Source organism: Camellia sinensis, chromosome 10 (assembly GCF_055761805.1).
Source record: "Camellia sinensis isolate YWXY chromosome 10, ASM5576180v1, whole genome shotgun sequence".
NCBI lineage: Eukaryota > Viridiplantae > Streptophyta > Magnoliopsida > Ericales > Theaceae > Camellia > Camellia sinensis.
Window position 1 is genome coordinate 87,290,589 of NC_138970.1, and position 144,179 is coordinate 87,434,767.

At 36.4% G+C, this 144,179-nt stretch overlaps 2 protein-coding genes and 1 long non-coding RNA gene across 5 annotated transcripts; 1 reads left to right on the forward strand and 2 right to left on the reverse strand.

Moving 5' to 3' along the window:
- Positions 1–13,159: 13,159 nt before the first annotated feature.
- LOC114323258 (growth-regulating factor 3) lies at positions 13,160–19,174 on the forward strand. Its single transcript, XM_028270808.2, has 4 exons — positions 13,160–13,553; positions 13,696–13,917; positions 14,408–14,798; positions 18,362–19,174. The coding sequence occupies exons 1-4, from the start codon at positions 13,286–13,288 to the stop codon at positions 18,795–18,797; spliced, it is 1,317 nt and encodes a 438-aa protein (XP_028126609.2). The 5' UTR covers positions 13,160–13,285; the 3' UTR covers positions 18,798–19,174.
- A 1,058-nt stretch (positions 19,175–20,232) lies between these two features.
- Positions 20,233–86,462, reverse strand: LOC114323257 (1,4-alpha-glucan-branching enzyme 2-2, chloroplastic/amyloplastic). Of its 3 annotated transcripts, none has more exons than XM_028270805.2 (22): positions 86,021–86,462; positions 84,895–85,052; positions 81,444–81,742; positions 76,521–76,619; positions 71,843–71,885; positions 68,610–68,669; positions 61,601–61,681; positions 60,183–60,299; positions 57,671–57,754; positions 50,758–50,879; positions 50,462–50,581; positions 49,621–49,750; positions 49,408–49,518; positions 47,136–47,264; positions 39,892–39,995; positions 38,185–38,329; positions 37,421–37,568; positions 37,193–37,293; positions 32,257–32,334; positions 21,946–22,101; positions 20,841–20,915; positions 20,233–20,736 (listed from the first exon to the last, which is right to left on the reverse strand). In XM_028270805.2, exons 1-22 carry the CDS (start codon positions 86,148–86,150, stop codon positions 20,623–20,625), a joined length of 2,604 nt encoding a protein of 867 aa, XP_028126606.2. In that variant the 5' UTR covers positions 86,151–86,462; the 3' UTR covers positions 20,233–20,622. The 3 variants fall into 3 exon arrangements, 2 of the variants coding, with proteins under 2 accessions (XP_028126606.2, XP_028126607.2); XM_028270806.2 differs by having other exon boundaries at positions 84,895–85,047; positions 86,021–86,411; XR_003651063.2 differs by lacking the exons at positions 20,233–20,736; positions 20,841–20,915 and adding an exon at positions 32,016–32,160 and having other exon boundaries at positions 21,984–22,101; positions 86,021–86,439.
- Positions 51,998–56,100, reverse strand: LOC145801197 (uncharacterized). The gene is made up of 2 exons (XR_014342286.1): positions 56,035–56,100; positions 51,998–52,164 (listed from the first exon to the last, which is right to left on the reverse strand). It is a non-coding gene; the product is annotated as an uncharacterized LOC145801197 (long non-coding RNA).
- Positions 86,463–144,179: the final 57,717 nt, after the last annotated feature.

The window sequence follows — 144,179 nt, forward strand, 5'->3', positions numbered from 1 at the left end:
TCCTAAAGAGTCTCATCTACTTGCAGTCAAATGCATCATTAAATATGTTAATGGGACATTGGGGTATGTGGTTTGGTTTTTTACTGATACTACAGCTGAAATTACTGATTTTTCTGATGCCGACTGGGCAGGGTGTGCTGATAATAGGAAAAGTACATCTGGGGGGTGTTTTTTTCTTGGGAATAATCTGGTTTCCTGGCATAGTAAAAAGCAAAATGCCATCTCCCTTTTGACTGTTGAAGCTGAGTACATTGCTGCAGGGAGTTGTTGTGCACAAATGCTGTGGATGAAGCAAATGCTTCATGATTATGGGATCGAACAGAACACTCTCACTCTTTTCTATGATAACACAAGTGCCATAAACATTTCAAAAAATCCTGTCCAACACTTTCGCACCAAACACATTGGCATTCGTCATCATTTTATTCGAGAGTTAGTGGAAGAAGGCCGTGTTGTTTTGGAACATGTACCCACTGAGCATCAAAAAGCTGATATTTTTACAAAATCCCTTGATCTTCTTCGATTTGAGTTTCTTAGAAAGACCTTGGGTGTAGTGCTCAGTAACTAGGCTGTTTCCTGTTTTTTATAGTGAGTGTAAGTGATTGGCTTATTGTATACTTGGATGTGATAATCTCATTGTCATTGAGTCCTGATATCTTTGCATCTAAAATTTAATATGAACACTGCTCATGTTGCTTACAAGATCTCATTCGTCCTTGTTCGTAGCTCATTCTGAATGCCCATACTCGTTTACTTCATGATCTCATTCTGTACACATTCTTGAGATAAACTGTTGCAGGGGTTTCCGCATAAGTGATCAAAGTTCTCTATGGACCACTAACAGTGTTTCTGGTACTTTTTCAGAGGAATTGACCTGTACTAGTATATCATGGGTGATGTTGAGACTCTTAACCATCTACCATTTTTTTTTACTTCCATGGTTTCTCCCTCAGTTCATTGAAATCCAGGCATTAGGAAAAGGCTACCTCAGAGGCACCAACCAGGCCATCTTTTTTTTATTCCATTCTTCTCTGGTTTGGTCTCCATACTCTTGAGCGTGCATGCCACCAGTGAGTGCCCACAAGAAAGAAAAGTTCAAAAACATAAAAAAAAAAAAAGGGAATCATTGATTGAGGGGGAGCCTCCGCGTTTACTCAACAAATACCCTGTGATTCCTAGTGGTTTGATTTTTCTCTGTGATGGTCCGTTACTCTTGTCGGAGGTCCAGCCATCCGATCACTACGAGGATTAACTCTAGCTATGTGGCTCTCAAGGATTGCACACACACACATTCTATTTGTGAGCTCTCATGCATGTTTTTGAGTTATGCATTCGTATGTTGCTTATGACATTGATTAAAGTCTATCTGTTCTATTCATGATCTGGTGTAACAAATTTTTTTCTACAAGTTTTCAGGACTCATGATTGATGGATTCTTGTATCCTAGCGATATAGTAGTCCACTTGGACTCTCTGCTAATTACAGGTCATCTTAGTTGTTTTTTGTTTAAAAAAATAAAAATAAAAATTTGTCCCCGCTCAAGCGGACATTCCCACGCTCGAGTATGGTTTTGAGCCTTGCAGCATTTTTCACTTCACTTTATAGTTCTGAGAGGGGTGCATTGGCGCTCGATCGGCCGTTTTCTCGCTCGAGCGAGTCTCCGCGTGTTTTGGCTCATGCTCGAGCGTTAAAACCCACGCTCAAGCAGACTGGTTTTGTATAAATCTCCCTCCTTCGACTCTTCAGTCCATTTTTTGCACTTTGGTCTCTCTCTCCTAGGGCATCCTTTGCAATTCCAGTCCATTGTGCCTCCTTGGTGACTTCTTGGTGCTCTCAGTGTGTGTGCTCACCTCAGGTATGTCTCTCATCTCTTTTCTCCTCTGTTCTTAAGTCGTATTTCGGTCCCTTTGATTTCTTCGTATTTGTTTTGCTTGGGTTGATTTTACATCGTGGAGATGGGTCTATTTTTGTTTTTGTTCTTCATGTTTAGGTTTATTCGTTGTTGATTTTAGTTTCTCTCTCTTCCATCTAGGGTTAGTGATTTGGGCATTTTGGCTCTATGGATTTTTCTTATGATATTTTCATGTTGGCTGCCTTGTACCATGCTTCATATTTGCAATATCTGGTTCTCTTGAGCCTACATTTTTGCATCATAGCTTTATTTCCTTGCCTCATGTTCTTATATCAACCTGTGATACTAATGTTTTGTGTTGTCTCTATTTTTTGGTCTTGGGTTGGAGGTTGTTTGGTTTGTTTTCTGTTTTGTCTCTGTGTCTTGGTTTAAGTCATGTCCACCTTCAAAAGATGAAAGTCTACTGTCTCTCGCCCTCCATATAACGCTGAGCGCTTTTCCTCGGCTGAGAAAGTCAAGTTGTACCGCGAGTCTTACCCAGCCCGCTCTATTCATCTTGAACGCAATGTTCAACCCTCCACATTTGAGTCCATCCCTATCCGTTCACTGTTTGATCCCTTGGGTAGAGATAATGTTATTTTATTTTCTGGTTTTAAAACCTATCTTGGATGCGAGAATTCTATTGTAATATGGATAGTCTTGACAATATTGGGCCCTCCTTCAAGACTTGGGTCTGGTCTAAACCCATTACTGTTACCACCGACCTTATTTGAGAGGTGTTAGGGATTACTGAAAGATTTCCCATCTTCTATCCTTTTCCAGTACGCCCTACTTGTGATTTTGATGAGGTTGCCCACACCCTTTGTGGTTTCCCCCGTTCTTGGCCCTCTGGTTCATTGATTAAACAAAATGAGCTTCTCCCACAATTTAGATTGCTCAATCTTATTGTGTGTGCCAATATCATTGTTACCAGCCATAGCTCCGAACTTAACCAGGATCAAGGTTTTGTCCTTCAGTGCATTTCTCAACATCGTTCTATAGATCTTGCCACACTGATCATTCAAAAGATGGTTGCTGTTTTTGAGCACAACAATCTTGGTTTACCCTATGGCTGCCTCATAAACCGGCTTCTCACCAAGCTTGAGGTCCCTGCTTTCGATGAGGATGAGTTTGCTGTCCCTTCCCGACCGTTTACCAAAAAGACTGTCTCCTAGAGTCAGTCTCACATTAGAGAGGTTTCTTCTGGTTCAGGTAGATCTGGTGCAGGTACTAATGGTGCTGCAGCCATGGCCGAAGAGGCCGAGTATGATGCTGCTGCTGCTGGCGGAGATATTGGTGAGGGGGAGCAGCTTCCTCCAGTTCGTACAGTTCGTGGTCAGCTTCAGTCCTTTGAGAGATTTGTTGCTTCCCGATTTGACCACCTCGAGGGGAGAATGGATATCTTTAAGGCCAGGCTCACGGATCTTGAGACCACAGCTGATACCCGGTTCAGTGCCTTGGAGGCTTCTTCCCAGCGCATCGAGGCGTCTGTGGCTCAGTCTTCTGCTCAGCTAGCTCAGATTTTGTCTTTACTTCAGATGCAATCCCAGCCCCTTGCTCCATGATCTTTGTTGTTCTGGTCTGTTTCTCTTGTTTTTTGATCCCTCCCGGACAAAAAGGGGGAGTGGTATTGATTTTCAGTTCAGATGTTACAGTTGTTTCAGTTGGTACAGTTGATTTTCAAATGGTACAGTTGATTTTCAGATGGTACAGTTGTTCTTGGTTTACATTGATGGTACAGTAGTTTTACTTTGGTTTATATCCTTCCTTGGTACAGTTGGATAGCTGTTTTGTATAGTTGGATATGTTGGATATATTTTTTGGAAAGCTGTTTTTCTTCTTAATAGATGGATTTATATTTTGTTCTTTAATACAGTTCCACAGATTTTGGTTGGTATTGTGTGGTTGTTTCTCTTTCAGGGTGATTGTTCAAAAGCTTGGATTTCAGATTTTCATGGATGTTAATGTTGGCTCATAGTTGTTGGTGTTGTTAGTCTTGTTTTTGTGTTTTTGATAGGAAAATTGGTTTAACGATTTTGTTAGGAAATTTGTTTTAGAATGGTTTTGTCCGGGATTTGACAAAGGGGGAGATTGTTAGGACGCTTTGTTGTCAAATTCCATGGATCAAAACCAAGGTTGCAACATGTTTTAATTTTCCATTTTTTTCCAGTTTTGGTCTTCCCGCTCGAGCGGGGAAAGTGACGCTCGAGCGGGGTTTGTTCACTCACAGCATCTCTGTCAAGCCTGCAAATATACTGGATGGTGTGATTTGACGCTCAAGCGTGGACCTTATATGAATCACGGAATATGCAGTCTCCGCTCGAGCGGGAAATCCCACGCTCGAGCGGACCATGCGATCTCAGATTCTATATATTCGCATGTTGGGACAACTTTAGGATTACTTCTCCTAGATCTTGTTTAAGGTTTTTTAGGGTTTTGTTTGAAGTTTTCTTCTGGAGATTGTGGTGAGTTTTTCCTTGATTTTTTGAGAAGGTTTGTAACCTATGATCTAAGATACAAATATCAAGGTGTTTGGTTCTTCATAATCAAGAGAGTTATTCTTCGGTGGATTCCGAAGATTCAAACATAGAGTTTCAAAAGGCGTTTGATTCTGTACGTAGTCGTTAATTCGACAAGTGAAGTTGTGGATTCAACTTCAGGTTGATCAGTTCTGAGACGAAGGCTTGGTGAAAAAGTTACAGAAGGTGTGAATACAAATTGACTGAGTTGGGTAATTTGTGTATTATCTTTGTAATCTTTCTTTCTTCAGTAGTGGATTGGTTAGTGGCGTTTCACCCGTGGTTTTTTATTACAATTGAAGGTTCTTCAATTGTGGTTTTTCCACGTAAAAATCATTTGTGTCGATTTATTGTTTATTCCGAAAAATAACAATCTAAATCATTTTCATAAGTGCTTGATGATTTAGATTGCGTGTTTTGAATAATTGGGATTTGGAATATTTTAATCTTGATCTAATCACGAATCACTTAGGATTTTCACTTCCCATTCTCTCTACATTTCTCTACACAAACTAGATCAAAAATCTTGATTTCTCAAGATCCATTTGAGTTTTGCCATTGCTTCTTCATCAAAATGGGTTATCATCTCGAGGGCTTCGTTGTGTGCAGTAAAGATCGAGTTTCGACACCGTTGATTTTGGGGGTTTTATCTCATTTCTTCTTTGAAACTTGAGGTAGGGATTTTTTTAGAGTTATATATATATATATATATATATTTGCAAGATCTATATGATTTTCGAAATCATCTTTTGATAGCTTTGAAAATTGATTATTGATTCAAGAAGTTGAGTGATTTTGAAAGTGGCTTTGTCTCTTGTTCTTTTAAAATGATTTTATGGGTTTTGATCTTCGTTGATTGAAGAAAAGATGATTTTGGAAAGTTTTCTTTCAAAAGATTTGAGTTGTATAGTTTTGGTGAGAAAACCTAGAATTTGGAGATTTTTTTTAAAAGAGACTGAAAATCCATGAATGATATTGTTATATTTATTTTGTATGTCAAAATAAATGGATGTTTGGAAAATTTCTTATTTATATTTATATAAATGATAAATTTCAAGGAATATGAGAATTGTTGTTCATTTTGGAAATTATTGTTCAAAATGTTGAAATAGTCTTGAAATGACTAATTGTTGAAGATACCTAAGAAGAAGGAATTGTGTTATTCCTTGGATAATGAATTGGAATAAAAGTATTTATATTCATCTTGTGTTATTGGCATATCAATTCATTTGATCACATTAAACTTTGAAAGTTGATTTGAAAACTTGCATTGAGAAAAGAATGTTGAGAAACAAGTTTTCATGCAATGGTTTTGGGGTAAATACGTTGGTAAGTCTTGATAGGTGGTGTAGATGATATTGAATAAGTTGGCCTGAGAGTCCGGGGTGAAAGACCGAAAACTCGCGCGGATAGGTGTCGAGTCTTCCGGTTAATATCGATAAAAATGACAAGTTGGTAGTACTTATATAGTCTACTTGCAGACACCGACCTAGGGATTACCAAAGTCGTATTTATCGCTCTTGAAATGAATTGTTAAGTTTTGAAAAATTGAAATTGCATGACATCATTAAGCATGGTGGTTTTCAAAGATGAAGATGTGATTTTCTTTCAAAAGGGCATAGCATGGCTTGTGCATTTCATCTCTTGAGACTTGTATAAAATGTATATACTTTGTTAAGAATTTCCTACTGGGCTTTATGCTCACCCTACAGGATTTTTGTACAAGAAAAGATGTGGTGATCCCACCCAACTAAGGGCGTAGAAGTATGTGTATTGGGAGTACAATGCTTTCATTTTGTTGTGACTCTGTGTGTAAGCCAAGGGCTGTGTTTGTGTGGGTTTGAATAACCGTTTTGTGCAATTAGGCTCAACCCTTGGAAACTTGTAAACCCTTGGGGGTATTTATTTGTTTATTTACTTGTTGTTGGATTAATGTATTGTTGCATGAAGAACTATTGTATCATATAATGTAAGTTTGGAGATTTATATTTAGTTTTCCTTGAAAGAGCCATGATTGTTGTCTTATCATTTGGACTAGAAATTTGGGGCATTATAGTTAGCTTGGTAGACCCAACTAGAATCAGCTCAACTAAGCAGAACTGGAAGACAGCTCGAAGAACGAAGCTACATCATGGGTACAGAGCTAAGTTCCAACATCTCTGTACTGCCAGACTAGATCAACGCTTGGTCTAAACTATATGGACCAACCACTCGTAGAAATTTGCAAATAACTATCCCACAGCAAATGGAATAAACGTGACAAGTGGTAGGGGAAGTGTAATCACCTCCAACAATCACATAGGAAGCTATATAAAGTCATTCCAATGGAACGAAAAGATACTCAATGACCTAACATCAACTTTAACTTAAGCATCGAAGAGTTTCCTGGATGCCCATGTAACAATCCCGACCCATGATTAATGTTAATTCATGCTTAAGTGTACCTAACAAGTAATTGGGAAGAAATCCTGAGTTAATTACATGTGCATTGCATTATTTTGTGTTTATATCTATTTAGTGTAGAAAGATCTGTTCTTGTTTTCGTTTCGGTTTGCAAATTGAAGGCTTTATCGATATCCGATTCAGAAATTAACTTGATTTATGTGTTAATTAGAATTTTTAGAATTTTATGGTAAGTTTAATTGAAATTCGATTCAGAACGATTAAATTAGAATAATTAATGTCAATTAATTAACCAACTCTTGATTAAGCCTATATAAGGCTAATTTGACCCCACTAGTCATGTTTTTGCATCCTCATTTCCTCATCTTCAAGCTCCAACGTGTGTGTGTGTGTGTGTGAGAGAGAGAGAGAGAGAGAGAGAGAGAGAGGAGAAGAGAAATTGAGATCAAAGTTGAGTTAGGGGAGAATTGCTTGAAATTGTTGGCATTTGAAGAAGATTTGAGGTCTTCAACTTCAACTCTTGTGAATTCAAGTCTCTAGGTAAAGAATTAAACTCTTAATTGTGTAATTGAGTTAGACTCTCTAAGACTTCAAGTGAATTAGGTGAATTCATGAGGGAATTGCACAAGAATTGAAGAGAATTGGGGCATACCATGTTCTTTTCTTCACAAATTGGGCATGATTTCAAAGAATTCTCTCATGCATGTCTTGACTTCACCTTAATTTTGAGAAATCATCAAGTTTTATGCTGTTTTGTAGCTTTTGATTGTGTTTTGAGAAGTTAGAGTTTAAGGAAATTCATGCATGTTATATTCTTGAAATATTCATAAAGTTTAATTTGAGTTTTTGAACAATTGGCATGGTTTTGGGCCTTGATTTCATGAAATGATCTACAAAGCATGATGTTTTGTGAGTTTCTAAGTGTTTTCCAGAATTTTGGCCCAAGAGGATGAGTTTTGAAGTGTTTGGTTTGAGTTTGAAGCTTGGAGATCAAATCTAGAAACTCCAGAATTTGAATCCATGCTCGAGCGTAGGAGTTCACGCTAGAGCGAGCACTCTGAGTGTGTGCACTTCCGCTCGAGCGACTTGAAGCACGCTCAAGCGTGAAATGCAAGCCCTCAGAACTTCATACGTTTTGCAGTCCGCTCAAGCGATGAAAGTCATGCTCGAGCGAGGGTCTGAGTCTCACGCTTGAGTAAGGATTAAGCGTCCGTCGAGCGTGAAAAATAAGCAACCAATACTTTCTCCAAAGTTTACAATCCGCTCGAGTGAGGGAAGTCACGCTCGAACGAACCTTCACTTCTTGCATGTCCGTTCGAGCGAGGAAAGTCACGCTCGAGCGTGGACCCTGTTTTCAACAAGTTTTGAAAAATGTTTTCAAGTGCATTTTTGCATCCTCATCTTATCCTAGGCATTCCAAGGCCATGATTAAGACACCACAATAAGAATAAGAGTAGAAATACACTAAGAACAAGTGAAATAAGTTATGTACGATTCAAACGAGTGTTTCAGGTGTGTATTTATTGTGTGTTATTGTAGGTCACGTGTCGTAAACCGTTTGATTAGTCTGCTCCGTCTGTCTACACCGAAGGCAACAGTGAGTAATAACTTAGTAAAGCTATGTTCAATTTTATTTATTTTCTGTATGATGAATTAAGATCTATTTTTCTAAAATGATATGTTTTGTATAATGAATGATTGTCCAATTTATGATAATGTATTCATGGTATCCTTAGCATCATGTAATATCTGTTAGTTGTTACCCGGTATCAGAGGTTCCGTTATGGAGCTTAATATGTCTGTACTCTATTACCCGTACCGGAGGCTCCATCATGGGGCTCAGCATGTTTATTCTCTACTACCCGGATCCGGAGGTTCCTTAATGGAACTGGTTATTCATAACCACTACATGATTTGCATCTGTTCTGTATCTGCTTTGTTAGCGCTAATGGATGTACTACGTATGATTAAACATGAATTATGACTTCTGTATATGATCTGAACAAGAATACGAATATGAATCTGAATTATAATTTCTGAATCTGTATAGACTTCATTCATTAAAACCCATTTACTCCGTTATTATTCACTGGGCTTCCGCTCACTATTTTATATTATGTATGTAGGTGAGTAGGCACATGACCAGGCCCACAGTTGATGGCCTACGTTTCAGTTTTTGTCAGCCAACCTTTGTGTCTCCCGAGAAGGTTCCAGATAAAGTCAAGTTTTATGGTTGTTTTTGTAATCATAATAGACTTGGTATATTTTGTTAAGTCTTGGGCATGGTGACTAACATTATACTCCTAGGAGTGATATGTAAATATTGTATCTTTTGACATCACTCGTAAGTCTATAAAAGTTTTAAATTATACGTATCATGTATGTCCCCACAGCTCAATAGACCACTTATATTTTGTATATTAGCTTCCGCAGCCCCTACATATATATTAATCTGTCAAGAGGCCTCTGGTAATCCAAGAATTACTGACCGGTTACGATGCTAAACCCATAGGGACAGGTTTGGGTCGTGACAGCCCACCAATTAGGTTCCTTTGCTTTCTTGAGTGTTTCAGGTGAAGTTCAACCAAGTTCATGCCGAAGCGTAGCCACAGTCAAGGTGATTCAATTTTTTCCCACTACATTTGGTTATCCAAAAAATAAGTGTACATTTTTGTTTAGAATTGTAATATTTAATAGAAATTGAGGCCCTATTTCACATATTAGTTTTTGTAAAAAAAAGAAAAAGAAAAAATTTAAAAGTCAAAATATATTTGATATGTACAATAAATAAATAAATCTAAATCTTTGTACTAGTTTAAAAAGATCAAACTACTCTCATGAGTGTTTACATCTTTGGAAAAATAAAATAAAAATTTAAACAAAAAATAAAAATATGACATTAGCCATTCATATTTTTTCATACATGTGAAAAAAAAGAAGAAAATAGTAAATACATTGATAGTCCCTGCATTTTATAGAGTAATACTAGAGACTCACTCATTTTATTCATAAATTCACTCACAATAATGTGATATGAGAGTTGGATCCACCATCATTAAGTATATAACAAATTAAAAATTAACACATATACTGTCACATCATTGTAGGGAGAATTGTGAATACTTTTTGAGGATTTCAAACATTTTCTTTTTTGATATTGTGTTAATTTGATCTAATTATAATGATATTAGGATTTTTGACGAAAAATGATTATTGAGTTAGTTGAAGTTAACTCACTGAATTGATAAAGTTTATAATTTTGCCTATAAAAACATTACGAGTAATTCTATACAAATATAAAATTTATACATAATTTTCATACATGATGTGGCTCATTGTAGACCTTTCATTTTAAAACAAAATATTATTAAATATAAGTTTTTTTATAATAATGGTATTGCCACATCATTCTTATTAAACTTTTTAGATAAATTTTATCTATGTTTAGAATTTTTCAAGTATTACATGTCATGTGAACATTTTTCACAAAAAAAAAAAAAAAATATTCAGTGTGTTTGGTTTGAGTTTTCTGGATTAAGTTTTTTGAAAATTGAGTTTTTTGGTTTTCGTATTCTTTTGTTTTTAGTGAATATTTTTTAAATTTTAAATATTTTTTTTTACTTAGATGCACCTTAGTTAGATGTATCTAAAAAGTAAAAATTTTGTGAAAAAATATTTTAAAAAATTAATAAATACATAAAAATATAAAAAATGTACTGAATTCTTGTATTTTCTTTTATATTTTTGGTATTTAGTGAATTTTTAAAAGATTTTTTTTATAATTTTTTTACTTTTTAGGTGTATTTATGTTAGGTGTGTCTAAAAAGTAAAAAAAAAAAAATTGTTTAAAATATTAAAAAAAATCAGTAGAAACAAAAAAATACGAAAAATAAGAAAGTAGAATTTTCTAAAAAATGAAAACAAGCAAGCTGTTTAACAGTTGTAATCAATTAAGCCTCCGTTTGGGAAGTGGGTTGGCTTTTTGGCTTTTTGACTTTTTTAGCTATTTTAGCCTGGGCTAAAAAGTTTGGTTTGGGAAGGGCTTTTTGGCTTTTTGATTTTTTTGACTTTTTTTTTAGAGAAGAATGTAATGATTATGGGTTGGATGTGATATTTTGTTCTTTGTGACTAAAATAGATTATTTTGTCTTTTGTGGCTAAAATAGCCAAAAAAGCTCCGTTTAGCTCTTGCCAAACGGAGATAAAGTAAATATTAAAATTAAAAGTTGAAACTAATTAAAATTATAAGGTCCAAAATGATAAAAAGATCCAAAATATAATAATTAGTGGTGTAATTTGTCTTGAAAAAAATTTATTCCTAAACCATTTTTTTTTAATTTCACAAAAAAAAAAAAATTTGAAAACGCACTAGACAAATTTCAAAAAGCTGTTAAGAGCCAAGTAAGTTAAAAATTGATTTTTTAAATTTTTTTTAAGTTTTTTAAAATAATATACAAAATAATAAAAAATAATATGATTTAAGAAAACTAAAACACGAAAAAATTGACATTTAACTAATACCTAATTATAAGGTCATTTGTATGTAAAAGAATGAAGACAATGTTTTAATATTTCTGAATAAAATTCTCCTTTTTTTTTTTTAATTATCAAAGTTGAGTAAAAAATTGAATAAAAATTTCATTTGATATCAAGTTCTTGAACAGAGGATTTTGAGCTTTCAGCAAGACACCGATCGACTGAGCAAATGACCAGGCGAATGTTCAGCCGGTCGACGGGTCAGTATATTTTTTTTACAAATTTTTACCTAGAGATGGTTATTCGGGGACATCTAGGGGACATCGGAGGTGAAAATCAAATGCTTATGAAAAATGATTTGATGAAAGCTTCCTGGCATTCTCAATTTGGTGAAAGATTTTTGATATTCTCGATTTAATATTCATTTGATAAGACTAAGAAAGAAGTTATTTTTTCATCAAATTTAAATTTGATGACAGAATTGATGAACTATTAGAAATAGTTTAATATGACTTGCTTTGAAAAGTAGGTTAAAAATTAATTTTTTATTTTTTTTAAAAAAACATGTTAAAAAATAAAAATTAACCAGCTTTTTTGGTTTTGGTTTTTAAAAAATAATTTTTAGAAAATTCTAATTTTTTATTTTTCATATTTTCATATTTTTAATGAATTTTTTTAATATTTTAAGTAATTTTTTTAATTTTTAGACATAGCTAACATAAATACAGTTAAAAAGTATAATATTTATGAAAAAAACTTTTAAAAATTCACTAAATACCAAAAAAAAAAATTCGTATTTTTATGTATTTATTAATTTTTTAAAATATTTTTTCATAAATATTTTTTTATTTAGATATATCTAAATAAAATACATTTAAAAAAAATATTATTAAAAATTTTAAAAATATTCACTAAAAATATAAAAAATAAAAAATTTAATTCAAAAAATAAAAACTAAACGTAATCTAAAAAAAAATTAAAAATTAATTTTTAATCAGATTCCCAAAACAGGCCTATGTATCCCTACTTATGCAAGTCATATGCTTTCTCTGTCTTGTTATCTTTTCGAAGCAATAAGACAGACAGTCTGCAGGTTGCTTCTCTCTTCCTCTTTCTTCAATTTTCTTTTTTAATAATTTCCGTTCCAACTTTTTAACACTCAACTGTCTTGTCTCAATGACTTTGTTTTCTCAAGTGTGCCCCCCTTCTACCCTAGCCTGTGTTTAAGGCTAGTTAGCCCTCTCTCTCTCTCTCTCTCTCTCTCTCTCTCTCTCTCTCTCTCCACTGGCCACAAAACAAACTTTGCAGGCTTTTTTTTTCCTTTGTCAGAGCTCATCACAGAGAAGCTTTTGGAAACTTTTTCTAAAAAATAAGAAATTATTGAATATTACTTCACATAATTTATATTTTAAAAAATGTTCAGTTATCTTTTTAAAAAAGACAAATAAATAATTATTGTGTTTGATTTTAATTTTTTAAATAAATTTTTTAGAAATTAAATTTTTTATTTTTTATATTTTTATTGAATGTTTTTTAAATTTTAAATAATTTTTTATTTTTTTAAATATATCTTATTTAGATGTATATAAAAAGTAAAATATTTATAAAAAATCAATAAATATACAAGAATAAGAAAAATGTATCGAATTTTTTTTTTTTCATATTTTTGATATTTTGTGAATTTTTAAAATTCACAGATATTATATTTTTAAAATATATTTATATTAATTGTATTTAAAAATTTTAAAAATTATTTGTAATATAAAAAAATAAAAAAATAAATTTTAAAAAACTCAAACTAAACAAATTAAATAGAAGTCATAATTTCAAGCGATATACTTAGGTCAGGACATTACTTAAATCTGTGCCTGGGATAATGAGTAATTTCTCCTAAGAAAACATACCCAACACACCAAACGAAGAATTAAAATCCAAAGACAGAGAGACACTCACAAAACCACGCCCTTCTCTCTCTCTCTCTCTCTCTCTCTCTCTACATGGAATTCAATCTGAAGCAATGGAGATACCAACATGAGTCAGAAGAACAACAACCACCTTCTGCAAAGTTACCAAGACTTCTCCAACAACAACAGCAAGAGCAAGAACAAGACCACCACCCATCTGGGTCTGGGTCTGGGTCTGGGTCTGCTGCACTTCCATTGTTTGTAGTAGCTGCTGAACACACCCCCAAACTCACCGACCTGTCAGCAGCACTCCCATCTGCACCAGCTGATTCAACAACAATCACTTCTACCAGATTTCCCAGTTAGGCCTCTCTCTCTCTCACTCTCTCTCTCTCTCTCTCATATGCTTTGTTTTGTTTGTGATACTTTCTCCTCAGTGAGACGAGACTCATTGAATGATGTTGTATGTCTTTGTTTGTTTGGTTTGTCTCTTGGGTAAGAAGAGATGGGAAGTTGTTACTTCAGCATGGGGCAGTGGCAGGAGCTTGAGCTGCAGGCATTGATATTCAGGCATATGTTGGCTGGTGCAACTGTTCCTCCTCAACTTCTTCACCATCTTCTACTCAAGAAAACTACAACCCCCCTTCTCAACACCATCATCTCATCCCTTCCTCCTCCTGCTTCATACTTCCTACATCACCCTCTTCAACACTACCATCCTGCTTGTAAGTTCTTCTCTCTTTTTTTTTTCCTTTTTAAATATTGTCACAATCAAGACAGAATCGCCTAATAAGGTGGGTTTTTGACCTACTAAATTTTGTCCCAAGTTAATTTTTTAAGTTCTTTGTTCAACATGTACTTTATGCTCTGAGGATTACCATTGTTATTATAGTTTGCTAGTGAAGTTTGTTTGTTTTGAACCCCATATATCTCCCACTTCCCATATTTGCATGCTTGATAGATAGATATGGTCACGAGCTTTACATGTTGAACTGAACAGTTCAGATTATAGATATGGTCACGAGCTTTACTGATATAAATTTAACGAAATTTACCTGAATCATGGGTACTTTTATCAATGTTCATTTGCATGCATTCTTAAATTGACTCTGCAATTGGGTCTCCATATATACTTGAGATTTTTCAGATTATGTTGTTAATATATATCTCTAGAGTCCATTTTTCACATGTTGGTTTGATTTGAATGTCACTCAGTATTGCAAACTGGAGGAGGAGGGTACTGGGGAAGAGGTTCGATGGATCCGGAGCCAGGTCGGTGCAGGAGGACAGATGGGAAGAAATGGAGGTGCTCAAGGGATGTGGTTGCTGGACACAAGTATTGCGACCGCCACGTCCACCGTGGCCGCAACCGTTCAAGAAAGCCTGTGGAAATCTCCACAACCTCACCCTCCTCCTCCTCCACTCCTTCTGCTAGTGGTTCTAATGGTGTTTCTCATGGCGGCGGCAGTGGCGGCAGTGGTGGTGGAAGAGGAGGAGTTCCCCAAATGAACACTGCCCTTGCTACCCACCACACCCTCTCTGGTGGAACCCATTTTGATCTTTCAAGGCCTTCCCCTCTCATTGATCCCTTCCACCTCAATCAAAGGTTATAATATTCTCTCTCTCTTATGAATTTGAGACATTAAGGTTTGTTAGAGCATTTTAATGCTTCTGCCATTGGTTGTGAAAAAAAAAACTTGGTTTCATAAAAGAAAAAAAAGATTGTGAGCTCTAAATTAAAAGCTCTAATAGTTCTAATTGATGTGTAGGTTTCATGTGATGTGATGTTTTGATTTTAATTTTTTTTTTTTTTCATTTTTTATACCATTAGTGCTGTTTTAGAACTCCAAATTAAAAGAATATATCATTTTTGTTCATAAAATTAGTGCTTTAATATGTATCATTGCTCTAACCTAAAAAATGGCCAAGTCAAATCTTAATTCAAATTTGACTCCAGCTTTGTTCGCTGTGTGTTAAAATAGCACATTATGTTATTTGAATTATAATTATTTTATTTGAGTCATATCATTTTTTTACTACGTCACTTTAAATTTATATTTTACAGTTTTTCGTAAAAAGTATACTATTATACTACTTTCTAATCAATCCCCCAAAGTTGTTTGGAATGTGTTATATAAATATATATATATATATATATTTTTGGTCACATCATATTTTTATGTTTATGCATATTTGTTTTTTTTGTAAAAAATTAAAAAATACACTTATTTAGATCATTTCAAACAATCCAAAAACATCTTACAAAAATATTTAAGAACTCTAAATTAGAAGTTTTAGAGGAGCTCTAATTTATCTTTTTTCTCATAATAATTTATCTTTTTTCTCATAATAATTTATCATTTTTCCTTTTTTTTTATTTTTACCCTATAGAACTCAATTTAGAGCTCTACAGCTAGTGCTGTCTATCACTGCAGTCATCTTATTATCAAAGGTTAGATTTGATTGGGTTGGGTTAAAATCATCCCAATTTTCATGACTTTAACATAGAATAGTTTAATTTGATAAATCATTGTATCAAAAAGATAAGTTTCCATTAAGGTAGTATAACGAAAAATTAGCCTTTGTGCAAAAACTATTTTAGCTTTGACCATATTGGAAATACTCTTAGGTTGAATTTTCAATAATATTTTTTTTTTTCAAAAATAAAATTAAAAGTTGGGACAATTGCGAAAAATTGGTGTAAATCTAAAATAATTACAAAATAATGGAAGTATTTAGTTACACAATTTAATACATGAATTACTTGTACTTTATGACATTATTATTTAAAAAAAGAAAAGAAAAATGAACGATGAATGAACTAAGAATAGCTAACAAACCAAAGTTGTTAAAAGCGGGATCCTACATTTGATTGTTAGAGGTGTTTATAGGATCGGATCGTAAGATCCTACTGAAAAAGGTAAATTACATAATAATTTAATTTAAACAAACATTTCTTAAAAAGTATATACAAAATTAGCCTATATTCTACTAAAAAAAGTGAAGATACTGTGAAACATATAATACTCCATGTAAATGTAAATATAATATTACATAATAGAAAATTCGATTGTAAAAGTTTTGCATTTCATTAAAAAAGAAGGCGAAGAAGAAAAAATTTATAATATAATATTTACAATATGTATAAAAAGTAAAGAAACAATATTTAACAGAGTCGGATATGAAAATAAATTGAGAAGTTAAAAAAGCGGCTTAATTGAATGATAATGTTGTCATTAGCATTCCTTGTGAAGCGGGTTCAAGTCACGAAAATTGTCTCTCCAAAAATTAGGGTAAAATTGCAATCATTTTACCCTCCTTAGACCCCACTAAAGTTAAGTTTGTTTTCTCGATTACTTAGTTTTCTTAAATTGGTATTATATTTTTTTGGGTGAATAAAATTGGTATTATATTAAATGTTTGTTTCCTAATTTGTTTATTAGATTCAAACTATTTTTTTTTTAATATTAATTTGGAGTACGTAAATTGATATTTAGATAACAAACATAAAATTTACAATAAAATAGATTATACAATATAAAACAAGGCTTACAAATTGGATCAGATTCGGATCAGGATTCCACGATCCTATAAGATCCCATTATCAGGATCGAAAGTTCCTACCTATAAGGGATTTTTTGCACGATCCGGATCCATTGTGCCCAAATGGATTGTAAGATCGTAAGATTCGGATCAGGATTCTGATAATCATGACATCCAAACATACCCTAATTTTGTAATATATATATATATATAGATATTGGGTTTTCTGTCCATTTAAATGCTTGCCCTGAAGGGCAAAAGTAAATAAATAAAAATGTTATAGGTAAATTACACTCACCTCCTTTTAGATTTGAAGAAAAATAAATAATCCCACATTATTGACGTAATTATACTTTCCTTTTGGTAATAGTAAAGTGATGGAAAACAATGCAAATGGTGAGTAGATATTGAAATAAATAAAGATAAATATATATTTTAGTATAAAAGAAATGACAATATCATTTTTTTCATTTATACAACTAATAAATTATAAATGAAAATTGACCTACTTGTTACATGAATTAAAATTTCAATGGAGTTCAAAAGTATTGGGTTAATTGTATCTTTAAAACTCAAGTAAGGTTAGTGTAATTTATCCAAACGTTCATGAACTATGGAAATTCACTCCAAATTTCATCTCCAAAGTAAGCGTGTGGTATAAATTTAAAGTTAATAAGATGTGGGGTACACGTACAACTAAATGTAGGCCATTGAATTTTCTTTTTATGAGTATTTTTTCTAATAAAACCTTAATTGCCAATGAGGGAAAAAAGAAAGAAAAAAGAAAGAGACAAAAGAAAGAAAATTAAAAAAAAAAAAACAAGATTGAATGATTCAAGCCATGAGATAGCATATTTTGTTTGTTTTTGGTATTGGAGTGTAGTGGATGGGGGTGGGTCTTCTAACAAAGCAAAAGATTGTACTTTAGATTGTTATAATCTCATTGGGGGTCGTTTCGGCTACGACAAGGTCCTTGCTAGGTCCCCCCCACCCCCCATTTTGGAGCAGTTGTTCTGTGGTTTTGGATCACCAAGTCAACTTTGTTTCCAAATCACTCATGGTTAATTTCCAAGTCACATAGGAAATTGTTTTATAATCCACCTTGTGAGGATTTCCAAATCACTCATGTGGGATTTGAGTTGACGTAGATTCCCTCCGGTCTATAATTTGGACGGGAGGGTGTTGTGTGGACCTATTGGATCTAACACATGTTTTGTTTCAATGATCTAAAATATTTATTTTGTCGGACACTTAATGTGACAAATAAATTAGATTGATTGGATAAGCGTCCTCAAGTCACGGGAGGGAATTCACCTCCCACTTTTTTCTAATGTTCAATAATTATAAGTGATCAAGATCAAAGTTGAATGATAGGTGATTCTCTATTCTTAATTTCTTTCTTTTTTTCTTTTTTCTTCTTCAAAATACTCATAATTGTTAAATTATATCTCAAGATTGTCATATTATCCAAAATCCCAGTGTTTTGGGGCCTGGAACAACAATTTAAAGAGAGAATTCTGAGCCTTCTTTTGAGTCCAAACAACAATAGTGGCTTTACTTATGTCCTGCTTTATGTTTCCCAGTTTCTTTGCTCAATTTTTGGTACCATGATGATGTTCTTTGTAGATCCTCAGAATCAAGAACTGAAAACAAAGGTCTATTCAAAGCCCAAAATGAGGATGGCAAAACCGGTGCACAGGTTCTTCGCCATTTCTTCGATGATTGGCCAAGATCACTTCAAGAATCCAACAATGACACAACGAATGCCAGCTCATCCACCTGCCTTTCCATTTGGACTCCTGGCAATCCATCCTCAGACTTCTCATTGAAACTGGCAACCGGGAATGGAGATGAGCCTGGAGGACATCATCAACAAGGGAATGCTGAAAGAGAGCGGCCTCAATTGAATTGGACCGGAGGTTGGGGATCACACCAGGTGGCTCCGATCGGCGGTCCACTTGCCGAGGCATTGAGATCATCCATCTCCAATTCATCCCCGACAAGCGTATTACATCAGTTGCAGCCAAGTTCAACATCCGTGACCAGTTATGTCACCACCTGAATTTACTTACTATCTCAAAAAGAGAAAAAAAAAGAATGTTTTAATAAATTTTTGCTTATTTTCATACCTGTGTCGTAGGGTGAGGACTCTTTTCCTCTTCACTTGTTCTATATATTGTACGATGTGTTGTGTCGGATTTGTGTGACTTGACTAGACCAGACCAGACCAAACCAGACCAATGTGTTTTGATCCAGAGGCTAGTAAGTAAAGACCCCTCTTCAATCTTCAATTGCCACCTCTCTGTTTGTGCACATTTCACTTTTGGTTGCTCATCTGGTTAATGCCTCTTTATAGTTTAAGGAAAGGAAAATACATTAAATCTCATAAATTTGACATACTTATATTATTTTATTTATTTTCTTTTTTACATTGATATATATATATTTTGCACGCTTGATTTCATGTTAGAGCATTTCTAAAGATTGTATCATTGGTCATGCCAAAGTCAAAAAATAGCTTGGCTTCACAAAATTGGTGTTGTAATGGTGTGCCACTGCTTTAGTTAAAAAATGGTAAAACCAAACTTGGAGCTGAATTTAGTTCAAGGTTTGGCAAAGTCCTCATGCTGCCAAATGAAGCCAAATGAAGGAAAGAGAGAGATATAAGGGCAAAGTGCATCAAACGGCTAAAACCAAAAAAAAAAAAAAAAAAAAAAGAAAAAAGAAAAGTTAGCTGAATTTGACAAATGATTGTATCAAATGACAAGTGTCCATTGTAATGATATCGCTAAAAATTGACTTTTGTACATTGTAACAAGCCAAAAAAATAGCTTTGTTGGATCATTGGAGATGCTTTATCATCAAAATTATAAAAAAAAATTGTGTTTTCTTCAAACCTCGTGAGTAGTTAGTGTGATTTAACCCTCTTTTTTAAATTATTTTAAGCATGTGTCAAAATATTTGTTGCAATTTATGTTTATAATTTATGAAACAAAAAAAACTTAAATAATTTTTTTTTCTTCTTAAAAAAAAAAACTAATCATTTACAAATTGAGAGATAGGTAATTTAACTTCTTGATGATTGACTTCCAACATGAGAAAAATAAGACCATATGGACCCTAGTTCCAAATCAGCCATGGTTTTTTGGAAGCATGGTGATGAAGAGAACAATGGCAACGCAATGATGGCTTTGGTGCAGTGATTGTGCTGTCGTTGTGTACGAGTTAGAAGCAGCGAGTGGGCGGGCAGTGACGAGCCCAAGCCAGTGGTAGTGGCCTGTGGCGAAGGTTGTACTGATGGACTCTGGTGAACGAAACGTAGAGATTAAAGAGAGGATTATGTTTTTCACCAGTGCACTAGTAAGCATGGTTGCCAAATCAAGAATCCAAACCGTATATCATTTTTCTATTTTTTCCCCAAATACTAATTCCACTAGAAAACACCATCATTTGCAAGGATTCACGCACAAGTACTAATTCCACTAGAAACACCATCATTTGCAAGGATTCACGCACAAGTACTAATTCCACTAGAAACACCATCATTTACAAGGATTCAAATGTAACATTTCGTGTGTGTGGCACATTGTCTCCCCAAAAACCATAGCGGCTGGAGATTATTTTCGGAAATGATGAAAGGAATATTTACAAGATGCTATATCATAATAATTTGCTACATGCCTACAAAAGACTGCTCCACCCATCTATCTCCTGCTGCATGTAGGTAGGTAGTTCCCATCTGCGTTATGCTGCAACTGTTGCTCATGGTAATATAACTCTGATGATCGTTTACTAGATCAAAACACCCCCATCATTTCATTGGAATCCGGAATTGCAACAACGAGACTGAAGGTGGTCTTGCACCAAAAGCAGCAGTGAATTTGAGTTCAGCCCTTGACAGGTTCTGGTTTTGGTTCATCCTCTGCCAGAGCATAGACCACTGCTGTTCTAGAAGGTGCATATACTAGGAAAGAACGAGGCCGGTCATCATACCACCCTTCCTGCACATGCAAAAGGTTTTTAAGTTTAGAAATTTTTGTTTCGATCTTTTACACTGTTACATGTATTATCAGGTATTAATTTCATCCTGAATGAAAATTCTTACGAAGGTGAAGTACTCCGCATTGTGATCGAGTCTATTGAAGCCTCCAAACAACTTATCATCTGAATCCAAGACTATCTGAAAGAGGCAACACAGCTTTGTTTTTAATAGAGAAGTATTGCACAGAATATAAAAGAGAACAATACTAAATAAGAGGAAGAATATTGAGGATTAAAACATTTTAAACACAAACAACTAGCACAAGACCGATCAAACAGACAAGGGATTTGGTTCAATCTTAAAATTGTCCCTTTTCTTTTTCTTCCTTCAGTTTCAAACTACTTGTAATATTTACCAAAAGATACAGTCCATATCTTCATAATTATATCAAAGCTGAGTCCAAATTTGCCCATTTTGTTAATGAGTCAAATATTGGTATTTTTTCCTCCTATCTTCTACAAATAACAAAAGATTCTAATACAGCCTCCCATAATTGAATGCTAAGTTGGTAGTCGTAATTTGTGATGGTACCATAATTTGCTTACAAAGAATTTTTCTTACAAGCTCTAAGATGTAGGTCTTCTAACTTTTAAAAGACCAGGAGAACCAGTCTCTCTCTCTCTCTCTCTCTCTCTCTCTCTCTCTCTCTCTCTCTCTCTGATCAGCAACAAAAGAGAGATTCTTTTAAAGAAAGAAGAAAAGGTTCAAAAGGATACAACCAAGATTAAATATCATACATGATCTCCAAGCTCTACAAATCAAAACAAAGGGATTCCCATGAAATGAGATGACACCAAAGGCCAAAAGAAAAGATAATTAACAATTTCTATCCCATAATGACAATGCTTGAGATTTCGAATCAAACAGATTATTGACCAAGCAGATCTTCTAATTAGCTCACTCAATTAGACACCCTCATTATGTCGCATGATACATCTTTTCTTAAGTTTAACCATGTAAGTCCTCAAATCAATAAGCTACATAGTTGGATTCAGGAAAGAATAAAGCATGTAGTTAAGGATGATAGTTACTATGCCACTGATTCGATAAACAAATAAATGTAAATATGTAAATACAAAAATGTAAAAATGTAAAAAGAAAATTAAATTCAAAGAAGGCATTTTAGTGAACTGTGTACACCTGAGAGTAAACATTAGGATAAACTTACCTTATATTTTCCTGGCTTTAAGCAGCCTACTCGATAGTCTGAATAGCTGTTACTCCAATGAAAATTGAAGACAAAAACCAAGTTCCCTCTTTCAAAGACAATCATTCTATCTCCTTCATCCTTCCGCGAAATATATTGGTGCTCTGAAGTCATGAACTGCACCAACAGTTCATTTCATACATTTGTAAGATTTAAAATTTAAAAAAAAAAAGAAAAAAGAAAAAAAGACCTGTACCTAGTAGAATACACCAGCAGGTACAGCATCCTTCCAACAAAAAAATAAAATAATTGAAATTTTATGCCCAGCATCCACAATAAACAATGTCATACAACAAACTACTATTTGCTTAGTTCTTTTGTCAAAAGCACACATCCAACATTTTTTAAAAATAACATATGGAATACAGTTGAAATGTTTTTGAAGCAAATACTAGTTGTCTGCATTGTCCGTCAGCTTAATAAGCACAGATACGGACATGAGTGTACAAGCATGGACACGACGATATGAAACAAGACACCACAAAATAGGAAAAAAAACAAAAAAACAAAAATATTTAATATATATATCTATGACCAAATTGATAAATTAAGTAATTAAATAAAAAAGGATAAATTACAAATATACCTCTTGAGGTTTGCTTAAAATATGAATTGTCCCCTGTGGTTTGGAAAATTACAAATACCTCGCTATCAGAATTTTTTATTTAGCAGAATTAATTGAAAAAATGAAATTTATAACTGTTCACCTATACAATAATAAAATTATTTGAATTATTAATTGAAATTAAATTTTAACATTATCAAAAACTGTTAATTTATTTCATGATTTATTAATAAAAGGACTTATTTGTTATGAAATTAGAAACTTTAGGGGGCATAATGTAATTTTTAAAACCACAGCGAGTAATTTGTAATTTAAGGAAACCTCAAAGGGTGTGTTTGTAAAGGCCGCAGTGGGAGGTTCCACATCAGCCCAGAAACCAAATGTACAACGGAGGCCATTGTAAAATAAATTGTAATCAATTATTTTATTATATAAATTTTTCAATTTGTAATTATTTTACTAGTAACAATATTTCAATCTGCAATTTATATGCGCCCTTACAAACGATTTTGTGCGACATTCCCACACAAAATAACAAATAATGGCGTTTTTTACAATATTATTATATTCGCCGGTCAGTATACCACCACTATCTCGGAATTTGGATACAATATTGTTTCCGATGTTGATAAATGTTTTAACGCCTTGACGGCTAATGGCATTGGCTGCATATTCATTAGATTACGGCGGCATTGAAACCGGGACACGCCGCAATACAACAAATCGATCTATTTCCGTGCCCCTGACCATACATCCAGTTCATGGGTCACCATTGGACCACTGGAAAACATCTTCAAACTTAGGCGTATAAGCAGGATTAGGAAAGCGATCTAACATGACGACAAATTCACATTGTCCGTTGTCAAATATCCCAAATGCATCGAAATCCACCGTTTGAGTAGGAGCATCACGCATGTCGCTTTCCTACCCAGGCGTATCGGCGGCAACGTCAAAGAGACCACCAATTTGGCGTAAAACTACACCCTGTATGTACAGTCCTAAAAGCTTCAATTTTCGCCCAAGTCGTTCATCTTTTTCAGTACCAACATCGGGCAAGTCAAAATGGAAAAAATGAGGCTCATCAAATGGGCGAAAATCGTCAATCCTCCAGATGGAATCACAAAACGATTTAGACATGAATCGTTTATTTTTTAAAATAACTCCATTTTCGCTTAAAATAACATCGTCCGGAAACACCGGATCCACTAGATGTTGTCCAACGGCGACTAAAATTTAATTTTGTTCTGGGAGTATATGGACGCCGTTGCGAAAATCGGAACGTAGTAGCCATAATCAATGGTGAAACTCCAGCAATTAAATGGATCACGTCGATTTTATTTTATAAGCGTAAAATGTTGACCGTGACATGGGTCAACATTAACAGTGTATAATTTGGAATAACAATTAAAATACACGTCTACAACCAATTATATACACTAAGTATGGCAGACAAAATATTTCCAACACATACTAATAGATGGCACAGGTTACATCAAGGAAACAAAGACATGGGCTATACATATGGGCCCACCGTTTAAATTCAAATTCCCGACTGCGCTTGCCATTATTCAATCTTTTAATCCTGGCCGTAGATCTGGGAGCGGAGCGGAGCAGAGACCTTGTAGCCGACAACACGGCAAGGGACGACACGTGGCGCGAGGGGAGCGTCCCAGTAATATTATAGGGACGCTCTTGGGAGCATATATAAGTCACTCACTAACTCTCAACCACCAGGATAGTTTTTGAGAGAGTGACTTACGTCATCCGAGAGAGTAGGCCGAATTGTCAAACACACAATTCGTTTATGAATTTCCGAATCGAAATACATATCGTTATATAAAGGTTAAATCCATAGAGTTGGGAGAATAATTATATGTAAAACGACGTCGCATTGAGGCCATAGCTCACTCGCAATGACGTCACTAACTCTCTCGGATGACGTAAGTCTCTTTCAAAAACTGTCTTGGTGGTATAGAGTTAGTGAGTGACTTATATATGCTCCCAGGAGCGTCCCTATAATATTACTGGGGCGCTCCCCCCCCGCGCCATGTGTCGTCCCCTGATTGGTGCTCTCTTCTGCATTTGGTGCCATGTTGTCGGCTACAGGGTCTCCGCTCCGCTCCCAGATCTGTGGCCAGGATTAAAGGATTAAATAATGACAAGAGCAGGCGGGAATTTGAATTTAAACGGTGGGCCCATATGTATGGCCCACGTCTTTGTTTCCTTGATGTAACCTGTGCCATCTATTAGTATGTGTTGAAAATATTTTGTCTGCCATACTTAGTGTATATAATTGGTTATAGACGTAGAACGTCTAGCTTACTTTTAACTGCCGCCTCTCACTGCTCTAGTTTCTAAAAAAGATTTGGTTCACATTGATCCATTTCCTTTTGAGGTCCCTCTTGAATATATCTCTATTGTTTCCCATGAGCTTGTTCTCTCTTCTCCTGCTGAGTCCCTCTCCCCTGTACCCCCTGAGTCTATTCCCTCTTCTCCCGCCAGCTCCTTCTCCTCCTCCGTTGTTACTCTATTATCCTTGCAAGGCTCTCCCTTCACCAGTTGTCTCTATCCCTGCTATTGATCCTCCTATTTCTTACAACTTTGATCTTGCTCTTCATAAGTATTCCCTTTGCATCTGTAAATAGGCAGTCAAACTTGATTTTTCTAACACGTTTTTTTTCTTCATACTATACGTTATTGTTTGCTATTCACTCTTTTTCAGAATCTCAGTCTTACAAAGAGGCCTGTCAAGCTCCTAATTGGATTCAAGTTATGGAGGATGAGTTGTCTGCCTTGCAGAAGACTAGCACTTGGGAACTGGTTCCTTTGCTTGCTAGCAAGAATCTGATTGATTGCAAATGAGTATAAAGTCAAGACTCATTCTGGTAGTTCTCTTGAGCACTACAAAGCTCACTTAGTTTCCAAAGATGTCTCCCAAGAATATGGTATTGATTATGAGGAGACCTTTGCCCTGTTGCCAAGATGACTACTGTCCACACCTTGATTTATGTTGTTGTTGTTCGTCATTGGCCTCTTTATTAGATGGATATTAAGAATGCTTTTCTTAATGGCCCTCTCACTGAGAAGGTTTACATACATCCTCCCCCTAGCCTTTATCATTTCTCTAGACAGGTTTGTCGTCTTCGGCGTGCTCTATATGGTTTAAAGCAATTTTCTCGTGCTTGGTATGATTGCTTTCAAACATCTGTTACTGCACTTAGGTTCCATCCTTGTGCCTACGACTTCGCCTTGTTTCTCCTCCACAACTTTGCTAGTCTTGTTGTTTTATTATTATAGGTGGATGATATGATCATCACTGTATTTGACTCTTCTACTATCTTTGAGGTCAATCAGCACCATTCCCGCACTTTCAAAATGAAGGATCTGGGGCCCTTGCGGTATTTTCTTGGTATTGAGGTGGCTTCTTCTGCCAAGGGTTACTTTCTGTCTTAGGCCAAGTATGCCAATGAGGTTATTCACTGTGTTGCTCTTACTGACACAGAGACTTCTGATACTCCCATTGAGCTTAATGTGAAGCTCAACACTGTTGATAGTGTCCCTCTGGATGATCCCATGCTTAGTCTATCTGACAGTTACTCACCCTAATCTAATCTATGTTGTTCATACGGTTATCCAGTTCATTTCTGCTCCTCGCTCTACCTAGTGGGCTGCTTTGGTTCGGATTCTTCACTATCTTCGTAGTACTATCTTCCAAGGCTGCTTGTTGTCTTCTACTTCTCCTTTGGATTTAGTGGCCTATGCTTATGCTGATGCTAATTGAGCTGGTAATGTTACCAATCATAAGTCCATTTCTGGTTTCTATATGTTTCTTGGTAATTCCTTGATTTCTTAAAAAAGCAAGAAACAAATTGTTGTTGCCTGTTCTACTGCCAAAACTAAGTACCGTGCTATGGCTCATGCTACTGCTGAAATTATCTGGCTTCGTTGTCTCCTCTCTGACTTGGGCGTCCCTTAGTCTTCTTCGACCTATCTCTACTGTAACAACTACAATGCTATTCAAATTGCCTATAACACTGTCTTCCATGAGCGGACCAAGCACATTGAGACTGATTGTCACTTTGTCCGCCAACATCTGCAATCTGGCTCTATCTCGCTTCATTTCGTCTCTTTCGTTTTGCAACTTGCTAATCTCTCTACCAAGACTCACACTACTACTCTGTTTCAGTTTCTTCTTGGCAAACTCTCAAGATTTTCTGCTAAAACACCACGAGTTTGAGCGGGGAGTGTAAGAATATTAAATTTTTATATATATGGTAGTGTATATTGTGTATATATTTTGAGAGATTGTGTGAATATGTGTGAATATTCTTTCCTTTTTTGTCTTAGGGTTAAGAGTACTATATAATCAGATGTATTCTTTGTATTATGAATCAATCGAATATACAAAAAACTTACAACCTATATATGAAGGCCTGAGGGGCTTCTCAAGGATGCAAGAGAGAGTTCTAGAAGAAAGAATATAAAGGTGATGGAGAGATCAAAGACTCATTATTGAAGACCTTCATGGTTGAAGAACACGTATGGGTTGGTTTCTTCTTTTTCTTGTTCAACTGTATGGTAGAAAAACATGGCAACCCGCTCAGAATTCAACCTTCTCTAGTCCTGGAAGGAAACCCTGCTTTCCTTCTAACCCATGGCACTGCAAGAAGACAGTCAGGATCTCACATATGGCAACTGTTGCAACAAACTCTTAATCTAAGAGTTACCTGCCTAGAAAAAAGGAAACTCATGACTCACAAGTGAAAGAGAGTGTAATAATTTATGTATTATTGATTGATATATTGTTGATTCATATATTACAAATGGTGAGTGGCTCATTATATAAGAGAGGGTGAGTGTAGTAGGTGAGGAGTAGGTGAGGAGTAGGTGGTGGTAGGTGATGGTAAATTGGTGATAGGTGATGGTAAATTCTAACAGTGAGTTTGAAGAGAGGAACAAAACAAGAAAATACATAAAAATAAAAAAGGATAGGAGACACTGTATGGTCGTGTCAGACCATTGGTGAAGACACGGAATGGTGGTGTCATAACGTTGTAGAGGACACTGTATGGGGGTGTCATAACGTTGTAGAGGACACTGTATGGGGGTGTCATAACGTTGTAGAGGACACTGGATGGCGGTGTCAGACCGATGTAGAAGACAGTTTATGGGGTCATGTCGGACCGTTGTAGCAGACAATGGGGTCAATGTCGGGACAGTTTACAGAGTCTTGTCGGACCCTTGAAGGAGCTAACCGGAATCAATGTCGGGACAGTTTACAGAGTCTTGTCGGACCCATAAAGGAGCTAACCGGAATCAATGTCGGGACAGTTTACAGAGTCTTGTCGGACCCTTAAAAAGTCGCACCCTCAAAAGGTGTGCCCAATCTTTCAAAAGGCGTGCCCAATCCATAAAAAGGCGTGCCATCAAAAGGCGTGCCCAATCCATAAAAAGACGTGCCATCAAAAGGCGCGCCAGACACGCGGCGATGCACGTGATCGACAGTGCGCGTGTCGGCCTCTTCGTCATGTGCTATATAAATGAAGGCGGAGGCTGAGAGAACATGTGGAAATCAAACCAGTCTGAAACCTCTGAAAAACTCTTCGTGGGCTGAGAGAGATACACTGGTAACACTCTGTAAACACTCTGTAACCAACCCATCTCTGAAACACTCAGCAACCATAACATGGCCTCTTCTTCCCGTCTAGCTACCCAGAACATGGCCTCCTCTTCCCGTGGTCTGCTTACGCTCTTTCCAGAACTGAACGAGTCCACAAGAGAAATAACTGGTGCGGTGGCCAGTGAACCCCAACCAAACACTTCTGGGTTTGCTCCTTTGAACTTTCCGATGCGGTCGGTGGAGCAAAAAATGGCGGTGCAAACTGATATTGAGGCCAATCAGTATACTCTGAAGTCGTGTGGAAACCATGACTGCGGTCACAAACTTGTCGCACCGGCTGCAGAGCAGGACAAATGAGGTGCAACAGTTAAACTCCCAGCTGGCTCTGCTCCAACGCATGTATAAGGATGCGCGAGCAGAGATAAGTGTGCTAAAGGCAGAAAACAAGGAGTTGAAGCGGAAGGCCACCGTGATGTTCCGTTTTGGAGGTCCACCATATGCTGTAGTGGAGGAGCAGGGTGGAGTGAACGTGCTCGGTGGAGTGGGAAACACGGAGGCAACACCGTCAAGGGCCGCCTAGGACGGAGGCAAGAAGAAGAGACCGGCAGCAGAGTAGAGAAGAAAAAATCCCGCCTATTGATGTGGTTGTTGTGGGTTGTTTGGTTGTTTGTTGGTTTGGTTTTTTTTTTTTTTTTTTTTTTTAGGTGTAAAATTGTGATCGGGGTTGATCCCTGAAATGAATAAAGCAAGTGTGTTTGGAAAACTCGAATGGTAGGTGTGGAAATGCAGAAAAAATCAACTGGAATGAATTTTTTTTTTTTTTTTTTGTGAAAAATAATAATAATAAGAATAATAATAATAATAATAATATTGGTATCATGGAGTGGGCGGTGGTACAAAAATATTGTGTAGAAAAAGAGGGAGATGGTGAAAAAAAAAAAGGAGGGACATGCCCATGTGTTTTCAAACTGCTAAAAGAAAAAAGAGAGAGAGAGAGAGAGAGTGGGGAACATGATGATGATGAGAATGGTACGCAACGTCATATGTCCCCACTTTTTCAAATTAGGAGCCTTAGGATATCCAGGGACAGACCCAATTAACCTAACCCACTGCACTGCTGTAGTCAAACTTCTTGAAAAAGGTGGAATTGATATTGAAGTTGCCAAGAGCTGGTATATTAACAGTAAATTCAGGCCACTTGATAAAGAGTGGAAAAAACAGAGGTGGGTGAATAATATAAAAATAAAAAGAAATGAAAAGAGGGGGACAAAAGTTGGTGTCTGGGTTGAAGCAAAACAATAAATAAATAAATAAAAAGAAAAAGTTGGGTGTGATGGAAAGATGAGAGAGAGACGCAGGGGTTGGTGTAATGTGTAATAGTTTATTAGACTATTATAGTAGAATAAAAAAGGGATATAGGAGAATAAAAAAAAATATATATAGAGATATATATATAAAACAAAAAAACAAAAACAAAGAAAAGCTGGGTGTGTTGTGTTGTGTTGTTCTGTGTGCGTGTGTGCAGGGCGGAGCATGTGCTTGGTAGCCAATGTGTCTGTTGTGTTGTGTATGGGAATGTGTGTGTGTGGTGGGTATATCAGGCAACAACATGATCAACACCCATTATGCACTATCCCTCAGCAGCTCAAAACCTGAGAGAGAGAGGGAGATCAGTGCGGAGGAAAGTATATCAGTCAACAACATGAAGTTGAATTCCCAGATGTAGCAATTGTTGGTGCCGAGATCGGGGAGATTATCGTCTGAATCGGAGAGAGTGAGGCCAATCTGAATGAGATTCAAGAGATCAACGTTGGCTTTCAGGGTCGCGTAATGCGCGGTGGGATTGCGATTGCGGAAGAAATTCATTCCGCTCTTGGGACGAACCACCACACCTGGGAATTCTGTGTCCATGGAGACGAAAGGGTAGAGATCGATGATGAGTCGGATTAGTTCGAACTCTGACTCGAAATTGACAGACCACACTGACCGAACTACGATGGGCTTATCGGTGGCGTGAACATGGCATCTGGTGATTGTGAGATCCAGATTTTAGAGAAAGAGGTTTTAGGCAGGGATGGAAAGGTATGGGTAGAAAATAAGCGGAATAGATTGAGGTCCGACGGGCGGCCAAGGCGAGGTTGCCGCCCGCCGGTGAAGCAAAATTACTAGAGTCTTAACCTTGCTCTGATACCATGTAACAATTTATGTATTATTGATTGATATATTGTTGATTCATATATTACAAATGGTGAGTGGCTCATTATATAAGAGAGGGTGAGTGTAGTAGGTGAGGAGTAGGTGAGGAGTAGGTGGTGGTAGGTGATGGTAAATTGGTGGTAGGTGATGGTAAATTCTAACAGAGAGACAAAACTAATTTAAGTCCGCGGTAACCGATATGGTCCATGGATGCATTTAGACAGTACCTTTTGTTGCTCCAAATAATATTTCCTCCTACATCTCAAGATGAAAGGCCAACAGTGGCTGCTGCGCATGATGGTTCAACTGGGCTTTCTATCCTTTCTCTAAATCAGATGACTTTGGGCTTTAAACGATCAAGATGAAGTGTGCACATTCTTTTTGTAAGCAAGGAGAGAGAGAGAGAGAGAGAGAGAACCAATTAAAGTCCACGGTGACCAACCATGCTCCTTGGATGCATTTAGACAGTTCCTTTTGTTGCTCCCATCCCAATGATATTTCTGTTACATGATACTGGGTAGAACTCAACCCCATGGATGCATTTAGACAGTTCCTTTTGTTGCTCCCATCCCAATGATATTTCTGTTACATGATATTGGGTAGAACTCAACCCCAAAAGCTAGCTATTGAGCTGATGATCCCTCACGCTTATATGCTTTAACATTACTTTAGTAGTCAGGCGATGTGGGTCTTCACTTCACACCCTCCCTCATGCCCAGTGTGCTCACGCAGCAGCACCTATGACGTGCAAGCCAAGGACATGCACCCTACCTATCCCTGAGTATGTTACACGGTTTTGGATAGAACTCAACACCCAAAGCTAGCTGTTGAGGTGATGGTGCCCTCACGCTTATATGCTCAGACATTACTTTAGTACTTAGGCGATGTGGGGTTTCACTTCACAATTTCCTCTTACATATCAAGATGAAAAACCAATGGTGGGCGCTGTGCATGATGGTTTGGATGGCCCCTCTATCCTTTATGTGAACCTTGCCTTGGGGCCTTGATCAATCATGATGAAGTGTGAACATTCCTTTGAAAGACAAATATATTATCTTTTTGCATTTTGACCCCTCAAGAAAAAATTTCAAAATCAAAGCATGGCTCCACTGTCTATGAAGTGTCCCAAAAAGGGACACCCGTGTCACCAGCATGTCTGGTAGGAAAACAAACTAAAAAAAGTGAAGACACATATAGATGACTGTCCAATACGTATCAGCACATCTGCCATGTCAAAAACGCATATATCCCCCTGGGGATGTATCGATGCTTCTTTGCTGCCATCCAAAGGGAAAGGTTCAAGTCCTAGTTGGAGCAGGTGTGTCTTGTAAAATTAAAATAGAACGGGAAAATATATCTGTTTGGAATGTCAGACATGTCTCCTGTGATATTAATTTCCCAGATAGAAGCCAAAATTATCAAAATACCAAGGGCCTCGAGCTTTGCTGGCTACCTAAAGTGTACAAGACATAGGAGCTATCTGAAGCACTAGATTTAGACATTACTTCACCCTGATAACAGCAGCATGGTAATGAGATACACAAAGACAGGAACAAGATGAACCTGAACAATCTTTCTCTTGACATGTTAACAGATTCCAAGAATTAAAAAGAGGCTATCCATGTGGGGGAAGAGAAAAGGTCAACTTACAAAGATCAATGGTAATTTTCCTTCATATGTAGGGGATAATGTGTTGGATTCAAGGACTTCTTTCCAATATGAACAACACAGTGGAAAATTTCATAACTAATCATATTGTCTCAAACATTTTTGCGACACTAGAAAAATTTGAAAGCTGTAAGAAATATAGAGATCCATTAAATGAGTAACAGATAACTGCGGCTTTACAAAATCAAAAGAGAGCTAGATACTTAGCACAAGAAAAACATACGCCAGTGGCTTCTTCAAGATGCTGCATCACTTGATCAAATTCTTGCATCCCATGATATCGTAAATAATCTGCGTCCCCCTGATTAGACAAAATCCCAAAATTTCAGAAACTCTAGTTATATACAGACAACCTAGAAGGATCCTAGAAGGTGGTTCCAATTTCCCACCAAAATGGGTTGCTCCTTGAAAACTTGAAGGTCTAATACAATAAATATGCTTCAGGAAATAAAGAAAAGAAATAATGTAGTTCTGCAGCACGAAGAACATAAAGTTTTAAAAGATATTACAAGGCTAGGAGTACAGTTTTGCAACCTGACATTTCATTATAAGTATTATCAAACAAAAAGTGAACCATGAGACTATGTTTGCTTAGCAAGAATCTAAAAGTACATGGAAATGGGAAAAGAACTGAGCTCAAATATTTTACTGCTGTTTGATGCACCAGTATACTTTTCTTTTCTGTTTACTTCATTTTATTATTTTGAGTAAGAGGGGAAGACATTGAGAGCACTATTATTAGATTTATACGAGATTCACACTGTCAAAATTTAAGTTGTTTTTTTTTTTTTTTGATAAATTTTGTCACAATTTAAGTTTTCTTCTTCCCTTTTATATTTAAAGAAAAACTAGTAGTAACAATTAATCCAAAAGCCAACACAGTGGCATGACGTTCGCAACATTATTGTGCTAAATCCTTCATCCTAGAACCCAACAGCAAATAACCCATAACTGACAAAATCATATATGTCCTGATATTGTCTAGCAGAGGTGTGTAGGTCACCAGATTAGCCCAATTACATAGGGTTTTTGTGTTAAAGCAATACTTAAAAGCATCTAAATTTAAACGTATTCATGGATTCCAATTGGTAAGGTTGTTTAACCTAAACAAGTGCTGTTCTTAAATCATTAACTTTTATGACAAATCAATACCAATTAATTTTTTGTTCACCAATTTAGCATAAGAAGGTTTAGTTTACAAAAATAGAGAGCGGGTCTTCTTCATGCAATTAAAAACATGAGAATGGAACATTTTTTCAGCAGGTTCACTTTGCCTCCTCAAGTCAACAGCATAGATAAACATTTGTCATATTATTGTATTTACATATATCCTAATTTCTATGGCCTTGTTTGGTTTGCTTTTGAGAGAATAATTTTGGAGAAAATTTTTCAAAATTATGTTTGGTTTAGTGGTTTTGGAAAAAAAATTCCTAAATCACTTTCTCTTTCCTACACATCAATCAATCACTTTTTCTCTCTCCTCTCTCATTCTCAATCACTTTTTCTCGCACACACATCTACTCAACAACAAAATATCAAATCATCCCAAACTCCCATACTTCAAAATTATTTCCAAAATATACAACCAAACAAACCAAAAAAATTTCTAAACTCTCTCCTCAAAATTCTTTTTGAAAATTTGTCTCCCAAAACCAAACCAAACACACCTTATAATTTCTTACCATTTTCTGAAATTATTTTTCAGAGAACTTGAAAGAAAAAAGTCAAGTTTTGGAGAAAAATTCATCAACCAACATTTTCCAATAGACAAAGCAAGCCCAAGGTCAATCATCCTTCCTCCACCCTCTTTCTTCCTAATGCTGAAAATGAATTCACAGTCAATATATATATATATATATTACACTGGTTGAATCACACCAATTCAGCATGTTCTGAAATCAGGATTGCTTAGTAGGATTCTCTAACAGTTGGTGATTAACTGAGTTCAGTTTAGAGCTAGCACTTAATCCAAAACCATGAACCAGCCCAATTTTACCCATTTAAATCTGTCTAAATCCATAAATGGATTATAAATAGGTGGCATCTTGCAAACTCATTTAAAATTGGATTTAAATGGGTTGGACAAGTGTATCAGTTGGGTACGGATAAAAAAACAAAAAAAATCAACAAAACAAAGAACCCACATCAACAAAACAAAGAACCCACCTCCACTACCACCCTATCCCCTACCCCCACCGCCGCCGCCACCACCACCACCACCACCACCGTCCAATGGAAAAAGAGTTCAATAAATTAAACAAATTGATTGGGTTGACTTGTCCAACTTGTATCCAATTTAACCCAATCCACTTAAACCCATTTAATAAATGGGCAGGTTCAAATTGAGTTGTTTTATTGCATAACCCGTTTTCCACTTCTAGTCAAGTTAAATCATTCCTCTTTCTTGAAAAAGTATGATTAAGAAACCTAATCATTACATTTTCCTATTTCTTCTTTGGATGCTCAACTTAATGAATCCAACTTATTTCTTCTTCTTTGGATGCTCAACTTAATGAATCCAACTTAGAGAGGCACAAAATAAGAGTTTAGACTTTGTCGAGCAGTTGATTTTAGAGAATTTCAACAACTATTCTAACCAAATTTCTTCAATCTATCTCAAGGTGTAAGCTTTGAAACCCACCTCAAGAGGACTGTTTCAAAAGTATCTAATTTCTTTTTTAATAATACCCCCAATCCAAGTAATACTACTTGCAATTTTGGCTCAAGTTTGCTAGTGATACTTTCTTCAATCTAAACTAAATGTATAACATGCATACTAGTCTCACTCTAGGTCTCTCTTTATTGGAACTCTCACCCATTGTAATCACAAAAGTACTTCAAAATTCAAATGCTTTTAAAAGTTTTGTGGCCAAATTGAAATGCAAACAAAAACCTTCAAACAAAGTTGTGCACTGGAAGTGGCGGATTGGAGTGATTCTGAAGCTGTCTCACACAGATCAACATGATTTGTGCCTAAACCAAATTGATTCATATATCCAATTTCTGATTTTGCCCAAACAACAACCTTCAAACAAATCTGTGCACTGGAAGTGGCAAATTGGAGTGACATTGAAGCTGTCTAACAGATAAATAGAGATCAACCCAATTGGGTACCTAAACCAAATAAATTTAGATATTTGATTTCTTGTTTCACCCATCTTACATTAAACTTTCTTCAACATATTTTGTTAATTAGCCATTCTAGTTCTAAACAAAGGGTAATCATACTTTTTAGGAGTTCTTTTAATTTGTAGGAAAGATGGTCGATGTAACATTCTAATTTTATGCTCATTTTTTTTGTGAGTAAATTTTATCACCAAAAAAGCATCAAGATGATATGATACTCACGAACACATCATAAAAATCAAACAAAACCCAAAACTAAACACTAAAGAGTATCTATGAAATACACAAAAAGCAAACAAATCCGGAGACACAATGCCCGACACCCAACTATACAAAATCACTAGAAACTGAGCTTTCAAACGATCCACCAACTCATCCACACCTTGAAAGATACGCCGGTTACGCTCCAACGAAACCATCCACATCAAACACAGAGGTGCCAAAGCCCACGCCTTCCTATGCCTCTTTCCAACCCTACACCCTCTCCATAGTCCATTTTGTTAACTACTTGTATCCTCTTTAAAGGCAAGCATACAACATAACTATATGAATCATAACAAAACTATGTCTCTTCCAAATGCTATCCCTTTGCAGAACAATTTTTCACACATTTTCAAACTAAAAATTAGAATAAGAATTATTTAACAAACCAGTCAAATTCTCTTCACCATATTTTGGGAGAAAACACAAGATTTTCATACTATCCTTCCAATGGGATTAATCTCTTTGACCTTAGTCATTGAATTTTCCTCATTACAAGTCTGCATGCTACATTACATGCATACACTTTCCGAATGCAATAAGAGCATCATGAATCTATTAATAGGGTCAATCAAACTTGCTAGTTCCACTATGAAAAAACAAGACCTGAGTACTATACTTTTCCATGGGAAAATAATTCCCTATTCCTCGTCCAACAAGAAATTCTGTTCACGGCTCGATAAAAAGGTTTTATTGGTAGGAACTTGGACATTCTCAAGAAGTCTTTGTCATCCCGTCACGGGGAGCTCACTTTGTTCAGTGACAATTCATAAGACAGTTCTATATGCTACTCAATGAGGAAAAATGAATAATATATAAATGTACCCCCTTGGTCATTTTTGTGTTGGAAAAAAAAAATTTGGGCAAGTATGTGTTGGAAATTTCATGCCAAAAGCTTAGTTGAATCTTTGAGAAAGGTTTTGTAGTTAAAGATTGAAGATGGCTCAAGTCAAAACTGAAACAAGCAGACGATTTTGAGAGAAAGGTAAAAAGTCATGCATTCATTAGCATGTCATGTATATTGTTTTCACATAGGTTTCATCTTAGTTGGATTGGTTTCCACATAAATCTGTGTCTCGCTCTGTGTTTGATTGCTTTATTTTTCTACATATTATAGTCTGCTTAAATAACATGGAATTAATTTGAATTAAATTAGATTGGATTATTAGATTTACGTTCAGTTTTTATTTAACCTGAAAAAAACAATCATGGCTATTTGCGAACTCTGAGAAAAACCTAGTTTTCAAAACCAGCCTCATACTCATTCGGGCCCTTGCCTGGGTACAATATCCAATTTGTGAGTTTCTTATACACTTTCATTTATTGGGGTCTAATACTTATTGTGAATTTTTTGAAAGAAATCCATGTATACATATCTCATTATTACAACTAATGTTTTTATCATCTTGGCTTGTTGACGTAGCCTTTTTGGTGGGTGAACAACTTAAAGCCTTGTGTTTTGTGTTTATTCTTTCTTATGTATTTTTTATATGATTTTCCACTTGACAATACAATCCAAACAATTTATATATCCGTCTGTACCAACAAGTTGTTCCAAAGCTTTAGGGCCTTATTTTACAAGTTTTACTAGATCATAGTGAAACAAAAAATTTCAAGAGGGCCTAAATCAGTTTGAAGTCCATTTCATGATTCCAATTGCAATTCTCATAGAAAATGTTAAACTTGAAGAAGCAAGCCCATGTGACAAGGCTTTACTGTTAACTATGAATAAAATTCCAACTTCACAATATAAGCAAAGGAAATAAACTTACAAGATCAAATCTACGCCGACATTTATCATAACTGTTATTATTTCCAGGTATAAATTTGCCGTTGGGAAGATATTGATCTGATCTTGGAAAATCTATCCACTCTGACAAAAAAAGGATTGCAGAGAATTAGCAATTACGCATAGTCCACCCAATCCAAAAGCAGTTAAAAACACAATGACAAAAGATTACTAATTGAGAATAAATAAATCAAATGACCTCTATCCTTACCAGGATGTCCGAATTCATTTCCCATGAAATTCAGATAACCTTCGCCACCTAATCCCATAGTAATAAGTCTGATCATTTTGTGCAATGCTATTCCACGATCTATCAAGGGAGTTGATGGTATATCCAAAGACATGAAGTCATACATATCCTGAAAACCATGGGAAACATAATACTTAAAAAGCCAAGAAACCATCATAAATTTGCATCTGACACAGATTCTATAACTATAGCATGAATAACATGTTCTAACCTTCATCTACACATCCATTGGTTTTAGAAGACAAAATGAGAAAGCCATATATGAATCAATTATTGAAAAGAATGACAAAAAATGACGGTCCATTCTCCTTATATAAATCTAAAAAGAGAACATATATGACTTGTTCGACAAGCCAGGAATTTATCTGATCGTCATAGAACCAAAAGGGAATGCTTATTTCTCAGCAAACCAGAAAAAATGACAACCTATAACATTAAATGAATTATCACTTTTAATGCAAGCAATAAAACTGATCAGGGATTGATAGATCTTTCATATTTTAACCATAATTTACAATATAAGCATTGGTTATACAATGTATGACAGCCGTGTCATTGCCTCCAACTCATTTATTCAATTTTTGAGAAATTTAGTTAGAATACATTCCAACCTTGAACTAAATTATTGCTTTCTGAGCAGCCTATTACAGGCTATTTTTATAGTTCATATCATGTGTGTCCTTCATAGTATGTGATAAGCACATACTGAAAAGAAGTTATATAACCTTGTCCATCAACCAAAATGCAATGGTCTTGTCACCAACAAGAGCTTGATCATGACTTTCAGCATAAGCAACACACTTTTCTGACCACCTTCTATTAATAAGTGTGTGAACAATATCACGCACTCTCCAATCCTCATCTCTCTTCCTGTTCAAATTAAAATAAATAAATAAATAAGAGACAAGTAAATATAATTTATAAGTCAAACACAATGGAATCACATTAAGGATGAATATCAATGCTAGCTCAGGCTGAACAATAAAGTGCCATATTTTGAACATTGTAAAATTTGTATCATTTCATAAATTCAGTTACAAGTCATCAAAATAACATGCATTAGGAAAAACCTACAGCCAAATCCCATGGGTGTTGTGATAAAATTTATAGAGGCTGGATACAGAAAAACATGCTGACTTGTCACTTTCTAGTCAAATAGCACTTTTGCATTCCATGTTAAAGGACATCTTCTACTCTTATTGGCATGCAGGGCACACCAATATATATTCATCACTGCATATTTAAGTAATGTCACTGTGTTAAACAAATCTCACATTGTACATATACTTTCGTACCAGTCTCCTAATTGCAAGTTTTCCATCTTTTAACAAGCTCTAACAATTCGTGATTTGATTTTGGCATTTCACTCTCCCATGGCATCATGAACTTTGTTCTGTAAATATAAAAACTCTTCTCATTGTGTTCCACTTATGTTTCTTGGGTTCGATGAATACAATTTTGTTCGTTACAAAAAACTGAGAGAGAGAGAGAGGGGGGGGGGGGGAGAGTTGTGCTTATTAGTAACAAAATTGTGGAAGCAATGGATTTTAAGATCAGTTCTTGAATCAGTAATTGTCCGTCAATAGGTCCAATACATGTATTGATAAAATAAAAATATCTATGATGTCAATTAGCACCTAGGAAGCATGAACACCTCTCCAGAGATCACTTTACTGGCGTTTGACAAGTATCCCTCTTTTTTCCCTTTTTTTTTAATCAAGCACGCTAGGAACATGCTAGGGACACACAATGGACATGCTAGACACATTGAGCATGGTTATTAGAGTCCCAATTTGGATCTTATCATGAACATCCCATGGGAGAGCTGTGTGATATCATGAAGATTCAATGTTATTTTTTATGGGAAATGTGGTCTACTCTACTTTGAGAGAAGGAAATAAAAGGGAATTTAAAGAGCTGAATTTTCCACGTGTCATGCTTCTTGGCTGTAAACTCCTGAACTTACAAGTCATAGATCTTTCTTCCTTCCTGATTAAAAGTGCACACTTACTATTAGAAGTAGAGGGAGAGAACAAATAAGCACTTTAGGAAGATGCATGCCTCATACAGTACTATAACCTGGCAACTTTATGCTAGCAATATGCATAGAACAAAAAGAATTCATGATGGGCTTTCAAAAAATCTTTCCAATTTTACTTCAGTTAGAACCTTTCTAGTAATTTCAGTTCACACTTAGATACACCCTAGTTTATTTGTAAGGGATCATATATATCTTATTGCTTACTAGCTTTGCTATTTTCAACTTTTGGTTCTTGTTTGCAAAATAAGACTTTTAGATATACAGAAAGGATCACATTCTTCAACTTCTAAAATTATGCCCACAAATCATTTGTCAATATTAAGTGGAGATAAAACCATAAAACAACCCATCTTTCAAGGTTTAAGCATTTGGAGTTTCAAAAGCAACATACTTGAGAAGCTCTATCCATTTATCTGCTATGGCCATATGCAGGCGATAGTCAAAACCAATGCCACCGTCTTGAACAGGAATACCAAATGTTGGCATTCCACTAACCTGTAAAGCAATAAACATGTCTTAATAAAGAAAATGGTCAATACAAGCACAGCTCTTTTATCCTATAAATAGTGGTTGGCACTATCTTAATAAAATGACCAACAAAGTCAGTACGAAGTTGGTAATGATTGTTAATGTAAATTGTAAATTGTGTAAATTACCACACCACCAACTCCACCTACCATCTCCACTACCACCCACTACCTCCACTACCATCCACTACCACCACTCACCTACCTCACCTACTCCCAAATCCTCTCCTATATAATAGCTTGTAATATACAAAATAAAAAACAACAATCTTGTAATACACACATTAATACACATCAATAATTAATACATCTTTATTTCAACATGGTATCAGAGCTAGGTTAACAACCTAGTCATTCTGCTTCACCGGCGGGCGGCAGCCTCACCTTGGCCGCCCGCCGGACCCCTACACATACCTTCACTCCGCTGCCTCAAACACACACATCTGAAACAAGCATTGTTTCTTTCTTTCTTTTTTGGTTTCTCTTCCCCACATGAGAGAAGGAGGGAGATTTAGTTACAGTACAAGTAATGGAGAGTCCATACTACGCGCCACCCCGGATGGACGGATCTCGACCGTCCTTAGGGTTCTCCGCCGATACGGATCTCGAGGCAGATAACGGTGATGGATCACCCTCCAAACCTACAACTGCTTGCAATCGTTCAAAGCAAGACCGGAACCAAAGCTTGCCGGTGTTGATGCCCGGAGATCGGCTGCCAAAGTTCATAGCGCTGCCGTGTCCTTGCGAGCCTCCACGGGCAGGAAAGATCGTCCTAGAGCTGCAGACGCCATCGCCGCCGCAGCCGCAAAGCCCCACACTCCCTCCGGCAATCCCTGCTGGGACGCAATCCGCCGTGCCAGATCCGAATCCTCCTCGGGCCAAATCTCCCTCCCGGACCTCCGGTTCATCCACCGCCTCGGCTCCGGTGACATCGGCTCGGTCTACTTCGCTGCGCTCAAGTGCGGCGCCATCAACGGCGCAGCAGTGTTCACAGGTGATGGACAAACCCAACTCTCTCTCTCTCCATCTCCATGGCTTCTACTCTCATTATTACAATGGCAAAGCCCTTTACTTCTCACAGCACCAACCTACCCTTGCTCTCTAACCAGAGACTGCTAGGTGGGCGTAGAAATTCCCTGAGAGTCAGTGCGATTGCAAAGAAATTTGAACCCACAAAGGTTATACCGCAAGCTGATAGAGCTCCGACGTAAGTGCTTATGAGGTGGATTTGGGAACAGATGGAAGGCACTGCTTTTGTAAAGCTGCTGATCTCTCTCACTCTCTCTGCACCTCTGTCTCTCTCCACTCAAAGCCACCCTCATACAATAAAATAACAACATATCAACACACTACAGCAGCCGAGGGACAAGGTTCACACACACACACACACACACAACACCCACGTTCTTTCCCACTTTTCTTTTCTTTTAATATATATATATATTTTTTATTATAATATCTTTCCACCAATGTCTTCCACCATCCTCTAAAATAATATTTCTTCACACCCTCCCACTTTGACCCATTCTTTGTATTATTATTATTATTATTATATATATATCTTTCCAAAAAAAAAAAAAAAACCAAACACAATTTACCAATTTGCACAACAAACCATATTTTATTCCTCTCTGGGATCAACCCCGATCACAATTTTACACCAAAAAAAAAAAAAAAAACAAACAAACCACACACAACAACCATACTCACAGCGGGATTTTTTCTTCTCTACTCTACTGCAGGTCTCTTCTTCTTGCTTTTCTCTTGGGTGTCCCTTCCCGGCGCTGCCTCCATACTTCCCACTCCACTGGGCATGATCACTACTCCCTGCTCCTCCACTGCAGCATATGGCGGCCCTCCAAATCGGAACATCACGGTGGCCTTCCGCTTCAGCTCCTTGTTTTCCGTCCTTAGCACACTTATCTCTGCTCGCGCATCCTTATACATGCGTTGGAGCAGAGCCAGTTGGGCGTTTAATTGCTGCACCTCATTTGTCCTACTCTGCAGCCGGTGCGACAAGTTTGTGACCGCCGTCATGGACTCCACACATGCCTTCAAAGTATACTGATTCGCCTCCACATCCGTTTGCACTGCCATTTTTTGCTCCACCGACTGCATCGGAAAGTTCAACGGAGCAAACCTAGTGATGTTTGGTTGAGGTTCACGGGACACCGCACCCGTTATCTCTCTTGTTGACTCGTTGAGGTCGGGAAAGAGAGTCAGCAGACCACGGGACGACGAAGCCATCTCTCGCAACAAAGTGTTACAGAGTATTTTTCTCAGCAAAAACGAAGATTTTTTTCAGAGGTTTCTCTCAGTTTTTCTGTCTCAGTTTCTGCCTCCTCCGCTTCGGTTTATAAAGACAATGACACAGAGGCAGACACGCGCATCATGCGCCGCTCGGCGCTCGCCGACAACTTGGCACGCCTTTTGATGGCTCGTCTTTTGATGCAGTTGGCACGCCTTTTGATGATTCGGGCACGCCTTTTGATGACACGCCTTTTGAGGGTGCAGGCACACCTTTTGAGGGCACGCCTTTTGAGGGCTCGATATCTATCTACATGTATATTTTTTGGGCAGCCTATCTACACACTCATACAGTGTATTCTACCCCGGTCAGCTTTATCAATCCCTTTGTTTCAACCTCAAATAGGTTTCTATCTTCACACCTATTTGAGTTTGAGGGGGGGTTATACACAGTATCATGTATAAGTCGCTCAAGGCGCACTCCCTAAGTCACCCCCTTGGTGCACCACCACAATCTTCTACAATGGTCTGACACGACCACACAGTGTCTTCTACAAGCGGTCCGACATGACCCCGTAAACTGTCTGCTACATCGGTCCGACATGACCCCATAAACTGTCTTCTACACCGGTCCGACATGACCCCGTAAACTGTCCTGCTACATCGGTCCGACATGACCCCGTAAACTGTCTTCTACAACGGTCCGACATGACCCCATAAACTGTCCCGACATTGATTCCGGTCAGCTTCTACAACGGTCCGACATGACCCCATAAACTGTCCCGACATTGATTCCGGTCAGCTTCTACATCAGTCCGACATGACCCCGTAAACTGTCTGCTACAACGGTCCGACACGACCATACCGTGTCTTCTACAACGGTCTGACACGACCATACCGTGTCTCCTATCCTGCTTTATTTTATTTATCAGTTTATTTTTCTGTTTTGTTACTCTCTTCAAACTCAAGTTGGTTAGTTCCTATCCTCCTTGAGTTTGAGGGGGGCTGTTAATGTAAATTGTAAATTGTGTAAATTACCACACCACCAACTCCACCTACCATCTCCACTACCACCCACTACCTCCACTACCATCCACTACCACCACTCACCTACCTCACCTACTCCCAAATCCTCTCCTATATAATAGCTTGTAATATACAAAATAAAAAACAACAATCTTGTAATACACACATTAATACACATCAATAATTAATACATCTTTATTTCAACATGATGTATTCATAATGACTCCATCTATTCCAAACATCAATGAGATCTGCAAAACTCATGCTAGTTTAAATATTTCAAAACAGACATACCATCATAGGTCTCATTAACAAAATCTAATTTCCAGCCCATGTTAGCCAATATGTATGCTATTCATGTGCTATTCATATATAGGGTGATGGGAGATGAAAGGATGAAAAAGAGGAATCTGTTTCATTCGAATGAGCTCCGATTTCCGGTAGTGCATGTTAAAAGTGAACATTTAGGTCATTTATTTTTGGATAAGGGTGTCAACTGTAAAGGCTTACACAGGCATTTCCAGATAGAATTCAACATTTAGGTCATTTATTTTTGGATAAGGGTGTCAACTGTAAAGGCTTACACAGGCATTTCCAGATAGAATTCAACTCCTTGCTTCTCTCTAGTTCCTGCATAATGACTGGGTAGTTGTTAGTTCCCCCACTCTGAAGCCTAGAAAAGATTTCCATGGCATGGACTGAACCACAAACTTATCAGGTTTTGTCTTGGTAAGCAAGATCAATAAGGTAATGGAGCTATTTTCCTAGATGATGCAGAAATATAACTTTCATATTTTCCAATTCAGTATGATGATTTTTCTGTTTTGCAAAAGAGGGATTTTTGGAAAAGTTTCATCCTTTGATCTCCAGACTCCAGCAAATGTTTGATTTAGTATGATGAAAGGTTGTGGTTTTTTGAATAAGATCTGTCTCCTTTGGCTCCTGGCACAATAGTCATCTTAGGAAAAATAATGGAATTATCGTATTCACTTTCCTTAGAAACATAGATTATGTGGATTGAAAGTTGGCCAACACCAGCACAGATTTATTGACCAAGGTTGGTCTCTTGGGATTGTTCCAATAATGCTCACTTTAAACACACTTACCCTCAGTAGGAGGCATTATGAGGATCCGACAACTATGAATTTCTATTCCTACGAGGAGGATGATTTTTGCAGCTAATTTCCAAGCATAAGGAGATTCTTATTTTGCAGAAGTGGGTTATAATTTGGATGCATATGTAACCTCTCCCTCTCCCCATATCCTATTACGATTTTTCAGGGCTGCCTAAAACTCTTCTTTAAACAGAACCTTCTTGTGGTCACTCAGAATACTCCTCATTATTTATTTATTTATTATTATGTCTCAAAATCTTCTCAAAAAGGAGTAGGATCACTTTTTGTGGTCGCACAGAATACTTCTACTTACGTCTCGAACACACTTACCCTTTGTACTTAATGCTCCAGTCTAAAGAGCTCCATAACGTCATTGAACATCTCCAAGAACATCGAGAGGTAATATATTGATAAAAGATTAACAAAAGCCTGAACATTTTCCTTCACATGTATGTAAAAATTTAGATCAAATGGGAATAGCCTTTAGAGATCTACAATTGTTGTGAATTGTGGGATAAATAACAAGGCTAGCTACTAAAGGGGCTTCACAATCTCATAGTCATTGTTTGCAAAAGCTTCTATTTTTACATGTCAGCATCCTCATGAGCCTCCCTAGACACCCAAAGAAACTAAGCACCCAAAGATTGTCGGAAGACAAACCAAACCAAACCAAACCTTAAGTCCAATCAAATAGGATCGGCTACATGAATCCTTCTTCTCTACGCGGCCCTATCAAAGGTCATTTCGTTAGTCAAATTAAGTAGATCCATATCTCTATTTACAATGCTAACCAACGTTAATCTAGGCCTACCCCGTCCCCTAACACTTCCATCTACCGTTACAGCATCGCATCTCTTCACAACTGCCTCTGTTGGTCTCCGTTGAATATGACCAAACCATCTCAATCGATTCTCTCTCAATTTATCTTCTATCGGTGATACTCCTATCCATTCCCGAATACACTCATTTCTAATTCTGTCTTGTCTAGTCTTGCCACAAATCCACCTTAGCATTCTCATCTCAGCCACATTCATCTTATCTACATGTTGTTTCTTGATTGCCCAACACTCCGTCCCATACAACATCCCTGGTCTAATAGTCGTTCTATAAAACTTACCTTTAAGTCTAGTGGGTATTCGTTTATCGCATAGTACCCCAGACGCACTTCTCCACTTACACCATCCCGCCTTAATCCTATGGGCTACATCCGCATCAATCTCCCCTGCTGTTGTGATAATCGACCCTAAATAAGTTACGTACCCGAACTCTGTGTATTAGCAAATGAAGAGTCTCCCTCCACAAGGAAGTGATGATGACCACAGTAATGTGTTTCCCGCTTCACCAGCAACCATCCCTTCTTGGACGTCCGTCTTTCTCATCTTCGTTTGCAGAAACGATCTTTCTGCACTCCATCACCTTTACCGAGATTACATTCTTCAGATTATATCAGTAGCAACCCAAACCTAGCTACTTCACCAATTTCTTTAATCTCTATTTCAAGAACTTCAGTGCAAGTATTTTCATTGATCGTCAGTTTGTTATCACTAGTATGAAACCTAGCCGGTTCCATATCCAAAATCTAATCAAAAACTGCCAAGCGCTTTCTATTTTTGGAACAGAGACTCAAATGAAATACCATCATCGACACATTCAATTCACTTCCTGAAAACTCACTCGATCCAACACCAAGATCACAAGAGCAATCAGCACCCAAAGCAGCACCACCATCAATCAGTTGTGTTAGTTCCACTACCTAAACCCTGGATCATCCAAATCCCCAGTCAAAGCAGCCACTTTGTCACTATTCGCACAATCATCAATTGACAACCATTGTCTTGCTAGGTTTGCAGGTAGCCGTGACCAACAGTTCCATTGCAGACAGTCTGCTCTTGGGAGCACGTCAGCAAAGAGTCCTAGGGAGGTGCAATCATTGGAGCCGAATAATTACAATAGACCCTACAAAGACATCCAGACACCTCCCTAGGACTGGAGGTCATTGGAGGGTCTATTGTAATTATTCGGCTCCAATGATTGCACCTGCCTAGGACTCTTTGTTGACGTGCTCCCAAGAGCAGACTGTCTGCCATGGAACTGTTGGTCACGGCTACCTGCAAACCAACGATGTCAATGGTAGCAAGACAATGGTTATCAATTGATGCATGCTTTTCTTTTAAAATTTTCAATTAGTTGCATTTGATAACCAGAACAGAACTAACCAATTAGTGTACCCTTTTCTATAGTGGTGTATATGTGGAAGCCATATGGGCCAATGAGTGTTGAACAACTGTCAGACTGTCTGTAGCATTCTTTATTTTACAAATAAACCATAATCTTTTGTTGGTTTATATTTTACAATTCAACTTACAAAAATAAGGAAAAATGACAACAGCCATCTTGGTTATTTTTTCTAAAACAAGATTTTTGACACCTTTCCTCTGTAGTTGTCATTCTTCCTAAATACCCGCCATCCAATAACTAGGTAACGAAAACTAGCACTGCTTTTTGTGTCATGAAATTTGGGAATTAGAGGATAAGCATCTTGGGCACACACACATACCGAAATTGCAAGACAAACGCACAAAAAACAGGTAAAAAAGGCTATGCAGCTAAGCAATAAGATGTAAAAAAGTAAAACATGTGAGCCAGCTACTCATTCAACCTAAACTATGTATAGAATAAAGAATGCACATAATAATTAGTAAAAGGAAAAGCTTACATACATCTTCACCAATAGTAATAGCTTCAGGAAAGAGCCCATGAATAAGATCATTAACCAGCATCAGATAAACCACAGCATCTACATCAGTAGCATATCCAAAATACTCATTGTAGTTTCCTGTAAATGCTACCTAATAGTAATTAACAAAAAAGAACAGTCAAAAAAATTTCGAATTAAAAAAAAAAAATCATGTAAGCTTATTGCCAAATAAAATATATATTCACCTAAAACCAGTGTTTCTAAAATCTGTTATCGTAAGCATACATATAATAAAACCGATCTCTTTTAAATATATATCAGCATAAAAATATATCATCCCAAATTAGGTTGCCAATCACACACCCCAGTTATCATTGATGAGATGCTCAATTTCTTCAGCTTTGTTCTATCTTGCAATTAGAATATAGTTTAAACCCTTATCCACCAAATGATACACATGGTAAGCAAGATAAAACCTGATGCATAAGGTTTAACTACAGTCTTGAGCCCGTTTGGTGGGCATAATGTTTGTGAAACAAGTCCAGTGCTTCGTTTGGGGACTAAAGTATTTTAGCCAAAAAGTCACTATAAGTTGTCACATCACTCTCTACTTTTCTATACATCTTTTCATAAAAAGGCAAAAAATTACTAAAATAGCTTGTTCCCAAACTCATTTACAAACAACGGGTTGATAATAATGACACACAAGGTAGACAAAAATTTGCAAAAACCATCTACTTAGACCTCGTTTGAGAACAGGTTATTTCAGTAATTTTTTGGTTTTTTAGCTAAAATGTGAGGTAAAAAAAATTTAGTATGTTTGGAATGAATTTTTAATTTTTTACAAAAAGACGTGCAAAAAGTAAAAAGGAAAGGGAATCTTACTTTTTTTATAGAATTTATTGACTTTTTGACTATTTTAATGCCTTTTTGACTTTTAGACAAAGGTGATGTTCCCAATTAAATTTCTTCAATAAACATTTAAAGTAAAATATCGACAACTAATGAGTAGAAATTGAAATGAAAGAGGAAACAGTACATACCATGAACCTGTTTAGTAAGGGTTGAGAAAAATTAAGTATGCACTATAGGAAAACATAAGATTTATATGAAATGGTTGGCCAAATGACAAAGGGAAAAGGTATTAAAAGTAAAGGAGGTAAGGTTGGATAGCAAGCAAGCCAACAAAAATAAGGAAAGGATAACGATTAATTAAGGCAAAGGTAGAAAACAAGTGAAAAGGAGAGAATTTCCTTGAGAATTTAAATACATGCCTTCAACAATAATACATGAGGACATATAGTAAAGACGATTGAACCACAGAAGAGAGAGAGAGAGAGAGAGAGAGAGAGAGAGAGAGAGTTAGCGGAAACTTGCCCTAATCTTGAAACCTATATCAAAATAACCCCTTCTAAATTTTGTACTCGAGATTTTGTGGAGAAAAATGATACAACCCTTAAGTAGAACACACTTAAGTGAGGGTATAACGCCAAGCACAATACACTTGACAGAAAATACAACTGTCCACCACCTCCATGAATAATTATCTACCTTAAATCTTTAAATCACCCTGAACCACAGCGGATTCCATTTTTCATTCCAGTTGCTGATGTGAAGACTGCCTTGTATCATAAGGCAAAACAACTAATAGCAGTAACACCCCCCCCCCCCCCCCCCCAACACACAGACACACACACACACACACACATAATAATAATTAAAAAGCTAAATAGAAATACAGAATAAACTAAAATAAAATGGATAAGACTACAAAATTGAAACCTAAGCTACACCAAAAACTCAAAAACAAGATGCTTTTCAAGTTCAGTCATCCCCAGTTAAAAGTCACCAGAAAAAATGATTTACAACTAAAGATGTCTTCCACAATGAAAAATGAAGGGATCCAAGAAAAGGCAATTATGATCTGTAAAGAACCATAACAACAGAACGTGGCCCAATTATAAATTCCAAAAAATGAAGATAAATTTGAATTCACTTCTTTTCAGAAAGAGGAATGAGGGAGGGGAGGGGAGGGGAGCAAGCAGGTGACTATAGGACATTAGCTGGCTTAAAGCATATTCAGCCAACATTTAAGACCATTTCTAATATTATACAAGACTATGCTTCGCACTGCACACTTGAGTTGAGTACTAGAAATTAGCTACACTTTCGTTTACACATTTCTTTCAGGTCATTGCTTTTCCAATCATGATGATGAACTTCGCATATATAACCATGCTATACTACTCCCAACAAGAAGTGCACACAGGTGTCCCATAGCATTTTAATTGTACCTGCAATCCATGGTGAGTATACATCATTGAAGTAACACCATCAAATCTGAACCCATCAAACTTAAATTCCTCCAGCCACCATCTTGCATTTGAAAGAAGAAACCTCATTACCTAAAATAACAAGTGTAAATTAATGTTTATGCCTAGAGAAATGAAGAGAAAGAAAAGGTGAACTTCATTGTATTGAACTATAACTTTGAAATTAGCACATACTTCCCAGTGGCCATAATTAAAAAGACGAGAGTCCCACATCCAGTGATAACCCCGTGATCCAGAGTGGAAGTAGTGGCTATCAGTTCCATCAAACATGTTCAGTCCATCCAACGTATTACTTGATGCATGGCTGAATTCATAAAGTATTTCCAGTCAGATACAGAGCACAAAAGAATTAATAGATTAACAGGAAAATTATATAATGATTAAAATAAGACCGCAATATGATCAAGACGTGATTCATTTCTCATGAAAATGAATTGAAGTGCCCAAAAACAGTACACTCTCTTTGGTTGTAGAGATTGAATTTGCATGTCCACCTCTTGTCCATCCCTCCCTACCACAAATAACTAGCCAATGCTTGGACAAAATATTACATGCAATATATCACTGCAGAAACCCTAATAAATTATGGAATGTGATGATTCTGTTTTATGCTGATATAGACCCTCCTCTAAAAGCTATAGATAACAGCCCTCCTTCTCTGTAAGTACTAGTAAATATAAACAAAAAAGTGGTGAAGTGTGCATAACCTGTAATCACACAAGTGAACACAGTTTTTTCTCCCATTAGATTCACACTCATTATTTAATGGTTTAACCCCATTACTGATGAAACTAATCCTCCATAAGCACCAAAAGACAGTAGTTGAATTTATAAATAAAATGAAAATTCTTTTCATTCTGTCGTCAGTGAATCTATCACAAAAACAGAACATCAAAGTTATTCTACCACAAAAATAAAAACATTTTACAGCACGAGGACACAAGTCAGGCAACTAGTTGTAAACCTCCAACCTTTAAAATAACAAATAGGATGTATCCCAAAAGTTAATTATTACCTGTGCACAATATCCATGAGAACCACCAGACCTAGCTCATGAGCTCTATCTATCAAAGATTTGAGATCGTCAGGAGTTCCACAACGGCTGCTTGGTGCAAAGAAATTAGTGACATGGTACCTGAGGCATAGAAATGAAATATGCCTTTTCATGTTAAAAGTAAAGAAAACAAGAGTAACCAATTTATATGTACCAAATATGGAAGAATGCAGCCCAACCATATCAGGAAAAGTAAAAGAAAATTACATAAAGTTTCAACAAACATAAACATATATTATATACCAAACACAAATTACCCAAAGCTAGCATAATATGAATGCTCTTGAATGGCCATGATCTGAACAGCATTATAACCAAGCTTTTTGATGCGAGGGAGAACATCATCTCTAAAGTTGGCATATGAATTTAAAATTGGTTCCTGCATCTCAAAGTCAAGATCAGAACAGGAAACCTTTTATATCACCTGAAAGATTGAAGGGAAGTATGAAAACATCTTGCAGAAAATTTTCCCAAAATAAGTTGATCCACACCAAACTAAACCTTGTGTCCAATCAGATGAGATCAGCTGCATGAATCCTTTTTTTGCCATCTTGCTCTGTTAAGGTCTATAAGGTTGATATGCTCATCTAAATTAAATAAATCCTTATCAAATTTTACTATCACATCTCATGTAAGTTTAGGTCTTCCCCTCCCCTTAACGTTTCCATTTATTATGATCATATTGCATATGCAGGACTTCCTTGTACATAAGCAAACCATCATCAATTTAAACTACTTCAAATAAAAGAAAATATGACAGTAATTATATTGGGGAGAATCTATGAAAGATGATATCTTCTATATAGTTAAGTTTTAAACAATACTTCTTAGAGGAAAAAAAGTTGGGAAGGAGTATTCATAGAGGTGCAAATAGATTTCAAGTAATTAACATATTGGCATTTTGAATAATCAAATCATAAATGGGAAATTAGTATACAAGAATCCTTGAGCATAAGGGTAAAATTTAAAGTTGTGGGAATTATCTCTACTAGACCGTGTTGCAAGAGTGAATAATATATTGCAAGAACTTATGAAGTAGTACGTCTAAAATCTCAGAGTGACGAGCAGGCTTTAATAAAGTTTACATGAACCATGTTTTAAGGAAATTTTATTTTTCATTCTTCAATTTAGTACGTCTGATCTCTTTTAGTAGTGGTGGCTTATAAGTTTCACGACATATGTTCTTTAGGGCCTTGTATACATCTGGTGGATTAGAGGATTTGGCCCTTGTTTAAGGTCCAATTTAACTTATGTACTCACGAATAAATAAATAAATAAATAAATACAAATTCTCAATATAATACAAAGGACGTTTAGTAATAAAAGAATTTTCTCAATAAAGAATTTCCCTTGCAATATAGTACATAAATGATATATATAAATAAGACAATAATAGGAATATTAAACATCCTTTTGTTAAATTATGAATTCCTACAAGTTTCAAACAGCCGAGAGCTAATATCAGGCCAAGTCACTTCATCTTTCACAGGTTCTCAATTAATTGAAAGATCAAGGTTATTACTCAAGGGGCAAGAATCCCCATGCAATTCATGAAGTACATAGTGTTCAAGGGTAAATGAGATCAAACAAGCTATGCACAATGCTAGCACAAGGCATAAGTTCCTGAAAATCAATGAATTCTGATCTCTTTCAGCATAAACTACCTAAAAGAAAAAATTTACAAAATATTCACTGAACAAAATAGAAATCAAGAAGACATCGACTGTCTCATACAGAATAAAGAATTTCCCTCGCAATATAGTACACAAATAATATATATACACATAAGAGGATAATGGGAATATTAAACGTCCTTTTGTTGAATTATGAATTCCTACAAGTTTCAAACAGCCGAGAGTTAATATCAGGCCGAGTCACTTCATCTTTCACAGGTTCTCAATTAATTGAAAGATCAAGGTTATTACTCAAGGGGCAAGAATCCCCATGCAATTCATTAAGTACATAGTGTTCAAGGGTAAATGAGATCAAACAATGTTAAAATTAATGTATTATTTATTGATATAATTGAATGTTACAATGATTCCTATATATAGAAGAGTAGGTGGTAGTAGGTGGTAGATGGAGTAGATAAAGTGGAGGTGGTAGTGGTGTAGTGGGTTAGGTTTAGTGGGTGAAGTAGGTGATAGGTTTTAACAGCCCCCCGCAAACTCAAGGGGGATAGGAACTAACCAACTTGAGTTTGGAGAGAGTAACAAAACAAGAAAATAATCTGAAAAATAAAAAATGGATAGGAGACACTGTATGGTCGTGTCAGACCGTTGTAGAAGACTGTATGGTTATGGCAGACCGATGTAGAAGACACTGGCTCGTGTTGGACCGATGTAGAAGACAGTTTATGGGGTCATGTCGGACCGTTGTAGCAGACAATGTTGTGATAGTTGTTATGACAGTTTACGGAGTCTTGCTGGACCCTTGTAGAAACTAACCGGAATCAATGTCGGGACAGTTTACAGAGTCTTGTCGGACCCATAAAGGAGCTAACCGGAATCAATGTCGGGACAGTTTACAGAGTCTTGTCGGACCCATGAAGGAGCTAACCGGAATCAATGTCGGGACAGTTTACAGAGTCTTGTCGGACCCTTAAAAAGTCGCACCCTCAAAAGGTGTGCCCAATCTTTCAAAAGGCGTGCCATCAAAAGACGTGCCCAATCCATAAAAAGGCGTGCCATCAAAAGGCGTGCTTATCAAAAGGAGCGCCCATGTTGTCGGCGAGCGCCGAGAGGCGCATGATGCGCGTGTCTGCCTCTTCGTCAGGGTCTTTATAAACTGAGGCGGAGGCTGTGCTTGAGGCAGAAGCGAAGACAAAAAAACCTTGTGAAAAAACTTCTGAAAAACTCTTCATTTTCTGAGAGAGATATTCGTTTTCTGAGAGACTGTCTCTAAGAGCTGCAAATCTTCAAACACTCTGTTGCCCAGAAAATGGCCTCTTCGTCCCGTAGTCTGCTCACTCTCTTTCCAGACCTCAACGAGTCAACAAGAGAGATAACTGGTGCGGTGGCCCGTGAACCTCAACCAAACACCTCTGATTTTGCTCCGTTGAACTTTCCGATGCGGTCTGTGGAGCAAAAAATGGCGGTGCAAACTGATATTGAGGCCAATCAGTATACTTTGAAGTCATGTGTTGAAACCATGACTGCGGTCACAAACTTGTCGCACCGGCTGCAGAGTAGGACAAATGAGGTGCAGCAGTTAAACGCCCAACTGGCTCTACTCCAGCGTATATATAAGGATGCACGAGCAGAGATAAGTGTGGTAAAGGCGGAAAATAAGGAGCTGAAGCGGAAGGCCACCGTTATGTTCCGATTTGGAGGGCCACCATATGCTGTAGTGGAGGAGCAGGGAGGAGGCAACTTGCTTGGTGGTCTAGGAAGCACGGAGGCTGGGCAGTCACGGGACACCCAAGAGAAAAGCAAGAAGAAGAAACCGGCAGTAGAGTAGAGAAGGGAAAGAAAAATCCCGCCTATGGATGTGGTTGGTTGGTTTTTTTTTTTTTTTTTTTTTTTTTCGGTGATGGTGGAACATGGTGATCGGGGTGAGCCCCGACATGAATAAAATGAGTTTGGTGTGCAGTTCTTCTTCTTCTTCTTTTTTGTTTGTTTGTTTTTTTTTTTTTTTTTTTGTGTGAAAATAAAAGAAAATAAATTTGAAGAGAAGTATGTGAATGAGAAAGTAATAAAAAATAAAAATAAAAAAAGAAAGGTGAGAGCCAAATTTGTAAAAGAAACAAAATAAATAAATAAATAATGGTGACAGTGTTGTGTTTGGGTAAGATAGTACAATAAAAAAAGATAGATATATAGATAGAAAATAAAGAAATTTGGGTATGTAAAAAAGATTAAAAATGGTTTGAAGAAAATAAATAAAAATAATTGAATTTGAAATCAAACGGAAGAGAGAGAAAAGACAAGCCCATGTGATAAAGTGGAGAGAGAGAGAGAGTGTGGTGCATTGTAAAGGAAGATTCAAGTTTGATTTTCCCGTTGATTTGGAGTGTATGGGAGGTTTTTAATACCGTGGGCCGGTTTTGGCTATCAAAATATAATATATTATATAAATATTATGTTAACTAAATATTATGTTAACTATTATATAATATAATATATTATATTTGTTTGTGGAAGTGTGCAACAGCTGGGCACTTTCCTAATGAGTTTGAGTGGGATGGTAGATGCCTTCCCAATAGTATCACGTGGGAATGTTTATTTATTTATTTATTTATTTTGGTTTGGTTTGCTAAAACCAGATATAGCCCGCACATGAGCCAAAGACGTGGAATCAAAACCTTGTAAGTTGGATACACCTGTCACCAGCCACAATAGCTCTGCAGAGGAGCTAGTTCCTAAGCTTGTCGGCATGAAGGCCTCTCCCTTGATGGAAATCACCTTGGAAACAGAAAGAGCTTTGTCAGCAAGGTTGCAGCTCAAAAGCACCACTCCTGAGAGGCCTTGAAGGTCACAGCGTCTGTAGGAGGTGGAGCTGAGTTGCGCAGAGAGAGCCGAGAGGGAGATACTCGACTTTCCATGGCTATCGACGTGCGAGGAAGCGGTTAGATCGACTAACAGGGCGGCGAGGACTCCGATTAGAGTGACGAGGCCGGAGAAGGGGAAGTCCTTCCAGGGGTGTTGAGACGCCACCTGGCAGTTGGCGAGGGCGTCGAAGGCGTCTGGGAGGACGTGGACGAGCGATGTAGAGAGAATCACTCCGGCCGCGAAGCACTTGATTATGAGGATCGCCTTGTCGTAGACCGACTTGCCGTGGAACAGCCGAGCTAGCATTACCGGCGATGATATGCCGATTACGCTTGTGAAGAAGATCACGAAGATCGAGATGAGTTTAAGGTTCGACGCGGCGTGGCTGTTTCGGCAGGAAAGGGCTCGAGTCGTGTCGGTGGCGCACACAGCCATGGCTCTCTCTCTCACTCTCCCCTTTGTCAACACTAGGAACAATCAAGGACAGCACTGGTCCACTCTGCAAGCAGTAATCACAGTCCACACGGCACCAGGACCACCATTCTTCAAACTCTGTTTCTGGTCTCAACTCAATTCATCATCGGAGAGAGAGAGAGATTTGAATTGGTTGAGATCCGGCGAAGAACAACAAGAAAGGGAACTTGAAGGTAAGTGTAGAGATTTTTAGCAGACTAGGTTGAGGTCCGGCGGGCGGTCAAGGCGAGTTTGCCGCCCGCCGGTGAAGCGAAAAATACTAGTTCTTAACTTTGCTCTGATACCATGTTAAAATTAATGTATTATTTATTGATATAATTGAATGTTACAATGATTCCTATATATAGAAGAGTAGGTGGTAGTAGGTGGTAGATGGAGTAGATAAAGTGGAGGTGGTAGTGGTGTAGTGGGTTAGGTTTAGTGGAGTAGGTGAGGTGGTAGTGGTGTAGTGGGTTAGGTTTAGTGGGTGAAGTAGGTGATAGGTTTTAACAAACAAGCTATGCACAATGCTAGTGCAAGGCATAAGTTCCTGAAAATCAATCAATTCTGATCTCTTTCAGCATAAACTACCTAAAAGAAAAAAAATTACAAAATATTCACTTAACAAAATAGAAATCAAGAAGACATCAACTGTCTCATACAGAAAAGAACAGATGTCATAAAAAAAAAAAAGAAAAAAAAAAAAACTACATAAGTAGTTGCAGTAGCAGTTACACTTCCATACAGACACATGTGGGGTCCCCAAATACCAAAACTGAGACATGGAACATACTCATATATGTGATTTGTTGTGAATCAACCATATCAAACATATATATGGATATCTTGAAATTTCCATGCACACAAAAGAATTATTAAGAAAAAAAAATTAATAACACAAACAGGTTAGCTAAACTATACAGCATACCAGACTTGTTTTACTTGTCACCAAGGAAGCACGGGTGCGGGTGCGGGTGCGGGTGCGGGTGCGGGTACGGTACAAGTACGCCGTTTCGGCAAAACTCAAAAAAAGTATGATACGGGTACGGCTGTGGTACGCCGATATATATATATATATATTTTATATAATTATGGTTAAAGGATCCAACCTACAAATTAAAATTAAATATCAAAACTAAAAAGAGAACTACTCATTTTCCTATAATTTAAAACCATTAAGCGTTAAAAATAATATTTGTAAAATCTCTCACTTTGACATGTTATGCACTGTAAATTTGTTACCATACTTTATTTTTAAAATCCTTTTTTTTGCTCATCAATTTGCTATTTTTATAGGGTGAGACCAAAAAAATAACAGGAGGCCAAAGAAAGATTTAAAGTTAATTGCCAACAGTAAAGGAAAAAATATTCTCAATTGAGGTAGGTTGTCAATTGCAATTTGCATAATACATAAAATTACATCATTCCCAACCACTACTAATCAATTAATACCGTATCAATTTTTAATGTTTTGTGCATAAATTTTAAAAGTTTGTTATGATTAAAGATTTTTATAAAAAAATTCTAGGAGGATCTGAACCAAAAGCATAATGCATAGTCATACACAGAACTGCCCTTTATAGGCCTTGTTTTTTTTTTTTGGGGTTCAAATTGCCTTTTAAAACATCAAAATCATTTGCTGATATACTTATACAATTCATACAAATAGACAGGACAGCAGAGAAACATCAAAATTGATGATCTACAAGGGCACCAAAAAAAAAAAAAGGCCCCGGCGTACCCACGCCGTACCCAAATGAACCAAACGTACCGGACCCCCTTTTACCGTACCCGGTATGTGTACCCATGGCGTACCCACGCCGTACCCGAATGAACCAAACGTAACGGACCCCCTTTTGCCGTACTTGGTACACGTGCAGCCGTACCGATACGCGTATCCGCACCCGATAAATACCCGATACTCGTACGACACTATTTTTGGAGTACCCGTGCTTCATAGCTTGGCACTCAAGATTCTTCTAGACACAAGTGAGCATCAATGTTACAAAAACAAGTACAAAATACATACATTCTGAATAAATTAGTTTTGCACATATATTCTAGGCAGAAAAGTAAGAAAGTTTCATGCGTGCATTACAAATTTAAGGATAAAATGAGGTTTAGCATGTGGTGCATGGTGCTCTATTTAAGAAAGGTTAAGAAAGTACGTAAAAACTATTAAGCATTGAATTCCAATTCATTACATGAGAGAAGGGAAAATGCACACCGTACTACTCATTCCAACATGTGACTCATATATCCTTAGTGACTTTGGTTTCTTTGGCCGAGGATGTTTAAATACATACTTCTCCTATAAAGAAAATGGCAAGAGCTTCATTAGCCAAAAAAACAGAGTGGCAAATTATAAGAATCAAGTCAAAATATCAATTTTATGGACCCGAATATCTGAAAAAATGAACAAAAGCACTGTAAACATTTGAAACAGACACAAAACTCCAACTACTTTAGTTAAAGTATAATTATTCTTCTACACTTGAGAGTCAGCTTGAACTTGATTTTTCTATAATTATAAATTATTACACATTCTCGAATAATTGCAGCAATAAATCTCCAGACAATTTTGTTATGGCCTCCTTTCTATTTTTCTTCTAAACCAATCTTCCCAAGATTACATAATTCCAAATCCTGAATTTAACTAAGTGATGAAGGTAGGACAATTTTAAATACTCAAAATATAGCAGCCTTATGAATGTTTCATGGTGGAAAAAGGTTACATAAAATATGTGGAGTTAGGGTTTGTGGATGAAGAACCAAAATAGGCTTGATTTTCAAACTATCAGCTTGCTGAATTTTCTGAGAACGTGTGATTTAAAGGTCTATGCAGATTGATAGTCAAAGGGTAGATGAAGGGTTTTTTTTTTTTTTTTTTTTTTTTTGGGGGAGGGGGGGGGGGGGAGGATAAATAAACAAACTTTATTAGAATGGCATCAAGGCGATGCAAATAATACAAAAAGAAAAACTCTCAAAAAACCTAAACAATCAAATCATCCACAAAAATCTACAAAAGCTAACACATCCGGGTCAACCGAAACTGTGACCCAGCTATGCAACACAGTACAAAGCCACCTCCCCAACCACAGAACCGAATGAGACACACCTTGAAAAGTATGCATATTTTGCTCCAACCAAATCAACTACATAATACACTAGGACGTAAGCATCCATGCCTTCTGACATCTCTTCCCTACCCTACCCTACCCTACCGTACCGCTACCACAACTCCACAACACCTCCACCACCAAACCCAGTTGGACCCAAGCCAATCCAAAAGTCGCAACAATAAGCATCCAAAGCCATGACGCTATCAGACAGTGAATAAGCAAATTATACACTGTCTCCGCATCACCACAACACAAGCAACATCAGTTCACCAAAATATATCGACGCCGAATCAGATTATCAATAGTCAAAATGTGCCCCAATATCGTCGTCCACACAAAGGAAAGCTACCTTGGACAAAGTACCTGCTACCTGGGCATCCTTACGAATAAGAACCCAATAAAAGGAGGACACCAAAAAGACTCCTTTCGATCGCGAACAATCCCACACCAAGGAGTCCTCTCACGCCCACCCAAACCGCAACCCATACAAGAAGCCCAAAAGATCCACCAATGGACTCAATTCCCAATCCTATAACTCCCGACACAAACTAATATTCCAAACAACCGACTATCGCTGCCCAACCCCACAAGAAGCCACCGTCGCCTCCCAATCAACCGCAATACAAAATATTGAAGGGAACTTCACCTCTAAAGGCACCTCTCCACACCACCTATCATTCCAAAAACGTACTTTATCCCCCATCCCCACTCGAAACCAAACCCTCTACTAAAACTCCTCACTGCCTAACCAAATCCCTTTCCCCAAACCCTGCCCATGACTTTGCGCTACCACCCCTGTACACCAATCCCCGTCACCCAAGCCATATTTAGCCACCACCACCACCTTCCTCCACAGCCACTCCCTCTCTCCTACAAAACGCCACAACCACTTACCCAGAAGGGCCAAATTAAACGTAACCAAACTATGAATCCCCAAGCCCCCTTTATCCTTAGGAGAACAAATCCTCTCACAAGACACTAAATGATAATGAAACACTCCCCCCCCCCCCCCCCCCTCAAAAAAAAAAAGGGGGCTAGGAGTGATATGCGAAGGGGCTTAGAAGTAATGAAACATCGGAACAAATCCTCTCGCAAGGGGTTTAGGAGTGATATGGGCATGGTTATATATAGCTTTGAGGTTGAAAAGAGCACTTTTTGATGGGTTGTTATTCATGTAAAGAAGAGTCGATGGAAAGTGGTGTTTCACTATAAGGTCTGGAAAATTCACAAAAACACAATCTTAAATGAACTCAACTCTCTATTGCGTAGAAATGCTACGTGCATATTTATATGCTTCTAGACATTTCCTATCCCTACTCCTACAAGTAATATGATTCCAAAATTAGAAATTTGAGATTTTTTGACCAACTAAAATATTCTAGATCTAATTAAGTCTCCTTAGATAACCCAATAAAATAATTTTGACTAATAAGAAGACCCATAGATGACCCTTGCATCCCACGTCCAACAATTTACAAAATTACAAAATTTCTTTACTTGAACTAAACCTAAAAATGATTACATAAAGCCCTAGGTGTACTACATGTAAAATTCCAGATTTGTCCTTTTCTTTATTATATGCTAGTCATAACTAAATGTGCTACTGGGGAACAATACCTCTTCCGGTGGATCATAGTATATTCCATTATAAGGAATTTCTCCTGAAGCCTGTACCGAGAACTTGATCCAAGCAGGAATGGAGTCTTTAATACCAGAAGGAGTATCCATGCGGATCTACAATAACAATTAAAATAGTCATATTCAGCAGCAGAAATGCAAATACTTGTACAATATGTATGTATGTAACCTACTAAGAACTGTGTCAAGCCAAGGCAGCCCAGACTAAAACAAAGGCCCTAATTATCATATCCAAAAAGTGCTAGAAAGACCAAAAAAGAATATGAGTAAATTACAAGTAGTCCCCAACAGAGACAAAATGAAAGATATGTAATTGTACTTTAACATTGTTTTGATCAGGAAATGTGACAGCAACTTAAAGCAATCAACAGTGTCAACTAGCAAACTTGTAATATAGCAATTTGGTTAGCCAAACTTTTTGTATAGAGAAACTGCAATTGATGGGCCTTGGGCAAGACCGAGAGAATGATGGATGCTAATATTGCCCAAATCTTAAAGCTCAAAATATTCATCTGGTTCCATCGACGGCCCAAATTCTCTCTCAACCCCAAACAAAGCAAGTCAAATATAAAAGTAAGTTTATGTCTTTGTCAGCGTAAAGTTGGTGAAATGCTGGAAATAGCCGTGGATAAAAAATTTTAAATTCTTTAACCCTTGTCATGTGGAGTTTGTGCAAACAACCATACAGTAAGATCTGATACATCAAGAAAATAAAGCAATTACCTTGAGACACCAGTGAAAATCTAACTAACAAGACACTAAGGATGTTTTTGCTTTGCAGATGGAATAGTGAAGGATTTTATGTCCTAGGACATTTGATTAGGTGGGATTGAACTTCCCCAGACAAATTGTCCCGGGACATCCAATCCTGGGACTAGCTTTTACTTGATCCAGACAACTGGTGTTTGGTTGGTGCAGGATAATGGAGGGGATAAGGTGGGCCCTGTACAGTCAAAGGGGGCCAAAGGCACAGCTACAAAGGCTGCAGGGACAAGAAATGTATCTTTTTATTGGATGTGATTAACATATACATATATATATATACAAAATCTGTTTTCATGTACTTGATGGATTTCAAGAGTACACAAATTCACAAGCCATCATGAGGGTGTTCTTTGGTAGGCACAATAAGGCTTATCTTTCCATCCCACAAAGTAATAAAAAACAATCAAGAAAAAAAATAATAAAAATTCCCAAGCAGCTAAATGAACACATCCATTTGTGCTAAATAATATCATTCATCTAAATTAAAATTATACGAATATTACACTGTTCAGAAAAGAGAAACAAGCTTTTATAATTTTTGGTCATGAAGAAACTTAATGAATCATAAACATTAAATCACAATGTGATCTCAAATTCTATTATCATTTACAAGCTCATCCTGGAGATATTACCTTTACTTTTGAACCATGGGGAATTGGTGGAGAACCATCTACATTGTTCGGCAAAAAGATTTCCCAGACACCAAACTCATTCTGTTCATAAAATATCAATGATTTTAATGCTGTAATAAGTCACTGAACAACATTAAACAGAATTAATTCAGAAAATGGCATTAAAATGGTAAAGGTTTAATGTTCTGTGGATATTAGAAGGAGATCATCAAATTCAAAATAACAAATGTCCATTGACTGGCCTCCCTTTATCTGAACACCCACATAACGTGCTAATGATTTATCCAGCTGTCCATTATAATATTTTAATCATTGTAAAGGTAATGTGGACTTTCCTGTGATGCAGTACATAATTAAGAGGGGTTTGATCATTCAGTAACACTCATTGATCTCCTTCACCGAATCATTCGATTAGAGAAAGCATGATTCTGTCAAAGAAGCACCGTATAGAATCTTATCTTCTCTTGTTTCATGAACGTTTGACATCATCAGATGAAGCTCTACATGAGACGTCAGCAGTCCTTGCTCGCATGCATCATTAGTGCCATAAAGACATTCTGATTCTGGTGCAATTACATAGTAAATTGTAGATCCCAATCTTACAGTCCTTGCTTGCATGCATCATTATTGCCATAAGGACATGCTGGTGCAATTACGTAGTAAATTGTAGATCTCAATCTTATAATCTCCATAAATTTTACAGTGAAGATCTCAATAATTTCGGAGCTGATTTAAAAAATACCCAAGTTTAACAAAACTCTTCATCAGGGGGGAAAAAAAAAAAGATGGGTTAATTGAAGATTTTTCTGGAAATTTCGACACTACAAATCACACCAGGATTCATCTTCTTCACTGATTTCCTTGTGTCTAAAGTCATGGTTCAAATAAATTTCAGGAATAAAGATGGAAGGCTAATTGGAAATCAGGTTTTATATATGAAGCTTCAATGTGGTATACCAAAGTTCTGGGTCACTATTGAAATTCTGAATTTATTTATTTTTTGGATCAACAACAAAAAAAAAAGTAATTGCGTTAGAGATCATGCTTTTTTTTCTTGTGGGGGGGGGGGGGGGGGGGGTTTGGCACCCAAAAGAAAAAGGAAAGAAAGCAAGAACATTTCAAATAAAATAAGAACCAACACCCTAATACAACCCCAACAAGAAGCCACCAAGTTACCAACAAATGATTTTCAATTTTCGGCATGCTCACAAAATATGCCTTTTCATTTTCTGTCATCAACTTCCATTTGTCTCCTCCAGCTTTTCTAATCACAATGGAAGATTTGATGTCTGGATGCTTCCCCCTTAAACTCTTACCTGAAGACACAAAATATTTTTTCTTCCCACATTTCCCTTTTAAATCCTCATGCCTCTTCTTTCCACTGTAATAATTGAACATTGTTTCAAAAGATTCTTTGTGCTTCAATCGGCTGGAGCTCTACTCCCTTGATCACCATCTTCTCTAAAAATTACTGGATTTGATACTCAACTAGTCTCACCTTTTGACAGAGATAGGAGATTTTCAAAAGTATTCTTCACTCCTCTCTTCCTCCATTGAAGACCACTCTGCAATTCATGCGCTACAGAATTAGCCATAGAAACCAAAGAAGAGACTAGGCCCATTACCCCAAGTCCATAGCAATTGGGTGCCATTCAGATTGCTTTTTGTCAGTTAAGAAAAAATATTTTGTTTTCAAACACAAGACTTCAAAGAATTCTGCCCAAATGAAGGCCCATAGAGACCCGTTCTGAACCTTCTACTTTGGGATTTAAAAAAATCCCTCGTTGAGTGCTCGTGCTCTGCCCCTTGATGAGCCCAATGCAAATGTAAAGCCCACCCCAATGCAAATGTAAAGCCCACTGAGCACCCAACCCAATTTTCTCTACTCCCCTTCTTAATCTCGGACGAACAAACCCAAAACCACTCTAGCCCTAAAGCCTAACATCCTTTGTTCCTTCCTCATCATCAGATGACAACCACGCGTAGACACCATATCTTGCCCCCTGGCATCTAAGCGATAAATTTTAAGTTTTAAATCCCCCATTCTAGATTCTTTCGTTGCCCCACCAACTCCCTTGCCCCTAGGACTCTGCATCCTAAGACCATGATCTCTCCCTCCATGCACTTCACTCTCCAACATGCTGAATTAGCCAGCACTACACTACAATGGCCAACCCCCATACAAGCCCCTTGTTCTCTATCCTGAACACTTTGGCCATCAAAAACACAATCCCCATCGAGTTTCTTCAAAAGTCGTTCCTCTACCCTCCATCATCTCGCTCGACCCAATCACAACACAATCCACCCTTCGCTTTTTGAAATTGTCTCCCTTATATTGTGCAATGAGCCTTTGAAAGCATTGAATAGCAGTCTTATTGATTTCTGTTTTATAATCCTTGTAGAAGTGTTTATTGGGAAAATTGAGTGATTTTTTTACGAATCTACAACTAAGTTAATAAAAATACATAAAAATTCTCAGAAAATTCAAGTGTTAGTGTTTAATTTAGTGTTTTAGTGTTTTTTTCTGGAAGGCTTCAGCATTTTTTCTCGTCTATTCTCTTGCCATTGTAACTAAGTTGTGTCCCCTTCACAGCTTCTTTAATTTTAATTTTAAATCTTCCTTGGCAAATATCATCCGAAAGACAAATAAAATAATCAAAAGTTTCAAAGGGTCCCTTGCATGTAGAAAAAAAATATTGTGCACAACACTCGCTTCAACTTCCAAAGTGGCAACCCCTCATCAACGAAGGTGAACCTTTTCCTTCCAGTGCTCTGTCACAGGTTTAATGGAACTGCCTCCCAAACCCATGTACCCTCTTACTGACTCCTTTCCTCCTGAAACTACTTAACACCCAAGACACTGATCAGATTAGTTTCAACTAGAACCCAAATAAAGAGAAGAGTTGGGAACAAAACCCACTTACTGGCAAACAATGGATTAAATGATGCTTCACTGTATCTCCGCTACTTACATATATACACAACAATAATTAGAAAGGAGCCTAACTCTACCCATGAAGTTGTGATGAAGATCATGAAAAGAAGAAAAAGGGAAAATATGAAATTCATATGAAGCATGTTTAAGGCATCAAGGATTTAAGTTTTGGAATAATTGAGTCATTATTTGGATTTATTATAATTTATTACGTTGCTAAATCGATTTATATTATTATAGTAGGTTTTTGTACTTAGGGGTTTTATAGTAAATTCAGTAATTGTTGGAATGATTAGTGGTCATAGTCCATGGGTCATCTTGGAGTCACGTAATGTTATTTGAATTTCATTTGGAATCCGAGTAGGTCTAGAATATTAGTATTTACCAAATATTCTTAGTTTTTAAATTTGAGTCAATCCCCATAGAAATAGGAACGTCTTTGACTAGAAATATATGTGCAAGTGTAATATCAATAATTCAAGGAGGAGTTGGTATTATGAAAATTTGAGATTGTATTTGTGTGAGTGGCCTAACCCTTGCAGGGTGAAACACCTCCCTCTCTCTGTCTCTCTCTCTCTATTCCTTCTTTGCACACATCCGAGTTACTATTCTCAGGTTACTGTTCACAGCCCCCTAAAAGTGCATTTTTCAGCCCCAAAACCTTATCTAACCACCCTCAAATCAACCCTAATCCCATCTCTTACCTACTAGCCTTCAATTTTAAGACTAAAACTTTAAATTACTCAATGTTGGAGCCCTTAAAAGCTTCGGTTTTGAAAATTCAACAAGCTATCATACATCAAGTTGTCTATAGACAAAATCCTCTCTAAGACAACTGCACAAGTTAAAAAGGCCTGTTTTGATCAAAATTCAGAGATCCAAATTGCTTTCCAAGGGAAGCTAGAAAGACTGACAGCCCCAGATCTCTACAAGAAGACCTCACTTCTAACAATCCCCCTAGAACGTTTACATTGTTAGGCATTACAAGTGTTAAAGATAATTCTAGCAGTTTTATCAGGCTAAATCATACAAGAGAAGACTCTATAACAATTTTAAGTCCACACAATCATGTCCTTCCTTCCCCACCAAAATACCCTTTTCTTTATGACCACAAATTTACTGGCCCCAAGGCCAAAATCTGCACAACTTCAAAGACCTTCACGTTCCCCCATCTTTTTTCCAAAAATCATCCTACACCTATTTTCACTTACTCTCCTATCCTTCAAATTCAATAGAGTTGCTACAACATTTTGCCAGTAACCAATTACATTCTCCTCCAAAATGCAATTTACTTAACCCACCATACCAAATCTAGCCATTTCCATGCCAAGAAAATGCTACAACCGATGGAGATCCCCAGTGCTCCCAGATCAATAATTTCTTAAGTATATACCACTAGAATAGCATCAGCCATCAAGTCAATAACAATGTGTTATTAATCCCATAACAATTAATAACAAAATATACTACACAAGAATGACAATACCACATCACAAGTTGCAGAAAACACAATATTATGGCTAGAAGTTAGATTCAGCAAATACATTGGCACGGCATCACTTTGTCAAACAATGCCACATTAGATTATTTTTAGACCACACAATACTCTTTGAGGAATTTGCTACAAAAACTAATTCCTGCAAATTGCAGCTGACAAGCATCTTTCGTGAGTACCAGGGACAGAAGTACAAGCTAATAAATCTCAAAGGAGTCAACTTTTAGTCCTTAAGCAGCCTTAGCAACTATCTCAGCTTTCAACCCCTCAATAATGCCACAAGGATGGAAGTTGATTGCTATGCCCAATGACACCTAAAACTTACTTGACCAGAGACACAATGAATAAAACTTGGGTAGATCTTCCTTCAACTCTGCAACACATAAAAAGAATGACCCGGTGCTTGAGGCTCCTGCAAAAGCAGGGTCTAGTGAGGGCAACAAGACATGTGCAGTCCTGCCCCTGCTTCTGGAGAGGTGATTTCCATGAAATGAATGCAAGCCCTTGTCATCCAACACATCCAAATAAAAATAGTGCCAGTTGAATCCAAATTTGACAAGAAATGGATACCAAAGTGAAGGAAAAGGTTGGAATACTTCGAACATTTAATTACACCAAGTTCATTAACCACACCAATACTATATACTTTACTAAGGCCACAGAGCTTGTGTTCATGTTACGAACATGGCTACATTTCAGCTCAACACAAATAACAAAAGGTTCTGTCCAGAAATGATATAGTTTTCATGAAAGCAAAGCAAACATTAAGCCAGGTAAGTTGAAGCATGGGATGACTCGGCAACTAAGTGGCATAGTTCAAAGTCTCAACATTAAACCATACATATCTTGTAAGTAATACCAATTCCTATAACGAAGCTTTCAAATAATTGAAAGACAACAGGGACTCAAAGCCATTTATTGCTAATCACCAATTGAAAAGAACATAATGGGAGCACATTCAAGGAAACATGCCAAAGCAATCTTCAAGAAAACAAGATGGTCATTTAATTTACTGTTATCAGAAACAGCAAAATCATATTACCTCCCTGGACCTCAGACATTTTACAACCACCTTCAATGCCCGCCTATTATAACCTCAGTTATCAGAATCTTACAATTCGCAATTTGATACACGATTTGATCCGTAATTTTTGCAAAATCGATACGAATCTGTGGGTGAATCTATTTTGGAAGTGAATCTTTAGTGAATCGCACGATTCAAAATCGATTCACGATTCAAAATCGATTCACGATTCGATTCACTTTTTACGATTCATGCAATTTTTAAAATTATTGTGTCCGACATATTTTCGACTCTTTTTTTTCCATTTTTTTAGTGAAAATAACATAATACAACTTCTAATAGCGTTTAATACCAAAATAACCAACATATACACATAATTTGTTGTTATTTTAGTAATCATGAAGTTTTTAATAGGATCTAATCAGATTCAGTCAGACCCAACATATTTTTAACCTCTCTTCTCATTTTTTTTTTTTCCCTTTAAAAAATCGTAATATATCCTCTAAAGATATTTAAGATTGAAGTTACACTATGAATTATCTATTGCTATTTTATTAAATTGAATATTATATGTGTGATGTCAGTTATACCTTTTAAAATGTTTTAAGCTTTAAAATAAAAGATTCTAAATAATACTTTTTTATTATTTGCTCACTATTACTTAGAAAAATATGTATGCTTATTGTCCAAATATCAATATCATTGTTAATTATTGTTACTTTAGAAATTGATAATTTGTCTATTTGGTTAATATCTTTATTAAGAATGGTTGATAAGAAATATCTAAAAAAGAAAAAAAATAAAAATAAGATAACAATCTTACATAATTATCTTTGTTAACTTCTTACCTATTAAACTAAGTGATTATCATTCAAAATAACAATTTTATTGATTTAAGTCTAAATATTTTATATTCATAAGATATATTTAACATCTAAATGTGTAGATATATATTTTTAAGTAATTTAGAAAAAGTGATCGAATCTTTACGATTCGTGATTCAATTCGATTCAATTCGCAATTTGGTACGAGGCCATTTCAATTCACGATACGAATCCCGATTTGACAACTATGATTATAATATTTTATATTCATAAGATATATTTGACATCTAAATGTGTAGATATATATTTTTAAGTAATTTAGAAAAAGTGATCGAATCTTTACGATTCGTGATTCAATTCGATTCAATTCGCAATTTGGTACGAGGCCATTTCAATTCACGATACGAATCCCGATTTGACAACTATGATTATAACTACTATAACACACCTCTAGTTTATTTCATTTTGGAACAAGATAAAGTTAGTAATAGTATATTACACTTAGTATACAATAAATAATGAAAAGAAACAAACAGATTGACGAAAACTAGGCATTTATTTGAGAGAGAGAGAGAGAAGCACAAAAAAAAAAAAAAAAAAGGAAAGCAGAGGTTATGTACCTTTTGCAAATTAACATATAAAATGATAATAGAACAATTCCAACAATTATCTGCGGACTTAATTAAGAGTTGGGGCTGATACTTTAAGAAAACTGAGCAATTATAACATACCCGAGTCATGATGTCAGCATTAGGATTCCAATTGTTGAAATCTCCAATCAACGCTGCAGACTGGAATTTGGCAGAGAGAGGAAAGAATTATTTAATTATATACAACCTAACCATTAATTAAGTAAAGAGATGAGACACGACCCACGACGCACCGACACTTCAAAACAAGTGCCGTATCCGTGTTGGACACACGGATACTTCAAGGATACGCGGACACTTCGGAGACAAGTATGGGACACACCACATGGCATGTCCCCTTATTTAATTAATTTATTTTCAGTGGACACTTTGGTGACACATTAAGGCCATGCCAAGTTGTCTTTTCCCCTATTTTATTTAGTACTTTTGATGAATATTGAATGTTTATTATTTTTTTCACATATTGCAATACTGTTTGGTAATCATTTCGTTTTCAATTTTCAGTTTTCAGTTTATATTTACAAAAATTTTAAAAACTATCATAAAAACTTACTTGGTAACTTTTTTGATTTATAAATGGTTGTTTTTGTTTATAAGTTTGAGGAAAAAAAACGTAAACTCAAAAAATGAGCTTACGTTAGTTTTTAAACAGAACTTTAAAAATTTGACTAACAATTTTTTTTTTCAATAATTTTTTTTTCAAATAATTTTTTTCAATTATTTTTTTAATTAATTTTTTTTTTTTCAATTATAATGAGTATGATCCCATTGCCATAAATAATAAAAAATAAATATAAATATTTTAGGCCTAAACAAACATATTTTTTAGTTTATGTTTTTAAAATTTTTCAAACATTTTGTTCAAACCAAACGTGTTTGTATGTAGTTTATGTTTTTCTAAAAATAAACAAAAACCAGTTTACAAAATTTTTCTAAATATAAACCAAAAACGTAAACGTTACCAAACACTACCTTAATAAATCATCCACAAAAAAAAGATATAAACTATAAGTGTTAATTTAAAAGTGTTTTTTTTTAAAAATAATAGAATTAAAGTTAGTTTTTGTTAATATTGATTGTTTGTGGATGTAATATTAATCTAGATAGCAAATAAAAATATATGAAAACATATTTTATTGTCGTGTTCTTGCCATGTCCATGTCCCCATTTTTTTTTTTTTGAAATCACCGTGTCCAATGTCCACATCCGTATCCGTATCTGTGCTTCTTAGGACACGACAAATAATAGTAGGGGAAGGAACATGATTTGCTGGTGCTACCACTCAAGTCTAAGAAGCACGGACACGGATACAGATTAGGACACGAACACAGACACAGATGCGGACACAGGATACGGGGATTTCAAAAAAACTGGGACAAAGACACGGCGGGGACACGGCCATAAAATATGTCTTCATATATTTTTATTTGCTATCTGGATTAATATTCCATCCACAAACAATCAATATTAACTAAAACTAACTCTAATTCTATAAATAAATTTAAAAAACACTTTTAAATTAACATTTACAGTTTATTTTTATTTTTTTTATAGATAATCTATTAAGTATTTAAATTTAAGAAAAAATAATAAATATTCAACATTCATCAAAAGCACTAAATAAAATGGGAGCAAAGACAACTTGGCATGTCACTAGTGTGTCCTCGAAGTGTCCCTAGTAAGTCCCTAGAAAATAAATTAATTAAATAAGGGGACACGCCATGTGGGGTGTCCTATACGTGTCCCCGAAGCGTCCGCGTGTCCCCTAAGTGTCCGTGTGTCCAACATGGATACAACACTTGTTTTGAAGTGTAGGTACTTCATAGACTCAAGTTGTAATGATAAATGAAACCAAGAGTAGTAGATTTTGAAGATTCATTCACTTGAAGCCTCAAATAACAGAGCACAGAATGAAAGTATCAATAGTCTATGGATAGTTCATAACTACTCCACAATATAATCACCAAACTGCACCATTTAAATACAAGACTGTGACAAGTAATTTCCTAACTAAAAATACACCGAACTACACAAATTGAAAAATCTATAAGCACAGCAGCAATCAAAATATTTTTTAAAAGAAGTTCCACCAGTGAAAAAAAGAGTAAAACACGCAGAGGGACAAAACTGGAGGAGAAACAAACAAACCGCCAGCAAAGAGTTCTAAAAGGGAAAATTGGGGAGAAATGCGGCCAATTGGCAAATAAAAACCCATTCATGTAGGTCCACAACTCCATAGATAATGTCAATCTAACCTAATAGCCAATGCATATTCCGAAAAAGTTTTTGGTTGGAGAGTATATAACCTTGGACTGAGCTAAATTTCATAAAAATTTAAAGCTTAAACTCAAGTTTGGAGTCAGCTTGGGTTGAGTTTAGTCAAGTCGAAAACACACTGAAAGAATTATAATCCATTTGGCAAAGCCCTTTTTTTTTTTTTTTTTTTGGGGTGATAAATAAACGTTCCCCATTTGAAAAAACTTATTTGCAGCTTATGTAACTTACAATTTGAATATTCCACAGACATGCAGTAGTATTTTGAAAAGTGGCTTTCAGCTTATTTACTTTTTCAGCTCAAAAGGCTAACTTTTTTTACATTGAGTATGCATGAGATGCTTTTTTCAAGCTGCAAAGAAGTTATTCCAACGGGAAAATGTATATATATAAATTATAAGTTTTTACATTTGTTATGGATGAACTTACTACGAAGATATAGTTAAAATTTGTATCTCTTGTACATTGTCTCATCTTTCCTTCTATGTATTTTATTTTTTACACATTTTTTTCCTGCTCGTAAAGATCTAGCAAATGCCAATTTTATTTTATTTTTTCCATTCTTCAGTCTGAAGAATAAAGACAGTTCTTCAAAGATATAATTGGATTAACTAGGAATCCAATTGTAAGTTTAAAAAACAAAACAAAACAAAACAAAAAAAAGAAAAAAAAAATCACTAATCAAATGCCTCAAATGGCTGACTCGGCTTCAAAATATCCTAACTGAATCCATTACTTTTAGTTTCTGCTAATTATCCAAAAGAAAAGAAATGCACATCTTCAATTTCTTTTTTTTAACCATTGTTCCCAGTTAATTTATGCTGCACACTAGCACAAGTTCAGGCACATGATCAAATTTCTGAAAAATCATGAATCTTAAACAAGATTGTCGACAGCCAGGACTTTTAAAATAATATCTAGGCAGATGCAGAATAAAACTTCTCAGTCCAAAGGATCAATGCATTTGTCGAGCATAACTAAAACATAATTTTGAAATACGGAAAAAGAACTTTGCAATACATAGGTGAAGCAAAACTAACCTTAGCTCCAGGCGCCCACTCCCTATACATAACACCTGTGGCACTGGAAAACCAATTTAGATGAAGATCAACAACTGAAATATTTTCCAATCACGGAAAGACCATTTTGTTAAAAAAACACAAAACAAAACAAAACTTTATTACAGAAAGAAGCGATAAAATAAGGTTCTGAAACTTGTTTAGAAAAAATACAGGCTTACCAAAAACTGATTAGAGATTACAAGAACATTAACCATGTGTACGATTAAATGCAGTACAAGGCAGAACAAAGAATCCATAATTAAGTGCCACGAACTGTTACAATAAAATAAGATAACTCCCCCGATTGTCTCCAACTCAGCCTCTTCCAAATCAAATTCAATGAGTGCCACTGTCCTTTCCTTTCAAGCATTAAATGTCATTGGTTCAATTTAAAAATGATTTCAATGTAAAAAAGAAAGTAATTGTCACTGGCATAGAAATCCTTCCACCAACTGTTACAACAAAAATAAGAGAATTGTCCCTCTTCCAAATCAAATTCAATGAGTGCGCCCTCATAATGTCCTTTCCTTTCAAGCATTAAATGTCATTGGTTCAATTTATAAGTGATTTAAATGTAAATAAGAAAGTAATTGTCACTGACATGGAAATCCTCTCCAGCCTTATTATGCCTCTCACCTTTAAACTTCTGTTAAAACCTATCACCTACTTCACCCACTTAAACCTACTCCACTAAACCTAACCCACTACACCACTACCACCTCACCTACTCCACTAAACCTAACCAACTACATCACTACCACCTCCACTTCACCTACTCCTTACCTACTACACACTCACCCTCTTCTATATATAGGAATCATGAATCATTGTAATAAATATCAATCAATATTACATCAATAATACAATTCTCTATTTCTCTTTATACATTCAATTTCAACATGGTATCAGAGCAGGTTTAGAACCTAATATTTTCGCTTCACCGGCGGGCGGCAACCTCACCTTAGCCGTCCGCCGGACCTCAACCTAGTCTGCTAAAATTTTCTACACGTACCTTGAAATTTCCTTTCTTCAACCTGCTGAGTGCACAAACCACAGACAGCACACCGTATTTTGCTTTTTCTGACTTGGTTGGGTTCAGCGTTTTGTACCTGGTTGAGGAGGGAGGTTGCGCCGCCGTCAATTGGGGGGGACGATGGCGTCCTGTTAGTGTCGCTGTGTGTGTCTAATAGTAATACCAGCTGCAGCTACAAATACGCCTCCGATATTTCCATTGTCGTCGATTCTCGATCTGAGAGGAAGTACAGGAAGAAGAAGGAGATTTTCGGGCATTTCTTCCACAAGCCCTAGCTTTAGCTTCAGGGGAAGACAAAGACAATACCTCCTCTTCAACAGAAATTCTGAGTCCACTTGTACTACTAGTGGTCCCTTTCATCGATGCAACTCTCAACTGGGCGGAGACCTTGCCCCTGCTACCTCTGCAGCCTACGGAGTGCTTCTCCTTGTTGGTGGTCTTTTTGCCTATACAAGAACAGGAAGCAAAGGATCGCTTCTAGGAGGCCTTACTGGTGGATCTCTAATGGCTGCAGCTTACTTTCTTATGCAAGCATCAGAGATGAAGGAAATAGGGGATGCCCTTGCGTTTGGATCCACCTTCCTCTTTGCGTCTGTATTTGGTATAAGATTGGCAGCTACTCGCAAAATAATGCCCGCAGGGCCTTTGTTAGGTCTTTCCATCTGTGCGTTGGCTGTGTCTCTTAAGGAGCATAAAGAAGAAAAGAGAAAACCAAACAGGGGGGGCTCTCTCTATCTTTCTGATTTTTGGTGAGACCAAACCCACGGTCTCTCTCTCTCAAACAACAAAGTCACATGCTGTTCTTTCTTTTCTTTCTTTATTTATTTATTTCTTTTCATTCCTTTATTACATCTATACCCATATCCATCATCACACTCTTTCTTTATTTATTTCTTTTAATCACCTTTTGCACCTCCCTCACCGACTCCCTCACCACAAAATAGAATTATTTATTTATTTATCTTATCTTTTTTATGTTCCATTTTTCACAATAAAAATAAAAAATAAAAATAATAATATAGCTTTGCACACCAAACCATATTTTATTCATCTCAGGGATTAACCCCGATCAAAAAAAAAAAAAAAAAAAACCACACACAATCAATCAAAACAAAACGCCCAAAGATTTGTTTTCTTTTCTGCAGCCGGCCACCCATCGACCTCACTTCTTCGCCTATTCCGCCGGTCTTTTCTTCTTGCCTCCGTCCTGGGCGGCCCTTGACGGTGTTGCCTCTATGTTTCCCACTCCACTGGGCACGATCACTCCACCCTGCTCCTCCACTACAGCATATGGCGGACCTCCAAATCGGAACATCACGGTGGCCTTCCACTTCAGCTCCTTGTTTTCCGCCTTTAGCACACTTATCTCTGCTCGCGCATCCTTATACATGCGCTGGAGCAAAGCCAGTTGGGCGTTTAAATGCTGCACCTCATTTGTCCTACTCTGCAGCTGGTGCGATAGGTTTGTGACCGCAGTCATGGTTTCCACACATGACTTCAATGTATACTGATTGGCTTCAATGTCAGTTTGCACTGCCATTTTTTGCTCCACAGACCGCATAGGAAAGTTCAACGGAGCAAGCCTTGGGGCGCTTGGTTGAGGTTCACTGGCCCCTGTACTAGTTATCTCTCTTGTTGACTCGTTAAGGTCTGGAAAAAGAGTGAGCAGACCACGGGAAGACGAAGCCATTTTCTGGACAACAGAATGTTACAGAGTGTCTCTCTCAGAAATCTCTCTCAGAAAACAGAGTGTTACAGCGTATCTCTCTCAGAGATCTCTCTCAGAAAACAGAGACACCAGAGTGTTACAGAGTATCTCTCTCAGAGAACGAAGAGGTTTCCACTGGTTAGTTATGCTTTCAAGCCTCAGCCTCCGCTTCGGTTTATAAAGACCATGATGAAGAGGCAGACACGCGCATCGCGCGCCACTTGACGCCAGACGACAAAACGGGCGCGCAAGCCAATGTGGTCACGCGTCTCACCATCATGTCCGGCACACCTTTTTATGGAATGGGCGCGCCTTTTGATGGCCCGTCTTTTGATGGCACGCCTTTTGATGGCACGTTTTTTGATAGATTGGGCACACCTTTTGAGGGTGCGACTTTTTAAGGGTCCGACAAGACTCTGTAAACTGTCCCGACATTGATTCCGGTTAGCTCCTTTATGGGTCCGACAAGACTCTGTAAACTGTCCCGATATTGATTCCGGTTAGCTCCTTCATGGGTCCGACAAGACTCTGTAAACTGTCCCGACATTGATTTCGGTTAGTTTCTACAAGGGTCCAGCAAGACTCCGTAAACTGTCACAACAACTATCACAACATTGTCTGCTACAACGGTCCGACATGACCCCATAAACTGTCTTCTACATCGGTCTGACACAACCATCCAGTGTCCTCTACAACGTTATGACACCACCATACAGTGTCTTCACCACCGGTCTGACACGACCATACAGTGTCTCCTATCCTCTTTTCTTTTATGTATTCATCTATTTTCTTGTTTTGTTACTCTCTCCAAACTCAAGTTGGCTAGTTCCTATCCCCCTTGAGTTTGCGGGGGGCTGTTAAAACCTATCACCTACTTCACCCACTTAAACCTACTCCACTAAACCTAACCCACTACACCACTACCACCTCACCTACTCCACTAAACCTAACCAACTACATCACTACCACCTCCACTTCACCTACTCCTTACCTACTACACACTCACCCTCTTCTATATATAGGAATCATGAATCATTGTAATAAATATCAATCAATATTACATCAATAATACAATTCTCTATTTCTCTTTATACATTCAATTTCAACAACTTCCATACTAGCCACACATCTATGCCTCACGACTCTCAACAACCACACCAGACACATCACTGCACCATGCTCATTGCAAATGGCACCATCTCTCAAAAAAAGATGTGGACAATTTTGTGATGGAGTACCCTTTTAAACTCATGGAGTGAGTACTTTGTAATCTTTTTTGTCAAGTACTTTTTAAACTATATTTGGCAAACTGAAACACCATGCACATTGCACATGCCACCATCAAGTCAATTCAATTGTTATTACCTTATTTATTTTTTAACCCATATCAATCCAAATGAAGGCAGTGCCTGATTGTAAGTCTTTGGTACCACCCAAGGAGACTTACCAGCTAAGCTAGCTGCCAGCCTGCCACCTTCAATAGTTACTATTGTCACAATGTAAATCCAATGATAGAAACGAAAATACATCCACACATCCAAAAATATATTAAATTGGTGAGTTTGAATGCATATAATATGTTTTCTACAGGTATTCTGCCTTTTTCAAAAAATGGACAGTAATTTTGGGGTGGATGTAAATCAACAGCATGCTCCCATAAATAGGAAATACATAACCTTTCAGTTTGTTCTTTTACCAACTGTCTTTAGGATCATGTTTACATTTGTATCTTTCTTAGTCTTTTAATAAAATTACACGGATAAAGAATGCAAGCATGAGTAATAGTAATCAAAATAGAGCATTTAGATATTAGGCCGAAAGTGCACTATACTGGTTGCCACAATGTTTATGCAATAAAAACAAAACAAAACAAAATGCATGAACATCAAGCTATAGAGATTAATAAACAAATATACCTGGAGGTGAAACCAAACTTCTCATAGCCACGAGAAAACACTTCCAAACCACCTTCATTCTTGTCAATTGTCTCACGTATTTTTTTGTAGTGTGCATATCTGCAGTTCGACAAATATACATGGAAAAACCAGATTGATTAATTCTTCGACATCAAATGTTTTGCTAATTAAAAAGATGAAAAACAAAAACATATACCAAGGCCCATGCAACTTTTACTTATCAAAAAAATATATACATACACAAAGCCCATGCAACGCATACTTATCAATACATATACACACAAGCCCATGCACATGCATATATACAGACAACAAAAAAGACAACAAATTACACATTATACAACAGAGAATGATTGAAAGGTTCCTCACAAGCAGAAAATAATTAGCAAGGTACAACAAAACAAAGGCTAGGGGTCGAACTTGCTTTTCACTGCAAAGTAATTAAGCTTTTGGATTCAGTCCAGACATTATAAGTCCCAGAAAAAAGTCAGTCAACCAATGCTATCAGATCCAACACATCCCAACCAGTGGAACCGGTGAACAAGCAAACTAGAGCATTAGGAAGGGTACATGCCCAGGCTTATAGGCAATATTGCTTCTACAGAACAATATTCAAACATATAGTTTATTCTCCTTTTTATATCAATGTCCAGTAGAACATGCATCATTGTACACAAAGTATTTTGAAACATAAATATACGTAACTTTTCACAGGAATATTTCAAAAAAGTATTAACTAATACTAATATTATCAACTAATAAGAGTGTTTTATTATTAGACCATGGTATTTGATTCGCCAAATACATCATTATTGTATACTCTTTCATATATATGGCACAACCCAATTCTTATTTTTTACTCCCCTTTTTGAATAATATACATATAATTCCATTACATTTCAGAGATTTTTTTCTACTACAGTAAAAGATGCAAAATAATCTCAATTTCCAATAATTCTCCATAAATTTATAAATTTGTGAAACCTATAGAATCTTACAAATATATGTTTGTATTATCCTGATTCAATGGTGTGAACCCCAGTTGAACAATTGAACCATTGAACCAATCCCCAGACTGATATTAAAATCTAGTGCCAGATAGATTACAATGCATCATAGTTGACAATATTTGTGAATCACTTTGGGCTCCAAACTGCTTGTGGAAGCCTTGTGGGCTTGAAAATACTTCTAGATGATATCCAAGACTTGTATTGTGATCCAACCATTTGGTGTCTACTTTTTCTTCTTGTCAAAATGCAGCCTGCTGCATAATTAAACTATTAGGTTTCAAAAGCATGGAGGATTTGGAAAGCAAAGTAACCAAGAGGAGCAGGTGATCATTAGAGATAAGTGCTACTAGTGCCTTACCAGCTAATTAATTACTAACCATATTTTGAAATTAACCAACATAATCAAAGAAAGAGAGACAAAAACCAAAATAAGAATAGATTCAAGAGGTATAAAAACAACTTAGAAAACCAACCAATGTGCTTGTAGCACTCCGTACTTCTTGGTATTATGGAATTATTTTTGACTCTTTGATTATTATTATTGAGAACCTTCGTAGTCGATATTTGAGCCTTGGTTGAGGTGTTACCATAGTAGTTGGGCGAGATTGGATCAAAAACTCCAAACTCGAATTGTTGTTATTGAGTAGTCTTCACTCTTTTATCATTTTCTCTCTCCACACTTTGAATCTTGATGTGAGGTTAGAACCAATGGAAATCTTACTTCCGGGGCTTCAATTTGGACACAAGGACAACCCTAAAAGGAGCCTAGAAGAAAGAGTTATACCCATTAGAAGTTTGCAAATCTGTGTTGCGTTCATAGTTCACTCGAGCGCAAATTTTACCACTCGAGTGGTCCATAAACCCTTCCAGTTCTGTTTTTCAAAATTATCTGAGATACTGGAAGCCTTGATTCACCGCTCAAATGCACTTTTGACCGCTCAAGCGGTCTGTCCAAAATCACATCTTTAAAAGTCACTTTTTGGGTCAAATCTTTTCACTTTTCAGTCTCTCTTCTCTCCCTTTCCGCCATTTTTGAGTTTTAAAGCTCTTTAATCTTGATTTCATCTATTTCTAAACATCTTTGACCTCTAGATCCATATACCAAAACGTAGAGCTCGGCGAGAGCTTCCATTTAATCCGAGTGGATCGTTGTTTTGTTGCTGGTGATTTTTGGGTTGTCTCATCTTTGCTTCAAGAGGTAGGGATTCTTTTGCTCCTCTTCAATACCTCTTTATAGATAAACATGTGGTAGTTTTTAGTGCATTTAAAAATATGTTTGTTAAGAGATTTTCCAAAAGCATGAAAGGCATTTGGTGTGAGTTTTTGGGAATTGGAATTTTGTGATTGTTGGTTGATTTGGTATGTTGGGAGGTAGTTAGTCACGTCTATGTTGATTGTGGTGAAAAGCCCTAATTTATTTTTAAGAATTAATAAACAGAAAGGGGCAAAGTTGGGTAATAATTGGGTTATGTGTTATGAGATTGAATAAATGCTTATGAGATTTAACAAATGCTTTAGGGGATTGAATTAATGCTTTGGTTGTTAAAAGGGATTAACTGGGTCTAGTAATTACTTTGCTTGTGTTGTGTTGAGTTATGTTGAAGTTGTATATCTTAAAAGAGGGTTTTATTAAAGGAATAGAAGTTTTGACAAAGGTGTTGGGGTTTTGGAACAACGGGGTTGGGCTTAATAAAAAAACTATGTTGGTAATTCTTTTGGTATAATGAAATAGAAAATGGTTGATTTGAAATGGTGAAATTAGTTGTGAAATTGAGTTGTAAGAGTCTTGTATTTAAATGTTAAAGGTTTTGTCCTTGGTCATCGATGGAGGATGACATTATTGTTGTTGAATAAATTATGTGTATGTAATACACTTGTGTGGTAGTTATGTGATCTAGCATGTTATAATGTGGTTCGAGGTTCGTTTCTCTCCGGTTAAGCCGATAAAGCGTGGCGCCTTGACAGAGGTTTCTCTCCTTTCCAGTTTGCGCCCGGTAAAGTATGAAATTAAGATTCGTTTCTCTCCAGGTAAAGCGTGGCGCCTTGAGATAGGTTCCTCTCCCTTCCGGTTTGTGCTCGGTAAAGTGTGACCTTGGGTTCGTTCCCCTCCGAGTGAAGCCGGTAAAGCGTTATGTGTTATGTGAGTTGTATTATTTGCCATCCGTATTGTAAGCCAATGGAAATAGAAGTATGTATTACGTTCAATTATTTATATTTAGAAATATATGTCTTCTCGGTATCTTGTTATGGGGGTTCCTTACCCTTGGGCCTATGGTCAGGGAATATAGTAGATGTGTTGTTGCATATGTGTATGTCGTGGGTTGAGTTATAGGATTAAGTTACGACTCGTATATGTGAGTGTGCTTTTAAAATAAATGTGGAGACAGATTTCTTTTATATTAATGTGGAGGTTTAAAGAAACACGGTTGTATTGTGAAGGAATGCTTTTGGAACTACTAGATAATTGGAAAGAAAACAAATGATTTTACACCTTGTGGTGTTCAAATGGACGTTTTTGGAGAAAAAATACTTATATAAGTATATTTTGAATATTAAACTATCACAGTATTTATATTCTACGCCACGGTGCATTCATGATCATAGATATCTGTAGGTTGTTATTGTTTAGAATCATGTTGGGACCTCTACTAGACTTTATATTCATCCCGCGTTGCTAATCATTTTTCATGTGCAAGTTGAGAGATGATTCAAAATCGGTGATCTTCGTTAATTGTTGGCCACGGGGCCTATACTTGTTGGCGGAACACCATTGTTGTAAAAGGGTTAAACCCTTACCTTTAATGTAAAGATGTAAGCCTAAGGGCATTTCCTTTAAATTTAATTCCTATTGCATTTCATATATATATGATTGAAAGGACTTTCATTTATTTATCGATGTAATGTATCTACGGTTCCACATTTTCTTAATGGAAATGGATTTATGTTAATGAATATGGTAATGTTATTCGAATAATAAAAAGTGGAGCGTGACAGTGCTGGTAAGGAATCAGTTTAAATAGGGGGAAGGTGCCAAAAGGACAAGAGAAAAGCCACAAAAAACAAGGTTGAGGTGGTCAAAAACATATGATTGACATGGATTTGATGGTGGGTATGGCTTTATGTTAACCTAACTAGAGAAAACAGATCCATATAACCAACCCTGCCAAGTAGTTGGACTAATTCTAGCTTACTTGAGTATAATATCAAAGAATAAGATTAATTTTCAAAGAATAAAAAAAAATAAGGTAAAAAGAAATGAATCTAAGAAAATTACTAGCTGAAATATATTAAGCTTCTCTTCTTCTACTGTCACAAGTTCAGAGCGGGCTTCACAACTATAATTATATCTTCCGCATAGCTGCAAACCACCCTATCCCCTGTGATGAAGGAAAAACTTCATTCAGGACTCTAGGACAACCAGGTTTATGGAAAAAAAGGGTTTATACAATAAGCTCTTTTGATCCCCTTTTCCTCAACATCTTTTCACTATTTTCACTAATACTACAGGTTTATGTTAGATATCATGACACCAAATATGAATACGTAACTTCAAGCCCAAGAAAGCAGGCGTCAAGGACTTCAACTACAATTGAACATTGAGGACTCTAAAGAAACACTTTCGTCACAAAAGGATAAAAGGAACAAAAAAAATAACTGGAAAATATATATATATATATATATATAACAGCCTGATCAACTACAATTGAACAGTGAGAACTCTAAAGAAACACTGTTGTCACAAAAGGATAAAGAGGAACATAAAAACTAACTGGAAAATATATATATAACAGCTTGATCAACTGAGAGTACCATGGCTTGAAGGTGCAACACCAACCAATGTTTCACTTTGCTGCTTAAATATTCTTTCCAATAGGAATGTAACTTATAAAGCAAAAAATGGAAAGTATCTCACCGATAATCAAGATGTTCACGGTGACTTCTCAAAAGTGGATCTATTTCATATATCTTTTGCCCAGTGCCGGGGGGAGGAATGGATTTTTTTCTAACCACATCCTTTTCTCTGCTTATATGATGTGAAGGGACAGGTGTATCCACATCCTTAGCTTTAACATCTTTACCTGCAGCAGTGGAAGAAACAGAATCGTGCATGCCATCAACCACAATGCCACCACTGGTTGTTTGTACATGATTACTATCATCCTCGATGTCGCTATCACCTTCCATCATTACATTATCTTCATCATGTAATATCTGAAAACAAGAATCATGACCAGATACAATCAGAGTGGGAAAATATAGCTCACTCAATTAAGATATTAAAAAGAAACCAAGATGAGCACCGAAGAGCACATGAGTTATTAACAAGATTGAAGCCATATAGAATATTACACTCACAAATGAAAAGTTATGTTACATACAGAAACTAACACAGGTTAGATTAGATGTCAAAAGAGAAATAAAAGCAGTCAACACAGAGAGCAAAAATATATGGAAACTAGATGATACTTGAATTCCTCTAGGTTTTTAATGGGAAATGAGTCGCCTAGTTTCCAAATAAATTCTTAAGTAATTTATAAATCATGTACAGTTATACAATCCTTGCAACAAACCATTCAAGCTGATGGTGATGTGTTAATGAATTGAATTCTAGTCTACTTGAACTTTCTTCCAAATTTTATCCAGATCAAGCCCTAATATTGAGTTGCATCATACCGAGGGTTGACATTCCCTATCCCTCATCTTATTTCTCTCTCCTCATCTTTTCTTTTTCTTTTCTTTTTGGTGAGGGAAGAGAATAATTAACAAACACCACATTACATTCCCCCACCTCATTTTCTGAATTCAGGTCCACTTTTTAGCTAGATGCTTATTCTTGTAATACGTGCCCTAGAAGTGTCACCCAAAAACACTAATACCCTAGGACTCATATTTTGGGCCATTATGCTTCTAAAATTGTGCATTATATGATTAATTTGAAGAATAACAAATTCTCTTCTAGGGATGAAAGCAAGGTTGTTAACATGTTATCCATTTTGAGAATTTTTGAAGTTGTTTCTAGGCTTTTAAAACTTCGCTCAATTCCAAGCAATTTGAGGGCACTTTGAAAGTGAATTCTTATATCCAACTTAAACATGAGCACAACCCAAAGCAAATTATAGGGCTAGTATGATGTGATATCCAAGGCAAACACAAAGCCATAATGATTTGAGTCTCCATACGGTCAATCCTCAAGCACACTCTACACCATAAGAAGGTCAAAAAGAGTAAAACTAAAGCAATGAAGTTCAGAAATTATTTGGTTTCAAGCCGAACCCACTTGCAACAAATTGAAATCTTGTGTAATCAAGTTTTGAAGATATTGGAGTCTTGTTTTATAGTTAGGTTAGGTATTAATATGATCATTTTCTTACATGCTTTCTAATATTTCATAAATGAATTATATGGTGCGTAATTTGCAAAATTTTTTGATATGGGTTGTAGGGTCGCCCACAAGTTGCTTTATGGGTCAAGTTATTTAGTTGGTTTCTATTTATAGGTCTTCGCTGGTTTTAGAAAGGTTTTAAAAGTCAAATTTTTAGTAATTTCCTTTTCAGAAATCCTAATCCTAGTTGATGTAAGAAGCTTCTAAAGTATATACAAAGCCATATAATTATTTCTAATTCCGTGGAGAATATGCTTTGAAGAATTTTATAAAGCTTTTCGAGATCTTTTGAGGATTGTGTGATGCAATCAAATCCTATGTGTATACCGAAGGCCTATAGAAGTGAGTTTTAGAACTATCTACTTTTTTATCCTTCTCCATTTGTTGAACTCTCTGTACCTCAGCAGCCTAACCAGATTGTTCCTTTCAATCTTGCAGACCATTCTCTGAGCATAAACCTTCAAATCCTAATTCCCAAACCTTAGATTACCTAAAACAATCCAAAAGTACTTACTGTTCACAGCACCAAGAACACCCCCAAATTTCATTCCCGTTCCCTATTTAATTAACCCCAAAACCGTATGTTTTGTTACCCCCATGCAAACCCTTAAAAACCCTATATGTTTTACAAACCATAAAACCCAATTAAAATCAACCCCAAAAGTCTAGGAATTCAGTTGCATATATTAATTTCAGGCTCACTACTAGTGGAGAGTAACACCCTACTCGTACTACAATTTGTAACAGAATTCTTGGTTCAAATATGCCATCTTACCACCAAGGGTGCATCAATTTCTGCAACAGTTGGATATAACTGACCACTCATAGATAAAACAAGGAGGAGCACACGGCCTTTGAAATATGCATATAGGTCTTGGTGTGTTTTTGATGTAGTTAGAACTGTTATGGTTGTAATGTTTAGCACCATAAAAGTTAGACTTAGGGATTGTTTGGGATGAACTATATAAGTACACTTTTTGACTTTTTAAATAAAAAAGTAAAAGAAAAAACGATGGTTGCTTGGGATAACTTTTTGACTTTTTACAAAAAAATGTGTATTAAAATATTATATAAAATAACAAAATTACCATATTACCCCTAATGCCTCATATGCGTACTGATAGTGATTGTTTAGGAAGCCAGTATGGAGCGTTGCTTTGAAGTTGTGTGGTGGGCAACATACTTCAGAAGATATATAGGAGCAGCTTGCCTCTAGTCCAAGATTGGACTAGACGGTGCTGTTCGGCCCGTGGGAACCCACCACGGGTCCCCACGGGTCCCGTTTTGATAATCCGAACCGTTCAATATGTAAAAATCGTCGAGTACTATATACTTGTAAAAAATCACGTTGATCGGATATCGATAGCTATCTCATTAAATCAGTTTTTTGTCAACCATTAGTTTGTCCACCGTCCATTTTTTTTATACAAAACTGATTTGATCATATAACTATCGATATCCGATCAACGTCATTTTTTATAGGCATATAGTACTCGATGTGTTCTACACATTGAACGGTTCAGATTATCAAAACAGAACCCATGATGGGCCCCACGGGCCGAACAATACCGTCCTGTGTAAATTTTTTGTGCACCCGCCTGTGTAAATTTGTACCATCACTTCAGAATGTACCATCACTTCAATACAAAGTTGGCTTGTACTTTTTTTTGTGCACCCGCCTATGTAAAAAAAAAAATATTTATATTTTTTTTGGGTGAATAGTGATAACCTTTTGACTTTTTGTCTTTTATAGATTATGCCAAACAAGCACTTAGTTGGGTCTTTATCTTATAAATAGGTGGTTAGGCCCCTCTAGTATTCTGTTGATGATATTTTGATATTGAATATCTTATAAATATGTACTCATTTTGGAATTTTCTCTCTCTAATGAATTCATTTCTTGATTTGGCTCCATCAGTTTTGTCTATGAAAGAGTGAGCTAAAAATACATGTGTGTGCAATATAAACGTACACATACTACCTGGGGATCTCCTGAAACTGTGTCGACAACTTCCAACCGCTCTGTTGAGGATGAAGGGAACTCGCTCTGGTCACCTGGAACTAGGACTTTCTGAGATGCAGCAACTACAGAAGATAGGGAGTCCGAATTGTCAGAAGACTTTCCGGCAAAAATCTTCCCTACAAATGAACAGCAAATCAGCTTCACATCCTTGTAATATGTAGGCATTTATGATTTGAATTAAACAAGACTGACACTTCCAAAACATACCAGCTGATTAAATTCATCTCCTAGTTAAGACAAGGACCAATTAATTATGTGTTATGAACATTATGTAATTAGTCCTACACCATCACAACGTCTGATAATTTAAAAAATTAAAAACAACAAAAAAAAAAAAAAAAGCTATTGGTATGATTATCCAGTTATAAACAATGTACTTTTCTTTTCATCTTCTCAAATACAACTATCCAATCCACAGAAAAAGAGACACCCATTAACTTTTATTTTTTCAAAAGATGAGCTCATATTACTACCAATCACTTAATTTATAAGTTCTATTCTACCATTAAAGAATTAGAGAAACTTTACAAGTCGACTCCCAAAGACCAATAACATATCTAAAATGATTGTTCACACACACACCACTACAGACCTGGGCAAAACAATTAAATTTCACAAAATCAAAGTCCCACTCAAATTGATATCTATGACCAAAAAAAAAAAAATCTCCAACTTACTATACAGCAACAAATATTTTTTTTATCACACAAATCACAAACCTAAGGCCTCGTTTGGGAACAGGCTAATTTAGTAACTTTTTTACTATTTGATTAAAATATGAGCTAAAAAAAATCAGAATGTTCAGATATTTTTTGACTTTTTACGAAAAGATGTGTAAAAAATAGAGAGAACAGAGAATATTTGACTTTTTGATATGAATTGTTGACTTTTTGACTAATTTAGTAACTTTTTGACTTTTTCACTAAAATGGAGGTTCCAAACGAGGCCTACATACACAAGAACAAAACATGTTCACCCAAGATAGCAAACTCAATGTCATCATGAATTAAAAAACAAAACAAATGCATAAGTATTCTTCAAATGCATATATATGTGTGTGTAGAGAGAGAGAGAAAGAGAGTACGGGAAGAAGTGTGGTTCTTGAACAAGAGCGACGGATTAGTATTCTTTCGGTCGCCATGAGAGCTCGATCCAGAGGACTTGTACACGAATGGCGCAGAAGGGAGTCGAATCCCAGACATAGTGTACACCATTTCCTAGGGTTTCACACACACACAGAAAGAGAGCGAGGGAGCGAGAGAGAGAGAGAATTTTGAAACAGATCTAAGAAGGTTGGTTGTATATTGGTGAATTCATTCAAGGAACCGTGAAAGAGAGAGTGATCACGAGAAGCCAGTCCACTGGGGATGATAGTGTGTGGGATCCACCATAGTGTGTGGACCTCCACGTCACGTGGGGCTGTTTTGCTCAAGATCAGAAACGAAAGGCCACATCGACTTGTGGGTGTGGTATTCGAGGGAACTCGGAGCAGCGATCTGCTGTGAATTTATGAGACTTTTTCTGAAATTTTTTTAATAATATAAACCACTCATATTATAAAGTTTATTGCGTATATCATTTAAGTAAAAATTAAATTAATTAAAAATTCGTAACTCTATGATCAGGTTTAAATTGTTTTACAAAAATTATTAAGATAATATCAATTGTTTATTTTTAAAAAAAATAAATATACTCTTATTATAAAATTATATATTTTTAATTAATTTGATTTTTTATATGAATGATTTATACAATAAAATTTACAATATAAACGATTCAAATTATTAAAAAAAAATTAAAAAAAACCTTCGCAACATATCACTACTGTAATTTAGTCACAGCAGCCTCCCAGATACCATCTTTCGAGTAACTTTTCGGAGAAGTATATTCCTAGCTTTATACTAAAATCTTAAAAGGCCTTTTGAGTGGCGGGTGAATTTCCGCTACGATATGTTTAGGGATCCGGCCTTATAATTTATAAAAAGTCAAAAGTTAAAAAAATATTAAAAATATTAAAAAGTTTATATTATTTGAGAAGAATTTAAGATTGATTTGAGATATTCTAAAAAAATATATTTTTTGATTTATTGATTTATATGGGTTGGATTTGATGTAATGTGTTAAAAAAGTGATATGATTTAAATAAGATGATATGACTTAAATAGGATAGTAACTTTTTGACTTTTTGTATTATTTAGTTTATGTCAAACCAACCCTTAATAATTTTGTTCCTTGAATTTAATTATTCAAAAGTCAAAAATTAACAAGGATAAAATGATTATTTTAATTTTATTGTAATATTTTATTACACATCTTTTTTTGTAAAAAGTTGAAAAGTTATCTCAGACACACATTTTCTTTTTTTTTACTTTTTTAGCTAAAAAGTCAAAAAATACACTTATATAATACATCCCAAACAACCTTGTATCTGTAATTATTATGTCCACATCTTATATACGAATAGAATTTTTTAGGTAGCGTTGGATAGAATTTTAGAATTAGAATTTGATAATAGAGTTGTATTTTGAGTTTGTAAATTTTGAAATTATGATTTGAGTATGAAAAATTTGGTTATGCGTTTTGAAGAGAATTTTGAATTGAGTTTGAAATTTTTAATATGATATATGATATTTAATTCAAAAACTTACAACTCATAGTCAAATATATAATTCAAAATTTTATTCAAAACTCATAAAAATATTTTTAAAATATTGAAAAATATTTTTTATTTAAAATATAAAAATAATAGGTGCAAAAAAAAAAAAAAAAACAAACAAACAAACATTGTTCCAGTCAACTAGTTGGACGACCGACTGGGCATTGGGGAGGATAACCGGGTAGATGTGTTTTCAAAGGTGGGTGTGGAATCAATTTTTGAAAATTCTAATCAACCACCACACTCAAACCAAGGGATGGAATTGAGTTTCGAAAGCCTTACCAAACATAGCCTTAATTTTTAATTAGTCAACGAGTTAGCATGGGTTAATTTTATTTAAAAAAATTAAAACCATATCTCATCCGTAAGTTCAAATCTTATGGGTCAAAATCAAATTGAACCATTTATATATTTTTTATTAGACTTGTATTATTAAATTCTACATACTTATTTTTTCTTTTTTAATAATTTACATGATCAAATTAATTAATACTATTAAAACAATTAAATTAAAGTATAAGTTTATTAAATTAACAAATTATGACAATATTATATATAAAAAGTTGAGAATTAGAAAGATATCAGTTGGCATTGTCAGATTTAATTTTAACAAATTATGTTTTGTGTATTTTTAAAGTATAATTTACAAGGATAATATAGCCTGTCAAATTTTTTTTTTTAATAGAATAGTTTTGTTTTAATGTATTAAAATTAAATTTAACAGAATTATTTTATTTTTTTTGAATAATATATATATATATATATATTAGCATATGCCCGTACCTAAAAAGACGATATAAATAAACATTTCTCCCATTCTTCTCCTCATTATTACATGCCAAGAGGAACTCACCTTTCTCAAACTACCTAAAACTCTCCTATTCTCCCTACCAATAATGGCAACAAAGCTATAAAAAAATTAAATTCAAGATTGCAATTAAAGAAAGGCAGTCACCATCATCAAGCATATCCTAGAATCATAATAATGGCATTCCACGAGGCAATACAATGAAGTATTAACATAATTACCATACATTCAGCATCATTAAGTATATCCTAGAATCATAATAATTACATTCCACGAGGCAATATAATGAAGTATTAACATAATTACCATACATTCAACATCATTAAGTATATCCTAGAATCATAATAATTGCATTCCACCAAGGCAATACAACAAAGTATTAACATAATTACCGTACATGTAAAACTACTGTAGTTTTCACTACCCCTACCAATAATTGCAACAAAGCTATAAAAAAATTCAATTCAAGATTGCAATTAGAGAAAGGCAGTCAACATCATTAAGCTAATTGCAACAAAGCTATAAAAAAAATTCAATTCAAGATTGCAATTAGAGAAAGGCAGTCAAGATCATTAAGCATACCACAAAATCATAATAATTGCATTCCACCGAGGCAATACAATCAAATATTAACATAATTACCATACATGTAAAATAACTACAGTCTTCAATACCCAACTAATTAATCAGCAAAAATTAACAAAGAAAACACAACAAAACAACACCAAATCAACACAACCGATCGAACAAAACTCCAATTTACCCAGCTAAAGCTGGTCGCTTTTGCTCCAGTTGGTCATCGTCACTGCCCTCCAAATTCTGCTTCCCTCTACTCATAGAGTTCATCCTCTCCATGGTCTACATTACCTTCAATTTGTAGAACCCCTCAAAATTCACAGTTCTGTAACACAAATTTCCCCAAAAAAAACCCAAAAACCTTAACAATCAAACACACAAGGTTCCTGTTCACAGATCTACAAATTTAGCTAGAAAATGAAAAAAAGTGAGAGAAAGTAATAGTAATTGAAGGATTGGTGATGGTCCAAACACATATCTATATATGCATGATTGAAACCAAAATGAAATTAAAAAAAGTAAAATAAAATTATTCAACAACAAAGAATAAAGCATTATTAGCTAAAAATATAAATATAATACAGATTGTGAACTGCCTTATCCACCCCTTTCAACTGCACTGAAATGAGACCCTCAATACCAAGCCAAACCTTTTTTCCCCCTTACCGATAGCATTTCCAAAACTGCGTCAATCTGTTTCTAGGCTTGACAGATACAACAATCTGATTTGTCAAGCTTCCACAAAAGATTCCCTAGATTGGGATGGTGATTCCGTGCCATAGTTCTTTCAGCTCACCTTCAACCAGACCCAAGATAACAACCAACCCTAAGATACAAAAAAATTAAAATAAATCAAAACAGAACACAATTCCAGAGGTCTCTCTCTCTCTCTCCAACATTTTCTCTCTATTTTGAAACTGTCATTTCCTAATGTATACCCTTCAAAATCAATCAAACAATAAGTCATTAAAAAAAAAAAACTCTCCTTTAAAAATATCATCTCTTCTATCATTACAATCTGCTTCTCCTCAAATCTTCATTGCAAAATCAATAAAACGTTGTGATCCATTGACAAACTCTCTCTCACATTCTTTCTCTATCTATAATTACATTTTGATATCAACAAAACAGAACACATATTTTGAAATTGTCATTTCCTAATGTATACCATTCAAAATCAATCAAACAATAAGTCATTGAAAAAAAAAAACTCTCCTTTAAAAATATCATCTCTTCTATCGTTACAATCTACTTCTCCTCAAATTTTCATTGCAAAATGAATAAAACATTGTGATCTATTGACAAACTCTCTCTCACCTTCTTTCTCTATCTATAATTACATTTTGATATCAACAAAATAGAACACATTTTTTGAAATTGTCATTTCCTAATGTATACCATTCAAAATCAATCAAACAGTAAGTCATGAAAAAGAAAACTCTCCTTTAAAAAAAAATCATCTATTCTATCATTTCATTGCAAAATCAATAAAACATTGTGATCCATTGACAAACTCTCTCTCACCTTCTTTCTCTATCTATAATTACATTTTGATATCAACAAAGCAAAACACATGAAGCATTTGACCCCCTTGAGGTCACTCAGTATACCTTCATTACCAAAAAGAAATGACAATCTCTGACTTAAGAAACCCTCATTTCTATTTACATTACATTAACAAAACAATTCACACCTTAATTAAATGTACAAAATAGGTAAAATAGAGAGTAAGCCATTGAAGGATTCAAAATAAATAAAAGAAGGCACAATATAGTAGATTAAATAAAACAAAGTTGAGAGGTTAAATTGGGAAAATGTAGAGTAGTGTAATACAATGTCAAATGGCAGAGTCGCACTTCTTAGATTTGTGACGACCATCGATTCTTCCCAAAGCGTAACTAATGATCTCTTGGTTGAGTCGAATTTAAACAACCATAAAAGATGCTTGTTACGTCCCAAGTAATATACAACAGGCAAACCTAGCCAAAAACAAAAATAGCCATCAGCCATACTATACAACAGCTGAGTTTGAAGGAGGAAATGAGAGAATACTGAAATTACCTTGCGAGTGCGAGTTCGACCAAATACAACAGCGACTGTAGGAAATTAAAAAACAGAAGCCAAACAAATATGCTTGCAAGTTCCAATATCTACTAGTCAGTTATCACATCAATTTCAATCTACAACATGTTTTTGTAACTTTTAAAACCCTAGGCACAAAAGCTTAATTTAAAATTTCATGGACAACATTGAAAAATTCTCTCTCTCTCTCTCTCTCTGAGGGATGAGATTGTATTCATGAAATTGAGGAATTAAGAAGAGTTTACAATTCATGACATAACTAATAAAATTAAAAGAAGGTACAAAATTTGATATGAGCAAAGAGTAAATTGGGCCTTTGGATTAAACAGTTTGGGAGTAATAAAAAAATGTTCTATTTTTATTTTTTAATACCTTTGTCAGTTGGATCGCCTAATTTCTTTTCAACAGCAAGATCTGAATCCTCTATTATAAACCCAAAGAACTTAAACGATTGCAGAGAGAGTTATATATTATGATAATCCAATCTACATTTGAGAGAGAGAGAGAGAGATGGGGGGTTTTACTTTTGGGTATGGCAAGGGTTTTGGAGAGAGAGAGCTTCTCGTCTGGGATTGGGACTAGACTTTTCTCAGATGGTCTGGCCGTCGGATTAGCTTCCGATTCAACTTTCATTGGCCACTAAGGACTCTACTGTTGCTACTCTCTCTCTTTCGCCTTTCGTTGAGGAGGAAGAGGATGAGTGAGATCGTTCTGTTAAAGCAGAAGAACAGAGAGTGAAAGAGATAAAGAGGAAATGTGGGACAGTCGTAGAGTTGGATCAATGGCGACAATGATGATGAACAGCGGCGGCGGTGGTGTTTGGTGAAAGATGAAGAAAGGGAAAGGTAAGAATAGGAGATCCATTTTTTTTTTTTTTTTTGAAGAGAGAACATGTAGAAAGGGAGTTGAAGAGACGTGTTTGGGCAGACGTGAGAGAGAGAGAGAGTAGAGACTGTTTGGATGGGGAGAAAAATTGATCTTAACTGTTAGTTATTGATTAGGAATCATCTTAACCATTCAAATGAAATGTATCTCTGATACATTTTTATACATTTTCAAAAACAATCCGACTTTATTATATAGATATATATATTTTGGATGAGATAGTTTCAATCGGGATGGTCGGATTGAATTTACCCAGGTTGGATTGTACGAGCCGGGTTCATGAGCGGACTTAGGTTTCAAACCTTTGTTCAAAATCCTAAATCATCTTCTATGGAATGAGATAGGCTAGGCAGTCAAGCGAGTTGGGACGAAGCATGGGACAGGTTGGACATAATACCGGATTTTACCATTTGATGACCCCTAGATACATATTATCATTTAGCCATTAACCATTTCGGGGGTTTTTTTTTTTTTTTTATCAGTAATGCTACGGACTTAGACATAAAAATTCTAAAATTACCTATAATTTCACATCAATGACCGGGACTCATTTCATATGTGGACCTTGCACTTCATCAATTCAATCTCCACTACATATACCCATTTCTAAATAATTTCTGGGTCACAAATTATGGGATCCTAGCTTTTTTGTTTTTTTATTTAAAAATTTAAAAATTAGGTTGCTTAATTTTCAGATTTGGTCAAAATGTATTTACAAAATACATTTTCATGAAAACGCATTTTTCAAATACGTTTTCTATTGAAACTAAAAATAATAATAATTAATTAAAAAAGTTTGTTTTGTAAATGTGTTTTCTTAATTAGAAAGTGTATTTACAAAATACGTTTTCAATATAATTTTTTTAAAATAAAGCTGAAAACGTATTTTTGTAAATATTGTGAAAACATATTTAATCATAATATTTTTTTTTTTGTAAATGATTAATAAAAAATTGAAATCATAATTTTTAAAAATGAAAAAACTAAAACAGAATACACACATTTTTTTTTAAAACAAAGAATACATTAGGTTTTTTTTCTTTTGTTTCCCAAATAAAAAAATTGTGTTGAAAGCAACAGTAATGAAATAATGAAAGTGTTTTGTAAACACGTTTTCAATATAAAAAGCCTTTTTCTATTTTTTTTTTAAATGCAAAGCATTAAAAAAAATAAGTTGAAAGAGAGATCAACGATGGTGAGTGAGAATCAGTGATAAAAAAAATGTGTATAACGATAATAAGATGCAACACTATATATATAAAATGAAATAGTGATTTTAACATAAATATAAAAAAAATATGTTGAAAGCAAAAATGTTTTATTTTATTTTATTTTTAAATTATATTGAAATTGTATGTCATAAATAAAAAAATGTATCTACAAAATAAACTTTAACTAATTATTTAAAAAAAATAAAAGCATATTTTACGAAATATGTTTTCTATTTCAACTACTGTCTATTAATTATTTTTTAAAAAAAATTATGATGAAAACGTATTTACAAAAATACAACACCATTAAATATTTAAAAATTAAAGTGTATTTACGAAATATGTTTTCTATTTTAACACGCTTTCTATAAAAAAAAAATTTAATTAAAAATTATTTTTTTTTTTAAAATTATGATGTTTTATATTTTTTTTCTATTAATTATTTTAAAAATTGTAAAATACGTTTTCAGTTTCAATAGATTTTATATTAAATTTATTAAAAAAATTATGATGAAAATATATGTTTTCAGTTTTCTATTTTTTTAAAAAAAATTATGATTTTAGTTTTTTATTAATTATTTTAAAAAATAATTTGTGATTTCACAAATTACGAAAATGTATTTATAAAATATGTTTGCATCTTTTTATTAAAGAAAAAAAGCATCCTGATTTTAGCTTTTTTTATTAATTATTTTAAAAAAATTATGTTGCAAATACGTTTTCACCCATTCCAAGAATTAAATTTAAAAGCAACCTAATTTTTAATTTTGGACAAAAAAAAAAAAAAAAAAAACGCAAATAAGTTAAAGGTCCTTCTATCATGTGTACTCACTGTCTACGTCACTAAAGGGTTAGGCGGCCTAACACAAGCAAGACTTTTTTCTGGATTTAGGGGTGTAATAAATGCCCAAGACCTACGCATGGCCCAACTAGGCCCAAAGCCCAGCTGTAACGCCTAGAAAATAATAATCATAATTCTTTCCATGACATTAATTAAATAACATGTGTCGAAATAATTATCTTCCATTCATATGATCTCATTGTATAAAAGGTAACACATGTAATTATACATTTATAAGTCCTAATCCTGAATCTAAAGCATATGCCGCAAGTCAATGATATGAAATAAAAGTTAAACAAATATATAAATGATCTAGTAACTACAACTTTCTAAGACGATACTTGGTTATAACAAAAATAAATTTAAACTCAATACACTTAAAGTCCTAGGTTTGTACAAAAATAAATATAACAATAACAAAGCAATGAGCTCTTGGCTCCAAGTCCTCTCAAGCTACGGCCTTGGTGGAGGCATACCCTTAACACCTAAAAATGATTTTTCACATAGGGTGAGCCCAAACCTAATAGAGATACTCAAAACAATGTGTTAAATATGTAACAATGATCAATGCAAATGGATGATAAATTAGTTTCAATTCTCCTAATTCTCATGCAATTTCTACAACAATCATAATTAATCTCCACTGATAGCCTAATACAAATATCTCTAAATAGATAGATAATTTTTAATAAAGATAAATTTTCCAAAATTTCAAGATAGGAGTGATAAATGCATAGCCAACTCCACCACCACCACCATCATCATCATTATCATCATCATCATCATTCCAATTTTAGAAAACCCAACATTATTTCCATTTCCTCTTTACAAATCCAATATTCACATTTTAGGACAAAATCTCATTTTCTTTATAAATCAATTCCAAGGATAAAAATCCATCATTTTATCACAACTCAACCACATTTACAAACCCACAATCATATTCAAGAACCCATTTAAAAACCCCTCTTTTGATTTTTAAACCAAAACCCTAGATTTTGTTCAAAAATCCTCAAATCACAATATTATTCAGAAAAGCAAATAACCAAGTTAAAAGCCATACAAAAGTGTGGAGAAATCCCTATCTTAAAGACAAGGATAAAGAAGAACAAGGGTCGAAACTTGACGAAACCAAAAACGAATTTTGTTTCGATTAAATAGAAGCTCTTGGTTTGCTCTACTCTTTTTCCCAAAGGACAATGGTGTAGAAACCAACGAATGATAGTGTATTTGAGGTTTAAAGATGGTTTCTAGAGAGAGGAAGAAAATCTGGGATTTTAAAATGTTTAACGAGAGAGAGAGATGAAAAAGTGATTCAAAAAGTGATTTTTACGAACTGATATACGCACAGACTGCTAGAGGGCAGGAATGATCGCTCGAGCGACCAAACACAAAACGAAGACACTACTCGAGCGCTGAAATGGTCGCTCGAGTGCACAATGTACCCCTCCCAATAGTTCAAACCTGTAAAAGTTTGCTTGAGCGCAAGAAACGTCACTCGAGCATAGATATTCAACTCTCAATAGTTTTGCAAATGGTAAAAGATTGCTTGAGTGCAAGAAGCTTTGCTCGAGTGAACAAGGAAAATTCTAAGCAATCAACTCTTTGAAAAACAAACTCCTAACCTATCTCAAATGCAACTACAATGCTCACACAACCCAATTTAACAAGGAATAAGATGAACAAGGACATGAACAACCATTTAAGACAAGTAATCTCAGATCCAAAACAATAAACGGGTCAGGTTTAAACCAGAATCGTTATAGTAGCCTAGCTTGATCTCCTAGACTAGGGCCTGGGCCGTGCATTTTTTGCCCAAGCCCGGCCCGAAAACCTGGCTTGAAAACTTGAATCTAAGCTCCTTCGGGCTGCCCGGGCGAGCTGGCTGGCTGGCCTGACCCCCTAAGCAACGATCACATTTTCAAAAACCTCTCAAACTGTCAAATGACCACTGCCCTAATGGCAAAAAAAAAAAATTATTTTATATTTTTGCCCTCCAACCTTTTACTATAAATACACCCTTCCTATTTCATTTTTCTTCACAAACAAATCTCTCAACTCTCATTCTCTGTCAACTCTCAAGTCTTTTAATCAACTTTCAAGTATCATTTTTAAGTGGCAATTGCAATTGTAATTGTGCAAGAAGAAACTTTTATCAGAAGAAATTAATTTTTGTATCACATTCATCATTCGGCAACATTAATTGTTTAAATTAATATTTATTAGTTATTCATTTTTACATTAATTGTTAGTTAATATATATTTCTTGTTTTAATTGATATTTATTAGTTACTCACTATTTTAATTAATTGTTAGTTAATATATGTTACTTTACTTGTATTAACATGGATCGTAATGTTTTTGTCGATATTGATGAATATACACATCATGAATCAGTTGATTATTTTGCTATTCCTAGCCCTCCTATAATAACATCGTCATTATCTCGGGGTCAGTCTAGTGTTTGGGAGTATTTTGAAAGTATTTGGGGTCTCCCAATAGGGCGTCCGACGTTCTCGATAGCTAAAAGGGACTCTTTTAGTAAAAAAATCAGGTGACTGGCCCCATGTCTTGCTCATGATGAATGGGAATAGTCCATAGTGCAATATGAAAGATGAGCAAATGGTCTAGACTTAACATATTTGATGAAAAACCACTAATCATATGAAAGTGCTAAATATAGATCAAACATGAGACATGGAGTCGCCACCTAATCTTTAAGGAAAAACTAGGAAACTCTAAGTCGCGGCGAAGGTCACTACCCATCACAACCAAAAGATCTGGTCCAGGAGTATAAGTATGAGGTAGGAAGGTCATGAATTGAACACCCCCACTCACCCGATCAAAGATCGGCCTCTACTAATTCTTAATATGAGAATTATCAATACAATATGCTCATAAAACTCAATTATTAGTGTTATTTTTACTATGTGGGACAAACACGTATAGATCGAATCATGTATTTTAGAATGCTCTAATCTCTTGCAATTTGAAAAGGGTTTGGAAGTAGAAATGTCATAGAAAATGTAAGACAACTATCAAACAAAAAGATCAGAATCATTCCAACTTAGGCAATGTAGTCTCCAAGCAATAAGCAATCACAAAGATATATCACGTAAACACATAGCCTCATTGTAGCATACTAGGCACAATAAGAAGCAAATACACACGAGATGCAAAAAAAAAGGAGAAAGGCTTACCTAATATTCCTCTACACCATCTCATGAGCGTAAGGGGTTAGAAATCTATGCATGATCCTAGATGTAGTTCCAAATGATATGCAAAGAAGCTAAAAAGAAGGCTTATTGGGCACTTCAACCAAGTGCAACACAAAACATGATCCTAAATACGATAATCTACAAAATGCAAGCACACACATGAAATGAATCCCATGAACGCGATTGCTATTAAGGATGGCATATGGATTATCAAAGAAAGCACACCACATAATGATAACGATATCTACTAAGACGTGAAAATCCGAGCTTAGATGCATCACCCTAAACTAATCATGTGAATGTCATGATGACAACTTTGTAATCAAAGTAAAATAAATAAGCTAAAAATAAGAGAAAGGAGTAAGGGTAGGGAGAAAAGAAACTCATTCCAACACACGTAACATATATATTAACTAACATAATTAAAACCAAAACTCCAACGAAGATAAGGAGGTCCTAACCCTCCTATGCATGAAAATAGGTATAAACTACCCAAATCCATGAAAAAGAGTTTCGAGAGGGTAGGTCCAACTTATCTCCATGAAGGAAACGGTGAATGGGTTTCTCAAAAAATTACAGAATCAAGGTAATAATAAGCACCTTAGTGAGAGTGAGGAGATTCTACCCCTCAAACACATGGAAAGGGGTATAAACTACCCAAATCGTTGAAAAATAGGGTATGAAGAGAGGAGAATCAACTCATTCTCGTAAAGGGATGTCATGCATGGGCTTCTATAGTAACAAAAATCAATCAAACAGTAAAAGAGGGAAACTCTAGTGAGAAAGGAGAGATTCTACCCTTTTAACACATGGATGAGGGTATAAGCTACCCAAATACATGAAATAGGTAACGAGAAGGGAGATTCAGAGTATTCTCATAAAGGAAGCTGTGCCTGGGCTTCTAACCCATAATAAAGCAAGAAAAACAAGTCGAACTTGGCCAGGGTCTGTACACAAGTCCTAAATCACTACAGAAAGAGGTAGAGAAAGAGATAATCCAACTAATCTATTAACAACCCAACAATAGCCTCAAGATCTCAAGAATATTCGAAAAAGAAAAAGAGAAAGAGATAGAAGATGCAAGAAGTTTAAAATGGCAGTGGGGACTACCTTCGAAGCTAGTAGAGATAGGGCCCAAGCTGGTCACAAGCTCCAATCCAAGCTCCCTTAAGCTGATAAAGATCTTTTAGCTTCAAATCTCCAAGCTGGAAAATGAAAAAGATAGTCCAAGTGCATGGGTATAGAAAATGTGTATAAAAGCTAAATTTCTCTAACGTTTCCCAATTGACCAACCAACCCTAATCTCTCTAAGAAGAAGGGTCTAAATAGGCTTGGGTGCTTGGAATATGCCATTTGATCCTTAAGGATAAGCATGACATATTCCAAGATGCTAAGGGACACCTCATGAGAAATCTGTTCAGTTGACATTAATTGGTTTTCACCGAACAGATGCTGTACGGCCGACCAAGAATAGCCCATCACATATTCTCAAAAATCTGTTTGGCAGAGTAAAAAAGGTTTAGGCATGCTCATCCAGACAGAAGTTGTCCAAATGAGCTTATCCGGACCAAAGTTGTCCGTTGTGTTTTTCAAAAAAGTGTCCGACTGACCAAGAGTTGTCTGGCTATACTTTTATCAAAAGGTTTCCCCATTTTCTCATTCATTCACACAGCACTCAAGTCTCAGGGCCAATAAAATATGGGGTGTCTACAAATGGTATAATTATAATTAAAGCAAAATGTAAACATTATGCAAATTTACTTAGTACTGTATCAACAAGTGGTACTAGTCATCTAAAAATGCATGCTAATAAGCATTTACAAAGTCAATAATATGATATTAGAACTCAAATGCAATTAGGGAGTTCATTAGCTAATAATTTGTCTGCATTTTCATATGATCCTGTATGTGCACAAGATATGGTAATTAATTATATTGTTAAAAAGAATGACCTTTTACTACAAGTAAATTTCCTGATTTTGTTGAAATGATTCAATGAGGTTTTGTACCTCAATTTCAAAGTTTTTTTTAAAAATACCACTAGAAACTAGGGGTGTGCAAGGACCCATTTAAACCAACTTACCCGCTCGAACTGACCGACTCGTGGCTCACACGGACGGTTTCGAAGCTAAATATGGTCGGCTACGGTTCTGAAATTGTTACATTCATGGGTTTCAGTTTGAGTTACAGGTGCGAGACTGATGAAACCGCTTCACCTGAACCAATTCGATAATATCTCTTAAAATCTCATCCCTCCACATTTACACTTATCCCTAACCTCATGTCAATGGTTGATTTTTTGAGATTCTCAAGAAATTACTCAAATTACTTTTCTTTTTGGAAATAACAAATCAACTTTTTATCTCCTGCATTTTCTCTCATCTCTCATCTCTTTTTTCTCTCCATATACCTATCTCTTAAAGCTAGGTTTCTCTATAATCTTCTAATATATTTTTAGAAAACACTCGAGAGACTCTCTCTCTCTCTCTCCCTCCCTCCCGAAACCCTCATATTTCCCAATGAAATTCATACTCTCAAATCCTCTCTACGATTCTCTCTTTATTTTGATATCTTCTTTGGCTTCCCTTGATCTCCTCTCTTTCAAATCTCTTTACTTGTTGATCGATGGTGTCGGACAAGCTTTGATCGATGGAGGGCTGTGGACGGTGATGCGATGAGAGACATCAATTTTAATAGTGCATTTTCTAATTTATGGTGGGATTCGATGGGTCTCATATCTTTTTCACTCTATCAGATCTCCCATGTGTGTGTGCGAATTGTGTTTTTTTTTTTAAGTTTATTTTTCCTCTCAGACCTGTAATCAACAATTTTTGACTGCACTTTATGTATTTTTTTTTATCATCAAGGCTTATTATACGTAATTTATTCTATTTTGGGGAAATAATTTGGTTTAAAATGAAACCAATATAACCGACAGGAAAATTGAATAAAAGAGCGGACAGTTTTGATCATGCTTTTGGTCTAACGCGGGTGAACATATATGCAATTCGATGTGCTCAGGATGACAGATCAATGGTCAACCAGACCCAACCTGACCCGTGTACACCCCTACTAGAAACAAGATATTAAAGAAATTTCATGATATTAAAATTAAATTATTTAACATTTTTTAAGATTTGAATGGAAGAGTTTATTTAACATCTGATATGTGGAAGTCAAATCAAGATTTAGAATATCAATGCATCACTGCACATTATATTGATAATGACTGGAAATTAAATAAATGAAATTTTTTTATTTAAATTAGTTGAGCTTCTATACATTGATAAACAACTTGGGGTAAAAATAAGAAATGTATTATCTGAGTGGACCTTGCAAAATAAAATATTTACTATTAGTTTAAATAATGCAACATATTACAATCAAACTATAGTGCATCTTGAATCAAGTTTACAATTACCTCTTCATGGTGATTTATTTCATATTCGTTGTTTTGTTCATATTTTAAATTTGATTATTAAGGAAGTTATGAATGCATATGAGGATTCTGTAGTGATAATAAAACAAGTGGTTCTGCAGTGTCTGCATGTTGTTGCATATTCGTTTTCAATTTCATTCATGTGGGGGATTGTTAGAGAAATGGTTTTCACCATTAATTTCCGGTAACTTTGAGCTATCATTAATGTAAGACCCACACCTCGATTTGGGTGGGTCCGAGTGGCAACACGTTCCTTGCCATGTGGTGAACAAGATTATATGCTCGGGTGGTCGAAACCTTTTACGAGTGAATGAGAAATTGATACCGAAGTGAGCCTCATAAAACATGAATAGTGTTTTGTGTAGTTTCTTTGAGTTGGTATCTAAAACCTTGTCCCACATAGGAAACTTAGAAGAGTTTCATTGTGTTTATAAGCTCTAAGTTAGAGACCTTGGGTTGGGCCCCAAGGGGTACCCAAGTTTTGTAGGAGGAGGAGTTATGGACAAACTCAAAACTATCACCACACGCGCGCGCCGCCGCCGCCGTCCGTCCGGCCGGGTCGGGGCGGGCGCGGGTGTAGGTTTGGGTCTTACCCGTCGGTTATTTTTGCTCCATAATTATTTGAATTTTTTCGAATAATAGTCTGCCAGAAAAATTCAAAAAACCTGAAATTTTGAATTCAAAATTTTTCTGTTATGATCCTTCTTCAAATTCCGAACAATCACAACTGTTCTTCCTAAACAGGTTTTGTCTGTTCGAAAATGGCACTCCACTGCCATTATATATATTGAGCAATCCTCCATTCCGCAATAGAGTTTTTTAACCCGTGTTCAGTCTTCTCCTTTTTCTCTGCTTCGATCCTTCTTCATCTTTGCATCTTGTGAGAGTTTGATAATACATTCTGGTTCGCTGTACATTCAGTTTGCAGTGCTGCATCTGTTTGGGGTGATTGTTGAATCCTGGAGGCAGGACGTCCGTTATTCTCGAGCACCTAGGAGAGGACGAATTTCTGTCTTAAAGACACAGTGTTCAAACACTGGCCTCAATCACAGAATTGGTTCTAAGTTTGATACTCAAGAAAGTTGTAAGTTCTGTATTTTATTTATTATTCTGTTAAGGGAAAAACTACATGATCTATTTCTGTTTGTTAATCTGTCTGTATGTAATATATGTTTTTATATTCTGTAAATTACATATTCTCGAAGAATAATTTATTTGTTAACAGTTTAAGACAGAAATTAATATACTACGTTTGGTTACTGTTTTACCTTTGTAAATCCTGTATAAATGGTCTTCATTTTAAAAATCTAATTAACTGAATAATCCAGTTGGTATTCTTCGGTTTTTTATATATAAAAACTAATTTGCAGATTGTGTTTATATTCCAGACAGAATAATAAGTTGTCTGTGTGTAGATTCATCTGGTGCATGATAATATTTTGATAGCATTTCATTAGTACCAAAGCATTTTATCACATGCACTGCTGTTGTAGAACATGTTCACATGCCCTGTTTTTAAATAAAATTCTGGGTTGATCTTTTACTGGTTTGACAGAACTTCCGATTTAAATGAAATTCTTTTGAATAATAAAATATTCATATTTTGCACTACTTATTGAATAAAATATTTTATTCTTGATTTCATGAATGCCCTGGTAGTTTTTCACATGCCATGTGTGTTGAATAAGATGTTTTTTAATTCATGAGCAGTATGTTTGGTCTTTGGTTTTTTGGTTCATTGCATTATTAGACTACTGTTTTTCTCTTTTTTGGGTTTAAAGAATTTAACAGTGTTGCTGTATGTGGTTATTCAATTATATGGATTCATGGAGCATGATTGTAATTTGCCTATAGCATATACTGTGTTTTAAAGGAAGATTAATTGTATACTGTTTTTTTTTTTTGTTTTCCTACATATAGCACATTGTAGTTTGACTCATTAATTTATTGTTTTATTTAGTCTTATAAACTGTTGGTCATTTTAATTGATTAATTTGATAAGATAATTAATTTGGTCAATTGAATTTGATTCTCTTAAAACAGTTTGTTTGTTTGATTTAGTTTATACTGTTTATTTTGTTTGATTCTACAAAGTTTTTTATATTCTTGTTCTCCTCATATTTATTTAGTTGTTTATTTTTCTATAGAATATTTTGTTCTAGAATTTTGTTAGATTATTTATTCTATTGGAAAGTAAATTTCTGTTTAATTTTATTAATCAGAAAAAATGGCAACTGAGGGTACTATTGTTACTCCTAATCCCATCGTGCCTCCACCGGTGGTTTCTATTCCGGTTGTTACGCCGACTTTGACTCATGGCCCGGGTCATGGACATGTTCCAGTGAACCATGGGGGAAAACCTGAAAAATTCAGTGGTACCGATTTTAAAAGGTGGCAACAAAAGATGTTATTTTATTTAACCACCCTGAATTTGGCAAGGTTTTTACGAGAAGATGCGCCAACTCTGAAAGAGGATGAGAGTGATGCGCAAGTTGTCGCTGCAGTAGATGCATGGAAACATGCAGACTTTCTCTGCAGGAACTATATCCTTAATGGATTGGACAACACACTTTACAATGTGTATAGTCCAATCAAGACAGCAAAAACGTTGTGGGATTCCTTGGATCACAAATATAAGACGGAAGATGCAGGAACAAAGAAATTTGTTGTTGGTCGCTTCCTGGATTTTAAGATGGTGGATTCCAAGACGGTGATCAGTCAAGTCCAAGATCTACAACTTATCTTGCATGAAATTCATGCAGAAGGTATGTCTCTGAGTGAGTCTTTTCAGGTAGCAGCTATGATTGAGAAATTACCGCTGTCTTGGAAGGATTTCAAGAATTATCTAAAGCACAAACGCAAAGAGATGTCACTGGAGGACTTGATTGTTCGGTTAAGGATTGAAGAAGACAACCGTGGGTCTGAAAAGAAAAGTGGGCGTAATCTGATGGAGGCTAAGGCTAATGTGGTGGAACAGAAGCCTAAGCACAACAATAAGAAGAGGAAGTATCCTGGTGAGAGTTCAAAACGTAGCTCTGGTTCAAAGATAAGTGAAATTCAAAACTTCACAGGCAAATGCTATGTGTGTAACAAGCAAGGACATCGTGCCAAAGATTGCTATAAGCGTCGGACTCAACGAACCATGAAAAAGAAACCTGCTCAAGCCAACATAACAGAGGAGGAAAATCTTTGTGCAATGATTTCGGGATTACATGTGTCCGGAATGGTGTCTGAAGTGAATTTGGTAAGCAACCCCAAAACATGGTGGGTGGACACAGGTGCTACACGTCACATTTGCTCTGAGAAAAAGATGTTCTCCACATATCAGGTGGTGGATAACGAGGAACAACTTTACATGGGCAATTCTTCTACCTCCAAGGTTGAAGGCAAAGGACAAGTAGTACTCAAGATGACATCAGGCAAAGAGCTTACTTTGAAAGAAGTGCTGCATGTACCAGATATTCGAAAGAACCTAGTATCTGGATCATTGTTGAGCAAGAACGGGTTTCGCCTTGTGTTTGAATCTGACAAATTTGTACTCACTAAAAATGGGGTGTATGTGGGGAAAGGGTACTTGAGCGATGGGCTCTTTAAACTAAATGTAATGACAGTGGTTCCTATTTCTAATAAGAATAACACATCTTCTGCTTACTTTGTTGAGTCTTTATATATGTGGCATGGTAGATTAGGACATGTTAATTATGGTACCTTGCGTAGGTTAATTAACTTAGAATATCTACCTAAATTTTATATTGATGCAAATCATAAGTGTGAAGTATGTGTTGAATCTAAATTGACTAAGGCATCTTTTAAGTCAATGGAAAGAAATACTGAACCTCTGGATCTAATCCATAGTGATATATGTGATTTGAAATTTGTTCAAACACGAGGAGGGAAAAAATATTTCATCACCTTTATTGATGATAGCACTCGGTACTGCTATGTATACTTGTTGCGAAGCAAAGATGAAGCCTTAGAAAAATTCAAAGAATTTAAGGCTGAGGTTGAGAATCAACTTGGCAAGAAAATAAAGGCTATAAGGAGTGACAGAGGTGGTGAATATAAAGCACCATTTGGTGACTTATGTTCACAATTAGGAATAATACATCAAACCACTGCACCTTATACACCTCAGCAAAATGGAGTTGCTGAGCGGAAAAATCGTACTTTAAAAGAAATGATGAATGCCATGTTAATAAGTTCAGGGTTACCTCAGAACTTGTGGGGGGAAGCTATTCTTTCCGCTAATTATATTCTCAATAAAATTCCTCATAAGAAGTCTCATAAAACACCCTATGAACTGTGGAAAGGTCGAAAGCCTTCCTACAAATACTTGAAAGTGTGGGGGTGTTTGGCTAAAGTGGCAGTACCAGAACCGAAAAGGGTTAAAATTGGACCCAAGACTGTTGATTGTATTTTCATAGGATATGCAAACAACAGTAGTGCCTATCGATTTTTGGTACATAAAAGTGAGAACACAGAGATTCATGTCAATACAATTATCGAGTCTAGGAATGCATCATTCTTTGAAAATGTGTTTCCTTGTAAATTGACACAAGAGCCTAAAAGGACATTTGATGCTGCTTTTGACAATGATCAAAGGCGAGTTGAGGAAAACCCAGAGGAAAAAATCGAGGAGGAACCTAGACGAAGTAAAAGAGCTAGGACAGAAAAATCTTTCGGTCCTGATTTCTTAACATACTTACTGGAAGAGGAGCCTCGAACTTTCAAAGAAGCAATGTCTACTCCTGAAGCTCCTTCCTGGAAAGAAGCTATCAATAGTGAAATTGAATCAATCCTGCAAAATCATACATGGGAATTGGTAGATCTTCCACCAGGCTGTAAGCCTCTTGGTTACAAGTGGATTTTTAAAAGGAAGATGAAGCCGGATGGTTCAATTGATAAATACAAGGCGAGACTTGTAGTTAAAGGTTACAGGCAAACTGAAGGAGTAGATTATTTTGATACTCACTCACCTGTAACAAGAATAACGTCTATTCGAATGTTAATAGCTATTGCAGCTTTGAATAATCTTGAGATCCATCAAATGGATGTTAAGACTGCATTCTTGAATGGCGATCTGAACGAGGAAATTTACATGGAACAACCAGAAGGGTTCGTGGTTCCAGGGCAAAAGACAAAAGTGTGTAAACTTGTGAAGTCTCTTTACGGTCTAAAACAAGCACCCAAACAATGGCATGAAAAATTTGACAATGTAATGATGTCAAATGAATTTAAAATAAATGAATGTGATAAGTGTGTTTATGTGAGAAACACAGAAAAGGGATATGTCATTGTTTGCCTATATGTAGATGATATGCTCATCCTTGGTAGTAATAATGAAATGATCAAAGCTACCAAGAAAATGTTGAACTCTAAGTTTGACATGAAAGATATGGGAATAGCAGATGTTATACTTGGAATAAAAATTACAAAGACATCTGAAGGATATACCTTGTCTCAAGGACATTATGTTGATAAAATACTTGAGAAATTTAACAAGCATGACGATCGTCTCGCTAAGACCCCTATAGATGCTAATCTTCATTTGATGAAGAATATGGGTGAAGGTATATCACAAGTAGAATACTCCCGGATCATCGGAAGCTTAATGTACCTCATGAACTGCACTCGTCCAGATTTAGCATATGCAGTTAGCAGATTAAGTAGGTATACAAGCAATCCAGGAACAGACCACTGGACAACAGTAGTTAGGGTACTTAGATATCTAAAGTATACTCGAAACTATGGGCTGAACTATATGAGATATCCAGCAGTATTAGAAGGTTATAGTGACGCTAATTGGATCTCAGACACTAAAGACTCTAAGTCTACCAGTGGTTATGTCTTTACCTTGGGAGGTGCAGCAGTCTCATGGAAGTCAACCAAACAGACATGCATTGCAAGGTCCACAATGGAGTCCGAATTTATTGCTTTAGATAAAGCAGGTGAAGAAGGAGAGTGGCTTCGTCATTTTCTAGAGGATATCCCAATGTGGCCAAAACCTGTGCCAGCCATTTGCATTCATTGCGATAGTCAAGCAGCAATGGCGAGAGCACAAAATAATATGTATAACGGTAAGTCTCGTCATATTCGACGTAGACATAATACTGTTAGGCAACTGCTCTCAAATGGAGTGATCTCCATTGAGTACATAAGGTCAAGAGATAATATCGCGGATCCGTTAACCAAAGGTTTGACCAGAGAGCAAGTTTTAAGATCATCGAGGGGAATGGGCTTAAAGCCTTTTAACTAAAGAGTCGCCTTAATGGCAACCCAACCTAGCTGACTGGAGATCCCAAAATCTAGGTTCAAAGGGACAACCGAATTATGTGTGACTCATTAGTATCACTAAGGAAAAAAATTTTTCCTATCCTTTCCTATGATGACATAGTGATGTCTGCAGCGCTTATCGGGTTAAGCTTTTGCTTTTAATGATATTCATATCTTGCAAATCCAAGTGGGGTATAGCAGAATACTCTTAATGAAAATCACCTATATGAGTGTGAACTGGGCCGGTTCAATGAGAATTGGTAAAAGGCTGAATTCTCTAGAGCACTCATGAAAACCAGGTATTGTCCAGGGCCAAAATAGGCACAACCGATAGAACCAGATTGTGTAAGGAAATAAAACTGTGTGACAGACTGTTGTCTTGGTTTACACCTATGGCAGAATAGTTCAAGACATCATGTTCACTAATCAGCCAGTAAACCCGATCGTCTTTCACAAGGGAAGGTTCAAAGCCAAAAGCTACCTATCCTTTGCAGGATATTTTCAGTTTTGTACTCTCAGTGTCTGCATGTTGTTGCATATTCGTTTTCAATTTCATTCATGTGGGGGATTGTTAGAGAAATGGTTTTCACCATTAATTTCCGGTAACTTTGAGCTATCATTAATGTAAGACCCACACCTCGATTTGGGTGGGTCCGAGTGGCAACACGTTCCTTGCCATGTGGTGAACAAGATTATATGCTCGGGTGGTCGAAACCTTTTACGAGTGAATGAGAAATTGATACCGAAGTGAGCCTCATAAAACATGAATAGTGTTTTGTGTAGTTTCTTTGAGTTGGTATCTAAAACCTTGTCCCACATAGGAAACTTAGAAGAGTTTCATTGTGTTTATAAGCTCTAAGTTAGAGACCTTGGGTTGGGCCCCAAGGGGTACCCAAGTTTTGTAGGAGGAGGAGTTATGGACAAACTCAAAACTATCACCACACGCGCGCGCCGCCGCCGCCGTCCGTCCGGCCGGGTCGGGGCGGGCGCGGGTGTGGGTTTGGGTCTTACCCGTCGGTTATTTTTGCTCCATAATTATTTGAATTTTTTCGAATAATAGTCTGCCAGAAAAATTCAAAAAACCTGAAATTTTGAATTCAAAATTTTTCTGTTATGATCCTTCTTCAAATTCCGAACAATCACAACTGTTCTTCCTAAACAGGTTTTGTCTGTTCGAAAATGGCACTCCACTGCCATTATATATATTGAGCAATCCTCCATTCCGCAATAGAGTTTTTTAACCCGTGTTCAGTCTTCTCCTTTTTCTCTGCTTCGATCCTTCTTCATCTTTGCATCTTGTGAGAGTTTGATAATACATTCTGGTTCGCTGTACATTCAGTTTGCAGTGCTGCATCTGTTTGGGGTGATTGTTGAATCCTGGAGGCAGGACGTCCGTTATTCTCGAGAACCTAGGAGAGGACGAATTTCTGTCTTAAAGACACAGTGTTCAAACACTGGCCTCAATCACAGAATTGGTTCTAAGTTTGATACTCAAGAAAGTTGTAAGTTCTGTATTTTATTTATTATTCTGTTAAGGGAAAAACTACATGATCTATTTCTGTTTGTTAATCTGTCTGTATGTAATATATGTTTTTATATTCTGTAAATTACATATTCTCGAAGAATAATTTATTTGTTAACATTAATATCTTTACTCATCGAATTTTATCATATAAAAAACTGTCAACAAGAAGGTTTGAAATGTAGAAAATTACCTTTAGATATAGACACTAGGTGAAATTCAACGTATGATATGCTAAAGTTAGATTTAAAACAAAGAAAAGCAATAGATCTTTTTCTTCTTCTTCTTTTTTTTTTTTTTTTGAAACAAATGCAATGATAGGAGTATTGAAACCCAACTATACTCTTCATATGTGACTTCATTCCTCTCAATATTCTTTGCAGCACAAATATTTTTCAAAGTTAGATTTAATGTGTGCACCACACAAGGAGTCCATAGAATCTAAGGGAATTGAGCTTCAATGAGTTGTCCGGTTGCCTTACAATTAGGAGCATTATCCATGATGACTTGAACCACATTACTTGCCCTAATCTCATTAATCACTTATTTCATCAAATTTGCAATGAAATATTTGTCTTTAGTTTCTTCAGAACAATCAACTGTCTTAATGAACATAGGCCCACTTTCACTCACTGCCATAAAATTAATCAAAGGCCTTCTTTGAGAATCACTCCAACCATCACTAACAATGCTCACCCCTTTTTCCTTCCATGTGCCCCTAATTGGTTGTAACAATTTATTAATATTTGCCCTCTCCTTTTGAAGTAATGTGGTTTGTAACAAATTATAATCGGGAGGCAAATATCCAAGAATATTATGATTTGTAGCAAATGTGTAAGAGCTAACATAGTAAGGATTTCTTGCAAGATTACATGGTACCCCCCTCTGCCGCCGAGTAGAACATCTTAGCAATCTCTATTCTTTATGCTAAATGCTTTCTCAATAGCAGTCCCACTTCCACTCGCACATGTTCTCCTCTTCTTTGATTCATAAGCATAACTACTACCATTAATACACTAGAATGAGGCAATGGTACATTTTTGGGATGAGCATTTTTAATTCTCAGTTTAGCAATATCATTCTTATTTTGTAGTTGTGAAAGTTTTTGACTTGTAACTTTCTTACAAGCACCAATTCCCTTTCCTGGGAGTTTTAACAGGTGTGCCCTTACTCTTGTATATGAACCTTTGAAAATATTATTACAAAAATTACATTGTAATTGGTAATTTCCTCCTCCTTCCCCAGGTTTTTCTAATTTAGTTATATACTTCCACAATGGTTTGTTCTCATCAAAATCACCATCAAGTATATCATTAGAACTACCACCCGTAGTAGCCGTTGTTTCAGAATTAAAAATTGGTTCCTATAATAAAATTAATAAACACACATTATTAAAATTAACAAAACTAATCAAAAAAAATTTATATACTTAAACAATAGAGGCACAGAGAGAAAAAAGAAAATAGAAAAAAAAAATAGAAGATCGAGAGAGTGAGAGAGAAACGAATTTTACACTCAGTAGTCACTCACCATATAAAAGAAAAAATAAAATGAGACAGAGATAGGGTAACTGCGAGAGAGAGAGAGAGAGAGAGAGAGAGAGAGAGAGAGAGACTGAGACAGAGAGATCGACGAAAAAGAAGAAGATCGAAGAAGAAGAAGAAGAAGAACGAAGTAGAAGAAGAATGAAGAAGAGTAGGGAAGGCGTACCTTAGATAACGAATGATAAGTGACGACAGACGACAAGTGACGAGCGACGAATGACCGATGACGAGTGACCAGATCTTCTCTCTTTCTCTTCTGTTCTCTATTTCTCTTCTGTTCAAACTCGATTTAGGGCAAATATTTTTTTGTTTTTGTTTTTTAACAAATCAACCCCAAAGAAGTTTTTATAAATTATGAAATTGACCCCGAACGTGTCCAGAAAGTGTTCGGATGTAAAATAAAAATAAAAATGAGACACTCTCTGCTACGTGTCGGACACGTGTCCACTGCGTGTCCGTGTCCTATAGGTGTCCAACACTGGTACGGAGCCCTCGGAGAGGTGTCCGTGCTTCATAGATGATTGAAAAGGAGAGAGAATAGAGAAAAAGTGATTGATTGATGTGTAATAGAGAAAGAAGTAATTTTGGAATTTTTTTGAGAAAATTTGTAACCAAGCATGTTTTTTGAAATTTTCTTCCAAAAACATGTTTCAAAATACAAACCAAACACACCCTAAGAAATCCCTCTGTTTATAGAAGATAAGAAGCATGATAACAACCATTGCAAGCTCTGTCATCCCATTAAACATCACATTCATAAGACTGAAGAAAAGAACTCTAAAAAAATTTCCTCCATCTGCTAAGGTGCTAGATGGCATTGTTTCCCAAAAGAACATAGTCATGGCTATCATGACATAATTGTTATCTGAGTAATCTTGAACAGATGTACAAAACTGTTACGCTTCATTAGCAACCACTCTCTATTAAAGCATGCCTTGAAGAGTTCACTTTTGGAGATTCCATCCTTTTCTGTCACCAATGCAGCTAGGTGGGCTCTTGATTTATCCTAAGGAACACAGATCTATTTCTAGTTGTTGACCAATATGAAATGAGTTGAAGGCCTTAGCAAATTCAGAAACTGAGACATATATGTAAGGTTTGTTTTTCTTGAACCAATATTGTTCTTGATCCTTCTTGGAGGTCACTTCTTGTGGAAAGTCTGCAACTTTTTTTCCTTTCTAGGCATTTGAAACCCATGACTTCAAAGAAATTGAGGATATCTTCATGTGGAACTTGATAAACAATTTGTCCTTCTGTAAATAATATGATGTCATCAAATAGATTATAAGTCTCTGGACCTGGCTGCAAGAGAGAGATAATCATGGTCACATCCATTATATGAACCATTTGCCTCATGAACTTGACAATTTGAAAAGTGGTAGAACTGTCCAACCAAGTTGATATCTCATCTAGAGAAAGAGCTTTTTTTGGTCTAACTAATATCTTTCCTGAATTCAGTTAAACCAAAAAGGTATTAGACAGGTGAATTAGCACAACAACAAACTAACAAGAAATGAAAACAATTGATAAACAAATGGTGATGAGGCAATTCAAAATTATGATGAAACTAGGCTGCTTTTTAAAATAGCAGCACATACAACACAAGTCACCATAATCACCAGCATGTAGCAAAATTGAAGTGGATAGTAGATATCTCGACACAAAATATGTAGAAAAGTATTTGTGGCAACTAAAAACTATAAAGCATCTAACAATTAAATAGAACATCAATTTCTTTATCAATCATATCTATACAAGCATATTAGAAAGCTAAAAACAGATTCAGGGTTTAATGCCATTAAAACTAAAGACAAATGGCATGGCTTCTATAAATGAAGAATATTTCAATCATGCTTGAACCATTTCTAGAAATCATATGAAAACAAGAAGAATAATAAATATATCCCTTTTTAGATTTGAAAGCATACCAGCAGTCACACACTTCTTTTGTCCACCAGATATGCCTCTTCTCATGTCATTGCCAACCACAATATCCACACAAATATCGAATCCAAGTATCTGTTATAAGATTGTTAATAGTAAATTTTTGCTTTTTGTTTTTTTGTTTTTAAAAAAACAGACTCTTGAATTAGAAAATTAAATGTAACAGCTTGAAATCTAATCATTGAACCTTGAGAACATAATATGCAGCCAAACTAGTTTCTTGGCCTGACACTGCTGTGGCCTTCATAAATGCATCAATATCAAGATCTGGTTTAATTCTTGCTTCTTTCTCTCATCTAGAGAGCTCCACTAGCATTTCATATCTTGTGCCAACCTCCAAATAGCATCTTGAGAAATCCAATGTCTTTCTTTCTGTCATCTCTCCATAGTGAAGATCATGTTGACTAATGTAAGTGCAAGTCCTCTGAGGAACAAATTCATTCAACTCATGACCACTGAAAGCAGAATATATATATATATATATATATGACAAAAAAGAGAAAAGAGAAAAGTGATTTGTATTCAATTCATGTATTTACAATACAAAGCTATGGGTATATATATAGGACTATGAGGAGTGCTACAAAGGAAAGAATAAGGAAAGTGAAGAATAAGGCAGGAAGAGAATAAGGCAAGATTTGAACATACCTAATAGGGAGGAGCATATAATCTAAATATGGAATACATAGAATAATATATATATATATATATATTAATAGCCCCCCTCAAACTCAAGATGGCAAGGTAGAAATCAACTTGAGTTTGGAAACCAAATCTTGGAAATGTCCAGGTAGAAGTGTCTTGGTGAAGATATCAGTAATTTGATCAACAGTAGAAATAGGAAAAAGATGTATAGTGCCTTGAGTAACATGGTGGCGAACAAAATGACAATCAATCTCAATGTGTTTGGTTCGATCATGGAAAACATCATTTTGCGCAATTTGTACAGCACTACGATTATCACAGTATAGAGGAGTGGCAATGGAAGAAGTAACACCCATATCTGAAAGTAACCAGCGAAGCCAAAGGAGCTCCTTAGCGGTATCAACAAGAGCATGATATTCAGATTCAGTACTGGAGCGAGAGAACAAGGTTTGTTTCTTGCTATGCCAACATATAAGAGAATCACCCAAAAAGAAACAGAATCCCATGGTAGAGCGACAATCAGGCCTCGTTTGGGAAGGCTCTGTTTTAGCCAAAAAGCCAAAAAGTTACTAAATTAGCCAATTAGCCAATTAGTCATACCAAAAAGTCAACAATTACGGCTTCTCTCTACTTTTTGCACAACTTTTCGTGATTAGTCAAAAAGTCATCCCAAACATACAAGTTTTTTTTACTTACTTTTTTAGCCAATTAGCCAAAAAGTTACTAAATTAGCCTGTTCCCAAACGAGGCCTCAGTCAGATCACCAGCCCAATCAGCATCAGAATATGCATGTAATAAGAGTACAGAACTAGAGGAGTAGTGAAGACCATGAAATTAAGTGCCTTTAACATAGCAAAGAATGCGGAGCACAGCAGCATAATGTGTAGATCGAGAGGCTAACAAAAATTGGCTAACAAGGTGAACATCATGTGCAATGGCAGGTCGAGTAATAGTGAGATAAACAAGACTGCCTACTAATTGTCAATACAAGGTGGCATTGGGAAGAAGTGTGCCGAGTGTGAAGGTTTGGTTGGGCTCAGAAGGAGCAACATCGGAGAAAGATGTGGCAGCGGTAGTAGTAGTAGCAGCAGAATGAGAATGAGCAGCAGATCGATAGTGATAATGGGGTCGAGATTGACCTCCTTTGGAACAATTGTCACGAGGTTGACGATTGGGATTTTTGAAGCAGCCACTTTTATAATGGCCAGGACCAGTCTTGTTGCACCACTTACAAATCCAGATTGTAAGTAAACCATGATCAGAGTTATGGCAATAAGTACATGATTGGGCAATGGACGATTTGCTCGGCTGATGAGAAGTAGCAAGAACATTACGAGTTTGCAGAGATTTGAGAGAACCAAGACGAGTTTCTTCAGAAAGGAGCTCGGAGATGGCATGTTCTATAGTTGGAAGCGGATGGCGGTGGAGAAGAGAAGCTCGAACTAGTTCAAAATCATCCCAAAGAGCCATCAGAAAGGATATCAAGCGTTGTTCATCTCGATATGTGGAGAACTAACTAGCATCTGCCTTACAGTTCCATTCAGGTTCAAATAGAGACAATTAATCCCAAATGGCATATATCTGGGACAGAAAAACATTGATAGATTGACTGGACTCTTGGCGCATGTAATGAAGTTAGCTAAGAAGTTGATATTGGTAAGCAAGAGCAGTGGTACTATAACGAGTCTTTAGAAAATCCTAGATTTCCTTTGCTGTGTCAAAACGACCAAATTGACGATTAATGGAGACAATCGAAGTATTACGGCACCATGAGATGACCTGATGATTTTTACTATCCCAATCATCAAGTCGTTCTTCATATTGAGAGGCAAGTTCATCAGTATTTTTAACAGGTTTGATAGTATCACCAGTAACAAGACGCCACAACTTCTTCCCTTTGAGAAACTAGACATGGCTTGAGCCCAAATGATGTAATTAGAACCATCAAAAATGATGGAAATTGGTTGGGCCATGTCAGAATGATCCATAGAAGCAATAGAAAAATGAAATAAAATAACAAGTTTTTTTTTTTTATTGTGTCTTTTTTTTAAGAGGAAAATAAATTAAATAGTGGCAAAAGAACTAAAACAATGAATGGGGCGGATAGTAGCGTAGTGAGGCGCGGCGCACATTAGCGTAGTGAGGCGCGACGCATCTTAGCAGGAGTGGCACAGAGTCTAGCTGATGCGGAAACTAAGTGCGCTAACGTCAGCGAGCAGGAGGCTGGCGTGTAGGGCTGACATCAGCAAAAGGATAGAGGACGTAGAGAAAGTGAGTGCGGTGTATGGAATTACACACAGAAGTTGAGGTGGCACGTGGGAGTGCGTGAAGGGTCGATTGGCCTTGATTTTTGCACCGTTGCACTCTTGGTAATGAGAGGAAGAGTTTTTTGTAATTAGAAGTTGATTTTGACAACTTTGGTTACTAGGCAGGTTGAGAAAAATAGAAACGTGTTGCTAAATTGTGTGTAGTGGGTGGACCAGTATTTGTGTATTGCTGGAACTAAGAGGATCAAGGATTTTGACCTAGCTCTGATACCATGAAAGCAGAATATATATATGGCAAGAAAGAGAAAAAAGAAAAGTGATTTGTATTCAATTCATGTGAGAGGGTAATTTATACTTATAAATTAGGCCGAGCTGGGTAATGGGCCGTTATGGGCCACATTGCAAAGGGCTGAGTAAAATAGCCATGAAGTCACTCCGGCTCAAGAAAGGTGTAAAAGTTACTCCAGCTCAAAAGAGGTATAAAGTTACTCCGGTCCGCGAGAGACCTGAAGTTACTCCGGTCCCAAAAAGCTTATGGTAAGTTTGGTTGTCACTCACAAAGTTATCCCGGTTTGAGCCGGAGTATTGGTTATTCCGGTCTAAACATACCGTGGTTAGCATTAAGAAGAGCCGAGGTAAGAGCAGTAAATGGAAGAGCCGAGCTAATGTTATCTCGGTCCAGTCTGCGGCTTAGCATAACCATGCTTACCTCAGTCATGTTAAAGTCTGACCATGGTAGAACCATCTCACTTGGTTTATGCAGTGAGGGGGGTGTTGAAGGATAGACATTATCTTTCAGGAGTATGAATCCTAGGAGGACTCCACATGGAGAAGTAAAAGTCCTACTAGGATTGTGCCACGCGGAACCTATAAAAGCTTACAACATCACCTATGGAGAGGTAACACACAACTTTGATTCCTGGATATACAGAGCTTTTGTCTTCTTGTTTATTTTATTGACTTAGGTATCGGAGAGGTTTCCGGCACACACCTGCCGGCTAGCTCACATTTGTGTTTTCAGGGAATAAAGCGACAACGTTTGGAGGAGCGGAGACTTGATCAATAGGATTATACGAGAAGGTTTATTTCTTTCCCGTACAATTGGCGCCGTCTGTGGGAATTCAGACAAGAACAAAACCTCTTGATCAAGCTTTTCCTCTTTAGAAGCAATGGCGCACAACGAAGATTTGCGCAGTCCGCCATCGACGGACAAACACCAGAATGGGGGGCAAGACGCGAAGGCCTACCTTCTATCCCTCCCATGGCGGACTTAGAGCCACAGCGACAAAATCCCAAGAGGGATACAAGGGGGAGGAGGTAGACTAACAGCCCCCGTCACTCTCGTTCACAAAGTCCTGACAAACAAAGGCGGAGGATTGATCCTCAAGTTCTGGAGGACCGCGTGAAGGAGCAAGATGAATTAATAAGGACGATGGCGGCGGACATGGAGGCCATGAAGCGCCAGATGAAGGGAAAAAGAGTGGCGACAGGAGAGGGGTGCAAAAGCAAGACGCCTCTTCGCCGCTCAGAAGACCGTGGAAGGCATTCCACACCATCAGAAGCAGAGAGTAGAAGCCTCAGGACAGGCGATACTCAATCCAGAACCTCCAAAACTCGTTTCTCCAGGTCTGAGAGAACGAGATCATTGAGGTTTTACACAGAGGGAAGTACCTATCGACCCTCGCGCTCGCACCAGACATCATCCAGGCAGACGGAGTTGCCAAGATCGTCCGATTTATGGAACATGCTGGAAGAAAAGGCACAAAAGAAAGAGGATACTAGGGCGCGCAACCCTCGCAGGGTACCTGCCCTTCAGCGGTTGGCTCCTCGGACGCATGGAAGCGTCGAGGTCGGAATGCCGTTGCCACGCCCTGCCTACGAACCAACGGACAAAGCATTAGCAAGGCTGCAGACATCGCCGTTCGTTCCGGCAATTGAAAACGCGCCCCTTCCTTCAGGTTTCCTTCAACCCAAATTCACCACGTACGAGGGGAAGACGGACCCCTACATACACCTAAGCCACTTCCGCCAGGTTATAGCGGTATATCGGCGAAACGAGGCTTTGATGTGCATCATCTTCCCATCAAGCCTTGGTGACCTAGGCTAGACTTGGTTCGAAAAACTTCCAGAAGGCAGCATAGCCTCCTAGGCACAATTGGCGGAGGCGTTCGTCACAAGGTTCAGAACGAACACCAAAACCCCAGTGGAGATTGACCAGTTACTCTCCATCGACATGGGTGAAAATGAAACACTAAGATCCTATAATAGTCGCTACTGGGAGACATTCAACTAGATTGGGGACTGCCCCACCAATCTCGCCATTTCATAGTATAAAAGAGGCCTTCCAGTCGGAAACAGACTAAGGGACTCAATCACCATGACACCGCCCCTCACCGTGGAAGCCTTGATGGAAAGAGTGCATCAGCACATCAGGGTGGAAGAGGATGGCGCCCGTGCCAAAATAAAATTTGGCACGACCGCAGTACCAGATAAGAAGACCACAGTAAAGATCAATGCGGTAGAACGTCTGAACAAAAACGGACGAGGCAAGCGAGACAACGGAGAGGACCAGGATAAAAGATGGTTGAGAGTCCGCACTGCCATAACCACGGTATTCAAGAAACCGATCTACCAGATTCTAAGTGAAATACGCGATGAACCTTTCATCAGATGGCTAGCTAAACTAGGAGAAACACAGAAAGACTACGACGAAAGGTCACGATGCACCTTCCACAAAGAAAAGGGGCACCGCACTAAAAATTGTATGCCATTGAGACAGCATCTGGAGGAGTTGGTGGTAGCCGGTCACTTGGATAAATACATTGAAGGAGGGACGCAACCAGCCCCCCAGGACCACAATAACCCCAATGGAATGCCAATTGACGCCCCACCTCAAGGTGTGATCAATGTGATACATGGGGTATTCGAACCTGAGTATGTATGCGAGCTCAGAGGATCGATCAAGAAGGCTGAGCACTTAAGGGAGGTACTAAGTGCCCAACCTACCATCAAAAAGGGGAGAACAGAGGCCACGAACGTTATGTCTTTTTCAGACAAGGACTTGGAAAGAATATATTGCCCCCACAACGATGCACTGGTCGTCACCCTCCGCATCAAGGACTATGACGTCAAGCGAATTCTAATAGACCAAGGTAGCTCGTGTGAGATAATGTACTACAACACCTTCAAACAACTGAAATTGGAGGACAAAGACTTGGCACCAGTTGTATCCCCCTTGATCGGATTCAACTCAATGCCAGAATGGCCAGTTGGCAAAATTATCCTGCTAGTCAGGGCAGGGAGCGTGATAAGGCAAGTGGAATTTTGGGTGTTGAAGGTCCCTTCCACTTACAACATAATCTTGGGAAGAACATGGCTCCATGCCATGAAATCAGTAGCATCATCCTACCATCAAGTAATGCGGTTCCCCAACGGAACCGGAGTAATTAAAGAGGTCTTTGGAGACCAGATTATGTCCAAGCAATGCTTTGTCACGGCTAATGGCAGCCGCGCTGTCAAGGGATATGTTCATCCGGTGGAAGAACCTGAGAGTAATGAATTGTTCGTAGATGTCGGCAGAGCAGCTGATCAAAAAGCGGTGGAAGATTTGGTAGAGGTAAGAATAGATGAAGAGAACCCGAATAAGTTCTTTTTGCTCGGTTCGTCGTTGTCTAGCACTGAGAGATTAGAGGTCTTGAAATTCTTGACCTCTAACATCGAAGTGTTCGCCTGGACACCCTACGACATGCCAGGCATTGATCCAAACTTCATCTGTCACCAACTCAATGTCCACCCATCTGCCAGACCAATCATTCAACGCACTCGCAGATCGGCACTCCACCATGCCGAGATAGTGGTGGAAGAAGTGGGAAATCTACTAGAGGCAGGAGCTATCAGAGAGGTGCACTACCCCAGATGGATTTCCAACATGGTCGTGGTGCCAAAAAAGAATGGCAAATGGCGTGTTTGCGTCGATTATAAGACAGTCAACAAAGCATGCCTAAAGGACAGCTTCCCCCTACCACGGATAGATCAACTAGTAGACCTGACGGCGGGGCACAACCGACTTAGCTTTCTGGATGCGTACAGAGGCTACCATCAGATTGCCATGTACGAACCAGACCAGGAGGTCACGTCCTTTACCACTCCAAGAGGACTGTATTGCTATAAAGTCATGCCCTTTGGCCTAAAGAACGCAGGGGCAACATTCCAAAGAATGGTCACCAAGATGTTTGAGCCGTTGTTAGGTAGAACAATGGAGGCTTACATCGATGACATGGTGGTCAAGAGCAAGGATGAGAATGACCATCTAAGGGACCTAGGTGAGATGTTCTAGATTTTGAAGAAGCACAAGTTGCGCCTTAATGCATCTAAGTGCGCGTTCGGTGTAGGATCTGGCAAATTCCTGGGCTTCCTGGTGACCATCCAGGGTATAGAAGCAAACCCCTCCCAGATCAAAGCTATTCAGGATCTGGAGAGGCCTAACTCAGTAAAAGAAGTACAGCATCTCATCGGTATGGCAGTTGCACTCAATCGATTCATTAGCCGGTCGTCAGACAGACTACGACCGTTTTTTCAAGCGTTAAAAGCTAAGTTCGAGTGGGACGAAGAATGCGACCGCGCTCTGGAAAGCTTGAAAGAATACATGTCTTCTCCACCACTACTGGTAACCCCAATACCTGGAGAAGAACTCTTCCTGTACTTGGCAGTCTCTCAGCACGCAATTAGCGCAGTGTTGGTCCGCGCGGAAGGAATCCAACATCTACCCATCTATTATGTCAGCAAGACATTACTGGGTGCCGAAACAAGGTACTTGCCACTGGAAAAACTGGCATTGGCCTTTATGATGGCCTCAAGAAAATTATCGCACTACTTTCACGCTCACACCATAGTCGTCCTCACAACTTTCCCATTAATAGCTTTGTTTGAGAGGGCAAACTTTTCTGGGCTAATCTTGAAGTGGGCAGTAGAGTTGGGACAATTCGACATCAAGTTCCAACCCAGAACCGCGATAAAGGCCCAAGCTTTGGCAGACTTTGTCGCAGAATTCACCCCAGGAAGTCATCATATCTGCCCAGTCGACCTGACTGATACAGCCAAACAGGGGATAGAAGTTGACGCCGGAATAGTGCAACCCCTGGTGCAGGATATTTAGCAAGACCCCAAGGCAGACCAGAATAAAGACAGCAAGGAAGAAGCGAACCAAGCTACACCGAGCCACTCAGCAACAAATAAAGACTTGGTACAATTAGATAGCGAGGGGCAGACAGCAAGCATGGACCTTGAAGAAAACACCAGCAACATTCTTGACCCCACGACATCATCTGACCCCTCCACTTGCTGGGGGTTGTTCGTTGGAGAGATGTGGAAGCTCTTTGTGAATGGAGCATCTAACCGGCATGGTGCAGGACTTGGCATAGTCCTCATCTCACCAGACGGCCTGGTTGTGGAGCAAGCAATCAACCTTGGCTTCCCAGCATCAAACAACGAAGCGGAGTATGAAGCACTTCTTGCAGGACTCAAATCAGCATTCCACATGAAGGTCATCGAACTAATGGTCTACAGCGACTCACAGCTGGTGGTAAACCAAATTTCTGGCGACTATGAAGCAAAGGACGACAGGATGACAAAGTACCAAGAATTGGTCAGAACAGAGATCAAGAAATTTGAAGTAGTAAGGATAGAACAGATTGGCAGGGAGGAAAACAGCAGAGCAGACGAACTAGCAGGTTTTGCGTCAATGGTAGATACATCCATCCCTCACCCACTACTAATTGACTACCTACCAAGACCAAGCATTGAGGACCCCGAAGTAGAAGAGGTATGTTGCGCCGAATTAGGCCCCTCATGGATGGATCCCATCATATTGTTCTTAAAAGACGGCATCTTACCGGAAGACAAGAAAGAAGCCAACAAAATTAGAGCAAAGTCACAGTGATTTTGGCTCTCCCCATCTATGGCATTGTACAAAAAGTCATTCTCAAGACCTTATCTAAAATGTGTCCACCCCAGCAAAGTAGAAGCATTCTTGTTTGAAATACACGAAGGGGTGTGCGGAAGCCACCAAGGAAGAAGATCGTTAGCTTACAGAGCCATTTCACAAGGATACTGGTGGCCATACATGCAGGCAGACTCGGAGAAGTATGTGAAGAAGTGCGAGAAATGTCAGAAGTTAGCACACCAAATACATCAGCCGGCGAGAGAACTCCTACCATTGACCAGCCCATGGCCCTTTGCAATGTGGGGCTTGGACATAGTAGGACCACTTCCAACAGCGCCCGGAAACAGGAAGTTCTTTCTCGCAGCAACAGACTACTTCACAAAGTGGGTGGAAGCAGAAGCATTGGCATCGATCAAGAAAAAATATGTGCAGAAGTTCGTCTGGCAGAATATCATTACTCGATTCGGCATACCTAGAGCCCTAATATCAGACAACGGTACCCAGTTTGATGGCAGAATCTTTAGAGGCTTTTGTGAAGAATACAAAATAGAGTTCTACAATTCTACACCAGCATATCCCCAAGCCAACGGCCAGACAGAAGCATCAAACAAGGTCATCTTGGATGGACTGAAGAAAAGGTTAGAGAACGCAAAAGGCAAATGGGCGGAGGAACTTCCTCATGTTTTATGGGCTTACTGCACCACACCTCGATGATCAACAGGAGAAACACCATTCTCCTTAGCCTACGGCATGGAAGCAGTAATCCCACTGGAAGTTGGCCTCCCCATAATTAGAAGCGAAAATTTTGATCCAAACTTGAATGGAGCAGCCATAGCATTGGAACTCGACCTCGCTGAAGAAAGAAGAGAAAGAGCACTGGTTCACATTGCCTCATACCAACAAGAGTTATCCAGGAAATACAACAAAATAGTGCATCCAAGGCAATTCAAGATCGGAGATTGGGTCCTGCGCAGAGTGATGGGTAATACCTTGGTACCAGGAGATGGCAAGTTAGGGCCTAATTGGGAAGGACCTTACAAAGTGGTCGGATTAGCTGGCAAAGGGGCATACCACCTGGAAGATGAGGACGACAAAGCCATTCCTAGGCCATGGAATACTGCCAATCTCAAACTATTTTATTTTTAGTTTTTTTACAAGTATGTGTAATTTTCCTTTTTCTCAATAAAACAAAGTCAATAATTTTTAACATAGTTGTTTTTTGTAAGAGATTGTATTAGTAAGTTAGGGACATCAAAAGCAAGGTTGGCTGGAAAAACCAACACCCCTCCTAAGCCAAGGATAAGGATCCAGGCTGCAGGATGTTTGGTCGGAATAACTAAACATTTTACTCTAGGTTGGCTGGAAAAACCAATCTATAGGTTGGCTGAAAAAACCAACACCCCTCCTAAGCCCAGGATAAGGATCCAGGCTGCAGGACGTTTGGTCGGAATAACCAAACATTTTACTCTAGGTTGACTGGAAAAACCAATCTATAGGTTGGCTAGAAAAACCAACACCCCTCCTAAGCCCAGGATAAGGATCCAGACTGCAGGACGTTTGGTCGGAATAACCAAACATTTTACTCTAGGTTGGCCAGAAAAACCAATCTATAGGTTGGATGGAAAAACCAACACCCCTCCTAAGCCCAGGATAAGGATCCAAGCTGCAGGACATTTGGTCAGAATAACCAAACATTTTATTCTAACTTGGCAGGAATAACCAATTTAGAGGTTGGCTGGATTAAACCAACTCTTGGTACTCTTTAGCCGAAATAAAGACATCGGCTAAAGAGTGGTTGGCTGGATTAAACCAACTCTTGGTACTCTTTAGCCAAAGAAAGGACATCAGCTAGTGAGTGGTTGGCTGGATTAAACCAACTCTTAGTACTCTTTAGCCCAAGTAAGGACATCGGCTAAAAAGTGGTTGGCTGGATTAAACCAACTCTTGGTACTCTTTAGCCGAAGAAAGGACATCGGCTAGAGAGTGGTTGGCTGGATTAAACCAAATCTTGGTACTCTTTAGTCGAAAAAAGGACATCGGCTAAAGAGTGGTTGGCTGGACTAAACCAACTCTTGTACTCTTTAGCCGAAGAAAAGGACATCGGCTAAAGAGTGGTTGGCTGGACTAAACCAACTCTTGTACTCTTTAGTCGAAGAAAAGGATATCGGCTAAAGAGTGGTTGGCTGGACTAAACCAACTCTTGTACTCTTTAGCCGAAGAAAAGGACATCGGCTAAAGAGTGGTTGGCTGGATTAAACCAACTCCTAGTACTCTTTAGCCGAAGAAAAGGACATCGGCTAAAGAGTGGTTGGCTAGACAAAACCAACTTAGAGGATGACTGAATTAAACCACTCTTGGTACTCTTCAGCCGAAGTAAGTACATCAGCAAAAGAGTGGTTAGCTAGTAAGGTTAGTTAGACTGCTCAGCTGATCCCGGAATAAATTATCTCGGCTGAAAAATATTGTGTTTCGTTCAAGTTGCAGTTAGAAAGCAAGCACAAACAGGAAAGTAAACCGAGATAACAGTTGGAGCAAAAAAAAAAAAAAAAAATTCATCGAAAAATTCATTACAAGTGCAAGCATACAGATCAGAACCGGAATAAGTGTCCAATACAAAAGAGGATCTTCATTGATCAAATTCAAAGAAAATACAAAGGAGGGGCCTCAGCCCGATTACAAGACCAAAAACAAGAAAAGAAAAAAAACAAAATCAGTTAAAAAGATCATCTATTTCGGCGTCAAGATCAGCATCAATATCAACACGAAGCCCGGTTTCGGACGGTGGCACGGCCTCGGTTGAGAGCTCGGTGTCAGCGGGAGGTACGGTTTCAGTAGGCAGCTCGCTGGTCAGGTTTTCCACCAATGACTCCAACCGAACTGATTGTTCGTCAGGGTCACTGACAATCGGAGTATCCTTTGGCGCAGTTTCTTCTTCATCATCATCTGAGTCCTCAAGAAACTGTTGCTAAAGAGCAGCAGCATATTCCGCCATAGAGCCTGGAATGAAGTATGCTGGAGCGTTGAAGACCTCGGTCCCTAGACCGTGACCGAGCTGCTCTACAGCCGCCCTCCAACCGCACTTGAAGAAGAGATCCTTGGCAACTTCACATTATTTAATGTAAGTCGCCTCCCCCTCCTTGAAACCCCGGAGCTCGGCGTCATCAGCATCCTTCTTCAGCTGCTCTATCTCGGCCTTTTTCTTGCGCTCAAGTTTAGCAAGTTCACGCAGATACTTGTCTTTGATAACGGCTGCAACCTTTTGTTTTTCTGCTTCAGCCGAGCTAACAAGACCGGTCAGACGACCGTTCTCGGATTTTAGCTCGGCTATTTGCTGCCTGGCTTGCTCCAGCTCGGCAGTCTTTTCTGTTACTTCGGCTAGCGCTTGCCTTGTAGTCTTACGGAGTTCAAGCACTCGCTTATGAGCGATGTGACTCTTCTGCATGGCCTGCAAAAAGAGTGGGACTTGAAATCAAACCAAGATAAAAGAAGCACAAATCAGAAAGATTAAATAGAGACAGCTACTTACAAGCACCATGGATTTGGTGGCCAAGCGGATGGCCTTTAGCTCGGTCAAATTTTTGTAATGTTCCATGTCTGCTGGAAGGCAGACACTCTTGGCAAGATTAAACGCCATTAAGTGATCTTTCTCAGTGACCACTGAGTCTGTGTCTTGTATATCTCGGTTTTGAAATGTAAGTTTGGGTGCCCACTTGGAGGAGCTAGCCCGGTCAGAGCCCTCGGGTTGGTTTCAGTTGAGAGGGCTCAGTGGAAGCGTGGTTTCATCTTCATCGACAAGGCGTTGCTCGGTTTGGGTAGTCCGGGCGCGTTTGCTTGGGCGAAATGAAGGTTGTTGAGATGGAAGGGCCACCACTGTTTCCTGAGTCTGGTTGGATGGTGGTACTTCGGCTCGGTTGGTTTCAGTTAAGAGGGCCTTCACTCTATTCTGCTTTGCCATTTCTTCTTCTTCGGTAGTGCGAACCAGGTTAATTTGTGGCAAGTTGGGGTCCGGTTCGGGAGAGGCTTCCAGTAAGAAGTCTGTTACTCTGGCTTTACGTCGGCCGCTATATCTGTATGTCGGCTCAAAATTCAATAGCTTGGCCCAACTTCTTTCGAAATACCGAAGTGCGGTGCGAAGTGTGTTTAGGTTGGGGTAACTGTACAGTGACTTGAGGTGGGCTGAGTCTGCATAAAGAAGACAACTGTCAGTTCGGTTAAGGAATAGAATACCAAAACAAAACAGAAGCATGCAAAGAAACCGAGGTAATTATACCGGGGGTCCCTTTATTCCAGTTTATTCGGTCACCAGGAATCTGGGCTTCTTGGTCTTCGAAGTTCCCAGAAACCTAGAAGAAATCATTGTCGTTCAAGTCTTTATCCGATGTGTCCGTTATTATTTTCTCTCGACGACGGCGTATTTTTAAATAATACACCCACCCCTCTTCTTTTGAGCCTATAGAATATTGGTGAAAGAGTTCGGCTAAACCGAGGTTAATACCAGCACGACGGTTTAGCTCGGCTATACCATTTATTATGCGGTATGAGTTTGTGGAAAGCTGAGTTGGGCATACCCTGGTTTGCCTAAGGAATTCACAGAGTAAAGGCTGTACAGGGAATCTTAGGCCGGTTTCTACAATGGAAAGGAGGGTGAAGGGAACAAAACTAGGGTTTCCCCAGGGTATGATATCTTGTTCGGCTAAGGTAAGGTGGACGTCGTCAGGAATGTTGTACTTCTTTCGGAATTCGGCCATGCCGCCAGGTGTTTCTACCAAAAACCTATATTTACCCATTTACTCTTAAGTTATGTATAATTTATCTGTGTTAGCCCGGTTAAAAAATGGCGCTGAGTGGCTCGGTTGCGCGTGCGAAGGAGTGCCTGGCAGCCTAAGTCTGCAAAGTGAAAAAAGAAAGGGGTTATGCACAGATCGATGGACAGTGCTGCAAAGAAATCAAGGTAAAATAAATGGAGTCCTATCTCGGTTAAGTAAAGAACTACGGGTGTTAGCTCGGTTTCAGCAAGGGGTCTGTTAGCTCGGTTTAAGCAAGGCATTTGATAGCCCGGTTGAGCCTCAAGGGGCAGCTTTTTTAGTTCGGTCTGAACTTGGAAGGCTGGTCTAACCCTTAAACTCAGCTCGGGCATAGTTAAGGTTTTCAAGGCTTGACTTGTTAAGACCACAAATATAATAATAAAGAGTTAGCTCGGTTGGTTGGTCCGGCTAGACCGACATCTACTACAAACAACTTCCTAGTTCGGTTATATTGTGATTTTGGATCAAAACTAGTGTTTTTTATGTTTTTTCTTGAATCAGAGGGGCTCTACTACTGAGTTTTTGCAGAAGATGCAAAGACAAGGCAGAAAATGGAAGTAAAAAATGTTTTGCAAAAACACATAAAACAAATGTCATAGGCTAAAAAAGTACGAAAGCCAGAAAAATAGAACAGATTTGTGTTACTCGCCAAAGTAAGAGGAAGGAAAGGGAAGTAGAAAACAGCCACAAATGCGAGCTTCACAGATGCAAAACAGTAGAGATGCAAGCAAGAGAGAGAGAACAAGAGGAGAGAAGATGAATAGTGTGGTGAGATTCAAAATGAAAAGTTTTTGTTTTGATGGAAAGACCAGAGGCGGGAACTGTTCAAAATTCACGGAGTACGAAGACGGCGTGACAGCTACATTAGGCCAATCAGAGGGGGCCACATGTCATAGGAATGAGAAGCGATTCAGTTGCTGTGATTGAAGAGACGTTTTGGCCGGACAGGTACAGCCCGGTGTGAATTTAGCTCGGTTGATAACGCAAAAATGGTTTTTTAGCCCGGCTGGAAAGGCTAAAAGGGTTTTTACCCGGCTGGAAAGGCTAAATGGTTTTAGCTCGACAGGTAACAGGTAATCCCTATCACGTTACGCAGATGGAATTAAGGGGCAATTGAGAGGGTAATTTATACTTATAAATTGGGCCGAGCTGGGTAATGGGCCGTTATAGGCCACATTGCAAAGGGCTGAGTAAAATAGCCATGAAGTCACTTCGGCTCAAGAAAGGTGTAAAAGTTACTCCGGCTCAAAAGAGGTATAAAGTTACTCCGGTCCGCGAGAGACCTGAAGTTACTCCGGTCCCAAAGAGCTTATGGTAAGTTTGGTCGTCACTCACAAAGTTATCCCGGTTTGAGCCGGAGTATTGGTTATTCCGGTCTAAACATACCGTGGTTAGCATTAAGAAGAGCCGAGGTAAGAGCAGTAAATGGAAGAGCCGAGCTAATGTTATCTCGGTCCAGTCTGCGGCTTAGCATAACCATGCTTACCTCGGTCATGTTAAAGTCTGACCATGGTAGAACCATCTCACTTGGTTTATGCAGTGAGGGGGGTGTTGAAGGATAGGCATTATCTTTCAGGAGTATGAATCCTAGGAGGACTCTACATGGAGAAGTAAAAGTCCTACTAGGATTGTGCCATGCGGAACCTATAAAAGCTTACAACATCACCTATGGAGAGGTAACACACAACTTTGATTCCTGGATATACAGAGCTTTTGTCTTCTTGTCTATTTTACTGACTTAGGCATCGGAGAGGTTTCCGGCACGCACCTGCCGGCTAGCTCACATTTGTGTTTTCAGGGAATAAAGCGACAACGTTTGGAGGAGCGCATACTTGATCAACAGGATTATACGAGAAGGTTTATTTCTTTCCCGTACATCATGCATTTACAATTCAAAGCTATGGGTATATATATAGAACTATGAGGAGTGCTACAAGGGAAAGAATAAGGAAAGGAAATAATAAGATAGGGAGAGAATAAGGCAAGATTTGAACATACCTAATAGGGAGTAGCCTATAATCTAAATATGGAATATACAAAATAATATTTATATATATATATTAACAACCACAATATGTAACTTTTCCAGATACCTATTCAATACTCAAAGTCAGCAATAGGAAGAAAAGAATGAAAAGGATACATCATTATATAGCCAAACACACTAATTATTAACAAAGATAATTATTGACCAAAAATAAGAAACACACCCTTAGATTCTTATCAAGCTTCCCTGCAAGTGCTAGCAACAATGTTGTTTTCCCCGCGCCTGGTGGACCCAAAAGCAATGTCATCCTGAAAATCATGAAATCAATAATTAAAAACATGAAGGGAGTGATAGAACAAAGATTAACATTACCTACTTCAACAAAGCAACTAATTGTTGTATTCAATAGAAATAAGGAAAACTGTGTGGAATAATGTGGTTTCAGCAATATTTAGAATAAAAATAACCAAAAGGTAAATTAGTTTGCATTATTTATTAAAAAAAAAAAAACAGAAATGGAAAGACAATTTTCCCTATATAACTATACAAAATAACATAATTCAAAACATTTTTCCATGTTACCTTCTTATCAATGTCCGAGTACGTAGAAAATTTGTATTTTTCACCAGCAAATATTGCTTCAGAAATTTTTTAAACATTCTAAATTTTTTTACATAAGCAATATTACTTCTCCCACTCTATCATGAAAAAAAAAATACACACGCACACCTAACACGAAAAATTACCTTGATGGTTTCACTATGCCACTGACGTCTTTAAGTATATTTTTCTCTTCTTAGAAGGGACAAGCCGAATTAGTCCAAGAGGAGTATTGTTCACAAGAGGGAAAAACAATGTCAGCAGTCACCAAAGTCAAGCACAAAACTTATAGAAATGTAAAATTTTCCTTCTATTGTAACATTATTCATGGAACATCAAACAACACGAAACTGATAAATATAAAATGAAGGTAATAAATTTTTCTTGACAATTAAAGCAAAAATTTAGTGTTATCTTTTACTTGTTTGCTTATCAATCTACATGAAGATATGTAAATTTACTGATTCATTTTTATTCCTGAATGGCTTAAATTTTACCTATTCAAAATTTCTTAAGAAAAATGCAATACAAATGGGTAATTACTCCAAGACCCCTTCTAGAGGGGTGGAAGTTCTGCATTTTTATAGTTGAGGTGGTGGAAATATACAAATTCATAATTAAAAAATAAATTGATTTTGGCTAATAGTTGAGGGGTATTGGTATAATTAACCCAACATAAATGGTAGTAAAGAATTTCTAAAAGCCTTTATAATTTTTGTATTCATTTTCTTCATTTTTGTTTTCGATTTTGTTATTCTTATTCTTAGAAACAAAATAATAGGAGAATTCTACAATACACACTCTTTATCATATGCATCATTCGTTATACTGTTTTCTTCTTTAGTTATGACTAATTTTCTTCTTTATTTATGACATTATTTTGATATGTTTGGTTATGCATCATATAGTGCTTAGTTATGATTTTATTTATTTATTTATTTTAGATATGACACAGAAAGTATGGAATTATTCCATTTTCTTTTTTAGTTATAAGATGCATATAATACACATCCTATAGTCTTTCCTAGACTTATCTTGATTATAATTGAAAGAATAAGTTTGGCAACCTAGACTTATCCACCCAGATTTTTCTTGGTGGGTGGTTGTGTAATGAAAATTAAATTTGTATAGTGTGGGGTCCATATGTAACATAAATTTGAATCACAAAATGATAATTCTCAATAATTTCTAAATTGATAAATTTGGGTTCATAGTATTATTGTAATAAAAAATGTCTTTGATTATACCTATTTAGTTATGACTAATTATCTTTTTTAAATTATTATTGAAAAAAAATATAATTACGACAATTTACATATAATTCACACCTTTTTAGGGATATATATTCGAGAATGATTGATAAATAAATCATATCAAGAAAATTGAGTCTATTGATACAAAGTACAATTGCTTATTCTCTTATTAACACAATTTTTTTTTATGATTATTCAAATGAAAAAAAAAAAATAATTCTCACAAACATTTAATTAAAAAAAAATTATTGAGGTTCTCTTAAATTCAAAATTTGAGCTTAACCGTTATGATAGAGTATGTTGAACTCATCACTAGTTATGTTTTAATGATTTGAACAGTTCATTTTATAAAATCTTTTGCGCATATCATTCGTAACAAAAATAAGGTATATCCGATAATAGTGGCATTTTTATTTAATTACATTTATTTTTGAAAAAATATATAAATATATTTTTAAAAATAAATTATTCATTTTTTTTAGACAAATGTAACAAAATAAAAACGTATGATTATTTGATAAATCTTAAAGACAATAAATAAAATAAATTCTATATAATAAATAATTTAAATTACCAAAATGACATCCATAACCTTAACATAAAGGTAAAGCACAGATTTGAAATTGAGAGAATCTCATCCTAAACATTAAACAGAGTAGGAAGTGCTCTGCTCCCAACATATACATCTCCCTCAATTGACAAATGCTCATACCGCACTTCAATCATCGGAATCTCAATTCCCACTTTGTTGTATCAATCATAACAAAATTCAACTACATCAAACCAAGATTTTTCTTAAACAAAATCTCACAATTCATTTACTCCTATATCCATGTATACATAATATATATTTATAGAGAGAGAGAGAGTAAATCTATCAGTCTTGTCCCTGAGTCTCTGAAGAGACTTGTCGTTATCATCTTCAACAACCTCGAGTATACTCTCCATCAAGTTCAGATCCTCTCCGGCCCTCCTTCTGGTCAACGGCCAGGATTTAGCCACATCACCCCTAACGAAATTTACGGCTCAGATTAGCTAACCAAAAAAAAAAAAAATTTGAATTTCTTTTCGCACAGCAAAACAAAGGGTTTGTTTGATTTGTGTTTGAGAAACATGTTTTGAGATAAAAAGTACGAAAATTTGTTTGATTTGGTTTTTTTTCAAAAAATGTTTTGAAAAATTATTTTGAGAGAGAGTTTTGGAAAAAGTGATTGATTTGATGTGTATGAGAGAGAGATTTGTTTGGAAAACTTGTAAACCAAACAAGTTTTGCAAAAAAAATTTAGAAAAACTTGTTTGGTTTGATTATTTTTGAAAACTTATTTATAGAGAATTTTTCCCAAAATATTTTGAGAAACACAAACCAAACAAGGCCAAAGTTTCCCTCCCATATCTTTCCATTCACTTTTCCCTCCCTCTTTAGTTCTAAATGAAGTGACGACTCCATCTCGTGACATTGACAGTGGCAAACATCGATAGCTCCTTCTCTCTCTCTCTCTCTCTCTCTCCCTTTGTTTGTCTCCTTCTCCCTCAGCACATCATCCTTACTCTGAAGATTTCAACCGCGAACCAGAGCCCTGATCTGTACTTCATCAAACTTAAGGTAATATGTTTTTTTCAGTGGATTTTTTGTCAAGATTTGCACTGATCTACATTGCTCAGTTTGGTATTTATATCAAGATTTTTCATATATGCAAGAGAAGAAAATTACTGGCAGTTATTGTCAGTAATTCAAGACTGGCTTTTTTGGGGGGAATTTTTGAGCTAAATATGAAGTCAATTTGCATATATTAGCATAATTTTTTTTCTCTTGCTTTTGTAAATCAAATTTTTAATTGCTTTCTAAGAACCATCACAATTGATATTTGCAGGAACTTTTATATTTGATGGTTTGCTTTGAAGTTTTATTTATTTATTTATTTATTTATTATTAATGCATACGATTGTTAACTATATATAATTTAATGGATCAAAAAACCATTTCAGACTAAGAAGATGAATGTTTAAAGTGGTGTAGGACAAAGGAAACACAAAAAGAAAAGGAAGAAGTTGGAAGGAAGCTCTTGAAAATGAAAATGGCAATCTTGAATGGCAGATTATCAACAATCCTCCCCAAATTTTTGTTTTATTTATTTATTTATTTTTTTGGGACCTATTAAACGGTGAAAATGGCATATTATCAGTCATCATTTCCATTGTATAGGAAACCACATCATTGTTTAAGTTTTGAAATTGTGAAGAATTTGGGGGAAACAACTAGAAAATGGTTTGCAAACATGAAAAATCTTGATATAAATACCAAACTGTGTAGATCAACGCAAATCTTGACCCAAAAAAAAAAAAAAATCACTAAAAACCTTAAGTTTGATGAAGTGTAGATCAGGGCTCTGGTTCGCCGTCACTAGAGCTCTGGTTCGGGGCTGAAATCTTCGGAGTAAGGATGATGTGTTGAGGGAGAAGGAGACAGACAAAGGGAGAGAGGGAGAGATCGAGAAGGAGCTGTCGATGTTCGCCGCCATCAATGTCACAAAAGGGAGTCGTTGCTTCACCAGAACTCAAGACGGAGGAAAAAAGTGAATGATAAGATATGGGAGGGAAACTCTGTTTTGCTGTGCTGAAAGAAATTCAAATTTTTTTTTTTGGTTAGCTTATCTGAGTCGTAGATTTCGTCAAGGGTGATATGGCCAAATCCTGGCCGTTGACCAAAGGGAGGGCTGGAAAGAATTTGGACTCCTCTCCATCAGCAGTTGTTTATGTTGTATTTCGAGATTGGCGACATCTATCTCATCATGGACAACTTTACCATTATCGAGAACTTTGGTTAGCATCCCTTTTCTCATTCGGTCGTACGTCGAGAGCCTCTCGATCGCCGCCCACATCAGCTCTGCCTCGTCGTCCTCCTATCGAGCGCTCCAGCTGAATACGTCCGAAGGCGCTTGTCATACCTCTCTCAAGCTCCTTCGAATGCTTGCCGATCTCGCCAGATCATCTCTGGCCAATGCCGCCATTACGATCCGCCAGAAGATTCAGATTCAAATTTATGTCAAAACACCAAATCAACAACAACAGATAATGATTTTTTCGAACATTTAGCCCGCCAGAAGATTCAGAAATCTGATGAGTATTGATAGGAATGACTTCAACGTATCGCAGTCTCAACTCAACTAACTTCCAAACAAAAAATTGTAAAATATAGTATATACATATATATGATATATATTTCCCTTATGTTAGTGATCTTAGAAAAGGGATATATATATATATTTATATATATATATATATAGAGAGATGAGAAGACTTTGGTAGGGAGAGAAAGATGAGAGGGCTCGAGACAGAAGAGTGTGCTGGGTGTGTTGCAAGGGTGGAACAATTATTATGACAGTAATGCCTTGTAGCTTGAGAATGAAGGGGTTCGAATGGTCTGAATGGGTGTTTATCGAATGACCGGTCGGATGATCAGCTCAACGACTACTTGGACGACCGGGTAAAACATTTGTTTACCGCGGTTGTTACCTTGTCAACCACGGCTGTCAGCCTTCTCGCTGGACGATTGTTCGAATGACCAGCTAAACGACCGACAAGATGAATTTTAAGCCATTCAGGCCAAGCTCAAATTCAAACACAGTAGTTTTCTTACTCAAAATGTGAAGATCCAAAATAGGGCACAAATTTCATTACATACGTGTAACGCCCTCAAAATTTACTCATTATATAACATTGACATGCATTATTTAAAGAAGACAATTTATTAATTCATTCATCAGAGTATTACTAAATAAAGCATTACATGTAACATCGAATAAAATGCCCTACAGGCTTACATCTTTCCAAGCCAACACTTGGATTCAAAAATATGAGTTCTAATCTCAATACAAGAAAAGCCCTAGGCTTGAATGTTTACATGTACTAATAAATAACAACTATTAACTAAAGGTAGTCTTCTTCAATCCAGAAGCCAAACCCTCCCAAGCTAAGTTCTTGGAGGTAGTTTATCGCCTGAACCTGAAAATGATGTTCCCATAAAGGGTGAGCCACAACCCAGTAGAAATATACTAAACCACATATAAGCAATGAATAAAGCAATAGCATTCAACAGATGGTCAACCAAAATAATCAATTACTTCATTTTACAGTCTCATGACACTATTGCCAAAGATACGTTTTACTTTCCAATTTTATCAACATGGCTCAGAACCTGGCCAAACTTACAACTGTGAATCACATATATCAAATTCACATCCTTCCAATATCAACAACAAATGAGACTCAAGCTCAAATTAAACACTTCATACTTCCAGATTGATACACATTTTAGTGCTGTATCAATAAAACACTTCTATATAAATAAGCACACATAAAAGTGATGCTAATGGAGTCCATCCCCTATCTCCTCCCAAACAAAATCCGGTTTAGAGGTCCATCCCCTATCTTCCCCTAAACCGTGGAGTACATCCCCTATCTCCTCCCACACACAAAACAATGTATGCAAATGCAATGCTCAATCAATACACGTATTTTCTGTATCAATGCAATAGTCAAATTTAATGACTTAACCAATGTGATTAGTTTCAGTTATTCCTAATCCACATGCAATGTCTACAACAATCACGACTATCCTCCACCGATAGCCCAAAACAGTTATTTCTAGAGTGGAAATAAATATTTCAACATTTCAATAGGCGAGTGGTTTAAATTATCCAACTACACCATTTAATCAATAATTTCCCCAATTTCATGATTTTAACCAAATTCCCCAATACCTTAAATTAATTATACAAATTAATTAATTAACACAACTAAGGTTTTTCCCAAAATTATCAAAGTAACCCCAACTTATCAAAATACCAAAACTTAGAACAAAACTTATAAAGTGGAGTAGGAAATCCCTACCTCAAAGACAACAACTCAAATGGTGAAGACAGAGATGAGTGCCCAAATACCAATGTGCTCCAAATCGCCAAATGTTCAGATTAAATGAAAGCCCTCAACTCACTCTATCTTTTTAATGAAGGATCTAGGGTAGAAACACACCCTAAGTGGATCAAATCTAAGAGAGAAGGTGAATAGGGAGAGAGAGAAGTCGGACCTAGGGTTTGGAATCAAAAAGAATATGAAAAAGACTGATCAAAACCCGCTGTTGCGTATATAAACTGGACAGGCTCGCTCGAGCGAAGACTTGGTCGCTCGAGCGACCAGACACAGAGAAACTACGCTCGAGCCAAGGAAGCCTTGCTTGAGCCAACAACCCAAAAGCTCGCTCGAGCGAAAGAAAGCTCGATCGAGCGAAGAACTCAAACCCTCAGGTCTGTAACCAGACACACGCTCGAGCGAAGGAACTATTGCTCGAGCGAAGAACGAACTAACTCGCTCGAGCGAAGAAAAGCTCGCTCGAGCCAAGAATGCAAAGCTACAGGTCCAAACCAGACGCAAACTCTCGCTCGAGCTACCAAACCCCGGCTCGAGCGAAGAACCAAAAACAACATCTCGCTCGAGCGACAAACTCCTCGCTCGAGCGAAGATCCAAAATACTGGACAGCAACACTTGATTTCTAAACCCAACCAACCTGAAACAAACCTGCCCAACACATCCTATAATTTCAAAAGAGAAAATAAGGGACAACAACAACCATTATACAATGACAGAATCTACGGAACCTATGTCCGGACACAATAGTCAAATGGGAAAAGACCGGGGTCGCTATAATACGGATACAGAGTTACTGCTGTTATGCCTCTAATACAGCACCATTTTGCTACCTCCTATTAACTCTCATATTTGAGGAATTTTTGTATATCAATAGGGAGCTCGTTTGGGATTTGGGTTAATTTTTTGGTTTTCTAGGGTTAAAAAACTTCATTTAGGATAGACTTTTTAACTTTTTTGACTTTTGTGAGAAAATAAATGAAATGATTATGAGTTGGATGTGACATTTTGTCTTATTTGACTAAAATAACATATTTTGTTATATATGGCTATTTTAGCCTAAATGTTCTTCCCAAACATGCTCTAGATACTATGTGACATTATTTTTTATCAATCATAAATGTATACATTTTTATTATTTTTCAAATACCTAACATAAATATAGTGGACATTACTATCAAATTCAATCATAATAACAGAAGATATTATATGATATATACCCTATTTACATACAAAAATTACTCCTGCTATTTCTCTTTCAAATTCTAATTGCTTTTCTCACCCTCAAAACCATTTTTTTTCTTGATCGTCTAAGTCTTCAGTTCCCTTACTGTCATGACCCGAACCTGCCCCTATGGATCAAGGTCATAACTAGTCAGTAATCATGAGATTACCTATGGCTTCAAACGTGATTAAACATGTTTTAGTAGAAATAAAGGGGCCAAAACGGAAGCAGACTTAAAAATTTGTCTAATGAGCTGTGCATATATGGCATAGCAAAATTATTCCAAAAACATTTCATAATAACTCACACATATAGGCAGACTTAACATTTTTTACATCCAGGAACTTCAAACATGTAGTCAGCCAAACAAAAGCTTATATACATGGGTGATCCAACGTATTCACCAAGGTAGCAAAAAGAATAAACAAAAGAACAAAACAAAGTCTCGTGCATGAGACATCCGGGCTGACTCCACAAAACTTGACTTCCTCTCACATTCTTCACTGAGGCTGGGTTTGGACATCTCTTTGCTCACCTACATACATATAAATGAGAGTGAGCGAAAGCCTAGTGAATAATATCAAAATAAAGAAGTTACACGAATGAAATTCGTAACAGACATATCAAACGGCCTTAGGCCCATTCATATTTCTATCTAATACATCAAATAGCCTTAGGCCCAAACTTATCAAACGGCCTTGGGCCCAATTCATTCTTATCAGACAGCCTCAGGCCCAATTCTTTCTTATCAGACGACCTTTGGCCCAATCATTCATATCAGACGGTCTCTGGCCCAATCATTCATGCCAAACGGCCTTTAGCCCAATCATTCATGTCAAACGGCCTCAGGCCCAGCTCATTCATTTCAAACGGCCTATGGCCCAATCATTTATGTTAAACGGCCTCAGGTCCAATTCATTCATGTTTATGCGCATTTCATACTTGAGATCATAATCATAATCGTATTCCAACAGTCTTGCTCAATCATTGGCATAACGACTATTCATTCACAATTCAAATTAACAAATCTGTGAACTTATACAGAAGTAAGCATTCGAAAAATAGCATACTTCAAAATATCCTTCCTAAGATATTACTCACAGTGTTTTGCCGATGGATTTGCCTTTGCGCTTGACCCTACACATTTCGTAACATATTGGGTCACAAGCGATGCAATCCGTTCTTAATTTATTTATTTCTCTTAGGCCTCTTTCTTATCCTTTTAGTTCATTTACAATGCTTAATGCATGCCTAAGAGTGCTTAGAAAGGAAAGAGAACGGAAAACGAAACATTAAATAACTTTTCAAAATTTTTGAAACAAGGCTCTCCGCTCGAGCGACCTGTAAAGCTCTGTAAAAGTACTGGTTGCATGAATTTTATGCTTGAGCGATATTTTTGACACACGAGCGAGGAGTCTTGCAAAACAGGGTTTGCTCGAGCGTAAAGTCTGTTGCTCGAGCCACTGTGCAAATCTCTACAAAACTTCTGGGAATAAAATTTTCACGCTCGAGCGAGACTTCCCCCTCTCGAGCGGATGGGTCGAATCTGGATTTTCCCGCAAGTTGTTTGAGCTTCAAAATGCAACTCCAAAGTTCCAAAGTTTGCAAATTGATGCAAAAAACATAGAAAAACATTGTGTATCATAAGAACTTAGATAATTTGAAACCAATTGTCCAAAATCATGGTCCGTTTCCAAAATCATTCCAAATTCTTTGCTAATTTCGAAACTTATGCATTCAAGCTCCACACCTTCATGAATCATGCATGGATGTTAATTATTGACTTCAATTCCATTTCAAATGGCACAAATGATGCTCATAATCATGAAGCTCAATAAAACTATGCTTGCATGTATGATTTGATACTCAATTCTTCATGTCTCATGCTCAAATGAACATAATCATGATGAATGCAAACATGCATGTATATATATCTCCAATTTCATTACATTCAACTCAATTCTTGTTCTTAGACACATATCATACTTGGATTCACTTAGTTATAAATTTGAACTCATGAATTTGAGCTCAATTACTCACCTAGGAGTTTCAATTCTTCCAAATATAGCCAATTCTTGAGCTAATCCTTAGTTTCTTGAATTCACTTGCAAATCCCCAAGGTTGAGCCCTCTCTCTCTCTAATTCGGCTCACTCTCTCCCTCTATTGTATTTTCAGATTCTTGAGGTCAAAATGAGGAGCCTAAGTGTGTTTAACCCATATATATACTAAGTGATTAATTTAAACTAATCCATCTCAATTAATGTTAACCAATTGTACTACATTTAATCGATTTAATCTAATTATTTTAATCCGAATTGATTTTTATTTTAATTTAATTTCAACAAATTATGCTAATCGCAAAAATACAGTCAATTTCAGTTTCAGTTGCCTCTACAACCTTTAATTAAATTTCATAGCAGAAAATAAAATAGATTTTCCTACGGTAAATAGATAGAAATTCAAAAACACATATAATCATATAAATGGCATTCAAAATCATATTAACCACATAACCACAATTATAAATAGGATTGATTAACATAACACAGGACAGAGTTATCACACTTACAATATAAATTTCTCATTGGAAAAATAATACACAAGTTCACTTTTTAAATTTATTTTCTAAATTTAGTGACATTTAACATAGATGATTGATTAATGAATAGAGAAAAAATATATAATTGATTATCACATCATTAGATTTGAAAAGTATCTTTAAAAAAAAAAAAAGTTATGATAAAATGGATTGTCTATTTTAAAAATATATTTATTGTCTATTTTTTGAAACCAAATGTGATAAAATAAAAAAGTTATGATTATTAGATTAGACTAATTTTATTCATAAATAATATACATTAAGGGTTTTACAAGTTGAACGGTTCAGATCATCGAAATAGAATCTATAATAAATCTTATAAACTTCTCAAATTCTCTCATATTGAGATTTTAATATAAAAAAAAAAAGAAGTTCAACCCTTAATTTTAATAGTCTTAATCGATGTTCTAAAATTTTGTCTATAAATTCATTTACAATAAAGTTGTGAAAACTACAATTGTTTCCTGAGCACTCACGGGATTTTAAAATTTTGGATTTAAGGTGAAAGTTAGCTATTTTAATTAATTTTTTAATTTTTAATTATTTTAGTTTGGTTAAAAAAAATTATGTTTATAAAGATAGTTGATTTTTTTTTTTCATAATTGATTTGATAGTTATGATAAAAAAAATAAAAATAAATTATAAATTATATGTGATATTTTATTTTATTAATTATTTTAATTTATTTTATTTTTATTAACTATTTAATCTAATTAACCATTTCTAAACAGAGGGCATAATGGTATGTTTGGTTGGAGGATTTGGGGAGAGATTTGGAAAGAGAAAAGGAAAAAATGTGTAAAACTAAGTGAAATATAGATATATTTTATTCACATTTTACCTATCCTTTCTATTTCTCTTTCTAAATCTATTATCAAATCCTCTAACCAAGCACAACATAAATGTAAACAAGCAAAGGATCTCATGAAAATTTATTGACTAATCTAGCGATTTTTTAAAACAACAATGCTAGAGGGTCACAATTTTTGTGACCACAATGGCTCAAAACTGTCAAAACGACGTCGTTTTGGCATATTTTGCACACAAAACGACGTTATTTTGACAGTTTTGAACCATTGTGACCACAAAAATTGTGGCACTCAAACATTTTCCTTTTTAAAAATGAGTTGTCCTTCCTCGGAATCAAATTCTGCTTTTGGATGCCAACTCACTTGAGATATGTACGGAGTATGTTAATTATTTTTGAGTGAGAGGAATGTTTGGTTTAACTTAAGCTTTTAAATATTGAGAGTGTGTTTGGTTGTGCTCTCCAAATTTATTTTCACCTATCTATTTGCATTGCACGTTTGGATACAAGTTTCAAAATATAATTTTATCACACGGTTCAAAATGCAACTCTACTTTCTGTTTGATAAATTTCTCTATTTTGTCTTCTCCACTCTGAAAAGCTTCCAAATATCACTATTACAAAAATAGTTAAAGATCACATTTTGACAAAAAAAAATATCTCATTTTTATTGAAAGTGTGATAAAAAAAATTAGATTGATATTTTAATCACACTTAATTTGATTGAGTGTGATAATATTCATTTTTTTATGTCACTTTTCAATTAAGTGTGGTTATATATATATTTTTTTAATCACACATTCTAATTAAAGTGTGATTATATATACACTCCTACTTTTTAATCACACTTTTTAAATAAGTGTGATTAGATATATATTTTTTAATCACACATTCTAATTAAAGTGTGATTATATATACACTACTACTTTTTAATCACAATTTTTAAATAAGTGTGATCAGATATATATTTTTTAATCACATATTCTAATTAAAGTGTGATTATTTATATATTTTTTAATCACATATTCTAATTAAAGTGTGATTATATATACACTACTACCTTTTAATCACACTTTTTAAATAAGTGTGATTATATATATATTTTTTAATCACACCTTCTAATTAAAGTGTGATTATATATACATTACTACTTTTTAATCACATTTTTTAAATAAGTGTAATTATATATATATATATATATATATATTTATTTATTTAATCACACTCCACTACAAGAAAAAGCATCTTTGGCGACTAAAAAAGTACCTTTGGTCGCTGAAAATATAGGTTTTGGCAACTAAAAAAACATTAGTAGCCAAAAGTAAAGATTTTGGGCTACTAAAAAAATTTAGTAGCCAAAAGTATAGGTTTTGGCGACTAAAAATCTGTTTGGTTGCCTATATATGGCTTTTACCGAGTAAAAAAATTTTAGTAGTCAAAAGTAAGGCTTTTTGGTGACTAAAAAAAAATTAGTAGCCAAAAGTGAGGCATTGGGCGACTAAAAAGATGTTTGGTCGCCAAACGTGAGGTTTTTACAGAGTAAAAAAATTTTAGTAGCCAAAAGTGAGATTTTTTGGCGACTAAAAAAAATTTAGTAGCCAAAACTGAGGCATTGGGCGACTAAAAAGATGTTTAGAAGCCAAAAGTGAGGCTTTTTGGCGACTAAAAAGAAGTTTAGTCGCCAAAAATGGTAATTTTAGCTCGGGAATTAATTTTTTTAACGACTAAAAATAATTAGTAGCCAAAAGTATAGAATTGGTGACTAAAATTATGTTTAGTCGCCAAAAGTGGTCTCTTTTTTTTTCTAGTAAATAATTTATTTTTACATAAATTATGTTCAATAAAAAATAATTATCTTTATATATATACTTTTATATTAATACGGGTCTATGTACTATATAAATAATATATGTTGCATATATAATTATATTTTGTTATAGAAGTGTAGTAGAAAGAGTGTGTTGTATAAGATTTATGGTATGAGAGGTTGATGATTCGAATCTCCACAAGAGCAAATGAGAAGCTAGTGAGTGTAATTTTTTTTTTCACGAATGAGCTTTTGGCGACTAAAAGGTTTGATCTAAATGTTATTAATCACACTTAAAAGGTGTGATCTAAATATTTTTAATCACACTTAAAAGGTGTAATCTAAATGTTATTAATCATATTTAAAAGGTATGATCTACATATTATTAATCACACTTAAAAAATGTGATCTAAATATTTTTAATTACACTTAAAAGGTGTGATCTAAATGTTATTAATCACACTTAAAAGGTGTGATTAAAAATGACCCCTTTTAATCACACTCCCAAATATCACACTTTAAGAAAACTTAAAAGGTATGATTAAATAACATACATCACACAAAAAAAGTGTGATTTTTATCTGTTTTTGTAGTAGTGTGTACATATTCTCTCTCTTCGGTCTTCTCCATTTCTGAAAAGTTTCACGTGCAAAGAAATTTAAAACTAAAGATCACAGTTGATGATTTTTTACGGGTCGTCTTCCACTCTTTGAACTAAATTGTGACCTTCAAATCTAAACTATGACTGTAAACCCCTTTCCCACCCATAAATTCGCATTCACCAGCTCCTACAAATCAACTAAGTTTCACTTTGTCCGTTGTGGAAGATTCACCCTCCTGGCAATGAAACAATGACAACAACGAGGTAAAGTAAATCACAAATTTCTCTCAAAATATATATGGGTTCTATATACAACTCACTGATTTCCTGCTTCATCTCCAAATTCATTCCCAAATTTATTTGTCTTAGGCTAAATTTATGAAGCGTATTCTTGAATCAGACGGCTACCGAAGAAGTGCACATCCACCCACTCTACCTACTCCGTCACCGGTGACAACTATTCCACTTCTATTGCTCTGGTACGTATATCCTTCAATCAATCTGTTATGGAATAGCTGAGAAATAGAAATGGATTCTCTGATTTGTCCAAACAGTGCTGAGCCGGTCATCCACCAGGACAACTGGCTGGTCGTCCTCTCAGTCTTCCGGGCAGTCAACCACTATTTCACTACTTCCACCTCTAAGTCAACCACCACTCACCCCTTTGCTGCTTTTCTTCTTCTGCTCTCCTTCTGCTTATTGTTTACTGTGCACACTTCATATAAAACACTTTTTCACAATGGATTTGCAATTAATATTCTGTTTTTTCTTGTTCATCTATTTTTCCCAACACTGTTTAACAATTTCAATTAATGAATCTTTTATTTGAGCTGAAACGTAATTGTAGATGATTCTTGCATTGATTCTAAAACTTAAGTTATATGATAAATTATGCGTAGAACTTATCTTGTTATTTTTCAATATCCACTTAAGCTTAGTTTAGATATAAATTGTGTGTTGTTAGATGGATAGCAACATTTCAGATGATAATCAGGACACAAGAATGTAAAGCTCTAGAATTGAAATGAAACTAATAAATATGTTGAGAGAAGAGGTACAAAAAACCAAACAAAAGGCTGTAGTACCTTGTGGACAATTAAGCATTGGAATCGTTTTGCAACTGAGTTGCAAAATCTGTAGGGGTTCCAATACATAGCAAAATAGGTGAGACAAAAATATCAGCTATTAAAAGCTGATTACCAAACTTTCAAGCAACTTTAGGCATAGACCGGTCTGGGATGGGATCCTATTGTAGGAACAGTTATTGCACCTAATGATTTTTGGGATAATGTATTGAATTAACCTGTACCCTTTTCAAATTTTTTGGTAAAATTTTAGCACAAGTACAATACACTTATTTTCAAAATTTTCAATTCGAGGTAGGCAACAAAATATGTAAAGAAATTCAGGACGAAAAGATTTGAGTATTTTCATAAAATGACCGAAATTATTGAAAACTGCTGTGCCACAAGGGCCTTGGCCTGTGCATCCACGCAAGGAACCCCTAACTCCGATGAAGAGAATGAAATGCTTAACAAATTTTGGTCTCCTAGAGCTGGTGGGAGTAATGTGGCTGAACCCATTGTTGTTGACTCATTCGACAATGAGTACATTGAACCATCTAAGGGCAAAAGTCACAAGAGGGGCCCTACAAATAGCTAGAGTGACAGTGGTCGTTCTAAAAGGTCACGGTCAAGTGGTTTTGATGATGTCTGTGCAGCTTTCACTACCTACATAAAGGCAAAAATGGAACAGTCCCGTGCACAACCAACAGACACGGAGGTTGTAAGTGCAGGTGATGATGACTTTTCCCTTCATGCATGTCAAGATGCCTTGCTAGAGCTTGAGGACATACCACCGGGCCAGTACGTTAGGGCACTGACACTATTCAAAGAGAAGGAATGAAGGAGGTTTTTTATGCGTACTCTATGATCCTAGCTTTGTAGTCAAGGGAGAAGTTGTGGCTTGATGGAGTTTGCGGTTCTCTTTGTGGTTGTGCAACATGATTTAATGATTTCTATTTTATTTTTATTTTTTTGTTTTTTTTTTGTTTTTGGCACCTGATGACATGCTATTTTTTATCCGTCTTTGTGTGTTTATTTTTATATTTTTGTGACACTTTTTATTTTATATTTAGATGTGATTTTATTCTTCTACGTTCATTCATGTCCATTTTCTTATTTCTGCTTCAACTTTCAATTTTACACACAACATACAATATGCATTAGTATGCATGACAAGATGAGTAAATATTAATATGTTTTTTTCTTCACATGCATATTTCTATTTAGTTCGATAAATGACTAAGGCTGACAAATCATAGACAGTGGTTAATTTTAGTTTCACCAATAATGGTAACAGTTATCATATTGTTAATCATTTATTATAATTATGCTTTTACTGTCATGTAGCCGAAACAATATGTCATTTGACACAAAAAACAATGCAATGGTAGGTTCAGAGGAGGATGAGGTTATTGAAGAGTTTATGGACTTTTAGTTTATGGACTTTTAGATGATTGCTTTTATGAATGAACATATGAATACATCAACCAGCAGACGATCGCAGCGAACTTGTCCATTCAAAGGAGATAATTACATCTTCATTTTATTAATGGCCATCTTGAAACAATGATGGACATCATGTGAATGGATGCCCAAATATTCATTTTATTGAAAGACATCTTACTTCAAAATGGCTTTGTCGAAACTGAACATATGTATATCAGTGTCGAGGAATCGCTTGGTATTTTTTGTATACATTCGCACAAAATGACGGGCA

Coding starts and splice junctions, on each gene's coding strand:
- LOC114323258 (XM_028270808.2), top strand. CDS start 13,286: ATGGAATTCAATCTGAAGCAATGGAGATACCAACATGAGTCAGAAGAA. Junction 13,918..14,407: donor TCAACACTACCATCCTGCTT/GTAAGTTCTTCT, acceptor AATGTCACTCAG/TATTGCAAACTGGAGGAGGA. Junction 14,799..18,361: donor CCCTTCCACCTCAATCAAAG/GTTATAATATTC, acceptor TGTTCTTTGTAG/ATCCTCAGAATCAAGAACTG.
- LOC114323257 (XM_028270805.2), bottom strand. CDS start 86,150: ATGGTGTACACTATGTCTGGGATTCGACTCCCTTCTGCGCCATTCGTG. Junction 81,743..84,894: donor CAGTTTCAGGAGATCCCCAG/GTAGTATGTGTA, acceptor TCTTGTTTTCAG/ATATTACATGATGAAGATAA. Junction 39,996..47,135: donor CTATTACTATTGGTGAAGAT/GTATGTAAGCTT, acceptor ATTGCTTTACAG/GTTAGTGGAATGCCAACATT.